Source organism: Scyliorhinus canicula, chromosome 5, assembly GCF_902713615.1.
Source record: "Scyliorhinus canicula chromosome 5, sScyCan1.1, whole genome shotgun sequence".
In the NCBI taxonomy this organism is placed as follows: Eukaryota; Metazoa; Chordata; class Chondrichthyes; order Carcharhiniformes; family Scyliorhinidae; genus Scyliorhinus; species Scyliorhinus canicula.
This window is the reverse complement of record NC_052150.1, coordinates 222,477,563-222,611,127: the sequence shown is the minus strand read 5'-3', so window position 1 is coordinate 222,611,127 and position 133,565 is coordinate 222,477,563. Positions and strand designations below refer to the sequence as shown.

Sequence of the window (133,565 nt, the reverse complement as noted above, 5' to 3'; positions counted from 1 at the left end):
GATCGAACCTGGGACCTCGGTGCCCTGAGGCAGCAGTGCTGTCACCTGCCACTTCTTTGCCCATTCTCCGAGCCTGTCCAAATCCTTCTGCAGCCCCCTTGCTTCCTCAATACTACCTGTCCCTCTACAGATCTTTGTATGATCTGCAAACTTAGCAACAGTGCCTTGCGTTCCTTCTTCCAGATCATTAATGTATATTGTGAAAAGTTGTGGTCCCAGCACAGACCCCTGAGGCACACCACTAGTCACCGGCTGCCATCCTGAAAAAGACCCCTTTATCCCCACTCTCTGCCTTCTGCCAGTCAGCCAATCCTCTATCCATGCCAGGATCTTACCCTGAACACCATGGACTCTTAACGTATTTAACAGTCTCCTATGCAGCACCTTGTTGAAGGCCTCCTGTAAATATTCAATAATAATAGTCACTTATTGTCATAAGTAGGTTTCAATGAACCGTGAAAAGCCCCTCGTCGCCACATTCCGGCACCTGTTTGGGGAGGCTCGTACGGGAATTGAACCCGCGCTGCTGGCCTTGTTCTGCATTGCAAGCCAGCTATTTAGCCCACTGTGCTAAACCAGCCCCAGTTGGCGAAACTGTTGAATGAAATGAATGAATGAAAATCGCTTATTGTCACGAGTAGGCTTCAATGAAGTAACTGTGAAAAGCCCCTAGTCGCCACATTCCGGCGCCTGTCCAGGGAGGCTGGTACGGGAAGTATCATTAAAATAAACCCATGGGTACACTGGTGACTCTTGGGGGCTGACAATATCTCCTGGTCTGGGCCAATACGTGTCTCCAGTCCCAAGACGCCGGGGTTGCCCCTTAGCTGCCTTTCGATGTGGCCAAGCGCATATCAACCTGCTTCAGTTATAATGGGAGGAGAAGGGGATTAAGACGCTAAAAGATTTGTTTCTTAGGGGTCGGTTTGCAGCATTGAGGGAGCTGGAAGCGAAGTATGGGCTGGAGCAGGGAGAAATGTTTAGGTACGTGCAGCTTCGAGATTTTGCCAGAAAGAAGATACAGAGCTTCCCGGAGGAACCGGCTTCCACATTGCTGGAGGAGGTGCTGACGGCAAGGGGACTGGAGAAGGGGGTAGTGTCAGCAGTGCACGGAGCTATTTTGGAAGAGGAGAAGGCACCACTGGAAGGGATCAAAGCGAAGTGGGAGGAAGAGTTGGGAGAGGTTATAGAGGAGGGGGTCTGGTGTGAGGTGCTCCGGAGAGTGAATGCCTCCACCTCGTGTGCGAGGTTGGGGCTGATACAGCTGAAGGTGGTGTACAGGGCACACCTCACGGGGGCGAGGATGAGCCGATTCTTTGACAGGATAGAAGATGTGTGTGAGCGTTGCGGGGGGGGGGGGGGGGGGGGGGGGCGCGCTAATCACGTTCATATGTTTTGATCCTGTCCAAAGCTAGAGGATTACTGGAAGGAGGTTCTTAGGGTAATCTCTAAAGTGGCGCACGTGAAACTGGACCCGGGCCCCCGAGAGGCCATATTCGGGGTGTCGGACCAGCCGGGGTTGGAAACTGGTGCGGAGGCAGATATCATAGCCTTCGCCTCGTTGATCGCCCGAAGGCGGATCCTGCTGGGATGGAGAGCAGCCTCTCCACCCTGTGCCCTGGCGTGGCGGGGGGACCTGTTGGAATACTTGACCCTTGAGAAGGTTAAGTTTGAACTGAGGGGAAGGACGGAGGAGTTCTACAATTCATGGACATTATTCATTATGCACTTTCAAGAACTGGATAACATCAAACATTAGTTGGGGGTGGGGGGGGGGGGTGGGGGGGAGGGGGACGGTGTGTGTTAATGGCGACTATGGGTAATCCCTGATTCCTTTTTGTCATTTGTTTGTGTGAACATGCAGGCTGATGTTTGGGGTTCGGTGGGAGGATGGGATCGTTGTTGTTGATATGGGGATTGACATATTTGTTACTGATTATTGTTGGTGGGTGTAAATTTGGGAGAAAATGTGAAAAAGGAGCAGAATAAAAAATATTTAATAAAAAAACCTACTTCAGTTATAGAATACAACCCAGCCCTGCCCCCTGCCTCCGGACAAGCTCAGAAGAAATACATCTAAGAAAAGGAAGGGATTGTGCCTATTGTTCACTCCCCATGTCTAATGGATAATGGGGGAAACAATTGGGGCCTTCAAGCCTGAGGTCGACAGATATTTCTATTGGGCAGTGACATTGAGGGATAAGGGGCTAAGTTGGATGAATTGAGTTGTGTACGCATCAGTCACAATCTCATCAAATGGTGGAACAAAAATCAAGGGGCTGAATGGACGCCTATTCGGGTGATCTAGAATTCTTTGGTCTCTCACTCCATTTGTTATGTGTTGTAATCTATGTCCTTCTGTATAGTGCGTCACGTGACCACGTGGTGACATCACCAGAGGCACTTGGGGGATTTTCCCTCTCTAACCTCGGCATGTGAGCAAGCAACATCTGTCATAAAGTCTGACAACTGGTTCAGTAACTTATGGTATGGCAACCTGCTTATCCTTTGTCTCGACTGTGAAGTAAAAGAAAACACACTTAAAACAAAACAGCAAAAACAACCTAGCTGGTGACGAGGATATTTTTTCCAGTAAATTAAGCAGAAGAAACAACTCAGTCTTGGAGCTCGAGTCAAGGATCGATTTTCAGGAGACCACTCCACCATCGATTGAGGTGCAGTAAATCTGGCGGGTTTTTAATCTTTGCTAAGGGTGTACATTAATTTTTAAACTAATAGAAAGCACTCTTGACCGGTACTTAATTTTGCTGCAGTTGTATAGAACCTACAATGTCCAATGGTTCCCCCGTGTAGGTGGCCAACCTGGCCTGTGTGTCGGTTAATGTAAGGGTCTGTATACCCTGCTTGATGCGGTCGAATGTCCTCTGGGCGATCGTGGACACCGCTGCGCCAGTGTCCGACTCCTTCTTAAGCGGGTGACCATTGACCCGTACTGTCACCTTAATGGGGGCCACACGGAGAGCTGCCACACAATGCAGCTGCAGGCAGTCGTCCTCCGTCTCCATGTCCTCTGGAGTAGTCGCCACAGGTTTATCCAAATGAAAGGTACGGCCTCTGGGCTGGCCCTAGTTTCTGTCGGAACAATGGCGCCTCTGGCGTCCCCAGGACTGGCGTCCGCGACGGGGTCGGTGCCTACAAGTCTGACACGGAAATGGCTCCTCATCCATTGGTTCTGGAGAAGGCTCCCTTCGGGGAGGAATGTCCGACGGCCACTGGCGTCGATCCGGACGTCGCCTCGCCCAAGGTACCGCAGGGGTGCGGGGGGATGCTTTCGGGCGGAAGGGGTTGCGCCCTAAGGCGTGCACCTCCATTCCCTGTAGCTCCTGCACTCCTCGTTCTGCACTCTCGCAGGACAATACTATTTGAATGGCCTGTTGAAAAGTCAATGTTGGCTCGGCTAACAACTTTCTCTGGGTGGCCGCATTGTTAATACCGCAAACCAAACGGTTGCATAACATTTCTGATAAGGTCTCACCATAGTCACAGTACTCCGCAATCCTGCGTAGCCTGGATAGGAACTCAGCAAGGGATTCTCCTGGGGTCCTCTCAGCGGTATTAAACTGGTAACGTTGGACTATCGTGGATGGGGTTGGGTTAAAATGTTGCCCCACTAAGTTCACAAGTTCATCAAACGTTTCGGTGTCCGGCGCAGCTTGGTACGTAAGGCTCCTAATCACCCCAAACGTATGCGGGCCGCAGGCGGTGAGCAATATGACCACCTGCCGCTCGTTTTCGGTGATATTGTTTGCCCGGAAATAGTAACGTATCCGTTGTGCCTACTGGTTCCAGCTTTCCAGCGCAGCATCAAAAACATCCAAACGTCCATACAGAGGCATGGTGTAATAGAAAACAACTTCCAACCTGTATCCAACAAAAATCCAGGGAGGTGGCTTCAGCAGTGTAGACAGCTATTCTCTTTAACCCTCGTCGCCAGTTTTGTGAGGGCCACAAAGAATCCAGCACGAGTCTTCAGGATACAAAGAAATAACATTTATTTACAATAACATATATATATACACAACAGCAGCAACTTCCCTTGCAGCTCACTCCTCTCTCTCTCTGCTGGTTCCAACCTGGCCAGCTTTATTTATGCAGGGAGTCTGCTAATGGTTTCTCCGCCCCCCTCATTGGGGAAGCTCATACTCCCACAGGATTGTGGGATTGTCATTAGTCCCCAGCCAATGGTAAGCAGGCAGGTTATAACAGATCGACTCAACTCTTAAGGACATGCTGCGAGACAGACTTGTGTGTGGATTGAGAAATGAGACAATCCAGAGATGATTGCTGACAGAAAGCTCTCTATCATTCAATCTTTTTTTTAAAATTTAGAGTATCCAATTCATTTTTTCCAATTTAGCGTGGCCAATCCACCTAGCCTGCATAGCTTTGGGTTGTGGGGGTGAAACCCATGCAAACACAGGGCGAATGTGAGAACTCCACACGGACAATGACCCAGAGCCGGGATCGAACCTGGGACCTCGGCGCCATGAGGCAGCCACTAGGCCACCATGCTGCCCCGCTCTATCATTCAATCTTGCCGTTGAAATAGCAGCGTGTATGGAATTGGCAGCGGATGAAGCTTCCCAAATTGGAGCTGGTCCGGAAAGAAAGATGAATTCTGAGAAAAGAAGATTTCTGAACGCACAAACATGCCACAGATGCTCCCAGGTGGGGCATTCTCCACAGGAATGTTCATGTTGAGAAAAGAAATGCCATAATTGTGGTAAGTAAGGTCACATAACAAAGATGTGCTGGGCCAGACAAAATGTTCAAACCTCTAACATGAGTATAAACAAGAACACGTCCAAATCCACAAAAAGAGTATGTAGAATGGTTAAAGACAATGAAAATTCCCAGGAAGACACGATGTCTACGGAGATCAAAGAACTAAAACTCAGTGCATTATCGATGCAAGGCAATACACAGGGATTCTGGGTTTATCCAAAGCAAAAAGGGGATTATATTAAAATGGAAGTAGTTGCAAGAGTCGTTGTATCTGTTACCTCTGAAAAACTCTATCAACAGAAGCTCAAGAGCGTATCATTAAAACCATCCGATATTATCTTGAGAATTTACATGGAAGAGGCGATTCCAGTGAAGGACTATATCTTGGTGCAAGTTGAAGTAAATGGTCAACCTATAAAATTGCCATTACATGTGGTAAAAGGAAATTGTCCTGCACTTTTCAGAAGAAGCACGGTAGCTCAAGTGGATAGCACTGTGGCTTCACAGTGCCCGGGTCCCAGGTTCGATTCCCCACCGGGTCACTGTCTGTGCGGAGTCTGCACATTCTCCCCGTGTCTGCGTGGGTTTCCTCCGGGTGCTCCGGTTTCCTCCCACAGTCCAAACAGTCCGATCAGGTTAGGTGGATTGGCCATGATAAATTGCCCTTAGTGACCAAAAAGGTTAGGAGAGGTTATGGGGATAGGGTGGCAGTGAGGGCTTAAGTGGGTTGGTGCAGACTTGATGGGCCAAATGGCCTCCTTCTGCACTCTATGTTCTAAAGAGCATGGTTAAACAAAATCTATCTAAATTGGCAACCTGCAAACCAATTGATTGCTGGAAAGAACGCATGACAGAAACTCTTAGGAAAGTACAAGAAAATATTTGAAAACACTTTACGGGAAATGACTGGAGTCGTGGCACGGCTTAAGATAAAACCTGATCGAACCTCTAAATACTGAAAGGCAAGAACCGTGCCATGTGCTATCCAGCCAGAAGTCAAAGGTCTTAACGAAATGAAAATCGCTTATTGTCACAAGTAGGCTTCAAATGAAGTTACTGTGAAAAGCCCCTAGTCGCCACATTCCGGCGCCTGTTCAGGGAGGCTGGTAACAAATTGATCAAAGATGGAGTTGCCATGGCAGCACATGGCGCAGTGATTAGCACTGAGGAACCGGGTTTGAATGCCAGCCCTGGGTCACTGTCCATGAAGAGTTTGCACATTCTCCCCGTGTCTGCGTGGGTTTTACCCCCACAACCCAAAGATGTGCAGGTTAGGTGGGTTGGCCACGCTAAATTTCCCCTTAATTGGAAAAATAGAAAAAAAAAGATGGAGTGGTCAAGAATGTGATGATGAGCAGTTGGGCAACCCCAATTGTTCCAGTTGTGAAGCCTGACAGTTCAGCGAGAATCTGTGGTGACTTTAAAATGACGATTTTAAGGGCAGCACGATGGCGCAGTGGGTTAGCCCTGCAGCCTCACGGCGCTGAGGTCCCAAGTTCGATCCCGGCTCTGGGTCACTGTCCGTGTGGAGTTTGCACATTGTGTTTGTGTTGGATCCGCCTCCACAACCCAAAAAATGTGCAGGTTAGGTGGATTGGCCACTTTAAATTGTCCCTTAATTGGAACAAATTAATTGGGTACACTAAAGTATCAGGGCAGCACGGTAGCACAGTGGTTAGCACTGTTGCTTCACAACACCAGAGTCCCAGGTTCGATTCCCGGCTTGGGTCACTGTCTGTGGGGAGTCTGCACATTCTCCCCGTGTCTGCGTGTGTTTCCTCCGGGAGCTCCGGTTTCCTCCCACAGTCCCGAAAGACGTGATGTTAGGTCATTTGTACATTCTGAATTCTCCCTCGGTGTACACGAACAGGCGCCGGAATGTGGCGACTCGGGGTTTTTCACAGTAACTTCACTGCAGTGTTAATGTAAGCCTACTTGTGACACAAATAAAGATTATTATTATTATGACCTTAACGGTGTGCAGCGTTATTTGGATGGCATTTTAATTACCGGCATGACTGAACAGAGGTCAGGCACGGCTGAAGATAAATCCTGGAAGAACCCCTAAATGCTGAAAGGCAAGACCTGTGCCATATGCTATCCAGCCAATAGTCAAAGGGGAATGTGGCAAACTAATCAATCAACAAGAGCACCTAAAGATTTTAGAAGACACACTGGAGCATGTGAAAGACACTGGGCTGGATTCTCTGATTTTGGGACTATGTCCCCACACCGTCGGAAAGACTGTGGACTTGCACGGCAGAAAAGCTGGCGTGAATGGGCCACATATTCCTGGCCCTGCAGGGTCCTAGCAGTGAACCAGTGTGAAACTAGCAGCTTTTGCTGCAGATGAAAACGAATGAATTAACATCGCTTATTGTCACGAGTAGGCTTCAAATGAAGTTACTGTGAAAAGCCCCTAGTCGCCACATTCCGGCGTCTGTTCGGGGAGGCCGGTACGGGAATCGAACGGTGCTGCTGGCCTGCCTTGGTCTGCTTTAAAAGCCAGCGATTTAGCCCAGTGTAACCCATCTAGCCCAGATACGGGCCCCGCACGTCTGGGTCAGAGGCTGCGCATGCGCATGGCGGTGGCCTCCAACGGCCATGCGGTTCTCCATGGCGGACACAGACCGCGGAGCTAGACCTTAAACATGGAGCCCCCGATCGGCTGCGAGCCCCACCCAGACCACCCACCCAAAAATTGTCCGGCCACGTATAAGCCCGCCCCCCCCCCCCCCCCCCCCCCCCGGTCAGCCCGCCCCCGACCAGGGCAGCTGCGGACTGACTCAGCAGCCGACACGCTAGTATCCTGACCGGCAGAATCACGTTAATCCGCGCCGTCTGGGCTTTGGCCAATCGGGGGTGGAGGATAGCGGGGCGGGCCTCCAGCAATGGCCGCAGGTAGGGGATATGTGGCGCGGCGTACGTTTCGGGGCCCCGGAGAATCGGGGAACAGGTGCCGGTCCCGATTCCATGCGGGGAAATGCAGTCTCCGCCCTGGCGGCAGCCACGATTGAGGTGCCGGGGTGCGGAGAATCCAGCCCACTATTTTCATGTCCGAGACAAATGCTAATTTTCCCAATCACCAATAAACTATTTTCACCCAAAGATCCTCCCACCAACTTCCACCGGAACAACTTTTAAAATATAAATTTAGATTACCCAATTCATTTTTTCCAATGAAGGGCCAATTCAGCGTGGCCAATCCACCTAGCCTGCACATCTTTGGGTTGTGGGGGTGAAACCCATACAAACACGGGGAGAATGTGCAAACCCCACACGGACAGTGACCCAGAGCCGGGATCGAACCTGACAGCAGACAGCACAGTAGCACAGTGGGTAGCACTGCTGCTTCACAGCTCCAGGGTCCCAGGCTTCTTCCCCCCCACTGCTGACAGCTTAATTTTCCCCAAAGAAGTTGATAAACAGCTGCCACCTCCGGGTGAACCCTGAAGCCCGGCCATGCCGCTAACCCACACCCCCGACTTTGGGGGCTCCGAGTCCCTCCATGCCAATAAAATCCGTCTCCGGGCTACCAGGGAGGCAAAGGCCACGACATCGGCCTCTCTCACCCCCTGGACTCCCGGGTCTTCTGACACACCAAAAACTGATACCTTTGGACTCGGCACCACCCTTACCTTCAGTACCTCTGACACGGCGTCAGCAAAACCCCTGCCAGAATTCCCTAAGCCTCGGACATGCCCAAAACATATGGACATGGGTCGCAGACCCCCCCCCCCCCACATCTGCCAATCAACCATAGCACCTCCTGGGCCAGCTGCCAGCCTGCGTCCCGCACCTCCTCAGTCCCACCCTCAGGCGCTCACCGTCATCGACGCTCCCCAAAACTACCTTTTCGAAACCCCTGTCAGCAGTTCCCCCCTCCCCCCACCACAAAATAACAACCCCCACCCCCCTCAGCACACTAACCACCTGCTCACCCCCCACTACGCCCCCGTGAGCTAGCCCACCCAGCTCGCCTGGTAGCCCCCACCCATGGCGCCTAGCAGCTGCCCCCCCCCCCCCCCCCACTGATTCCTCTCCCCCACCCTGCTCAAATATCCTCCCGGTGCAAACTTAACAACGCCCGCCAAACACAAAGAAAAGGGCAATCAGCCATCAAGAAAAAAACAAACCCAAAACAAAACAATGGCCCCAAACATAGTGCAAAAGTGACCCAAACAAACCCCAAAGGAACAGAACGGGAACCTCTCCTCCAAAGGTCAATGTCCTCCTTCTTCTGTCAGTTGATTGGACATGACAAAATCCATCTCCTCCTCGGGTGTCCCAAAATATAGTTCCCGACCTTTAGAGGTCACCCACAGGCGCGCCGGACACAATAATCCAAATTTCACTGCCTTCTTAAAGCAGGCTGGCCTTCACCTCACTAAAGCTCGCTCTCCTCTTGGCCAGCTCCGTACCCAGGTCCTGGTACACCTGTAGCTCACTGCCCTCCCATGTGCCACGCCCCGTCTGCCTGGCTCACCTCAAAATCCGTTCATGATCCAAATATCGGTGCAGGCGTACCACCGTCGCCCTCAGCGGCCCGTTCCCTGTGACTTCCTCATTAACGCCCTGTGCGCCCGGTCCACGGCCAAGGCCAAACAATGCCCCCATCCTAGCAACATCTCAAACATCTTGGCCACACAAGCGCCGGCGCCCATTCCCTCACTGCCCTCCGGCAGGCCCATGATCCTCAAGTTCTACCTACGCGATCGATTCTCCAGGTCCTCCACCTTCTGCAGCCTCTTCGATTTATCCATTATCAACCCCATCTTCACTGCCATCGAGACGAGCTGCTCCTTGTCCTCCCCCACCGTCAACTCCACCTTCTGCATCGCCTGGCCCTGGGCCTCCAACCTCGTCTCCATGCGGTCGATCCCCGCCTTTATCGGGTCCACCACCCTGGCCAAGTCCTCCAAGTTCTCCTTCCTCTGCTGGGTGAACTTCTCGCTCAGGAAGCCCACCAGCTGCTCTGTTGACCACTGAGCGGATAGGATCGGTCCCTGACCCTCCGCCATCTTCACCTTTATCGCAGACACCACACCAACGTTCACCCACTGCTCCCTTCTTTTTCGACCACTTCTGCTCCACGAATCCGTACTCCGGTGGGACGCTCTCTCCCTCCACTCCTCCTGCACCTTTCTCAATCACACAATCCGTGCTCCGGTGGGACGCTCTCTCCCTCCACTCCTCCTGCACCTTTCTCAATCACACAATCCGTGCTCCGGTGGGACGCTGTCTCCCTCCACTCCTCCTGCACCTTTCTCAATCACACAATCCGGCGAAGGTCCGAAAATTCCACCACGAGCTGGAGCCACCAAATGTGCGACCACTCACACCGTGGCCGCCACCGGAAATCCACACCCCCCCCCCCCCCCCCCCTCCATTCTCCTTCTTCCTAGTCAACTTCAATCACCGTTGATCATAACCTCAAAATGTTTTTTAATGAATGTGGTGATATGGTTTGCATACCTGTCTGCCATTGGGGCAGAACACCGGCTTACCATTGGCCCTGGTCGGTCATGTGCCTCTCGACCGATTGGTCGAGAGGCTCAGTTAACCACGCCTCCTTGCCGAGGTATAAATAGTCAAACGCCCGGCGGTCGTCCATTTTATTGTAGACAACCGCAGGGCTAAGTTCTAGTTTATTAAAGCCTAACTTTTGTAAACAACTCGTCTCTCGTGCAATTGATGGCACATCAATGAATAAAACATTCCTGCCAGTGTTTTAGATCTGTAGGACTGACCCAAGTGACCACCGAGCTTAAACAATGAGGGTTTTCAACCATGTGAGGCACTGCAGCTGACCCTTGATCCCATCCACACCCCACCTTCTGACAAGGGTCAAATTAGCCTTAGCCATTCACTGGGGACACTTGTTTTTTTAAAAATAAATTTAGAGTACCCAATTCATTTTTTCAATTAAGGGGCAATTTAGCCTGGCCAGTCCATCTAACCTGAACATCTTTGGGTTGTGGGGGTGAAACCCACGCAGACACGGGGAGAATGTGCAAACTCCACACAGAGTGACCCAGAGCCGGGATTGAACCTGGTCTTTTGTTACCTTACAGTAGTGTGTTTGGTAGCACCACTGTATGTAACATGTGTTACTCAATCCAGTTGAGGCAGAGGCTTTCTGCACCTTGATGAAGAAGGCTCGAAGTCATCCAGAGGTATTGAAAGGTTTATTGAGTAACAGAATTTAACTGTGTGAGTTCTTACTTTAAGATCAATACCAGTAGAAAGATTACAACGTTTATATACAGTAACTATGTCTGACCACACTAGTCACCCTGAGCTAGATCTCTGCTCCTGCTCTCGTCACAGTCTAATCACCAAGTGAGGCAGAGAGCTGCTTGCGTCTGTTTTTATACCCGCCAGTGCTGCCCCCTAGTGATCTTTCAATTTCCCATTAACCCCTTATGTACATACCCATGTAAAGATCACTACACCTGGGGCCTCGGCAGCGTGAGGCATCTGGGCTAACCCACTGTACCACCGTACTGCCCTTTGGGGAAACTTGTTCAACTCTTGAAGGAAAGTGTTTGAGTCTTCATATTGTGAAAGGCTGAGGTTCACTGCACAAACCTCAGCACGGCACGGTAGCACAGTGGTTAGCACTATTACTTCACAGTGACAGGGTCCCAGGTTCGATTCCCGGCTTGGGTCACTGTCTTTGTGGAGTCTGCACGTTCTCCCTGTGTCTGCGTGGGTTCCCTCCGGGTGCTCCGGTTTCCTCCCACAAGTCCCGAAAGACGTGCGGTTGGGTAATTTGGACATTCTGAATTCTCCCTCTGTGTACCCGAACAGGCGCCGGAATGTGGCGACTAGGGGCTTTTCACAGTAACTTCATTGCAGTGTTAATGTAAGCCTACTTGTGACAATATGATTGTGACCACATCCCCGAGACGAACATCATCCTTATAATGTGGGTTGGACAGACCACATCCTCCACCACTCCATCTGAGGGCCATTTCCCGTCCCTTAGAGGCCAACTCCATTCCGCGACGGCCTACCACCACCTACCTGAGGCCCACTCCTTTCCCTCCAAGAGATACAAAACTCGAACAGATTCAAAAGCAGCTTCTTCCCCGCTGTTACCAGACTCCTAAACGACCCTCTCTTGGACTGACCTCATTAACACCCTGTATGCTTCACCCGATGCCAGTGTTTATGTGGTTACATTGTGTATCTTGTGCTTCCCTGTTCTGTATTTTCTTTTTATTTTATTTTATTTTCATGTGCTAAATGATCTGTTTGAGCTGCTCGCAGAAAAATACTTTTCACTCTACCTCGGTACACGTGACATGATCCCCACCTCCCCTCCACCTCAGGCCTACTTTCTCCCTCTCTGAGGCCTATCGTTCTTCTTGCCCCCTACGCTCCTCCCTCTCAGGCTCACCTCCCATCCTTCGGAGGCTCCTTTCTCTTCTCACCAAAACCCACTGTGGTGAATCACCATCCGACTAATTCACACTGTGTCGCATTGTATGTGTTGTGTCACTGTAAGCTCGGTATACGAGCAGTTGCGCGGCTCTGCCCATAGGGGGAGATGAGGAGTTTGTACTGGGCTCCACCCTTGGCTCCGCCCATGGCTCCTCCCACTAACTGGAAGTATAAAGATCCGCAGTTGTGAGCCTGCTGCCAGTTCATCTCCTCGCAGGCAGGCTCAGTTGTAAGACTATTAAAACCACTGTTCACTTCCAACCACGTGTCTTGTGAATTGAAGGTCACATCAATTTAATAGACTTAGGAAACTTGAAGAAAACGACTATGGAATCAGTCCTCAAACCTGATCGACTAGAACTCGACCCGCAGGCTGCAGAGGTGAAAGAAATCTTTCAACACTGGCTCAGATGTTTCAAGGCCTACCTGGCTGAATCAAGCACATCAGAAACTACAGAGGAGCAGAAACTCAGTCTACTGCACGCAAGGGTGAGCCACCGTATCTCTACTCAACGTAACAGTATTACCTCATATACGGAGGCCCTAGCCATGCTAGATCGAATGTACGTGAGGCCCATCAACGAGGTCTACGCGCGCCATATTTTTACGACCCGCCGCCAGCGCCCCGCGGAGTCGTTGGATGAATTCCTGCGGGATTAAAAGCTTTAGCTCGGGACTGTAATTACCAAGCTGTATCAGCGAAACAGCATATGGAGCTCGCTGTCAGAGATGTGTACGTGGCAGGGCTCAGGTCAAACTATGTGCGCTAGCGGTTTCTTGAAAAAGGGGCCCAGAACTTGGAGGACACTGTATAATTGGCTACTACCATGGAGGTCTCGTTCCGCAGCCTCACCTCGTTCCCCGCGAACCAAGCGACCCCATCCTGGGCCCCCGACCAGTGACAGCCCCAGGCCTGCGCCGCGCGGCCACCCACCCACTATGCAGCCCCAGCGTGCCATTTTTGTGGACAGCCCCAGCACCCACAGCAGCACTGCCCGGCCCGAAACGCGACTTGCAGTAGCTGCGGTCGCAAAGGACACTATGCCCGGGTCTGCCTGGCGAAGAAAACTCCAAACTCTCCTGCAGCCCGGAGCACTCGTTTCCAAAACTCACAGGCCCGCAGGCCCCGAAATGCTGCAGCCTGTACTCCGACTCCGCCCCCACCCGACCCGTGCGACTCATGGGGGCCGCCATCTTGGCAACCCCCCCCTCCACACGGCCGGCCACGTGCCACTCATGGGGGCCGCCATCTTGGGCGCCATTTTCCTCGCCGCCCACCACGTGCGATCCACGGGGGCGGCAATCTTGGGATCCATCCTCTTCAAACTCTGAAACTCACCTCGAAGACTACGAACTCAGGGCAGTCATCACGGGGCCACTCCAGTACAGCTGATCGAGCCGCCGACTGCCCGCAACTCAGCGCGGTCACGTTGGACCAGTCGCGTCCAAAACACCTCCGCAACTCAATGATGATCGTTAAAATCAACGGGTACAGGACACCGTGCCTCTTTGACTCCGGGAGCACCGAGAGCTTCACACACCCAGATCTGGTAAGACGCTGTTTGCTCCCTATTTTCCCTGCAAGGCAAACTATCTCCCTCGCTTCGGGCTCACACTCTGTTCACCTCCAAGGGCGCACCGCCGCGACCCTAACAATCCAGGGCACTAGCTACTCAAACCTCCAGCTGTACGTGCTCCCTGAACTCTGCGCCCCACTCCTACTGGGACTCGACTTCCAGTGAAACCTCAAAAGCCTCACACTCAGCTTCGGTGGTGCTACGCTAAAAATCGACCCCCCTCCACTCTTTGCCAATCTCACTCCGGACTGCAAACCCGTAGCCACTCGCAGCCGGCGGTACAGCCTGCAGGACAGGGTGTTTATCAGAACTGAGGTCCATAGGCTTCTACGTGAGGGGATCTTAGAGGCCAGTAATAGCCCCTGGAGAGCTCAGGTGGTGGTCGTCATGCCGGGGAAAAATTCCGAATGTTAGTGGACTATAGCCAGACCATTAATCGGTTCACGCTCCTCGATGCGTACCCCCTCCCCAGGATTGCAGACATGGTGAATCAGATCGCCCATTATAAAGTCTTCTCCACGGTGGATCTGAAGTCTGCATACCACCAGCTCCCAATCCGCCCGGAGGATCGCCACTACACGGCATTCGAGGCAGATAGCCGCCTCTTCCACTTCCTCCGGGTTCCCTTTGGCATCACTAATGGGGTCTAGGTGTTCCAACGAGCAATGGACCGAATGGTGGACCAGTACGGGCTGCGGGCCACGTTTCCGTATTTGGGCAACGGCACCATCTGCGGCCATGATCAGCAGGACCACGATGCTAACCTGGATCGATTTCTCCAGACTGCCCAGAAACTCAACCTCACCTACAACACGGAGAAATGTGTTTTCCGCACGACCAGACTAGCCATCCTCGGCTATGTCGTGGAGAACGGAGTCCTGGGCCCCGACCCGGACTGTATGCGCCACCTCTTACAACTCCCTCTCCCTCATTGTGCCAGGGCCCTCAAAAGGTGGCTGGGGTTTTTCTCATATTATGCCCAGTGGGTCCCTCAGTATGCGGACAAAGCCCGCCCACTATTTAAGGCCACACTCTTTCCTCTGTCAGATGAGGCTCGCCAGGCCTTCAACTGCATCAAGGAGGACATCGCCAAAGCGGCCATGTGGGCGGTGGATGAATCCACTCCCTTCCCAGGTAGAGAGCGACGCCTCAGATGTCGCTCTCGCTGCCACTCTGAACCAGGCAAGGAGACCAGTCGCCTTTTTCTCCCGAACCCTCTCTGCTTCGGAACTTCGACACTCCTCGGTCGAAAAAGAAGCCCAAGCCATTGTGGAGATTGTACGTCACTGGAGGCACTACCTCGCAGGTAGGAGGTTCACCCTCATCACTGACCAAAGATCGGTTGCCTTTATGTTTGGCAACTCACAAAGGGGCAAAATTAAAAACGATGAGCTACTACGGCGGAGGATCGAACTCTCCACCTACAAGTACGATATCATGTACCGTCCGGGGAAGCTCAACGAGCCCCCAGATGCCCTATCCCGCGGCACGTGCGCCAGCGCGCAAGACAACCTCCTGAAAGCTATCCACAATGACCTCTGCCATCCGGGGGTCACCCGGCTCGCCCACTACGTCAAAGCCCGAAATCTGCCTTTCTCCACCGAGGACGTAAAAGCCATCACCAGGGATTGCCCGATCTGTGCGGAGTGCAAACCGCACTTCTATAGACCAGACAGGGCCCACCTGGTAAAGGCCTCCTGGCCCTTTGAACGCCTGAGCATCGATTTCGAAGGGCCACTCCCCTCGACCAATCGGAATGTGTACTTCCTAAACGTGATAGACGAGTACTCCCGCTTCCCCTTTGCTATCCCGTGCCCCGACATGACCTCCCACACAGTCATTAGGGCCCTACATAGCTTCTTCACCCTGTTTGGTTTCCCCAGCTACGTACACAGTGACCGGGGTTCGTCCTTTATGAGCGACGAGCTGCGTCAGTACCTGCTCGACAAGGGCATTGCCTCGAGCAGGACTACCAGCCACAACCCCAGGGGGAACGGGCAGGTGGAGAGGGAGAACACGACGGTCTGGAAGACCGTCCTACTGACCCTCTGGTCCAGGAAGCTTCCGACCTCCCATTGGCAGGAGGTCCTCCCCGACGCGCTCCATGCTATTAGGTCCCTCCTGTGTACGACCACTAATCAGACCGTTCACGAGCAGCTATTGGTTTTTCCAGGGACACTACCACGGGGGTTTCGCCCCAGCATGGTTGAAGACACCAGGCCCGGTTCACCTCCGGAAGCACGTCCGGACACACAAAACTGACCCACTCGTAGAGAGAGTGCTCCTGCTCCATTCAAACCCACACTACGCATTTATAGAGTACCCTGACGGCCGTCAGGACACTGTTTCCCTCCGGGACCTGGTGCCTGCAGGATCCAACTCTGACACCACTACCGCCGAGGTACCCCTACACTACACCCCTCCCAACCCACCCCCCCACCCGGCGCCCCCATGCCTGCATGTTTGACTGCCCATGCTCTGTGCCCTGCGCCCCTGCCCCTACAAGTTCATTGCCCGTGCTCCGCACCCCCACGCCCCCGCGCCTATGGGTTTCCGGCGCTCCCCGCCACCAGTCGAGCCAGTCGGGTACAAAGTTCAGACCGAATCACCCCGGAGTCCACCATGGTTCCCTCGCCGACCGCCACCACCCAGCCACCAGAAGAGGCTGCAACCCCGGCGCTTCGCCGATCTCAGAGGACGACTCGACCGCCGGACTGACTCAATTTGTAGACCAATAACCCCCGCTGCCCTTGATTTTTTTTACAGGGGGTGAATGTGGTGAATCACAATCCTAGTAATTCACACTGTGTTATATTGTATGTGTTGTGTCTCTGTAAGCTCGGTATACGAGCAGTTGCGCGGCTCTGCCCATAGGGGGAGATGAGGAGTTTGTACTGGGCTCCACCCTTGGCTCCGCCCATGGCTCCTCCCACTAACCGGAAGTATAAAGATCTGCAGTTGTGAGCCTGCTGCCAGTTCATCTCGTCGCAGGCAGGCTCTGTTGTAAGACTATTAAAACCACTGTTCACTTCCAATCTCGTGTCTTGTGAATTGATGGTCACATCACCCACTTCCCCCTCTCCCCTCAAGGCCCACTTCCCCTCCCTCCCTCTGGGGCCCACCGCCCTTTCCTCTGTGGCCTCCCAAAGCTTCTGTCTCAACCTCTGTTCACAGTTCAGCCTGGCTGTGGGTCACTGTGGGTCAGTTCAGCCTGGCTGTGGGTCACTGTGGGTCAGTTCAGCCTGGCTGTGGGTCACTGTGGGTCAGTTCAGCCTGGCTGTGGGTCAGTTCAGCCTGGCTGTGGGTCACTGTGGGTCAGTTCAGCCTGGCTGTGGGTCACCGGGGGTCAGTTCAGCCTGGCTGTGGGTCACTGTGGGTCAGTTCAGCCTGGCTGTGGGTCCCGGGGGTCAAGTTCGAGCCTGCTGTGGGGTCAGCCTGTGCTGTCAGTGTCAGCCTGGCTGTGGGTCACTGTGGGTCAGTTCAGCCTGGCTGTGGGTCATGTGGGTCAGTTCAGCCTGGCTGTGGGTCACTGTGGGTCAGTTCAGCCTGGCTGTGGGTCACTGGGGTCAGTTCAGCCGGCTGTGGGTACCTGGGGTCAGTTCAGCCTGGCTGTGGGTCAGTTCAGCCTGGCTGTGGGTCACTGTGGGTCAGTTCAGCCTGGCTGTGGGTCACCGGGGTCAGTTCAGCCTGGCTGTGGGTCACTGTGGGTCAGTTCAGCCTGGCTGTGGGTCACTGTGGGTCAGTTCAGCCTGGCTGTGGGTCACTGGGGTCAGTTCAGCCTGGCTGTGGGTCAGTTCAGCCTGGCTGTGGGTCAGTTCAGCCTGGCTGTGGGTCAGTTCAGCCTGGCTGTGGGTCACTGTGGGTCAGTTCAGCCTGGCTGTGGGTCAGTTCAGCCTGGCTGTGGGTCACTGTGGGTCAGTTCAGCCTGGCTGTGGGTCACCGGGGGTCAGTTCAGCCTGGCTGTGGGTCACTGTGGGTCAGTTCAGCCTGGCTGTGGGTCACCGGGGGTCAGTTCAGCCTGGCTGTGGGTCACCGGGGGTCAGTTCAGCCTGGCTGTGGGTCACTGTGGGTCAGTTCAGCCTGGCTGTGGGTCACCGGGGGTCAGTTCAGCCTGGCTGTGGGTCAGTTCAGCCTGGCTGTGGGTCACTGTGGGTCAGTTCAGCCTGGCTGTGGGTCAGTTCAGCCTGGCTGTGGGTCACTGTGGGTCAGTTCAGCCTGGCTGTGGGTCACCGGGGGTCAGTTCAGCCTGGCTGTGGGTCACTGTGGGTCAGTTCAGCCTGGCTGTGGGTCACCGGGGGTCAGTTCAGCCTGGCTGTGGGTCAGTTCAGCCTGGCTGTGGGTCAGTTCAGCCTGGCTGTGGGTCACTGTGGGTCAGCTCAGCCTGGCTGTGGGTCACTGTGGGTCAGTTCAGCCTGGCTGTGGGGTCACCGGGGGTCGTTCAGCCTGGCTGTGGGTCATTCAGCCTGGCTGTGGGTCACTGTGGTCGTTCAGCCTGCTGTGGGTCACCGGGGGTCAGTTCAGCCTGGCTGTGGGTCACTGGGGGTCAGTTCAGCCTGGCTGTGGGTCAGTTCAGCCTGGCTGTGGGTCAGTTCAGCCTGGCTGTGGGTCACTGTGGGTCAGTTCAACATGTCCCACCCATCCCTTCCTTAGCCTTGTTTGATCCCTAACCCTCCAATCCATATCCTGCAAGAAGATTACATCCACTTTAAAACTCTTTAAATGCGCAAACACCCGGGATCTCTTGACCGGTCCATTTAACCCCCTCACGTTCCTTGTAATCATCCTAACCGGGGGTCTCTGACTTCCCTCCCCCCCCCCCGCCTCTATTAGGATCTGCCATCCCTACTTTGTGAGGAGATCCAAGGCCCACCTCGATTTTGGGCCCACCTAAAATGGCCACCATCACCGCCCTCTCCCAAACCTAACCACAAAGACATCTACGTCACCAGCCTTCTATCCTCCCTACTCCCTTGCCCATCCCACAATGTCCTAACCACCACCCCTCCCCCAGCCCCCCTCTCCCTTTCGAACAGTCAACCCACCCAACCAACTGCCAAAAATACCCACACCCCCCCCCACACCCCTCCCCCGCCGAAACAGTGAAAACCTAACCAGCCCAGGCGTGCTGCCTCCCCCTGCCAGTCCTGACCCCCCCCCCCCCCCCCAACCTCGCTGGCTTCTCGCTGCAGCCCCCTCCCCTCCCTCACACTGCTCCGTTTACCAGCATCCCTGCTACCATGGTGACCCCGCCTGAAGAACCATGAAAAGCCCAGACTGTCCTTCACCCCACACCCCTATCCGGACTAGTGGAAACCGGGAAGAATAAACCCAGACCCCCCCTCTTGACAAGGCCCCATACTCCAAACTCCCAATAAGAGAACAACGCAGGACTCAAAGTTATCCCAACATCAACCGTGGTGAAGAACCGAACTCATGAGTCTGTGAACTTCCAAATATTCAAATAATAACAACACCAAAACTGTACATCATCAGCATTAATCCTCCCCCTCCCAAACCCATTCTATATCACAAAGTCATTTGCTTCCTCTGGCAGATACACGGCAGAAAGTGTTGAGGGGACATGAGGAAGAACATTTTTGCGCAGAGGGTAAGGGGGAGTCTGGAATTCGCTGCCCGAGTTGGTGATGGAGATAGAGACCCCAAACTCTTTTTAAAAAGTACTTGGATCTGCACCTTAAGTGCTATCAGCTACAGGGCTATGGACAGGGTGCAGGAAGGTGGGATCAGAAAGGGCCACCTGGATGTCCTCGGGCTGGCACGGTCTAGATGGGCTGAATGGCCTCCTGGCCTCCTTCAGTCGGACACTTTAGGAATTTTCAAGCGGTTATTGGATAGGCACATGGAGCACACCAGAATGACAGGGAGTGGGATAACTTGATCTTGATTTCGGACAATGCTCGGCACAACATCGAGGGCCGAAGGGCCTGTTCTGTGCTGTACTGTTCTATGTTCTGTAACTTTTCTATGATTCTATGAAAGCAGGTATCACTTTGTGCCATTGGGATGTAGGATGGATTGAGCTGTATGTTTTTTTTTGTTCCTTGTTGTTCAATTGGGAATATCGATAATAATTATGGGTATTGTTTTGAGATTTAATATTGTGTTAATAAACTTTTGTTTTAAAGTACCAAATCCCTATTTCTTTATGCAATCACTCCTGGTGCGAATCATTCTTTCCACACGGTCTTACAAAATAAACTAAAATATTGGAGTTTTGGTCCAGTATACTAGCCACCGTTGGGGGTCTTGACTGGGGTTGTACGACTATAAAGCGTTCAAACTCGTCACTGGTGAACGGGGATCCTCTGTCTGTGACGAGTAACTCAGGGTGCGAAAGGAGAGCCATGGCTTCTCATCCGGATCCTTCGACATGGCGGAAACATCCGATGGACTTCCAGCCACTTGGAGTGGGCGTCTATCACGAGTAAGGACATGGACCCTTGGCAACATCGGCATGCAGGTGCACCCAACCCACGGCCATACCCACAGATGGTGTGGGGCGGCTGGAGGGAGCTTCTGATGCTCCTGGCATGTTGTACATTGCTGAGCCACCCAGGCTTGGCCACCACACACACAGCTTTTGGCCAGTATCTCCATTTCCGACACCCCTGGGTGTCTGCTGTGTGGACCCTGGAGTATGAGCTGCCTGCCCTGGCTTGGGACCACGACGTGAGTCCCTGTGCAGGAGGATGCTATCTTCCACGCTGAGCTCCTGCATCTGGCTTCAGAGGCCCGTAGTTGCTCAGGCAGCTTCTCTTGCTGGCCCTGTGTAATACAATGGGGCGGACTTTCGCCAATACCGTGTCCTTTTGCGTCTGGTCACGTACCTGGGCAGCGGCGACTGGCAAGGTGTCCATGAAGTTAAATGTTGATGCGACTTAGTCGGCATGTCAAGTGAGGTCGCACACGAGGTGGCTTCCGCCAAGGGACTTGTTTTTTTCAGTTTCTGGGGATAGTCTTCCCAAAAATTCCATCTGATTGATGGTATAATGTGCCCACATAAGGGAAACGCCAAGGAGGACCAGGGAAAAGGAAATTGTAGATAGAAACTCGCTGACGGATTTGGAGGTTTCTCGAGGTTCTTTAGTGGAGAAAATGGCGGCGGCTGCTCCTGGGGCACCGGACCCCAATTTGGATGGTCCACCTGGAAGGTAAGGGGATTGGTCTCAGGGAACAGGTCGAGGGCTGATGTGGTGTTTTTTCAGGAGACCCGTTTGTGGGTAAGGGACCAGAGCAGGTTGAGGAAGGGGTGGGCGAGCCAGTATTGCGATTGTGATGAATAAACGGGTTCCATTTCCAGCTGCTCGGATCGCAGTGGATCCTGGTGGTAGATATGTGATGGTCAGTGGGTCTTTGGCGGGCTCTTTGCTGGTCCTGATCAATGGCTGTGCGCCAAACTGGGATGAATGGGGGTTTATTGGGAGATTGCTGGCCTCCATGCCTGACTTTGATTCACATCAACTAACCTTGGGGGGGATTTCAACTGTGTTCTAGATCTGAAATTGGACCGATCTAGGCCCAGATCGTTGGTTCGAGCAGATTGGCCGAGGGGGGGGGGGTTGTCCCATGTCCATCAGGTTTACTCGCGGATTGACATTTTGCTGGTGGGTATGTTTTGTCTCCATGGGTGAAGAGGGCGGGGTTTTGGCTATTGTGATTTCTGACAATTCTCCACATGTCGTGGACTTGGTCCTAGAGTCAGGCTCTCTCAGGGCTCGCTGCCGAGGTTGGATACGGCCTTGTCAGCAAACAAAGGATTTTGCAAACGTATATCCTCTCCCGTTGAGGAATTTATCAAGTTTAACAGGAGTGAGCCTATCTCACACTCGACACGATGGGAAGCCCTTAAGGTGGTTATGGGGGGGGGGGAGATAATCTCCTATAAAGTAGATATGGAGAAGAGTGCGAGGGCGCAGAGATGGTGGATTCCATCCTTGAGGTGGACCATCAGTATTCGCTTGACCTTGTGAGCAGAAAAAAGCTTCAGACGCAATTTGAATTGTTGTCAAAAGGTAAGGCGGTTAGTCAACTGCGGCGCTCGTAGGGCGTCGGGGCGAAAGTCAGACGCCTTTTAGCTCATCAGCTGGGGCGGCTTCCTGGGAGATGGTACAGATTAGGGACTCGAGCAGTAGTTTGGTTTCCCCCACATTAAAGTCAATGCGGCTTTGGAAGCATTCTATAAGGATCGTTCTAGATTGGAGCCCCTGGAGGAGAGTTCCGTCATGGCGGAGTTTCAAGATGTGGGGGGGGGTAGCGGAGGATTGGAATCCCCGTTGAGTCCTGAGGGGGTTTTGAAAGGTATTGGGTTCATGCAGCTGGGAAAAGCTCCCGGCCCTGATGGATTCCTCACCGAGTTCTACAAGGCCTTTGTGGGTCAGCTGATCCCATTAATATTGGACATGTTCAATTATTCCTTGTCCCGGGGTTCATTGCCCATTACACTTACTCAGGCTTCTATTTTTCTTATCCTGAAGAAGGACAGGGACCTGACGGAATGCGGCCTGCATCGACCCACATCGCTTTTGAATGTGGGAGCTACATTACTTGCAAAGGTGTTGGCGCTGCGTCTGGAGCCCTGGCTCCCAGAGGTGATCACGGAAGACCAGACAGGCTTCATTCAGGATCACCAATTGTCGGACAATATATATTGGCTGTTAAATATAGTTCCTTCCCGCTCGCCTGTGTCCAAACTAGAGGTGATTGTGCCAATGGATGCTGAGAAAGCGTTTGATAGGGTGGAGTGGGGATATCCCTTTGAGATCCTTGGGAGGTGATGTACTGTCAATGACCACGAGACGAAAATGGTGAAACAATCGAGGCTTTATAGCACAAGATGTTGTGCCTCCTGCAGCTGGAACCAGAATGGGAGCAGCGCAGGAGAGCGTACACTTTGATACACCACCTGCTGGGAGGAGCCAGCAGGCTGGGATTTACTGTGGTACCTGTAATACAGTGGCAGTACCGTAATACATGTAGTGTGTTACCAATGGTGTTTACCACATTCACCCCCTGTTTAAAAAAAGTCCGGCGGGGGTGAAGAACAACATTACAGATTGAGTCTGTCGGGGGCTCTGACCCTCCGCTGCGATCGCCTCAGTCCTGGTGGTGGTGTGGGCGCTGATGTGGTGATCTGTGACTCCGGGAGTATGTTGTCCTCTCCTTCGTCACCCCGCAGTGGATCCGGTGAGGGGATGGGTGCTGCTGGGGTGGGGGCTGCGGTGAGGTTCGCTGGAGGGAGGGTGGGTAGCGCAGGGGTGAATGAGGCAACCAGTGGGGGGGAGGAGCGGTATCTGGTTGGGGGTTGTGGGTGGGGACCCGGTGGGTGCCAGGTCCCGGAGGGAGACTGTGTCCTGTTGCCCGTTGGGGTGTGCCATGTAGGCGTTCTGGGGGTCTGCATGGAGGAGGTGGACTTACTCAACCAAGGGATCCGATTTATGGCTCCGCACATTCTTTCGGAGGAGGACGGGTCCAGGAACTGTCAGCCATGTTGGGAGCGAGACCCCGGATGTGGGCTTCCTAGGGAAGGCAGACACATGTTCTTGAGGGGTCTCATTAGTAGCGGTGCACAGGAGCGACCAGATGGAGTGGGGTGCGTCGGGGGGGACCTCCTGTCAGCGGGAGGCCGGGAGATTTCTAGACCGAAGGGCCAGCAGGACGGCCTTCCAGACCGTCCCGTTCTCCCTCTCCACCTGCCCGTTTCCCTCGGGGTTGTAGCTGGTCATCCTGCTCGAGGCACTGCCCTTGCTGAGCAGGAACTGACGCAGCTCATCGCTCATGAAGGAGGATCCCCGATCGCTGTGGATGTAGGTGGGGAAACCGAACAGGGTGAAGATGCTGTGCAGGGCCTTGATGACCGTGGCAGAAGTCACGTCGGGGCATGGGATAGCGAAAGGGAAACGTGAGTATTCATCAATTACATTGAGGAAGTACACGGTCCGGTCGGTGGAGGGGAGGGGCCCTTTGAAGTCCATGCTGAGATGCTCAAAGGGACGTGAGGCCTTTACCAGGTGCGCGCAATCTGGCCGGTAGAAGTGCGGTTTGCACTCTGCGCAGACCTGGCAGTCTCTGGTCACGGTCCTGACCTCCTCAATGGAGTAGGGCAGGTTGCGGGCCTTGACAAAATGGAAGAACAGGGTGACCCCCGGTTGACAGAGGTCATTGTGGAGAGCCCGGAGTCGGTCCACTTGCGCGCTGGCACATGTACCGCAGGACAGGGCATCAGGGGGCTCGTTGAGCTTCCCCGGGACGATACAAGATCGTTACCACAGGAGGTTTGGTTTGGAGTTTGGTGCCTTGAGCCCATGGTACTTTTTGTTGAACAGGGGTACGAGGCAGGGATGGCCACTGTCTCCACTTCTGCTTGCTTTAGCCATTGAATCATTGGCTATTGCGTTGAGATCTTCTGATAGGTGGAAGGGTATAAGTCAGGGAGGGAACATAGAGTGTCCCAGTACCCTGTTGATCTGCTTCTTTATATTACGGACCCATCACCACTATGGATGAGTTAACAAAGCTACTTTGGAGTTTTGGCCCCTTCTTAAGGTGTAAGTTGAACCTGGATAATGAAATGAAAACTGCTTATTGTCACAAGTAGGCTTCAAATTAAGTTACTGTGAAAAGCCCCTAGTCGCCCCATTCCGGCGCCTGTTCGGGGAGGCTGGTACAGGAATTGAACCGTGCTGCTGGCCTGCCTTGGTCTGCTTTCCAAGCCAGCGATTTAGCCGTGTGCTAAACCAGCCCCTGACAGAGCCGTGTGCTAAACTAGCCCCTGAGGATAAGAGTGAATACTTCCCAGTTAACCCCCGCGGAGGGGATGTTACTGTTTCGTCTGGCCAGATCTAGCTTTCGTTATCTGGGTATGGGGTGGCCCACGATTGGGCCTTGCTTCAACAACTAAATTCAGCTAGTCTGGTGAATGGGGTCTGACTTGCAGAAGTGGGATAACTTCTCCCTGTCCTTGGGTGGGACAGATTATTAAAATGAACACCTCCTGAGGTTTTTATTTCTTTTCCAGTGTCTCCCCACTTTTCTCCCTAAATGCCCCCCCCTCCCCTTTTTTTTTTAAAGAGTTAACAAGTTAGTGTCCCTGGAGGCACGGTGACACAATGGTTAGCACTGCTGCCTCACGACACCGAGGACCCGGGTCACTGTCCGTGTGGAGTTTGCACATTCAACCCCTGTCTGCGTGGGTCTCAGCCCATAACCCAAAAAGATGTGCAGGGTAGGTGGATTGGCCGGGTCCTCGGCGCCGTGAGGCAGCAGTGCTAACCACTGCGTCACCGTGCTGCCCCTCGGTTTGGATGGGTTCTTAACTGTCGACTGTGTTCCATTTATACTGTGATTTATAGCATCCATTTTAGATTATATTGTCATAAATGAAAACATTTTCAATAAAAATGTTTTTCAAAAGAAAGGGTTGCGGAGGGCGGGGGGGGGGGGGAGGGGGTGTGTCGGCAACAGGAGCCAGCTCAGCGCGCCCGCATTGGCGATGTGCGTGCCTACAAGATGCCCGAACATGTACTCGCATGGCGAGAGCAACAGGGCCCATCACTGTATCCGGGCAGCTGGTATTGGCGGGATTTCCTTGTCCTCTGTAAAGAGCCCTGGCAAAGGCTTGTGGTCCATCACAATGGTGGATCAACACCCATTTGATTTGATTTGATTTGATTTGATACAGTGAAAAGTATTTTTCTGCAGTCGAGGGAAGGTGCACAGTACGTACATAGGAGATAACAGGAATAATCAACAGGGAACATTGACAAATGGCACATCGACAAACAGTGATTGGTTACGGTGCGGAACAAGGGGCCAAACAAAGCCTCGAGATTCGTAGGATCCTTAGATCTGCAAGAAAACATCAAAGAACATTGTTAGCAATTATATAAGAGGAAAATAGTTTTAGTCGGGCAGAACCCTGATGGGAGATAAAAGAAAAGGGACTGGGGGAGAGAGCTCGCAGAGAATCACCATGCTCCGGCGCCATCTTGGATTTTCCATACATGTACTGATGAAATTTCTTTACTTCAAACACGACGGCCAGCCCTTCTTTTTCGACTTGGGCGTAATTTCGTTCCACCGCGACCATAGTTCGTGATGCCTACGCTATTGGCCTTTCCCACCTGTCAGCCATGCTCCTATTCCGCAAGGCAGGGACAGCACGGTAGCATAGCGGTTCGCAAAATTGCTTCACAGCTCCAAGTTCGATTCCTGGCTTGGGTCACTGTCAGTGCGGAGTCTGCACGTTCTCCCCGTGTCTGCGTGGGTTTCCTCCGGGTGCTCCGGTTTCCTCCCACAGTCCAAAGGTGTGCAGGTTAGGTGGATTGGCCATGCTAAATTGCCCTTAGTGTCCAAAATTGCCCTGAGTGTTGGGTGGGGTTGCTGGGTTATGGGGATAGGGTGGGGGTGTAGGCTTGGGTAGGGTGCTCTTTCGAAGAGCCGGTGCAGACTCGATGGGCCAAATGGCCTCCTTCTGCACTGTAAATTCAATGAAGGCGAGGCATCACACATCACCAAAAGGGGCTTGAAGGGGTCATAATGGGTCAACAACCCCGACGACGTTAGTTGCTGCGTTACCCTGGCAAAGGTTTTCTCCTGCAGCATTCTCCATGGCCGCATAGACAGTACGTTAGGAATATAGAGACAGGCATGGGAGAGATAATGGAGAGATTGCAGTACATCGGGTCCTTTTCAGGATATAAGTCTAATGTTGAGAAGAGTGAGTATTTTGTAGTTAGTCTTCCGAGGGGAGGTGTGGGATTAGGGGGAGTCCCATTTCGTCAGGTGGAGACCAGTTTTTGCTATTTAGGGGTGCAGGTGGCTCGAGGCTGGACAGAACTCCGCAAATTGAATTTCACAAGCCTGCCGAGCAAACTCAGAGCGGACATTCTTCCACCATCGCTGGCGGGTCGTGCTCAGTCTATTAAGATGACTATCTTACCCAATTATTATTATTTTTTTTCCAATTAAAGGACAATTTGGCGTGGCTAATCCATCTACCCTGCACATCTTTGGGTTGTGGGGGTGAAACCCACGCAGACACGGGGAGAATGTGTAAACTCCACACGGACAGTGACCCAGGGCCGGGATTCGAACCCAGGTCCTCAGCGCCACAGTCCCAGTGCTATCCACTGTGCCACATGCCGCCCTAAGATGACCACCTTAAGGGCAGCACAGTAGCACAGTGGGTTAGCACTGCGGCCTCACGGCGCCGAGGTCCCAGGTTCGATCCCGGCTCTGGGTCACTGTCCGTGTGGAGTTTGCACATTCTCCCCGTGTCTGCGTGGGTTTCACCCCCACAACCCAAAGATGTGCAGGGTAGGTGGATGGGCCACGCTAAATTGCCCCTTAATTGGAAAAATGAATTGGGTACTCTAAATTTAAAAAAAAGAAAAAGATGACCACCTTGCTGTGGTTTGTGTTCTTCTTTCAATGCCTGCCAGTTTTTCTGACTTAAGTCCTTTTTCCAGGAAGTGGAGTGGCTCATAATGGGCTTTAAACGGGCGGGAAGAACACCTCAGATCTGGAACCTACCGAGGGAGAGACAGGTGGGAGGGTTGGCGCTGCCATATTTGGTACATTATTACTGGGCGGCCAATGCGGAGAAAGCACTGGGGTGGTTTGGGGATCAGGAAGTCAGTTGGGTACAGATGGAGTCTGGATCATGGAGAGGAACAGGTCGGGAGACCTTGATCACGGCATCCATGCCTTTTTCACCAGCAAATTATGCTGGGAATTTGGTGGTAATCTCCACGTTAAAAGTACGGCGATAATTACGTCAGCATTTCAAGCTGAGGGTAATGTCAATGTCGGCCCTAATCTGTGTGAGATTTATTTGAGCCAGGGAAATTGGATGCTGTATTTCGGAGATGGAAGGGTAAGGGACTGGAGAGGGGGAAGGATCTGCCCTTGGAGGGCTGGTTTGCGAGTTGGGAGGAACTGAAGGAAAAGGCAGAGTTGGGGAGACCAGAGAGGTTCAGGTATTTTCAGGTGCGAGACTTTGTCAGGTGGGCACTCCCGACTTTTCCGGAGGGATTGCTGCCCACCTTGCTGGAAAGGACTCTCTCGCGTGCGGGGTCAGAGGAGGGCAGCACGTCTGGGATTTATAGGCGGATTAGGGGGGAAGAGCAGGTTTCGGTGGATGAGGTAAAGGCCAGGTGGCAGGAAGAGGGATGGAGGGAGTCCCTCCACACTTCACCAAGCCCATAATGTATAGATTCTTTGAGAGGTCAAGGTAAAGTGCGTGCAGTGCTCAAAAGGGCCTGCTTACCATCCGCACATGTTCTGGTCCTGTCCCAAATTGGTGGCCTATTGGAAGACCCTCTCTGGCACCATATCAGCAGTCCTGAAGCTTGACTTAGAACCCTGCCCATTAGTTGCTATTTTTGGAGTGTCAGATGTTATGGGCCAGGGTTTAGAGAACCCCAAAGTGTATCATGGAGTTCACCTGACCCACAACTTTTAATAGATTGTGGTATGGGGAGCACACGGCCCACTCTACAATACTTCAGAAATGGAAAAGTTATTTTTTAAAGCAAAACAATGTTTATTCTATGAACTCAAGTTAACCTTTTTAAAACAAACAGTGAATATCTTAGCAACCATTAATTCAAAAATAACCCCGAAACAATACAACACAAAGTAACCTGTCTGCTGTCCTTTACACCCAAAAGACTTAACAAACCTTTAAACAGAAGCACATCAGAGTTTACATTCGCTACTGAAAACATTTAAATTTCTGAATTCACCAAATGATTAAGAGATAGTCCTTCATGGCAGAGAGATCAACAGTACAGCAGCTTTGCCTGACTTTAGCTGCAACACCCTGCAAGACCAAACTAAAAAGACACAAACACACCCAAGCTTTTCTCAAAGTGAAACTAAAAAGCAGAGCCAGAGCTCAGCTCCACCCACACTCTGACATCACTGCAGTAACATGAGCAGCCAAACATTTCTTAAAGAGACATTCGCACGACACAGATCAGTCAGAACTGAGGGCTGGGGCAGGGGCGGATGCTCTGGCATTTGGGCATCGCTGTTGCCACGGCGATGAATTTGCTGAGCTGGAGGCAGGCGACGCCACCCAGTGCCGTTGCATGGCTGAGTGATCCAATAGAATTCATGTACCTCGAGAAAGTGAAGATTAGGATAAGAGGGTCGATTGATGGGTTCGATGGGAGATGGGGGGCGTTCATTTAGCTGGTCACTGTGAGCTGTTAGGGATGAGGTAAGGGAGGGGGGAGGTTAGTGGGTGATTATTCTGGGCAGTATTATAGTTGTTAGAGTTCATGTTACTGTTGCTTATTTTTTCTGATTTATGTGTGGGTATTGTTGTAGTAATGGTTTGTCCATTGTTGTTACAGTATGTTATCGCAGAGTCAGGACGATTCATTAATGGGGAATAGAGAAATGGCAGACAAACTTTGTGTCTGTTTTCACTCAGGAAGACACAGGGAATCTCTCAAATGTAGAGGATCCAAGGGACGAGGGCGAATGTGGCGCTGAAAGAAATTAGAATTAGCAAGAAAGTTGTATTGGAGAAAGTAACGGGACTGAAATTTCGAAGTCCCTGGGACCTGATATTTACATCTCAGAGTGGTCACCATGGCAGGGCAGCACGGTGGCACAGTGGTTAGTGCTGGTGCCTCACGGCACCGAGGTCCCAGGTTCGATCCCGGCTCTGGGTCACTGTCCCTGTGGAGTTTGCACATTCTCCCCGTGTCTGCGTGGGTTTCACCCCCACAACCCAAAGATGTGCAGCGTTGGTGAATTGGCCACACTAAATTGCCCCTTAATTGGAGAAAATTAATTGGGCACTCTAAATTTTCCAAAAAAAAGAAAAACAAAATGGTCACCATGGTGATAGTGGATGCATTAGTAATAATCTTCCCAAATTCTATAGGTTCTGGAATGGTTCCTGCAGGTTAGAAGTTAGAAAATGGCACCCACTATTTAAGAACAGAGGGAGGGAGAAAATAGGGAACTACAGACCTGTTCGCCATACAGTAGTAGAATCATAGAATCCCTGAATGCGGAAGAAGGCCATTCAGCCCATCGAGTCCACACAAACCCTTCGAAAAACCACCATGCCTAGGCCCAATCCTCTGCCCTATCCCTGGTAACCCCACCCAACCTTTGGACCCTAAGGGCAATTTAGCACGGCCAATGCACTTAACCAGCACATCTTTGGATTGTGGATAGAAACCGGAACACCCGGAGGAAACCCACGCAGACACAAGAAGAACGTACAAACTCCAAACAGCAGACAGTCACCTGAGATCAGAATCGAACCTAAGTCTCTGGCACTGTGAAGCAGCAGTGTGCCAACATGCCTCCCACGTACTGTGGGGGCAAAGTAACTCAGCAAATCCTGTAGGTGGGGTAGTTGGGGGGATGGAATTACATTTGAGACTCCTGTCCAAAATATATCAATGCAAAATGTAATATTTCCAAGTTTGCGGATGACACAAAGCTAGGCGGGAATGTATGTTGAGGAAGATGTAAAGTGGCTACATGAGGATTTGGACAGACTTAGTGAGTAGGCAAGAACATGGTAGATGGAATATAACGTGGAAAATGGCAGGTGTTGCTCATTCTGGTGAGTGTGTTTTACACTCAATTGGCTCTGTTTTATTACTTAGCTCTAGAGTCGCCAGGTATCCTTATGATACCGCCACGAGGTTAAAGTTCAAGTTCAGATCAATGACTCAATACACCAATTAGTAAGGTTCAAAACAAGACACGTTTATTAATACACAGTTATTCGCTACTCATGCATATAATACTAAAAGACTAAACTATTCCTACTACTAATAGGCCAATACTTATCTGGATAAGGGAACCCGCCGGATCAGGGAACAATGGCCTCTTGCTCTGTACTGGATTTGCATGCTTCTAGCTGGTATGGTCTAAGGGGTCAGGAGTGTCTATTCTCGTAGCGTGCGTTGTATGACACTTACTTGATGGTGCAGCAGTTGGCCAGGCCTCTCCTCCTTACGGTCAAGTTTGTTGAGAGCTGCTGAGATGTTATGCTGAGGGGGCCGGCTAAGAGAGTGAACTCAACTTAGGACCTGTCTTTTATAGGCCCCAGGGGCTTCGCGCCCTTTTGGGCGGACCCCGAGCTTACTTCCAATCGATTGAATCCCATGCCAATCGGTTGGTTTGAATTCCCCAATACTGGGGCCGTTTCTCGATCACTGGGCGGTTCGCCCTGGCTTGTTTGTCTCCTTTGTCTCGGACTCCCGTTGGCGCCGGGAAGTCTGACTTGCTATTGAGTGTCTTAAATGTTTGCTAATTGTTGTAGCTATTGTTCCCGGGGATCGCTCATCAATATGCATAACTGCTGGTTTCAGTGTTGTCTGCTTTCTTTGCAGCCAGAATACACAGGACAAGTCTGCAAACTGCTTGTTTCTCTAGGATTGCCCAATTTTCCCTGCTGTCTTTGTGTTTCTCCATTTTGTGTGGGGAAGTGGCCAACTCAGGTGGCTACACAGGTAATCCACTTTGGTAGAAGGCACAGATGTGCAAAGTATTTCCTAAATGGTGAGAGATCAGGAAGTCTAAACGTACAGAGGGACCTGGGTGTCCTTGTTCATAAGTCACTTCAGGCTAACTTGCAGGTGCAGCAACTATTGGGAAGGCCAATGGAATGCTAGCCTTTATCACAAGCAGATTTGAATATAGGGGCTGGTTTAGCTCACTGGGCTAAATCGCTGGCTTTGAAAGCAGACCAAGGCAGGCCAGCAGCACGGTTCGATTCCCGTACCAGCCTCCCCGAACAGGCGCCGGAATGTGGCGACTAGGGCCTTTTCACAGTAACTTCATTGAAGCCTACTCGTGACAATAAGTGATTTTTCTATTTCTATATGGGTGGTTAAGTCTTGCTTCAGTTGTAGAGAAGCTTGGCTACGGCAAACCATGATATCTGGGCTGGCAAATAGATGAGTTAGATTGCGATTCGAGCTCATTTGGCAGTTTTGTGGTAGTTCAGGAGAGCTTGGATTGCTGTTGGGGTAATGGAGGTAGTTTCGGATTATTTGAATTTGTTCGGGTAGAGTCTGTGCAAGTTTGGAGTTGACTTTGGGCTGGTTTGTACAGGTTTGGAGTAGTTTAAGCTGGTTTAGAATGCATTTGGGCTGGTTTGGGGTTGATTTTGACTTGGTGTGTGCTGATTTAGGGATAGTGTGAGCTGGTTTAGGGAGATTTAGGGAGGTGTTGGAGCTAGGTTGGGATTGACTTTGGTCTACTTTGTCCTTTTGTCTGATTTGAGCTGGTTGAGGTAGTTTGAGGGTGGGTTTTGGACTGGTTTAGCTCATTTGAGGATGGGGATTGAACTAGTTAAGGTAGTTTGAGGGTGGGGCATGAGCTGGTTATGGTAATTTGAGGGCGGTGATTGAGCCGGTTAAGGCGGCACGGTAGCACAGTGGTTAACACTGTTGCTTCTCAGCGCCAGCGTCCCAGGTTTGATTCCCGGCTTGGGGGCGACCTGATAGAGGTCTACAAAATTATGAGGGGCATAGACAGAGTGGATACTCAGAGGCTTTTCCCCTGTGTAGAGGGGTCAATTACTAGGGGGCATACGTTTCAGGTGCGAGGGGTAAGGTTTAGAGGAGATGTACGAGGCAAGTTTTTTACACAGAGGGTAGTGGGTGCCTGGAACTCGCTGCCGGAGGAGGTGGTGGAAGCAGGGACGATAATGACATTTAAGGGGCATCTTGATAAATACATGAATAGGATGGGAATAGAGGGATACGGACCCAGGAAGTGTAGAAGATTTTAGTTTAGACGGGCAGCGTGGTCGGCACGGGCTTGGAGGGCCGAAGGGCCTGTTCCTGTGCTGTACTTTTCTTTGTTCTTTGGGTCACTGTCCGTGCGGAGTCTGCACGTTCTCCCCGTGTCTGCATGAGTTTTATCCGGGTGCTCCGGTTTCCTCCCACAAGTCCCGAAAGACGTGCTGAAAGGTGAATTGGACATTCTGAATTCTCCCTCTGTGTACCCGAACAGGCGCCGGAATGTGGCGACTAGGGGCCTTTCACAGAGACTTCATTGCAATGTTAATATAAGCCTACTTGTGACAATAGAGATTATTATTGAGGGAGGGGAAATGAAATGAAAGTCACTTATTGTCACAAGTATGCTTCAAATTAAGTTACCGTGGAGGGTGGGGTAGAGCTGGTTAAGGCAGTTTGAGGGTGGGGTTTGAGCTAGTTAAGGCAGTTGAGTGAGGGGAATAAGCTGGTTTAGGTAGTTTGAGGGTGGGGATTGAGCTGGTTAAGGCAGTTTGAGGATGGGGTAGAGCTGGTTAAGGCAGTTTGAGGGTGTGTTAGAGCTGGTTAAGGCAGTTTGAGGGTAGGGTTTCAGCTGGTTAAGGAAGTTTGAGGGTGGGGATTGAGCTGGTTAAGGCAGTTTGTGGGTGGGGTAGAGCTGGTTAAAGCAGTTGAGAGAGGGGAATGAGCTGGTTACGGCAGTTTGAGGGTGGGGTTTGAGCTGGTTAAGGCAGTTTGAGGGTGGGTAGAGCTCGTTAAGACAGTTGAGGGAGGGGGATGAGCTGGTTAATGCAGTTTGAGGGTGGGGGTGGAGCTGGTTAATGCAGTTTGAGGGTGGGGTGGAGCTGGTTAAGGCAGTTGGAGGGTGGGGTAGAGCTGATTAAAGCAGTTGGAGGGTGGTGTTTGAGCTGGCTAAGGCAGTTTGAGGGTGGGGTTTAAGCTGTTTAAGGTGGTTTGAGGGTGGGGATTGAGCTGGTTAAGGCAGTTGGAGGGTAGGGTAGAGCTGGTTAAGGCAGTTGGAGGGTGGGGTAGAGCTGGTTAAGGCAGTTGGAGGGTGGGGTTTAAGCTGTTTAAGGTGGTTTGAGGGTGGGGTGGAGCTGGTTAAGGCAGTTTGAGGGTGTGGCAGTGCTGGTTAAGGCAGTTGGAGGGTGGGGTAGAGCTGGTTAAAGCAGTTGGAGGGTGGTGTTTGAGCTGGCTAAGGCAGTTTGTGAATGAGCTGGTTGAGACAGTTTGAGGGTGGGGTAGAGCTGGTTAAGGCAGTTGGAGGGTGGGGTAGAGCTGGTTAAGGCAGTTTGAGGGTGGGGTTTAAGCTGTTTAAGGTGGTTTGAGGGTGGGGATTGAGCTGGTTAAGGCAGTTGGAGGGTAGGGTAGAGCTGGTTAAGGCAGTTGTAGGGTGGGGATTGAGCTGGTTAAGGCAGTTTGAGGGTGGGGTAGAGCTGGTTAAGGCAGTTGGAGGGTGGGGTTTAAGCTGTTTAAGGTGGTTTGAGGGTGGGGATTGAGCTGCTTAAGGCAGTTGGAGGGTAGGGTAGAGCTGGTTAAGGCAGTTTGAGGGTGGGGTAGAGCTGGTTAAAGCAGTTGAGAGAGGGAAATGAGCTGGTTAAGACAGTTTGAGGGTGGGGTTTGAGCTGGTTAACGTTGGGGTAGAGCTGGTTAAGAGCTGACTTTGGTCTGGTTAGAGCTGACTGGGGTCTCTGCTGCCACCAGGAGTTTGGAGCCTCCGACCTGCAGAGGGAGATGATCGGCAGCGCTGTCTCCAGCTCTCTGTGCCAGAGGAACCTGTCAGTGTTTTAAATCCCCCCAAAAGGCGGAAGCAGCGAGTGAATCGCAGGAGGGACAGAGGTTGTGGATTCAATGTGGATTGAGCGGCCGGGAGGCAGGAGCAGCTCCAGCTGACCCCAGTATCCAGTGTGTGTGTGGGGGGGGAGGTTACAGAGTAACAGGAGACAAACTGCAACATTGACGATCATCCCTATCGCTTCATCTCAGCTCCTGGCCCAGGTAAACACTCCAGATTCATCAGAACAACACAATGTACCGCAGAAATACACTGTCATTCAGCAGCACTGGGCAAGTTTCAGTAATAGGAGCACAACATTCAGGGAGAGAGAGAGAGAGAGACCAGAGGTCATGTTTCAGGACAGTTTGTGCACTAATTCTTTTTCACTTTCCGTTTCGCTTTATGGCTTTAAATGTGATTTGGGGGTGGATTTTTCTGGGTGTTCTGCCTTAAAGCTAAAGGAGACAGATCCAGTAGCAACTTTTAAAAAAATATATTAGTTAATATAATAATAATCTTTTATTAGTGTCACAAGTCAGCTTACATCTGAAAATCCAGCGGGGCCGAGTGGAAAAGGGCAGCCTCCAGCAGTGGGAATGGTTTAATCGATGCTTCAGAGAGCTAGCACGGGCCATGATGGGCTGAACGGTCCATGCTGGGTCGGTTCTGCCTACTTGCATTCATCCCTGGCACAATGAAAGGGCTCTTGCATTTATATAGCGCCTATCACCCCCCCCCCCCCCCCAAGGAGGCCCCAGAGGACATCGCGGCCAATTTCTGACGTTCTGGCTGTTCGTCGTGGTGGAAATGTGCCACGATTTGCCCACAGTACGATCCCACCGCCAAACGTGGGCCACTGCTGGAAACTAGGAAGCGTGGCGACCATTTGCGCACGAGGAGATCCCACGGCCAATTTCTGACACGCGGTCAATTGTGGTGGAAGAAAAGTGGCACCGTTTGTGCACAGCAAGATCACACAGACAGCAATGTGACACCAGGGGCGCGATTCTCCGCACTCCCGACGGTGCGGAGAATAGCGTGGCTCGTAAAATTTTACGGCCACGCTGTTCCGACGCCCTCCCGCTATTCTCCCTCCCCCCCCCCCCCCCCCCACGCCCGACTCCCGATACGAATCGCTGCCGCCGTTTTTTTACGGCCGGCAGCGATTCTCAGCTGATGGATGGGCCGAGTTCCCAGCCCTTTACGGCTGTTTTTACGAACGGCAAACACACCTGGTCTGGCCGTTCGTAAAAACGGCCGTAAACTGTCGATTTTAAAAACCATGGCACCGATTGGCACGGCAGTACCACGGCCGTGCCAACGGTGCCATGGACCCGCGATCGGTGGGCACCGATCGCGGGCAGCGGGCCCGATGCCCGCGCACTCTTTGTCCTTCCGCCGCCCCGCAGCATCCATTCGCGGGGCGGCTGAGGGGCATCCTGGCCCGCGCATGCGCGGGTTTCGCGCAAATGCGCGATGACGTCATCCGCGCATGCGCGGGTTGGAGTCTTCCAATCCGCGCATGCGCGGCTGACGTCATATGACGCGTCAGCCGGCGCTAACTCTGGCAAGCGGGCTTAACGAAATTCGTTAAGCCCGCGATGCCGGAGTTTACGGCGTCGGGATGCTAGCCCTGACCGGGGACCAGAATCGGTTCCCGGTCGGGAAGGGGGGGGGGGGCTGGCGTCAAACCCGCCCGGATTTGACGCCAGCCTTACGATTTCTCCGCATATGGGAGAATCGCGCCCAATGTGTCCGGGTTTTGGGTTTTAACGATGAAGGGCGAACTGCCTTGCCCTTCTTTGAATACTGCCATAGGACCTTGCACATCCACCTGAGATGGGCCTCGGTTTAATGTTTCATATGAATGGTGGCGCCTCTGGCAGTGCGGCAACCTCTCGGTACTGCACCTGGAGAGTTAGCCTAGGTTTAGTGCACAAGTCCTGGAGCGGGATTTGAACCTGAAACCTTGTGACACAGAGGCGTGTGAGCTGCCCATTGATATGCTTCTTAATTTTTAAAATATAAATTTAGAGTAACTGATTCTTTTTTTTCCAATTAAGGGGCAATTTAGCGTGGCCAATTCACCTACCCTGCACATCTTTGGGTTGTGGGGGTGAGACCCACGTAAACACGAGGAGAATGTGCAAACTCCACACGGACAGTGACCCGGGGCTGGGATCGAACCCGGGTCCTCGGCGCTGTGAGGGAGCAGTGCTAACCACTGCTCCGCCAAGCCGTCCTTGCCCATTAATATGTAATGCACTTTGAATCACAGATAGAAGAAGGAGACTAGTCAGTCCACGGGCAACATGGTAGCACAGTGGTTAGCACTGTTGCTTCACAGCACCAGGGTCCCAGGTTCGATTCCGGCCAATATGTACCAGCCGGTTAGCTCATATCCTGGCCGGTTAACTCAGTTGGTTAGAGCGTGGTGCTAATAACGCCAAGTTCCCGGGTTCGAACCCCGAACGGGACAGTAATGTTTTGCGACAGCACAGCAGCATAGTGGTTAGCACAGTTGCTTCACAGCTCCAGGGTCCCAGGTTCGAATCCCAACTTGGGTCACTGTCTGTGCGGAGTCTGCACATCCTCCCCCGTGTCTGAGTGGGTTTCCTCCGGGTGCTCCAGTTTCCTACCACAGTCCAAAGATATGCGGGTTAAGTGGATTGGCCGTGCTAAATTGCCATGAGTGTCCAAAAAGGTTAAGTGCGGGTTACTGGGTTACGGGGATAGGGTAGAGATGTGGGCTTGAGTAGGGTGCTCTTTGTAAGGGCTGTTGCAGACTTGATGGGCTGAATGGCCTCTTTCTGGACTGTATATTCTGTGATTCCCGGCTTGGGTCACTGGCTGTGTGGAGTCTGTACGTTCTCCCCGTGTCTGCGTGGGTTTCCTCCGGGTGCTCCGGTTTCCTCCCACAAGTCCCAAAGACGTGCAGGTTAGATGAATTGGACATTCTGAATTCTCCCTCTGTGTACCTGAAGAGGCGCCGGAATGTGGCGACTAGGGACTTTTCACAGTAACTTCATTGCAGTGTTAATGCAAGCCTACTTGTGACAATAAAGATTATTATTATTATTGTACTCCGTCTAGCTCCGAGTGTTCATCCAATACCTACTTTGATGTGTTGGAGAAGGGGTTTTTAGTCGTGGAGAACATTTCCTAGCCTCTGGTTATTGCAAAACGCTTAGCAGCCCATAACGTGTCGTCACTGTTAGAATTTAGATCCAATGTCACCACATTGCAATGAAGCTGACAGAGAACCTGCCATTAGCTAGGTTCCCACCCTGAATCATTTAAACCTCTTGCAGACTTGGATTAAACTCGTGTACCATTTCAGCGCTTTCTATTTTCAAACCTGGAAACAATTCCAACTGGAAAATGTCCAAATTTTAGATCCTTCAATTCTTATAGGTGGTGAGGTACAACAACAACTTGCATTTGTATAGCCTTTGGATTTGTATTGCATTTGGGAGTGATTATAAATGATGGAAATCCATACTCGGCCAAGCAAAGGGGCGAGGAGTCTTAAAGGAGGGGGTGGTTATCAGGGTTACCATTCGACCAGATTGTCTAGCCTGAATAAGATTTTTGTGGGATCCTGCTGTGTACCAATTGTGACAAAGCTCCTCTCACACCAACGGGCTGTCTTAAAGTGATTACCAGCCATTGAAAAGTGTAGTTGCTGTTGTAATGTGGCAGCCAATCTGTGCATGGTGGGATACCGCAGCAGTGTTGCCGTGACGATGTAATCTGTTTTTGTGATGTTGGTTGAGGGATGAACGTTGGCCAAGAGACTGGGGAGACCCCGCCTGCTCTCTTCGAAACTGCACGTTGGGGTCTTTCACATCCACTTGAGAGAGCAGACAGGGGCTCGGCTTAACGACTTGTACGACCTCCAGCAGTGCGCCACCCCTTTCTGTGAAATGAAAAATGAAAATGAAAATGAAAATCGCTTATTGTCACGAGTAGGCTTCAATGAAGTTACTGTGAAAAGCCCCTAGTCGCCACATTCCGGCACCTGTCCGGGGAGGCTGGTACGGGAATCGAACCATGCTGCTGGCCTGCTTGGTCTGCTTTAAAAGCCAGCGATTTAGCCCAGTGAGCTAAACCAGCCCCTAGTGAGCTAAACCAGCCCCTAGTGAGCTAAACCAGCCCCTTGCTCCAGTCCCGTGGATTTGAACCCACAACCTCCTGACTCAGAGGCCCTACGCTCTCCATTGAGCTATCCACGGTGGCCTGTGACTCCACTGGTCGATACCTCAATGAATATAGGCCCAACCTGCTCAACCTTTACACATCAGTCAAACCCCCCAGCCCAGAAATCAACTGAATGAACCTTCTCCGAACTGGTTCCAATGAAAGTGTGTCCCTCCTTCAGTTAAAGGACAAACACTCTACGCTGTACTCTGTAGGACATTGGCGGCGAGAGTTGTAGCAAGACTTTGCTACTTTTATACTCCCTCCCCCTTGCAATAAACGCTAATATTCTAATTGCCTTCCTAACTACTTTCTCTTCCTGCATGTGAACTTCTTGTGATTCATTTACAAAAACACCCAGATCCCTCTGCACCGAGCATTCTGGAGTCTCCATTTAAATAATATTTTGCTTTTCTCCACTTCCCACAGAGGCAAATCTTACGACACCAGGTTAAAGTCCAACTGGGTTGCTGGGAGTCATCAGCTTTCGGAGTCATCGCTCACCTGAGGAAGGCGCTGCGCTCGGAAAGCTAGTGATTCCAAATAGACCTGTTGGAATTTAACCTGGTGTGAGACTTCTCCACAACACAGAGAGAAAGACAGATAGAAATCAGACAGAGCGAGACAGATGTGCGGAGACAGACAGAAGGAGGGACAGATGTGCGGAGACAGACAGAAGGAGGGACAGATGTGAGGAGACAGACAGAAGGAGGGGTAGATGTGCGGAGACAGACAGAAGGAGGGACAGATGTGCGGAGACAGACAGAAGGAGGGATAGATGTGCGGAGACAGACAGAAGGAGGGACAGATGTGCGGAGACAGACAGAAGGAGGGACAGATGTGCGGAGACAGACAGAAGGAGGGGTAGATGTGCGGAGACAGACAGAAGGAGGGCCAGATGTGCGGAGACAGACAGAAGGAGGGCCAGATGTGCGGAGACAAACAGAAGGAGGGACAGATGTGCGGAGACAGACAGAAGGAGGGACAGATGTGCGGAGACAGACAGAAGGAGGGACAGATGTGCGGAGACCGACAGGAGGGACAGATGTGCGGAGACAGACAGAAGGAGGGACAGATGTGCGACAGACGTGGAGAGGCAGACAGAGGGAGGGACAGACGTGTGGAGACAGGAGAGGGGGGGACAGATGTACAGAGGCAGACAGTCTGTGCCCACCCCAGTCCAACCCTGACATCTCCAGATCACAGAGAGAAAAACAGATAGAAACCAGACAGAGCGAGAGAGATGTGCGGAGACAGACAGAAGGAGGAACAGACATGCAGAGACAGGAGAGGGAGGGACAGACACGTAGAGGCAGACAGAGCAGGACAGACATGTAGAGGAAGCGACAGACATGCGGCCATGGAGAGACAGCGAGAGAAGACAGGAATGAAGAGCTGGGGAACGTTTGTGGACTCTGGGTCTGTACTCGTTGGAGTTTAGAAGGATGAGAGGGGATCTTATTGAAACTTACAGGATACTATGAGGCCTGGATAGAGTGGACGTGGAGAAGATTTTTCCACTTGTAGGAAAAACTAGAAGCAGAGGGCACCATCTCAGACTAAAGGGACGATCCTTTAAAACTGAGATGAGGAGGAATGTCTTCATCCAGAGGGTGGTGAATCTGTGGAACTCTTTGCCGCAGAAGGCTATGGAGGCCAAAGTGTCTTGAAGACAGAGATAGATAGGTTCTTGATTAATAAGGGGGTCAGAGGTTATGGGGAGAAGGCAAGAGAATGGGGGTGAGGAACTATTAGCCATGATAGAATGGCGGAGCAGACTCGATGGGCCGAGTGGCCTAATTCTGCTCCTACGTCTTATGGTCTTATGGACAGCCAGACAGTGAGCCCAGGCAACAGAGAGAGACAGATGAAGAACAGACACGGAAACATATCGAGGGAGAGAGCAGAGACAGAGAGACAACAGACAAACAGAGAGAGATATAAACAGAAAGTATCAGACTGAGACAGACTCTCAGTCCCTGTAATCGAGTCTGGATTGAAGGCTGCACCTGGATTCGCCCATTGTCCAGAGAGTGAAAGTGAAATTCCTCCAGCGGGAACAACAGATCTGAGAAGTTTATTTATTCCCTGTCACTCCCATCCCTTAACTGTTTCTCTTCTATTCTTCAGGATGTTTGGAATCGATTCTTCCAAAGTCACAATGTTCTCCTCCAGTAAGAAAGAGACTAAATACCTTTACTTCATTTTAATGGAGGACTTGCCCATCAACGAGCGTGTCTTTCCTGCTGGGAATATTGCTGTTATTGCCGAGGCTGAATACATGAAGGAGATACAGGCTGAGCCTCCGACACCAGGCCGCAAACTGAAGTTCCACCTGGCGGAGGCAGACGTGCACCTTTCCCTGGAGGTGGGCAGCCTGAACCAGCTGAGCGAGCAGAATGCAGGCCTGCTCCTGGCCGTTAGCCCATCTCCCGTACGCTTCAGCCTCTACCTGGAGAAGGACAGGTTAGAAAATGCACGGCACATCCATCATGGGAACCTGGTGACTGTCGACTACAAATCCAAGTTCCTGCCAGGGATCGTCAGGTACATTGGAAGCATATGCGACACCCCAAAGCTTTCCGGAACATTCCTTGGAATAGAGTTGCAGGTAGGCTTCATGGAAGGCCGAGAGAAGTGTCCCTCTCGAGTATCCGTTCATCTCTGTACAGACCACCCAAACCCCACTAATGGATTCCAGTCCGTAACTCACTCCTAGATTTTCATTCCCCGTTTTAAATAATCTTCTAATGATATGGCTTTGTTTCAAAGCTCTTTGTAAATTTGCTCAGCTGTGTCCATCCCAATCACCTCCCTCCCACTCCCCTCCTCCCTTCCACTTCCCTCCTCCCTCCCACTCACCACCTCCCTCCCACTCCCTTCCCTCCCTTCCACTTCCCTCCTCCCTCCCACTCCCCTCCTCCCTTCCACTTCCCTCCTCCCTCCCACTCACCACCTCCCTCCCACACCCTCCCACTCCCCTCCTCCCTCCCACTCCCCTCCTCCCTCCCACTCCCCTCCTCCCTCCCACTCCCCTCCTCCCTTCCACTCCACTCCTCCCTCCCACTCCCCTCCTCTCCCACTCACCACCTCCCTTCCACTCCCCTCCTCCCTCCCACTCCCCTCCCTCCCACTCCCCTCCCTCCCTCCCACTCCCCTCCTTCCTCCCACTCCCCTCCTCCCTCCCACTCACCACCTCCCTCCCACTCACCACCTCCCTCCCTCCCACTCCCCTCTTCCCCTCTCTCCCACTCCCCTCCCTCCCTCCCACTCCCCTCCCTCCCTCCCACTCCCCTCCCGCCCTCCTTCCTCCCACTCCCCTCCTCCCTCCCACTCACCACCTCCCTCCCACTCCCCTCCTCCCTCCCACTCCCCTCCTCCCTCCCACTCCCCTCCTCCCTCCCACTCCCCTCCTCCCTCCCGTTCCCCTCCTCCCTCCCGTCTCATCCCCTCCCTCCCACTCCCCTCCTCCCTCCCACTCCCCTCCTCCCTCCCGTTCCCCTCCTCCCTCCCGTCTCATCCCCTCCCTCCCACTCTCCACCTCCCTCCTCTCCGGACCGCGTTGCTCGCCTCCACCCGCCCCTCCGTACCCTCTCACTCAACTCGTCCCTCCTCCCTCCCCTCCAGACCCTCCCACTCACCACATCCCTCCTCTCCAGACCGCCCTGCCCGCCTCCTCCCTCCTCTCCGACCCCCCTGCCGCCTCCTCCCTCCTCTCCGGACCCCCCTGCCCACCTCCTCCCTCCTCTCTGGACCCCCCTGCCCGCCTCCTCCCTCCTCTCCAGACCGCCCTGCCCGCCTCCTCCCTCCTCTCCGACCCCCCTGCCGCCTCCTCCCTCCTCTCCGGACCCCCCTGCCCACCTCCTCCCTCCTCTCCGGACCCCCCTGCCCACCTCCTCCCCAGACCCGCCTGCTGCCTCCACCCTCCTCTCTGGACCCCCCTGCCCACCTCCTCCCTTCTCTCCAGACCCCCCTGCCCCACCCTCCTCTCCGGACCCCTCTGCCTGCCTCCCCCCTGCTGGAGGCTCCTCTCTATTTTAATTCTTCTGCATTTATAGGGAGAGGGTGAAGTCGATGATCAATGCGATGGAACGTTCGGCGGACACCAGTACTTCAGCTGCAAGAAAGGATGTGGCATCTTTGTGCCATTTAACAAGGTCAAACGGCGTTGGAGCGTTGGAGAGGGGGAACAGTGCGTGGGTGCGGGAACCATCAACGGCAAGGACCCATGGGTGGATCACCCAGTGAACCCTGGAGACCGAGTGGCTGTCTACGTAGAAGAGGAGATGAAGGAGGGGACAGTGGTCGGGATCATGGATGGGGGCACGACGGTGCTGGTCAACTTTGAATCGGTGAGTGAGACCGTCATTGGCGAATGGGTTTTCATCAGGGTGCGTTCGGCCATCGCAAGTCCCAGCCAGAGTGGAGGTGATTGGTTAATTACCCCTGTCGATCACACCCAGAGACCACATTTACTGGGATTGATTTGGCGAACATATTAAGCTCGCCTCCACCGACTGTAATTTGCTGGACAATTAAAATCCCGCTATTGTCGGGAGACTTTGCCGTAGTTTTGTTTATGAGTTTGGAGCTGAGAGGCCCTGAGGTAAAGTAGATGTTGGCTTTGAGTTCTGTCAACCCTCCCCTTCTCCAACTCTCAATTTTCGGATGCATCAATGCCAGTACTCATTCGGGCGGGGTGCTCTGTCGGAGGATGGTTCCATTTGTGAGTGGGCCTTCAGTTGTGGTTTTGTGGGTAGCACTCCCACCTCTGAGCCAGGAGTTATTTCAGGACCTACTCCTGCGATGGGAGCCCAGAACCTCGGCTGAAAATCCTGAGGAAGCGCCAGAGGTCCCATCTTTCAACCAGTTGGCCTTCACATTCAGGATCCCTGGATGTGGGAGATCCCCTGGGAGTACCTTGGCTGGTATGTTTCCCACAATTATCTGAGTTGCTGTTTGTGAGAGCCTGCCTGGGCAGACTAGTGAGCAAAGGGGGGGAAGCTGGAACTTGGGGGCCTGCCCTCGAGGCATTTGAGGCCTCCGGTTCTCTGTCTTCCCCTCACTATTTTAGCTTTCCGAAGCAGTGTTCCCATCAACGAGAATTCCCCTTGACGTGTGGACGCTCAAACTGAGGGTTGCTCCATTCTGTTGCAGAACCAGATGGTTGGCGAGGAATCGATGATGCCCTTGAAGGTGCCACTGGAGTCGGTTATAAAGGAAGACATGCTTCAACCAAAGGGGAGCATCCAGCGGAGTAACTGTGAGTCTCAATCAGCCAGAAGGGGGGGGGGGGGTGTTTGTGTGTGTTATTGACCCCATTATTCGGAGGGTGGAATAGCAAAGGGTCTGGGATAGGGGGGAGGGACAGGAGAGATTAAATAGCAAAGGGAGTGGAACAGAGAAGGAAAGAAGCAAAGGATGTGCCCAGAGGAGACGTGAACGGCAGAATGATCAACAGCTGCTGCCCAGAAACAAAAAAACAAGATTAAAAGAAAAATATTTCCTTGTTTTTCTCGATAGTGTGGACTTGCTGTGATTATTTTAGGTTTGCCACACTGCAGCCTTTTGCTGTGTTAGAACATAGAGAACGTAGCACATACAGTGCAGAAGGAGGCCATTCGGCCCATCGAGTCTGCACCGATCATCTTAAGCCCTCACTTCCACCCTATCCCCATAACCCAATAACCCCTCCTAACCTTTTTGGACACTAAGGGCAATTTATCACGGCCAATCCACCTAACCTGCACATCTTTGGACTATGGGAGGAAACCGGAGCACCCGGAGGAAACCCACGCACACACGGGGAGAACGTGCAGACTCCGCACAGACAGTGACCCAGCAGGGAATCGAACCTAGGACCCTGGCGCTGTGGAGCCACAATGCTATCCACTTGTGCTACCGTGCTGCTCATGTTGTTTAATGATTTGCCTTTGTATGAAAGGGGGAGATGGTGGTACTGGAGTAGTAACACCCAGGCTAACCCTCTGGGGACGAGGGTTCAAATCCCACCACGGCAGCTGGAGGAATTTAAATTCAATTAACAATATCTGTGGGCCATGAAACAATTGTTGTAAAAGCCCGTCTGGTTCAGTAATGTCCATCAGGGAAGGAAATCTGCCGTCCTAACCTGGTCCGGCCTACATGTGACTCCAGACCCACAGCGATGTGTTCTACTCTTAACTGCCCCCCTCTGAAATGGTCGAGCAAACCACCCAGTTTAAGGGCAATTGGGAATGGACAACAAAAGCTGGTCCAGCCGGCGACGCCCACTTTCTGTGACAGAGTAACCGAAAAACCGATGTTAAGAAGTTTGCTGTTCTGAACATTTCCACAAAGTGTGGAGGAAAGTGTGTGGGAAGGCAAACGTGCACCTGCATAATTATTGACTCCACCCTCACACATTTCTTTGCATGTAGTGATTGAGGGAATCGAGACCACAGGGAGTGGTTTGTGCAGAGGCCCCTGGTAATGGGAATGTAATTACTTTGATGCCTTGGTGGTTGCCAGCCTGTTAGTGGGAGGGGAGCAGTTCGCCTCTCTGAACTTTGCAATGTTAAGGCAGGAATACTAAGGGATTTGTAACTCCCTCCACAGTCGGAGGGAGGGGGTGAGGGGCAAAGTTAAAATTTCAAAAACTTGCTTCAGCAGATATCAGGGCTGGTTTAGCACTGTGGGCTAAACAGCTGGCTTGCAATACAGAACAAGGCCAGCAGCGCGGGTTCAATTCCCGTACCGGCCTCCCCGAACAGGCGCCGGAATGTGGCGACTAGGGACTTTTCACAGTAACTTCATTGAAGCCTACTCGTGACAATAAGCCATTTTCATTTTTCATTTTTTCACCCACAAATATCATCGGATGTACCCATACTGACCCCCAACCTACAATTTCTCTCCCACCTTTGTTCACCATCTCTTTCCTCCCTCTACCCCACTCCCAGGCTGCGGCCTAGTACAGTAGGCAATTAGGGATGGGAAATAAATGCCCTCTCCCTGGCCGTGGGATAGTGCAACAGGCCTCTCCTCTCCCTGGCTGTGATCTGGTGCCGTGACCCGCCCCCTCCCCTCCCTCCAGGCCACAACCTGAAGCCACAGGCCTCCCCACACTTTGGCAATCGGCCTCCTTGCCCAACAACTGATCAGCCACTCGAGGCTACCGGCAGTGAAAGTCAGAAATTCAAAATGCGGGATCCCCATATCACATCTCCAGATTTAAAAAAATTAATTGAAGGAATGTGGGCTTTGCTGGCTGGGCCAGTGTTAATTGCCCATTCCCTAACTCACCCATCCACTTCCTGCCCTGTAAATGTTGAGGCTGTAGTGTTAGTGCCAAATGGGTCCATTGACAACCTGTGATATATATATATATATATATATAGACACCAAGGGTGGTGGCGTAGTGTTTTTTTTTTAAATTTAGATTACCCAATTATTTTTTCCAATTAAGGGGCAATTTAGCATGGCCAATCCACCTACTCTGCACATTTTTGGGTTGTGGGGGCGAAACCCACGCAGACATGGGGAGAATGTGCAAACTCCACATGGACAGTGACCCAGGGCCGGGATCGAACCTGGGACCTCAGCGCCGAGAGGCGGTTGCGCTAACCACTAGGCCCCTTGGTGGCGTAGTGTTAATGTTGCTGGATCAGTAATCCAGAGATCCAGGGTAATGATCTGGGGACCCAGGTTCAAATCCCACCTCGGCAATTAAACGTCCAGTGATGACCATGAATCGATTGTCGTAAAAACCCATCTGGTTCACTAATGTCCGTTAAGGAAGGAAATCTGTCATCCTTACCTGGTCTGGCCAACATGTGACTTCAGACCCACAGCAATGTGGTTGGCACTTCTGAAAATGGCCACCTCTGAAATGGCCACTCGGTTGTATTCAACCGCTACAAAAACACAAAAAGAAGGAATTAAACCGGACAGACCACCCGGCATCAAACCAGGCACCAGAAACGACAACGGAAAATACAGCCTTGCTGACCCTGCAAAGTCCTTTTCTTTCTGTAAATTTAGAGTATGAAGTAAAAAAACTCACCACTATTTTTGGAATTCCCCCTATACCAAAAAGGGTCGACATTCTAAATGGTGAACAGGGATTCTCACTCCCTGACTCCGATGCAGGCTTCGGTGGGTGCTATTCAGGTCAACTATATTTTCAAGCTATCCCCCGGTATAACCCATAACTTCATAGAAGATTTTATCTACTTACCACTTAGTAGCATCGATCCTGGGTCCCACGTTGCTAAGTAAGTAAAGTAGACTTTGTAATAACCACTGTTTCAGATTAAAACTTTAAGTTATTTTATTATTATATTTTTTCTTTTGAAAATGAAATGAAATGAAAATCGCTTATTGTCACGAGTAGGCTTCAATGAAGTTACTGTGAAAAGTCCCTAGTCGCCACATTCCAGCGCCTGTCCGGGGAGGCTGGTACGGGAATTGAACCGTGCTGCTGGCCTGCCTTGGTCTGCTTTAAAAGCCAGCGATTTAGCCCATTGTGCTAAACCTGCCCCTAGTGTGCTAAACCAGCCCCTAGTGTGCTAAACCAGCCCCTAGTGTGCTAATCCAGCCCCTAGTGTGCTAAACCAGCCCCTAGTGTGCTAAACCAGCCCCTAGTGTGCTAAACCAGCCCCTAGTGTGCTAAACCAGCCCCTAGTGTGCTAAACCAGCCCCTAGTGTGCTAATCCAGCCCCTAGTGTGCTAATCCAGCCCCTAGTGTGCTAATCCAGCCCCTAGTGTGCTAATCCAGCCCCTAGTGTGCTAAACCAGCCCCTAGTGTGCTAATCCAGCCCCTAGTGTGCTAAACCAGCCCCTAGTGTGCTAAACCAGCCCCTAGTGTGCTAAAACAGCACCTAGTGTGTTAAACCAGCCCCTAGTGTGCTAATCCAGCCCCTAGTGTGCTAAACCAGCCCCTAGTGTGCTAAACCAGTCCCTAGTGTGCTAATCCAGCCCCTAGTGCCAGCCCCTAGTGTGCTAATCCAGCCCCTAGTGTGCTAATCCAGCCCCTAGTGTGCTAAACCAGCCCCTAGTGTGCTAAACCAGCCCCTGGTTCCTGAAAGCCCCTGAAAGATGCAATCACTGTATTTACAGAAAAGTAAAAAGATCTTGCTTCTGGATTCTCCTGGTTGGTTGAAAAGACCTTCAGGTCCACCTTGACAATTGCTTTTCCTCAGCTTTTGGTCTTGCTCAGATGGATTCGCTGTTCCGCTCGGTTGCTATGTTCTATCCGTCCCATGTACTGAGCTATGAGAGCTGACTCTCTCTTCTTTAGCTTTTGGTCTTTCTCAGATGGATTCACTGTTCTGCTCGGTTGCTATGTTCTATCTTTCCCATGACCGAGCTGTGAGAGCTGACTCTGCTGGTTGTCCCCTTTCTTAGGGTTTATATACCCCTTCGAGTAGTTATTAAGTTTATACAACATTAAATAACTTATCTCTCTCTAGAGGGCATGAATGGCCTTTGGCGCCACACCAGCCGGGCTGAAAGGACTTCGCCTGCCGGCGTAAGTCCGTGCATGCGCCGGAGCGTCAGCGGCTACTGATGTCATCCCGCCGCATGCGCAGGGGAGGGGGAGTGGAAGAAAAAGAGTGCCCCCACGGCACAGGCCCGCCCGCGGGAACCACTCCGGCGTGGGCCTAGCCCCTCAATGTGAGGGCTTGGCCCCTAAAGGTGTGGAGACTTCCGCACCTTTGGGGCAACCCGATGCCGGAGTGGTTACGCCACTCCAACACGCCGGGACTCCCCGCCCCACCGGGTAGGGGAGAATCCCGGCCGCTATCTGCATTTCAAAACCTTCTTTTGCAGCTGCTGTTAACCCTCCGTGGGATTTTTCCCGACATTCTCTCATGTACCTTAGATCAGGTGTTGTCAGACTTCCATGTTTCAAATGACATATTTTCCCATTTTTTCTTTTAAAGTATTTTTTTTCCAATTAAGGGGCAATTTAGCGTGGCCAATCCACCTACCCTGCACATCTTTGGGTTGTGGGGGTGAAACCCACACAGACACGGGGAGAATGTGCAAACTCCACACGGACAGTGACCCAGGGCCGGGATTCGAACCCAGGTCCTCAGTGCCATAGTCCCAGTGCTACCCACTGCACCGCCGTGCTGCCCCTAGTCCTCCTTACTGACATCTAGGGGATTGTGCCAAAGTTGGGAGAGCTGTCTCACAGACTAGTCAATCATACTCACAGATTCATACCTTACAGACAATATCCCAGACATCACTATTTCTGGGTATGTCCTGTCTCACTGACAGGGTGGACTTTGAACAGATCTAGCAACTCAAGACTGGGCATCCATGAGGCGCTGTGGGCCATCAGCAGCAGCGGAATTGTACTCAACCACAATCTGTAACCTCATGGCCTGGCATAGCCCCCACTCTGCCATTAGCACCAAGCCAGGGTTCATGCAGGAGAGCATGGCAGGAACACTGAAAACTGAGATGCCGACCTGGTGAAGCTACAACACAGGAATACTTGTGTGTCAAACAGCACAAGCAGCAAATAATAGACAGAGCTCAGCGATCCCACAATGAACACATCAGATCTAAGCTCTGCAGTTCCTGCTGCATCAAGCCGTGAATGGACAATAAACAACTCGCTGGAGGAGGAGGCTCCACAAATATCCCCATCCTCAATGCTGGAGGAGCCCAGAACATCTGTGCAAAAGATAAGGCAATTCGCAACAATCTTCAGCCAGAAATGCTGAGTGGATGATCCATCTCGGTCTCCTCTGGAGATCCCAAGCATCGCAGCCAATACGATTCACTCCACATGATATCAGGAAATGGCTGAAGGCGCTGGATACTGCAAAGGCTATGGGCCCTGGCAATATCCCGGCAATAGTACAGAAGACTTGTGCTCCAGAACTTGCCGCACCCCTAGCCAAGCTGTCCCAGTACAGCTACAACACTGGCATCTACCCGGCAATGTGGAAAATTGCCCAGGTGTCCCCTGTACACAGGAAACAGGAAAAATCCGACCCAGCCAATTATCGCCCTATCAGTCTACTCTCCATCATCAGCAAAGTGATGGGAGGAGTCATCAACAGTGTTAATGAGCGGCACTAATCCAGCAATAACCTGCTCACTGACACTCAGTTTGGGTTCCGCCAGGGTCACTCAGCTCCTGACCTCATTACAGCCTTGGTTCAAACATGGACAAAAGAGCTGAATGCCAGAGGTGAGGTGAGAAGTGACTGCCCCTGACATCAGGGCAGCATTTGACCGAGTGTGGCATCAAGGAGGCCCAGCTAAACTGGAGTCAATGGGAATCAGGGGGAAAACTCTCCGCTGGCTGGAGTCATACCTGGCACAAAGGAAGATAGTTGTGGTGGTTGGAGATCAATCATCTCAGCACCAGAACGTAATGTTGGTTGGTGTGAAATGCCATCCAGTTCACTAATATCCTTTAGGGAAGGAAATCTGCCATCCTTGCCTGGTCTGGCCTACATGTGACTCCAGACCCAGCCATAGCAATGTCTTAACTGTCCTCCGGGATGGGCAATAAATGCTGGCCCAGCCAAGGATGCCCACATCCCATGAACAAAAAAATGTTTTAAAAACTGAAGGAGTTCCTCAGGGTAGTGACTGAGGCCCAACCATCTTCAGCAGCTTCAACAATGACATCCCTTCCATCATCAGATCAGAAGTGGGGATGTTCGCAAATGTTCAGCACCATTCACGACTCCTCACAAAATGAAGCAGTCGGTGTCCAAATGCAGCAAGACCTGGACAATATCCAGGCTTGGGCTGACAAGTGGCAAGTTACATTTGTGCCACATAATTGCCAGGCAATGACCATCTCCAACAAGAGAGGATCTAACCATCGCCCCGTGACATTCAATGGCATGGGGCTGGTTTAGCACACTGGGCTAAATCGCTGACTTTGAAAGTAGACCAAGGCAGGCCAGCAGCACGGTTCAATTCCCGTACCAGCCTCCCCGAACAGGCGCCGGAATGTGGTGACTAGGGGCTTTTCACATTAACTTCATTGAAGCCTACTCGTGACAATAAGCGATTTTCATTTTTTTCATTTCATTTCGTTTCCATCACTGAATCCCCACAATCAACATCCTGGGGGTTACCATTGATCAGAAACTGAACCGGACTAGCCACGTTAGTGCTGTGGCTCTAGAACAGGCCCATGCTATGAATCCTACGACGAGTAGATTATGTACTGACTCCCAAAGCCAGTCCACTATTTACAAGGCACAAGTCAGGAATGTGATGGAATATTCTCCACTTGACTGGATGAGTGCAGCTCCAACAACACTCAAGAAGCTCAACACAATCCAGGACAAAGCAGCCCCGCTTGATTGCTCCCCCTTCCACAAACATTCAATCCCTCCGCCACCGACGCACAGTGGCAGCCGTGTGTACCGTCTACAAGGTGCACTGCAGCAACTCACCAAGGTTCCTTAGGCAGCACCTTCCAAAGCCACCACCGCTACCATCTAGAACAGGGGTGGGCAAACTTTTCCGTGCAAGGGCCGCATTCAGAAATTCACAATTCACAAAGGGCCGCATAGTATATTAAGTAAAATAATTACGTCACCCGGTTATGATTCTGGGCGCCTCATATAGGACATAGAACAGTACAGCACAGAACAGGCCCTTCGGCCCTCGACGTTGTGCCAAGCAATGATCACCCTACTCAAGTCAACGTATACACCCTATACCAGTAAGTAACCCAACAGCCCCCCCACCCATTAACCTTTAAAAAAAAATTTTAAAAAAAAAAAAAAAAAATTTTTTTTTTTTTTTTTTTAATGACTTGGTGGGCCGCAGAAATACCTTTGGCGGGCCGCATGCGGCCCGCGGGCCGTAGTTTGCCCACCCCTGATCTAGAAGGACAAGGGCAGCAGATACCTGGGAACCCCACCACCTGGAGGCTCCCCTCCAAGTCACTCACCATCCTGACTTGGAAATATATCGCCGTTCCTTCACTGTCGCTGGGGCAACATCCTGGAACTCCCTCCCTAACAGCACTGTGGGTGTACCTACACCTCCGGGACTGCGGCGGTTCAAGATGGCAGCTCACTACCACCTTCTGAAGGGCAACTAGGGATGGGCAATAAATGCTGGCCTAACCAGCGACGCCCACATCCCAGGAATATGTTTTAAAACAACTCTATCTCCTTCACCATGCGCGCTGCTCAGTGTGTCTCGGTGCTATCTCCTCGCCAACAAAATCCCAAAGGACAAGGGAGGAATTCTGAGTGGGCAGGCTATCCCAGACGCTGACTGACTATTCGTTAATACCATCAATCCTTGAATATTGTTGAAGAGAGAGACATGTTGCGAAAGGTTTTCCATCTGACCCTCATCTGGACAAATACAAAAATGGCTAATTTCAAACCATCGCAACAATTTATACTACAAGGGAACAGAATTCATTGATATGCAAGTTGAATCTGATTCAATCTCCTCTCAATTCCAGGACTTTTTTTTTTTCACTCTCTTTCCTTACAGCAAAGTGGGAAGCTGGTCAGGAACTGTGAAGGAAATGCAGACCGTTGACCCCGAAGGGAATGGACGTCGGGATGGGTCAGGGTGGTGGGCTGGTGTAAACGGGCTGACTTAAGGAGTTGATTTTTGTTGTCTTCCAATCCAGCAAGGGAGATCTCCGTGGACGGAGTCGGGTCACCGGGCGGCTGGAAACGAGACCTCGTGGAGAACGGAGGGAGTCGGCCTGGGAGTCGCTTCCTGGGAGTGAAATCTCTCGTTCAAATCAACTTGGGCAAAGGAGAACCCATGACTGGAGTCATCCAGTGGATGGGTCACCTCCCAGATGTTACGGACGAAATTGCTGGCGTTGAACTGGTAAGAAGGTTGGAACGTTCCAGTCGCAAAGTCGAACTCGTTCCCTCGAGCAGCCCTTAGACCTCATTCCCTGTGGTTCCATCCCGAAACCTCTCATCACCTTCAAACCCCACCCCCCCCCCTCTGCCTGAACTCTTCATCACCCTATTCCCCTTCATGTTTTCTCTGTCAAACCTTGCTCCAGCCAAGTGGCCACCCTTTTTTTGTGTGCGAGTGCAGGTGGAGCGGGAAATATGCTGGGCTGCTCGATGGTAGAGGCATCACAGCAGCTCGTTTTGATAATAGTGTCAATGAATAGTGACCGAAGAGGGGGAGGGGGGAGGTCATTGAGGTCAACTACCCAGTACTGGAGGCCTAACTGGACTGGGGTAGCGAGCTCCCTTACCTGAAGGATATAAAAGAAGCACTTTGGGTTGTTAAACCATTAAATGGTATCGGGCAGATATTTTCCATGGTGCCTAAATACCAGGATGTCCCAATGTTGAATTCGGTGTTAATAGAATGTACAACACACAAACAGGCTTTTGGCCTAACTGGTTTATGCTGGGCAATGAGCTCTCTCTCCCTGTGTCACATCTTCACCGTTTCACTTCTAATCCTTTCACCCTCATATTTATCCAACTTCCTCTCAAATGATAATGATAAATGATAATCTTTATTAGTGTCACAAGTAGGCTTACATTAACACTGCAATGAAGTTACTGTGAAAAGCCCCTAGTCGCCACATTCCGGCGCCTGTTCAGGGGACACGGAGGGCCGAATGGCCTCCTTCTGCACTGTAAATTCTATGATTCTATTACTTGTGTCTGCAGAACACTTTGCAATTTTCTTCGATAGTCCTTGCTGATTTAATTTCTTCTTTGCCCTCCTGACGCAGGATGAAGACAAAGGAACTTCAGATGGAACCTGGAAGGGGCATCGGTACTTCCAATGTGCAGCCAAAAGAGGATTGTTTGTCCGGGTAGCATCGTGCCAACCCGACACCAGGTTCCAGTCCCTCGCTGTAACTCTGGAGGATTTGCAAGACCCAGAACGAACTAGTACGACAGTTTGTTGGTCAACATCTTCACCTCAGCTTTGCGAGCAGATAGTTATTCACCAAGCTAAGTGGCGGGTGGCCAAAGGCCCCCATGGCGCGAGTCACCCCAACTGAGGGTCAGGGAAGGTGAAGGGGCAAAGGTGAAAGATGAGATGTGTCAGGAAATGTGGATCGAGTAATGTCAGGAGTAGGCTCTGGGAAAGCTTAAAAGATTGTGAGTGGTAGACAGGAGGGTGAAAGGTTAAATTTCCACAGGTCCACAGATATTAATTGTGGTGAATGAGATTCACACGGTGTTATAAGTTACCAATGTCACTCTGTATATACGTACCGATGTTGTAAGTGCAGTTGCACTACCTGACCACCAGGGGGAGTAGCTCTGGAAGTACTCGAGAGTTTGTACTGGGCTCCCCCCTTGGCTCCACCCAGAACTCCTCCCCCTGGAGCTGCTGTATAAAGATCCGTGCCACAGAGCCAGCCAGCCAGTTCATCGAAAGTTCAACGGCGAACAGGCTGGCTCTGTTGTAAGTATATTAAAACCGCTATTCTAATCTTACAAGCACGTGTCCGTAGAATTGATGGTTCCATCAATAATAATCTTTATTATAAGCGTGGGTCCGAGGGGTCCTGGGGGGGTGGGGGTGATGGTGCAGGTGAGTTTTAATTCAGGGATGGTTCGGACAAGCTACCAGGACTTGACGGTTTGAGTTATAAGGAGAGGCTGGATAGGCTGGGACTATTTTCCCTGGAGCGTAGGAGGCTTAGGGGTGATCTTTAAGAGGTCTGTAAAATAATGAGGAGCATAGATAAGGTAGATAGTCAACATCTTTCCCAAAGGTAGAGGGGTCTAGAACTAGAGGGCATAGGTTAAAGGTGAGAGGGGAGAGATACAAATGAGACCAAAGGGGAAATTCTTTCACACAGGGTGGTGAGCATCTGGAACGAGCTGCCAGAGGCAGTGGTAGAGTTGGGTACAATTTTGTCCTTTAAAAAGCAGTTAGACAGTTACATGGGCAGGGGGGGTATAGAGGGATATGGGCCAAATGCGGCCAAGTGGGACTAGCTTAGTGTTAGAAACTGGGCAGCATGGACAAGCTGGGCCGAAGGGCCTGTTTCCGTGCTGTAAACATTTATGACTCAAGGACTCTTATCACCACCTCCCACCTCTCCACCTGTTCTATTGGAGGTTAATGCAGTCAATATTGTCTTTATCTCATGTGGAATGGGGATGAATGAGAAACAAGTGGGGCGGGATTCTCCGTTGGCTGATGGCAAAATGGCAAATCGCGATTGGGCGGAGATTTTTTGTGCCGGACGCCGATTTGACGCCAAATCACAATTCCCCGTCACCTCGACAGCGGTGTCAATGTGGTCTGGAACGCACGTACAGGGTGCCTGGGTGCTGCACCCGGGACCCCCGATCCCCTGGGAGACCTTCACAAGTGCTGTTCCGTCTGATCCCCCTGTGTGGAGACCAGGACTGAATGACGTTCACTCAAGGTCTCTGAGGAGAAGGGGAGAGATTCCCTAAGATTCCAAAGCTATGGGGCTTTGTTCCCCTTTAGTTCAATCGCGCCCTATATGTCGCAAGAAGCTTATGTCACAGACAGTGAGGAGAGGTACGACAGTGCCACTGGACTAATAATCCAGAGACCCAGGGTAATGCTCTGGGGTCGCGGGTTCGAGACCCAGCACAGCAGACGGCGACATTTGAATCTGGAATTAAAAGTCTAATAATGAAGTCAGATGGAGTTTAATGCAGAAAAGTGTGAGGTGATTCATTTTGGAAGGAGTAACAGGAAGACAGAGTACTGGGCTGATGGGAAGATTCTTGGTAGTGTGGATGAGCAGAGAGATCTCGGTGTCCGTGTCCATAGATCCCTGAAAGTTGCCACCCAGGTTGAGAGGGCTGTTAAGAAGGCGTACGGTGTGTTAGCTTTTATTGGTAATGGGATTGAGTTTCGGAGCCATGAGGTCATGTTGCAGCTGTACAAAACTCTGGTGCGGCCGCATTTGGAGTATTGCGTGCAATTCTGGTCACCGCATTATAGGAAGGACGTGGAAGCATTGGAAAGGGTGCAGAGGAGATTTACCAAAATGTTGCCTGGTATGGAGGGAAGATCTTACGAGGGAAGGCTGAGGGACTTGAGGCTGTTTTCATTAGAGAGAAGAAGGTTAAGAGGTGACTTAATTGAGGCATACAAGATGATCAGAGGATTAGATAGGGTGGACAGTGAGAGCCGTTTTCCTTAGATGGTGATGTCCAACACGAGGGGACATAGCTTTAAATTGAGGAGAGATAGATACAGGACAGATGTCAGAGGTAGGTTCTTTACTCAGAGAGTAGTAAGGGCGTGGAATGCCCTGTCTGCAACAGTAGTGGACTCGCCAACACTAAACACATTCAAATGGTCATTGGATAGACATATGGATGATAAGGGAATAGTGTAGAGGGACTTTAGAGGGGTTTCACAGGTTGGCGCAACATCGAGGGCCGAAGGGCCTGTACTGCGCTGTTATGTTCTATGACCTTTGTCAATTTGTCAAAAAACCCATCTGGTTCACTAATGCCTTTTAAGAAGAGAAATCGGCCCTCCTTTCCTGGTCTGGCTCTGGCCTACATGTGACTCCAGATCCACAGCAATGTGGTTGACTCTTAAAATGCCCTCTGGAGTGGCCGAACAAACCAAGGGTAATTAGGGGATGAGCAAAAAATGTTGGCCCAGCCTGTGACCCCCTACATCCCGTGAAAGAATTTTTAAAAACTAAACTGCTTTATTTTTTTCTTGTCGTAAGTCCAGGTGTTTACGCTTTTGAAATAGGCTACAGTTTGTTTCTCAATTCCTGTTTGTGAGGTCAATTGTTAAAGTGACTTGCAGCAGACGCTCTTTAAAGTTAAATCTGAAGTATAGTTTATTCACACATTCAAACCCGGGAATGGGTGCAATTTCACACAGACACACACACACACAAGCACAAAATACCAAGACAGGAAACTTCAAGAAAAAACACCACAGATATGGACATCAGTTCACGTGCTCGCTAGAGTCCAGAAGGTCAGAGTGCAGTGAAGGTTTCGTCATAGAGGCGCTACAGTTCGAGTGGGTTCAGTTAACTGAAACAAGATTTGCAGAATTCCTTTCAAGTGGATGGTAGCACTGTGCAGGTTGGTGCACAGAGACTTGGTCTGCTTGGCAGGCGATGGCATGAATCTTCCAGTTAAATGGGCTCTTTGGAAGCTTAAACTTAATGAAATTGTTGGTCAGTCTGGAGTCTTGTTTGATGTTTTCAGCCTGGTGTTTAAACGGCAGACTGAGTTGTGAATCTGGAAATGGGACATTAAAACGTGCCAAAGGCCAAAAGCTTAGGTCAAATGATGTTGCCAATGAATGAGTCAGTTGCAGGCTAACAAGCAGTTTCAATGTCGCTGGTCAAAATCCATTGTTCACCTTGGGAGATTGATGGTGGCTTTTAGCACCTTTGCAGGTAGAACACGTTTAGATGGCTTTCCCTTTGTTATAGACCTGGAGAGGCAGGGTGTCTGCTGTTTCCCTGATTTTGTTAATTGTAATGTGTCCTCACAATGAGAGGTGTGAGGTTCCACAAGAATGAAGGGGTGAGCTTTTGCTTTTTAATTGCTGTTGGAAATTTACAGATACTGTAGCCAACCTATGAATCATGTGACATGTAGCAGCCACTTTTTGATTCAGCGAGGTTCCAATTTGTAAATAAACAAAAAGGGAAGGCGTGATTTAAATTAGTATGTGATCTCTACCATGTTTTAGGAGCACAACACTTACTTCTCACTCTTATAAAGTCCAGCGACTACTGACTCAACCCACTTAAGCTTTCCTCATGGGATAACCTTTTCATCCCGGGAATCAACCAGGTGAACATTCTCTGCTCTGCTTCCAATGCATGATGGCGAGGGAGGAAGGAGGTGAGGGAGACGTGAGGGGAGGTGAGGGAGTACGTCAGTCATACAACAGTGCACAATGCAAATTAGTCACTTTCCATTTTCTGCCCAGCCAATCGGGAGAGCTGTGTGGTTCCTGTCATCGTTCCTCCTCCGAGGAACGAAGAGGCTTTCCGGATTCTGGAGGGAAGGATGCGCGGGATCCAGGGACACTGCAATTCCTGCTACATGGATTCCGCTCTCTTCAGGTAGGGGGACCACTCGCCTTGACTCTTTATTTATTTATTTTTAAAAAAAAATTTAGAGTACCCAATTCATTTTTTTTTCCCAATTAAGGGGCAATTTAGCCTGGCCAATCCACCTAGCCTGCACGTCTTTGGGTTGTGGGGACAAAACCCACGCAGACACGGGGAGAATGTGCAAACTCCACACGGACATAGGGCAGCACGGTGGCGCAGTGGGTTGGCCCTGCTGCCTCAGGTTCAATCCCGGCTCTGGGTCACTGTCCGTGTGGAGTTTGCACATTCTCCCCGTGTTTGCGTGGGTTTCGCCCCCGCAACCCAAAGATGTGCAGGGTAGGTGGATTGGCGACGCTAAATTGACCCTTAATTGGGAAAAAAAAATTGGGTGCTCTAAATTTTTAAAAAAACACTCCACACGGACAGTGGCCCAGAGTCGGGATCGAACCTGGGTCCTCGGCGCGTGAGGCAGCAGGGCTAACCCACTGCGCCACCGTGCTGCCCTCGCCTTGACGATTAACCGTCATTTGATCAAAGTGTTTTTATCTGCATTGGAGTGAGTGGGAAGGGGTGGAATCTGGGGGCTTGAGCTGCGGCCACCTAATGTCCGACGCATGCCAACCAGGCGGCTAGATTTGGCCTCTGAGCACCTGGGATGGTGAGGCTGGATGGAATGCCCCTCCAGTTACTGGTGACTGGCTCCCAGTTTCCCCGGAAGGAGTCACATATTTCCTGGAATAAAAACTGAAAACGCTGGAAAAACCCAGCCGGGTTGGCAGCATCTGTGGAGAGAAAAAGCAAGTTAATGATTTGAGCCCAACATGACTCTTCTTCAGAGCCTGGGGCCTGTTTATTTATTGTGAGGAGAAAATAACATTTTGAGCATGAATTGCTAGTTTGGGTGATGCAGTTCGGAATTTGTTTCAGGGACTAAGAGCAGGAAATGCTGAATATCTAAAATCTTTAAAAAGGTGGAAAGTTCTAGAAATATGCAGCAGGTTGGTTAATTCACTGGGTAAACCCCCTTGAGTTCTTCATTACTTTCTTCGGTCAGGCACCATGGCCTGTAGGCCTCAGTGAGGGGCCACAGCCTGCCCAGGCCTCACCTGCAGATTAGGCCTCGCTTATCAGGACACAGCAAAGGAATGGGTTTCTGTCATTTAACAACATTTGCCAAATAATCTCCAGTGTGCTAAGAATCATTGCTGACAACCATTGGGTGTGATGAGTGCAGGATGAAAAACTTTGACCAAGTGTCTCTTCCCCCCCCCCCCCCCCCCCCCCCCCCCCCAACAATACTGAAGTTCTGTTTTGCCAGCCTGGGTCTCTGACTCGACACCCGGCACCTCTCTCCAACTCGATTTGTAATACCTTCGCTCTCTTTCCTCCCTCGTTGACAGTGTGGAGTGTTGGAAATGGTCATGATTGTGTGTGTTTCGGGGTGGCACGGTGGCACAGTGGTTAGCATTGCTGCCTACGGCACTGAGGACCCGGGTTCGAATCGCAGCCCTGAGTCACTGTCCGTGTGGAGTTTGCACATTCTCCCTGTGTCTGCGTGGGTTTCACCCCCACAACCCAAAGATGTGCAGGTTAGGTGGATTGGCCACGCTAAATTGCCCCTTAATTGGAAAAAATAATTGGGTTACTCTAAATTTATTTGTTAAAAACATTTTAAAAAATGATTGTGTGTGTTTGTTATCCCACAGCCTCTTCTCCTGCACCTTGGTGCTCGACTCCATGCTTTACAAATCCACAAACCATCAATTTGGGCACATTCAGCGGATACTGCGGGAGGAGATCGTCAATCCACTCCGCAGGTCAGTACGGTGCAGGGAGAGGGGCGGATGGAAGGGTCAGGGTCACAATATCAATCTCCAGCTCATGTGGGTGAGATACTCAGGAGGAACTTCTTCACCCAAAGGGTTGTGAATCTATGGAATTCCCTGCCCAGTGAAGCAGTTGATGCTCCGTCATTGACTGTTTTCAAGATAAAGATAGATAGTTTTTTGAAGAATAAAGGGTTTGATGTTCGGGCCGGAAAGTGGAGCTGAGTCCACCAAAGATCAGAAATGATCTCATTGAATGGTGGAGTAGGCTCAAAGGGCCAGGTGGCCTACTCCTGCTCCTAGTTCTTATGTTCTTTATTATGTTTTTATACTTCCTCCTGCCCTCTGTGCGCATTTTCACCTTTATTTCAACCCCCCGCTCCACTCTCCATTGATCTTGACTTTAATAATAATAATCGCTTATTGTCACAAGTGGACGTCAATGAAGTTACTGTGAAAAGCCCCTAGTCGCCACATTCCGGCGCCTGTTCGGGGAGGTCGGTACGGGAATTGAACCCGTGCTGCTGGCCTTGTTCTGCATTACAAGCTAGCTGTTTAGCCCACTGTGCTAAACCAGCCCCAGTGACTTTGTCGCTCAGCGAACCACACCAACGCCCCCCCCCCCTCTCAGTATCTCACCTGACATTCGAGAACCTAGTCAGCAAATGTTGTCCAGTTCTTCTACTTTTAATATGTTATATTGGAAGCTAGTTTTCACCCAATGACTACACGACGACGCACCCACTGGAGTGGGGGTGGGGGAAGGGGTGGGGGATGGTCGCAGTGAAATTGGTCCTTCTGTGAATTGCGCTTTCACGTATCTGATCGTCAGTCCAGAAGTAAAACACTCGAACACGTCAGTAACGAATATTCGTTTATTTACGGCCGGGACAAATCTCTAAGCAGTCGGGTAACTACCTTCGAGAAGTGCCAAAGTCCAAAATATGGACGGTATCTTTATACAATCACAGCTTAGGGGTGGTCACTTTAAATTCCTAGATACACCTATGATTTGGCAAGGATCCAGAACATGTACATATATGGAATTATTCTTCGAGGTCGGGAGGTTATTTTTGACATAATCATTAGCACAAGTCACTATCAATATTAATACAAAGGTTTTTGTATCCCATGGCCATATGGCTCAACTCACTCCAAAGACAGTCCCCCTTACATTTCAATGTTTAATTGTTCCAACTGGTCAAACGAGCTTAATTATGTTTATCTCTGCAATAAAGTAACGGTTCCCATTCATTCCATTCTTTGCCTTTTTGACCTCTCTGCTTTTACAGATACGGGTCAGAACATTAATTAGTACCAATGCCACACTCCCTATATTCCATCCCATAACCTTCTGACATCTTTGCTTTTACAGATACGGTCAGACACACTCCCTTTATTTCATCCCTTGACCTGTTGACATCTCTTTCACAGAGCTTTTCAGAACTGTTATATTAACCCTATCAGCGAAGTTCCAAATGAAATCCACTTCTACATTCCCCCCTTTGATCATTCCTTGATCACATAACACTCAGGATACTTTAGATGGAAATGAGAGCGAGGCGGAGGTACTCCTCCTCTACTAGGCTCCGGCAGGATGCCACTTCCTCATATAGGTCAGGGGTAGGTGGAACCAGTGTTTCTTTTTCGTCTAGGGCAGATCTCTGAAGCATCTGTGGTAATGCAGTGGCACCCAAACGGTTGCATAGGCATTTCACACCAGTAGCTATGATACAGAGCAACAAACAGATGGTAACGAAGATAATGAGCCCATGGAATAGGTAAGTGGCCCAAGAATTGGACCACATCCAGCTCCACCAGTCAGCCTGACCGGCGAGTCGCAAGCGCTGTACTCCATCTCTGATATGGGTTACCAGACGCGTGATATTCTCTGAACTGTCTGGAATATAACCCATGCAGCCGTCTGTTCGATCGAGAAAGGAACAGATATCAAGGGAATGCCTCCATGGGCATGGGTCGGGACCTGTGTACATACCCAGCAAGAGGAGACACCCACTTTCTTAGCATAGACATAGGACATAAACAGAAAAGAATTTGCCGTTACATGGTGCGTTGCCCGCTTCCTTCTGGAAGGCGAGTAGGGGTGAGTAGTCCTTGATGGTAAAATTTGTACCCTGTCCTTATCAATGCACCGGTGGTTCCACCGGCATGTGCGGCGATCGTAGATCAGAACCATGTACGTAGTCCGGAATCGGGGCTTCTGGTCGTCGGGATGAACGGTGGTTGGGCAGGTTTTGATAGCCGTGGTGATCCATCGGAGATCTGTCGTTGTTCCACATCGTGGGGTTCCTTCTCGGCACAGGGGTGGACGTCGGCTTCCATACGGGCATCTCCTTCTTCTGGATGCAGCGAGAGAGAGCAGGGTGGCGAGTATTGTGACGGTGAAGAGGGACTTCATCCTGGTACTCGTGTTCCTAGGACTTAAAGGAAAAGTTTAGAACATCATGGATACCTAATTAACTTACAATGGTGCATATGTACCCATGCGTTCCGGCCCTCCACTTTTACTGCAGTGGGGGTAGTGAGTAGAACCTGTAGGGGACCCTCCCATCGAGGTTCCAAACCCTTACGTGTCCAATTTCGAATTAGGACATAATCCCCAGGGTTGATGGAGACGTCATGAGTAATGGAGGGGACTTCTTCCTGGGTGGCACGAACTCGGGAGTGTAATCCTTTCAAAATTCTAGTTAGTGTTAATATATAATTAGCCATCTCGGTAGTCATGTAATGGAATTGAACATTCCGTGGAACACTGCTGTCCCAAGGCGTTCGAAAGGGTCTGCCATATAGTATTTCCGCTGGGCTTAGGCGAGTTTTTCCTGCGGGAGTGGCACGTAGCTGGAAGAGTGCTAAAGGCAGGAGTTTGAGCCAAGTGGCCCCAGTGTCTGCTTGTAGTTTAGCGAGTTTAGTCTTTAGAGTCTGATTAGCCCTTTCCACCACTCCAGCGGCTTGTGGTCTGTAGGCACAATGAAACTGTTGCTTTATTCCTAGCAGAGCACAGAATTCCTTATTGATCTGACCTATGAAGTGGGGACCATTGTCAGAGCTCAGCCGGGCTGGAATTCCAAATCGCGGAACAATTTCTCGCATTTACACCTTAACTACTGTCGAGGCCTTGTTATCCGTAGTCGGGTAGGCCTCGATCCATTTGCTAAAAGTGTCCACAATGACTAACACATATTTATAGCATTGACATCTTTCCAACTCAATGTAATCCATTTGCAGGGTCTCAAATGGACCCTCAGGTAAGGGGGTTGTGCCAGGATCACAGGGGACGGCCTTACCGGGGTTGTGCTGTTGACAGATTAGGCACCGACTGCTAATTTGTTGGGCCATCTCTTGCAGTCGTGGGTGCCACCAGCTTTTTAACAATATGTCCCCTGTGGCACGAGCTCCACAGTGAGTTGCAAAGTGTACACCTTCGGTCACCCAGGCTGCTAATGCATCGGTCATACATGTTTGTCCTACCGGGGTGACCCACAGCTTATTTTCGATATCATATATACATCCTAAGTTTTTCCACATATTTACAGCAGTTGCAGGAGCGTCCTCCTGCATTTGGATTATGTCAGCAATGGTTGGCATAGGTTTTTCAGAGGGAGACTTTTCCGGGGGGGTTTTAGTCTGCCTCATCATTCTAGGCACCATTAGTTTGCCAGATTTAGAAATTTCTTTTGCCTTCTCGTCCGCTCTCCTGTTGCCCGTTTCCACCAGTCCTGTGCCTTTTGTATGCGCTGCGCATTTTATCACCGCTATCTTGTCTGGGAGCATAAGGGCCTGCAATAACTGGGTTACTAACTGCTGGTGTGAGATGGGTGTACCAGCGGAGGTTAGAAATCCTCTGTTTTTCCATAATTGCCCGAAATCATGTACTACCCCGAAGGCGTATCGGGAATCTGTATAAATATTAACCTTCCTCCCCTGTGCCAATATGCATGCTCATATTAACGCAAACAATTCTGCCTGTTGGGCAGAAAAGGGAACTTCAAATGCTGCTGCTTCTACTACGTCACCGTCTTGATTGATGATTGCATAGCCAGATTGTCTATCCCCCCTTTCGCCGACGGAAGAACTTCCATCGGTGAAAAAGGAACAATCTGCACTCGGGATGGGTATATCGGAGAGGTCGTCTCGAACCGAGGAGACTTCCTGCAACAGTTGCAGACAGTCATGAGTTGGGTCGAGCATGGCTGTGGGAGGATGCGTCAAAAAGTCAGCAGGGTTGATAGTGGTGCAGTGGGCAAACTGGACCTTTGGGTTATTAAGGAGAGCAATCTCATATCTATTCTGACGAGCCATCGTGAGATGCTGAGTCTGTAGCCGTCCCAAAAGGGCCGTAACAGAATGGGAACTATAGACAGTGATATCTTGTTGGAGGGTAATATTAGCAGCCGATTGCAGGCTGTGTGGTTCTGCTAGTGACTGTTTGTGATCAGCGGGCACTAGGACCCTGCGGAGCCATGCAGTGTCAATTTCAACGCAGCAGTTTCGAAACTGCCCAGCACAAATCCTTTATCTGTTTATTCTGAGACCAATGTAGTTCTGAACATACTGAGTTACTCATAATACTGATCACATTCCAGGGGCGGTGGCGGAGGTGGCTGTGGGGGCTGTGGAGGCTTCTGACGTCCCCCCCAATTGAACAGATGTTCCTCATCCCCATCGTCCCCCTCCTCCCAACCTTGCTTCGCATTGCTGACCGGCGCCAGGTTTCTTATATTGTTTACATTCCCTTTTTAAGACCTCTACTGTTTTAGCAATTCCCCCTTCAGTGAGGCCAATACCCAATTTTGAGGCATTTGCCTGCCAGCTAGCCAGTATAGATGCATCTTTCATTAACTGACAGTATTCCCTCCACAAGGCAATTAATTTCTTTGCGGTGGGTTCTTGATAATACAGAAAAATGTGTCATTTGAAACATGAAAGTCTGGCAATATCTGGTTTGAGAGGGTACAGGGAAAGATCCCACAAAAGGTTAATAGCAGCTGCAAAGAGCAGGGTTATAAAATGCAGATTCTTGCTCACAATCAGGCCTCAGCAGACACACAGGCTTCATGTGGTAAGCTAAAACAATGGCTCACACCTTCATGGAATGTAACTATCTCAGAAAGCATCTGAAAAAGCATGGATGAGAGTTTCAATTGCATTAAGTGATGAATGTTTAAAACAGGCAAGTCTTTCAAGTCACAACCAAGTTAAATTTTAGCATACAGCTAAGGGCAAAGTTTCACACCTTAATTGAAATAAACTCTCTTAGTAAACAGCTGGAAAGAATGGAAGATGCGCAGTCGAATTTAGTGTCAATTTAAGGGGTAAAATTCTACGAACATCAAGTTAATTAAAAGAAAATTGGAGATGACCTGGCTACGAGAAACATCATTTAAGTCAAAATCAAAGGCAAAGTTATGAACTGGGGACAATTGGAAAATTAAACGATTTGAAACCACAGAAATAAAAGTTAACTATTGAAACAAAAGCATTTTTTAAAATCAGATCTGAGAGGAGACGATATGCCTGAAATGAATAATTAGTTGTAGTAAGATGTTTACATCAAAGATACTTTTAAACTATCAAAGTGAAACAAGCCCATATACAATACAGTCGTTAAAACTTAATAACTCTTCGAAAGAGAATATAAACCCAGGGAGCAGAAGCACCAGCACTCTGCAACAGCAAAGGAGAGAGAGGAGAGGAGAGAGAGAGAGACACAGCCTGCTGGAGAAAGACAAGGAAAGCAGCCGAGTTTAAACAGCTAATTCAACTCAAGAAGACCAGATTTTAAGTGGTTATTAGCTTACTTTACTTCCTTAATAACACAGGACCCAGGACACCAATGCTATTAAGGGGTAAGTAGGTAAAATTCTTCAGTGAAGGTATGGGTTACACCGGGGGATAGGCTCCGAGAACCCCGCCCGTAACTTCCAGAGAACGCTGCCTGGAATCACGGCGGCAGTCCCGTCCAGAGCCCACAGCCCGTTAACCGTCCCCTAGCAATCCTGAGAACCCCGCCCGTAACTCCAGCGAACGCTGCCTGGAATCACGGCGGCTCCTCAGGCTGCCTCTAGCAGTCCTGGCAACCCCGCCCGTAACTCCAGCGAACGCTGCCTGGAATCACGGCGGCAGTCCCAGGCTGCCCACAGCCCGTTAACCGTCCCCTAGCAATCCTGAGAACCCCGCCCGTAACTCCAGCGAACGCTGCCTGGAATCACGGCGGCTCCTCAGGCTGCCCCCAGCAGTCCTGGCAACCCCGCCCGTAACTCCAGCGAACGCTGCCTGGAATCACGGCGGCAGTCCCAGGCTGCCCCTAGAGACGATAACCACAGGGTTCACTCACTTACCCTCTTTAAAACGGGTTCGCTGGACTGACCTGGATCTCGCAGAGGCTTCTCGACAAACCAACGGCAAGGCTGAGCAACGATCAAACTGGTAGTAGGCGAATACCAAGGTGGAAAACAAATTTTTACTCACGTTGGGGGCCAAATTCGTCCTCTACTTTGAACGAGCTCAGTCGATTACGCCGGTTAGTTGCGCAGACCCCTCTGGAGATCCCCGTACGGGCCACCAAATGTGAATTGCGCTTTCACGTATCTGATCGTCAGTCCAGAAGTAAAACACTCGAACACGTCAGTAACGAATATTCGTTTATTTACGGCCGGGACAAATCTCTAAGCAGTCGGGTAACTACCTTCGAGAAGTGCCAAAGTCCAAAATATGGACGGTATCTTTATACAATCACAGCTTAGGGGTGGTCACTTTAAATTCCTAGATACACCTATGATTTGGCAAGGATCCAGAACATGTACATATATGGAATTATTCTTCGAGGTCGGGAGGTTATTTTTGACATAATCATTAGCACAAGTCACTATCAATATTAATACAAAGGTTTTTGTATCCCATGGCCATATGGCTCAACTCACTCCAAAGACAGTCCCCCTTACATTTCAATGTTTAATTGTTCCAACTGGTCAAACGAGCTTAATTATGTTTATCTCTGCAATAAAGTAACGGTTCCCATTCATTCCATTCTTTGCCTTTTTGACCTCTCTGCTTTTACAGATACGGGTCAGAACATTAATTAGTACCAATGCCACACTCCCTATATTCCATCCCATAACCTTCTGACATCTTTGCTTTTACAGATACGGTCAGACACACTCCCTTTATTTCATCCCTTGACCTGTTGACATCTCTTTCACAGAGCTTTTCAGAACTGTTATATTAACCCTATCAGCGAAGTTCCAAATGAAATCCACTTCTACACTTCTCCACAAGTTTATTCTGGGGTTATGCGAACCCACGACGAACGAAATACGAGCAGAAGTCGGCCTCGGGCCTGTTCCTCCATTCAGCGAGGCCATAGCCAATCTCTTTGTGTTCCGAGTTCGACATTCCCATCCACCCCTCCCCCAGAATGTTATTTTTATTCTTTCATGGGATCTGAGCATCGCTAGCAAGGCCGGCATTTGTTGCCCATCCCGAATTGCCCTTGAACTGAGTGGTTTGCTGGGCCCATTTCAGAGGGCAGTTGAGAGTCAACCACATGGCTGTGGATCTGGAGCCACATGTAGGCCGGACCGGGTAACGGTGGCAGATTTCCTTCCCTGAAGGGCAATGGGTTTTGACAACAATCGACAATGGTTTAATGGTCATCGTTGGGCTTTTAATTCCAGTTTCTTATTGAATTCAGCTGCCAGGGTGGGATTCGAAGCCGAGTCAACAAAGATACCCGGATTAAAGGCCCCACGACAATACATCTGTGCCGCTGTCTCTCCGTACTCCAGGCAACTTTTTAAAGGTGGCAGGACAAGAATGGGAGGCCGTTTTTGTTCTTTAAACAAATAGGCAAATGGTATTGTTTAACAAACCGAGGCTTCGCGTAGAAAAGCAAGGAGCCCACACGGGAGTCCCATTGACGGCAAACAAGGCCAGCTCGGGATAGTACCAGTCACTCACCAGGTTTAACTAGTTTTCCCTTCTAGCAGGCCACACTAAACAATTGGTTAGGTCAGAGGCTGGAGCACTGTGTTCCATTCTGGGCACCGGATTCTAGGAAGGATGTCGCGGTCTCGGGAAAGGGTGAAGAGACGATTGACCAGAATGAGGGACCTCAGATATGTGGAGGGACGGGAGGAGCTGGAATTGATCCCCTTGGAGCAGAGAAGGTTAAGGGGCTCAAAATAATTCCGGGTTTTGGTAGGGTAAATAAGGAGAAGCTGGCTCCACCGGCAGGAGTGTCGGTAACTACAGGAGGCAGCACGGCAGCATTGTGGTTAACACTGTGGCCTCACAGGGCCAGGGTCCCAGGTTCGATTCCCTGCTGGGTCACTGTCCGTGCGGAGTCTGCACGTTCTTCGGACTGTGGGAGGAAACCGGAGCACCCGGGGGAAACCCACACAGACACGGGGAGAACGTGCAGACTCCACACAGACGGTGACCCAAGCCGGGAATTGAACCTGGGACCCTGGAGCTGTGAAGCAACTGTGCTAACCACTGTGCTGCAGCGCCTCCTGGAAAGGAAGAATTTGGAGGGTTAGGTGTAGGGGGGAAGGGTGGGGTGGGTGTCTCAGGGTGGGGGAGGGTAGTTGTGGAGCCAGGTGGAATGCCCCGGCAGAGGGCCAGCACACATGCAATGGGCTGAATGGTCTTGTGAGAACATCGCAGGGTACATTGCAGGGTGTGATTAGTTAATATCAGTGCAATGATATGTTCTGTCTGTCTATACTAGACACGGGTTTGTGGACTGTAAGAAGGTGATGAACCTGAGGAAGGAGCTGACACAAGGCGGCTACTGTGCGGGATTTACCAACGAGGAGAAAGGTCAGTGCGAAGGGTTATTCGGTCCTGCGGATCTCACTGGTGTTGGACAGTTGCCTTTTTTCTTCTTTACTCTTTCATGGCATCTGGCCATCGCTGGCTAGGCCAGCATTTAAACTGAGTGTCAGAGAGCAGTTAGAGGTCAACCAGCTCGCTGTGGAAAAGTCAGGCCAGGATTCTCCGACCCCGCGCCAGGCCCCGATGGGCCGAGTGGCCGACGGGTTTGGCCGAGACCCGCTGGCGTGGGTTACTCGGGGTCCACACGTCGGGACCTGGAAGGTTAGTGTGCGGGGACCGTCCTGGAGGGGGGGGCCAGAGGGATGCGACCCCGGGGGGCCTGGCCCACGATCGGGGCCTACCGCTGGACGCGGGGGGGGGCCTCTGTTCCTCCGCGGTGGGCCCCTGTAGGGCTCTGCCATATTGCCCGTAGGGCCGGCACGGTGAAGGGAACCCCTGCGCATGCGCGAATGTTCGCCGGCCATTCCGTTCCGGCTGGAGCTGCGGGGGCCAACTCCAGCGCCGACCTAGACCCCTAGGAAGGGGAGCATTCCCCATTATTGGGGGCCGTTAACCCCGGAGTGGTTGGCGCCATTTTTCACGCCGGCGTGGGGAACATAGCCCCATTATTGGAGAATCCCGCCTTCAAAGCCTGGCAGCACCTGAGGAGGGAGAAACCGAATTAACAGGCGGGATTTACCGGCTGTCCACGCCGGCGGGAAATTATGGTCCCACGCCGGGTCCCAGGTTTCCCAGCGATGAGGGGTGCAGTCACTGGGAAGTCCTACTGGTGGGAAAATCCCGTCCAACGTTTCCAGTCCGTATGACTCTTCTTCAGAACTGAAGAGAGGTAGAGATAGTTGGAGAGGCGGGCGGAGGAAGTGGGGCGGAATGGAAGGACAAGGATAATGTGCTAATCCCGTCAGAGAGAGGAGCAGTACCTCTTCGAGGAATTAAACACTGCAAACAGTGCTAACCACTGTGCTACCGCGTGCCCAACCCAGTGAATTAGTGAACCAGATGAGTTTTTACAGCAATTGTTTCACATTTCAGCATTTCTGAGACTGGCTTTATAATTCTGGATTTTCTGAATTGAGTTCAAATTTCCACGAGGTGCTGTGGTGGGATTTGAAGCCGTGATTCCCCCCCCCCCCCCAAGAGCATTAATTAGCCTGGGGGCCTCTGGGTTACTAACCCGGTGACTACCTCCTTGCCTGCCTGTCCGAGCTTTGCTGAAAACGAAGGAAACGTGTTCAGAGAGCACCTTTCGCAACCTCAATGTCCCCATGTGATTTGCATCAAATGCACTGGGGGCTGGTTTAGCTCAGTTGGCTGGACGGCTGGTTCGTGACGCAGAGCGAGGCTAGCAGCGTGAGTTCAATTCCCGTACCGGCCCCGCCTTCTCGACCTTGTCCCTCACCTGAGGTGTGGTGACCCTCAGGTTAAATCAGGGGATAAATATTGAGCAGGACACCAGGGTGAAACCCCTTGTTGTTCTTCTTCAAGTAGAACCAGGGGATATCTTACACCCACCTGAGAGGGGAAACGGGGCCTCGCTTTCATGTACCATCTGAAAAACGGCACCTCTGACAGTGCCGCACTCTCTCACTTTGGCACTGAAATGTTTACTTGTGAGTTTTGTGCTCCCATATTTCTGGAGGGAGATTTGAACCCACGACCTTCGGATTCAGAGGAGAGCGACACTGTTTGCCTCAGTATCCTTCGCCTCAATGAGGTGAAATGACTGCAAGCCACGCACACCCCCTCCGCTGCCACCACGAATGATCAACCAAGATCAAAACATGTGGTGGAAAAGCCGGTTGCACTCAGTCTGTGCCCGTGCTTGAAGTTGGGGTGAGACTAGAGGGGTGGACGGGAGACACTCCAGCGAGGAGTCAACATCTTCAGGGGCAAGGAATGAGGAGCGAGTGAATCGGGACTAAACAGTAATGAGAACTTTACTTTATCTTTCCAGATCCGGAGGAGTTCCTCACTGTCATCATGCAGCACGTTCTGGGACTGGAGCCATTACTCAAACTGAAGTGAGCACCTGACTGGAGACATAACCCCTCTACCTGTCGCTGTCCCTCCCTCCACACCCTCCCCACTCCCACCCCCATTCTCCTGTGACAATCACTCCTGAGCTCAGTCGCTCTCCACTCGGCCCCCCTCACTCCTGATCTCCCTCACTCTCACCTCGGCCCCCCTCACTCCTGATCTCCCCTCATCCCCCTCACTCCTGATCTCCCTCACTCTCCCCTCGGCCCCTCTCACTCCTGATCTCCCTCACTGTCCCCTCATCCCCCTCACTCCTGATCTCCCTCACTCTCCCCTCGGCCCCCCTCACTCCTGATCTCCCTCACTCTCCCCTCATCCCCTCACTCCTGATCTCGCTCATCACGACGCCCTATGCTACTCTTGCTCATGTATTTGCTTTATTTGGCCCCTTGTTCCACACTGTAACCAATCACTGTTTGTCGATGTACCATTTGTCAATGTTCTCTGTTGATTATTCACTTGTTTACTATGTACGTACTGTGTACGTTCCCTCGCCGCAGAAAAATACTTTTCACTGCACTTCAGTACATGTGACAATAAATCAAATCAAATCAAATCTCCCTCACTCCTGGGGTGAAATTCTCCGACCCCCAGCAGGGTCGGAGAATCGAGAATTCTCCGCCACCCGGAAAGTGGCGGCGGCGGAATCTCGCCACTCCGATCGGAGAGGCCCCTGCGGCGATTCTCCGGCCCGCGATGGGTCGAAGTCCCGCCGCTGGGAGGCCTCTCCCGCCACCGGGGTTTGAACCACCTCTGGTGGCGGCGGGATCGGCGGCGCGAGCGGGCCCCCGGAATCCTGGGGGGGTGGGGGGCAATCGGACCCCCATGGCGGAAGCGGAAGAGAAACCCACATCGCGCATGCGCCGACCGGCGAAAGCCTTTCGGCCAGCCCCGCTGCCGGGGGCGCCGTTTCTTTGCGCCAGTCTTTTGGTGCCAACCGCTCCGGCGCGGGGCTGGCACCCAAAGGTGCGGAGAATTCCCCACCTTTGGGGAGGCCCGTCCCCGGAGTGGTTGGCGCCCCTCCTCTACGCCGGGACCCTCCGTCACGCCGGGTAGGGGAGAATCCCGCCCCGATCTCACTCACTCTCCCCTCGACCCCCTCACTCACTGTCCCTCCACCCCCCCTCAGCCTTGTCCAGCTCTACAATTGTTTCCCGTGCTCCGGAGAATCCACTTGCTTCTCCACAACTCCTCAGCACCTCTCCCCCCCCCCCCCGCCCCGTTCACCATTTCCACCCCCATCCGCCGCTCCTTCTCCCAACTGTTGGTAATCGCCCATATTTCGCAACTGAATTACTGAAAGAAGTGTTGCCCCTGTTTTAGGGCGATGGTGAGAAATGTTGAGTTGGTGGGAGGAGGGAGGGGGAATGATGAGGGGGGAGGGATGAGGAGAATTGGGCTGGAGGGAAGGGGATGATGGGGACAGTGTTTGAGGGGGGAGGGGTTATGGGGGGAGGGGTTATGAGGGGGGGGGGGGGTTGGAGAGAACCAGAGGTTTGGAGTGGAAATGTGGGGAGGAAGGGTTAGGGGTAAGGGGCAGAGGGGTGAGGTGGGGAGATGGGGGCAGCAAGAGAGACGAGTCCTGCCTTCAGCCTGTTAGGCTGTGTCTACATGGTGGCCATTTTCCACAAGGGTGTGGACTGTGATTGGGAACAGACACCCAGACTGTATCCTGAATCCCAGCATAAGGTCATAAGGAATGGGAGCTGGAATAAGCCATTCAGCCCTTCAGGCTTGCTCCGCTATTGAATAAGTACACGGATGATCTAACACTCACCGTGTCGTTACCCTGGTTACCCCGGCTACCCCAGCTAATGCAGTGAGCATCCCTGACAGGCGAGTAACCAGGACGTACCCGTCCATCCTCTCTGACTGATATCGTCCCCAAGGTGAGTTTGGGGTTTGGGTCTCGTCCCCGGCACTCTGTGTGAGGTGTAAATGGAGCGATCTGTCCCCGTCACTCCCAGCATCTGGCATCACTGCCAAGTGTAGGTCAGATAGGCTTCAGATGGTTTCACGGGTCGGCGCAACATCGAGGGCCGAAGGGCCCGTACTGCGCTGTTATGTTCTATTAAGTAACATTCCCTCTAATTTCCACCTGGAATGCCAGACAATTTTAAGTTCATGGCCCCTTTAAATTATTGGATGCATTAACTGCAAACCCACAATAATTTAAAGGGACTGGCTTGTGTGCGGTGTGGGGGGGGGGGGGGGGGGGGGGGGGGGGCTCCACGCTTAGTGGAATCATCGCTGGTTAGGCCAGCATTTATTGCCCATCCCTAGTTGCCTTTCAGAAGGTGGTGGTGAGTTGCCTTCTTGAACCGCTGCAGTCCCCGAGGTGTAGGTACACCCACAGCGCTGTTAGGGAGGGGCTTCCAGGATTTTAACTCTGAGACAGTGAAGGAGCGGCCGATGTATTTCCAAATCAGGTTGGTGAAGGACTTGGAGGGCAACTTGCAGGTGATGGGGTTCCGAGATATCAGTAGCTCTTGTCCTTCTAGAGGGTCGGGGTCGGAGATTTGGAAAGTGCTGCCGAAGGAGCCTTGGCGGGTTCCTACAGTGCATCTTGCAGATGGTGTAGATAGTGCCGTGTTGGGTCCTGCACCTTCTGCATATCGCCATGACAGCGGAATCTGTGAAGGTAACCGGTCTATTTTCTTGTTTCCCCAGGTCGCCAGGTCAGAAGGAGCAGGAGTGTTACTGCCACCAGGTTTTTATTGAGAAGGATGATGATCTTATCGTTCCCACAGTACAGCAGTTAGTGGAACATTCCTTCCACAGTAATCATCTCAAACTGACTGAGGTGAGTGGATTGTCAGTCTCTATGTTATTGGGGCTCTAGGGATAAAACCATGAGGCAGGACACAGGGCCAGCCCAAGGTACCGGCAACTCGGGCAGTCGCCTGGGGCGCCATGTGTTAGGGGGCGCCAGAGACTCGGGTCCCGCGCATGCGCAGTTGGGCCGGTGCCAACCAGCGCATGCGCGGTGGCCGCCCTCCCCAGGGCGGCACCCTCGGCCCCCCCCCTCCGTCCGCCCCTCCGCCCTCCGCACCCCCCTCCGGCCCCCCCCTCCCTTGCCCCCCCCCCCCGCCTCGGCCCCCCCCCCCCCCCCCCCGCCTCGGCCCCCCCCCCCGCCTCGGCCCCCGCCCCCGCCTCGGCCCCCGCCTCCGCCTCGGCCCCCCCCGCCTCGCCCCCCCCCGCCTTGGCCCCACCCCCCCCCACCTCGGCCCGCCCCCCCGCCTCGGCCCCGCCCCCCGCCTCGGCCCCCCCCCCGCCTCGGCCCCGCACCGCCCCCCCCGCCTCGGCCCCGCGGCCCCGCCTCGGCCCCACCCCACCCCCGCCTCGCCCCCCCCGCCTCGGCCCCGTCCCGCCCCAGCCCAGCCCCGCCCCCGCCTTGGCCCCACCCCCTGCCCCGCCCCCCCCAACCCCGCCTCGGCCCCCGCCCCCGCCCCCGCCTCCGCCCCACCCCCCCCCCCCGCCTCGCCCCCCCCGCCTCGGCCCCGCCCTGTCTCGGCCCCGCCCCAGCCCCGCCCCCGCCTTGGCCCCACCCCCGCCCCGGCCCCGGCCACCCCACCCCGCCTCGGCCCCCCCCCCCCCCCCGAAGGGCGCTGAAGTTCAGCTTGCCTGGGGCGCCAGCAACCCTAGGGCCGGCGCTGGCAGGACACACACTGTTTCCTTGGGTATCCAAGATTACAAATGATGTAATTGAACTATTTGATCGGGTAGATAGCAAGGAACACAAGAGCATTAGAAACAGGAGCAGGGAGTAGACCAGACGGCCTGTCAAACCTGCTCCTCCAGTCAAATAAGATCACGGCCGATCTGGGACTTCATCTCCACTTTCCCACCCGCAGCCCACCTTTCTTAATTTCCTACCAGGCCAAAAATCTGCCGGCCCCAGCCTTAAGGGTGGCACGGTCGCACAGTGGTTAGCACTGTTGCTTCACAGTGGCAGGTTCCCAGGTTTGATTCCAGGTTTGGGACGCTGTCTGTGCGGAGTCTGCACGTTCTCCCCGTGTCTGCGTGGGTTTCCTCCGGGTGCTCCGGTTTCCTCCCACAAGTCCCGAAAGACGCGCTGTTGGGTAATTTGGACATTCTGGATTCTCCCTCCGTGTACCCGAACAGGCGGCGGAATGTGGCGACTAGGGGCTTTTCACAGTAACTTCACTGCAGTGTTAATGTAAGCCTACTTGTGACAATAATAAAGATTATTATTCTGATTATTGTAATGAAGTGTATTGAATAATGGGGAATGTCACAATCCTCTGTGGGTGAAGTAGATTTTCATCATCTCCAGTCCTAAATGATTGGCTCCTCAGCCTGAGATCCTATTCCCTGTTTTAGATTCTCCGACCAACGGGAACAATCTCGGTGTCCACCCTCTAAAGCCCCTTTAGCATCCTGTAGGCTTCAATGGGATTGTCTCTCATTCCCCCAACTCCAGAGAATATAAACCCAATTGACTCCATCTCTCATCATAGGACAAGCCCCTCAGCCCAGGGACCGATCTGGTGAGCCTTCGCTGTAACGGCCTCCAATGCGAGTGTATCCTTTCTGATGGAGACCAGGACCACACACACTATTCCAAAACGTCTCTCGCCAAATCCCTGTCCAACTGCAGCAAGCTCTCTTTACTCCTGCACTCCCATCCCCTTGCCATAAAGGCCAACAAGCCGCTGCCCGTCCTCATTTCTTGCTGCCTTCCTGCATTCTGTGTTCCTGGTACGGGAACAGCCAAATCTCTTCAAAATTTACAAACCCCCCCCCCCCCCCCCCCCCAACAAAAGTTGTTGAGGGCGGATGTCAATCCAACTCTTCAAAGCTCAGGTTTGACAGATTTTGGGTTGGTAAGGGATAATGAAGCAAGGTTGGTCAGGGGGGGGGGGGGGTTAAGGTACATATCACCGTAGCCTAACCGGACGAGTGAGCGGACTTGAAGCGCTCACTAAGTCGCTTCCCTCTGTTCCCAAGTGGTATTTATATGTTTAATAATAATAACAATAATCACTTATTGTCACAAGTAGGCTTCAAATGAAGTTACTGTGAAAAGCCCCTAGTCGCCACATTCCAGCGCCTGTTCGGGGAGGCCGGTACGGGAATTGAACCCACGCTGCTGCTTCGTTCTGCATTATAAGCCAACTATTTAGCCCACTGTGCTAAACCAGCCCCTTTTGCATAACTCCCTCGCTTTTGTACTTTACGCCTCTATTGACAGAGTCTAGAAGCCCTCAGGTTTTGTTTCACAGCCGGTTTAACTTGCCCTGCCATTTTCAGAGGTTTGTCCGTCTGACCCCTCAGGTCCACCTGCTGTAAAATGAATTGTTTGATTCCTCAGGTCCCGTCTTGCTTCATAATCCAGATGCCTCGCTTCGGGAAGAATTACAAAATGTTTGAGAAAATCATCCCATCCTTGGAGCTCGACATCACTGACCTGCTGTGCGACAGTATGTAGGAGCGGGCGGCCCTGTCTGTGGCTTGGCACGGGGTGGGGGCGTGGGTGATTGTGTTGGTGGTTCGGGGTAGGGGAGGTGGCACGTAAATGGGAGTCACGGGTAAGGGGGGTGGGTGGGGTTAGTGAGGGAGTAGCCAGTGGGCCGGCTCTGTCTGCCCGCCCTGGCATTCAGCGAGGGGCCAAGCCAATGGCTTAAGGTGAGAAACATGAACATATCCCCTGGATGGAGTCCCATTCTCACCATCCACCCCAGTGGTGATCTGCAGAAGGCCAGGTGGTGACAGAAATTCGAACTGTTCACAATTGATTTGCACCTCAACTCCACAACTCCTCAACTCACACACCACTCACCTCAACTCCTCAACTCACCCCCACACGCCTCAACTCCTCAACTCCTCAACTCACCCCCACACGCCTCAACTCCTCAACTCCTCAACTCCTCAACTCCTCAACCACTCACCTCAACTCCTCAACTCCTCAACACACCCACCACTCGTCTCAACTCCACAACTCCTCAACACATCCACCACTCGCCTCAACTCCACAACTCCTCAACTCACCCCCACTCACCTCAACTCCTCAACTCCACAACACACCCACCACTCGCCTCAACTCCTCAACTCCTCAACACACCCACCACTCGCCTCAACTCCTCAACTCCTCAACTCACCCACCACTCACCTCAACTCCTCAACTCACCCCCACTCGCCTCAACTCCACAACTCAACTCACCCCCACTCACCTCAACTCCTCAACTCCACAACACACCCACCACTCGCCTCAACTCCTCAACTCCTCAACTCCTCAACTCACCCACCACTCACCTCAACTCCTCAACACACCCACCACTCGTCTCAACTCCACAACTCAACACACCCACCACTCGCCTCAACTCCACAACTCAACTCACCCCCACTCACCTCAACTCCACAACTCAACACACCCACCACTCGCCTCAACTCCACAACTACTCAACTCACCCCCACTCACCTCAACTCCTCAACTCACCCACCACTCGTCTCAACTCCACAACTCCTCAACTCACCCCCACTCGCCTCAACTCCTCAACTCACCCCCACTCACCTCAACTCCACAACTCCACAACTCACCCACCACTCACCTCAACTCCTCAACTCACCCCCACTCACCTCAACTCCTCAACTCCTCAACACACCCACCACTCGCCTCAACTCCACAACTCCTCAACACACTCGCCTCAACTCCACAACTCCTCAACTCACCCACTCGCCTCAACTCCACAACTCCTCAACTCACCCCCACTTGCCTCAACTCCACAACTCCTCAACTCACCCCCACTCGCCTCAACTCCACAACTCCTCAACTCACCCAACACTCGCCTCAACTCCTCAACTCCTCAACCACTCACCTCAACTCCTCAACTCCACAACTCCTCAACTCACCCCCACTCGCCTCAACTCCACAACTCCTCAACTCACCCCCACTCACCTCAACTCCACAACTCCACAACTCACCCACCACTCGCCTCAACTCCTCAACTCACCCCCACTCGCCTCAACTCCTCAACTCACCCCCACTCGCCTCAACTCCTCAACTCACCCCCACTCGCCTCAACTCCTCAACTCACCCCCACTCACCTCAACTCCTCAACTCCTCAACTCACCCCCACTCGCCTCAACTCCTCAACTCACCCCCACTCGCCTCAACTCCTCAACTCACCCCCACTCGCCTCAACTCCTCAACACACCCACCACTCGCCTCAACTCCACAACTCCTCAACACACTCGCCTCAACTCCACAACTCCTCAACTCACCCACTCGCCTCAACTCCACAACTCCTCAACTCACCCCCACTTGCCTCAACTCCACAACTCCTCAACTCACCCCCACTCGCCTCAACTCCTCAACTCCTCAACACACCCACCACTCCCCTCAACTCCACAACTCCTCAACTTACCCACCACTCCCCTCAACTCCACAACTCCTCAACACACCCACCACTCCCCTCAACTCCACAACTCCTCAACACACCCACCACTCGCCTCAACTCCACAACTCCTCAACACACCCACCACTCGCCTCAACTCCTCAACTCACCCCCACTCACCTCAACTCCTCAATTCACCCCCACTCGCCTCAACTCCTCAACTCACCCCCACTCACCTCAACTCCTCAACTCACCCCACTCGCCTCAACTCCTCAACTCCTCAACACACCCACCACTCGCCTCAACTCCACAACTCCTCAACTCACCCCCACTCGCCTCAACTCCACAACTCCTCAACTCACCCACCACTCACCTCAACTCCTCAACTCACCCCCACTCGCCTCAACTCCACAACTCCTCAACTCACCCACCACTCGCCTCAACTCCACAACTCCTCAACTCACCCACCACTCGCCTCAACTCCTCAACTCACCCCCACTCGCCTCAACTCCACAACTCCTCAACTCACCCCCCACTCGCCTCAACTCCTCAACTCCTCAACACACCTACCACTCGCCTCAACTCTACAACTCCTCAACTCACCCACCACTCACCTCAACTCCTGAACTCACCCCCACCCGTCTCAACTCCTCAACTCACTCCCACTCGTCTCAACTCCACAACTCCTCAACTCACCCACCACTCGCCTCAACTCCACAACTCCTCAACTCACCCACCACTCGCCTCAACTCAACTCACCCACCACTCGCCTCAACTCCTCAACTCCTCAACTCCACAACTCACCCACCACTTGCCTCAACTCCACAACTCACGCACCACTCGTCTCAACTCCACAACTCCTCAACTCACCCACCACTCGCCTCAACTCCACAACTCCTCAACTCACCCACCACTCGCCTCAACTCCACAACACACCCACCACTCGCCTCAACTCCACAACTCAACACACCCACCACTCGCCTCAACTCCACAACTCCTCCACTCACCCACCACTCGCCTCAACTCACCCACCACTCGTCTCAACTCCACAACTCCTCAACTCACCCCCCCACTCACCTCAACTCACCCCCACTCACCCCAACACCCCCTCATCCCCACTCACCCCCACTCACCTCAGCTCACCACCACACTCGCCTCAACTCACCTCAGCTCACCACCTCACTCACCTCAGCTCACCCCCACACACCTCAGCTCACCCCCACTCACCCCTCACTCACCCCCTCACTCGCCTCAACTCACCCCCCCACTCACCTCAACGCACCTCAACTCACCCCCACTCACCATCCCACTCACCCCCACTCAGCCCCCCCACTCACCCTCACTCACCTCCACTCACCCCCCACTCACCCCTCACTCACCCCCACTCACCTCAACTCACCCCCACTCACCACCCCATTCACCCTCACTCACCTCCACTCACCCCCTACTCACCCTCACTCACCTCAACTCACCTCCACTCACCCCCCACTCACCCCCCACTCACCTCAACTCACCCCTACTCACCCCCTCACTCGCCTCAACTCACCTCCACTCACCCCCTACTCACCTCAACTCACCCCCCACTCACCTCCTCACTCGCCTCAACTCACCTCAACTCACCCCCACTCACCCCCCACTCACCTCAGCTCACTCCCACTCACCTCAACTCACCCCCACTCACCCCCCACTCACCTCAGCTCACTCCCACTCACCTCAACTCACCCCCACTCACCTCACTTCACCTTACCTCTCCCTCTCGCCTCACTCCTCCGCTTCCTCCACTGTGCAGCACCATCCATTCTGCCTCACCTGCCTTATCCAAACATGTCACAATCTTGTTCACCTTGATCCAATCTCCCCTCAATCTCCTTTGCCCCACGGAGCACGACCCCAGCTTAATTCTGCAGCTCAACTCCCTCCCTGAGGGGAATGTTCGCGGACAGGGAATTCCAGGCTTCAGGAATGGGCTGTTAACCTGGCGTACTGAATAACACTGGCTGGGAGGAATTGAACCGTATTCTCTCTCTCTCCCCCCCCCCCCCCCCCCCCCCCCCCCCCCCCCCCCCCCCCCCCCGCAGGTCCGAGGGAATGCTGCCTGTGCGGGGAGCTGGCCACTCAGGAATGTGAAGAGTGCTTCAAGGACAAACTCTTTTCGAAAACAGGACTGAAACAATACTGTGACATGTGCTGGCATCAGGTATGTGACCCATGCCCCATCCTGTACTCTGCAAATCAGTGCTCCTGCTTTACTTGGGATCGGACTGTGCAGGTTTGCAAGATCAGTCAATTATATTTAAATTCATTTACGGGATGTGGGCTGTCATAATATACATCCAGGTATATAATGGAGTGCGGACAGGCAGTGATTGACACACAGGATGACCAGTGAACACACAGAACACAGCAGCCAATCACCAGACAGGATACGACCACTATAAAGCCAGAGGGCACCAGTTTTCCCGCTCTCTCGGGATCCAGCCTCTGAGACAGTCAGAGCTCGTGAGCAGCAACTAGAACAAACACCATGTGGCAGTCAGTTAGTCTGGTCAGACTAGCCTCAGGTCTCCAGTCAAGTCAGCATAGTGTCAGCCCACAGTTAAGCTGTTTAGGTCACAGGGCTAATCGCTGGCTTTGAAAGCAGACCAAGGCAGGCCAGCAGCACGGTTCGATTCCCGTAACAGCCTCCCTGAACAGGCGCCGGAATGTGGCGACTAGGGGCTTTTCACAGTAACTTCATTTGAAGCCTACTCGTGACAATAAGCGATTTTCATTTCATTTCATTTCAGCATGTAATATAGTTAGATGTTAAATAAAATTGTGTTGCATCTCATCAAGTGTTGGAAGCCTGTCTCTCTCTACACTGCATCAAACGCAGTCCACATAGACCCAGCCTACCCAACACATCATGGGCGTCGATGGCTAGGCCAGCATTTATTGCCCATTCCTAATTGCCCTTGCGAAGGTGGTGGTGAGCTGCCTTCTTGAACCGCTGGAGTTCCTGAGGTGTAGGTACACCCACTGTGCTGTTAGGGAGAGAGGTCCAGGTTTTTAACCCAGCGACAGTGAAGGAACGGCGATATATTTCCAAGTCAGGGTGGTGAGTAACTTGGAGGGGAACCTCCAGGTGGTGGGGTTCCCAAGTGTCTGTTGAAACAAATGAAGTCACCTTCAAAAGCCCCTCGTCGCCACATTCCTGCGCCTGTTCAGGGAGGCTGTTGCCCTTGTCCTTCTAGTTGCTAAAACTTGTGGGTTTGGAAGGTGCTGCCTCGGGAGCCTTGGCGGGTTCCTGCAGTGCATCTTGTAGATGATACACACGGCTGCCACTGTGCGTCGGTGGGGGAGGAAGTGAATGTTAAAGGTGGTGGATCGGGGCAGCATGGTGGCGCAGTAAGTAGCTCACTGCGGCCTCACGGCGCCGAGGTCCCAGGTTCGAATCCTGGCCCTGGGTCACTGTCCGTGTGGAGTTTGCACATTCTCCCCGTGTTTGCGTGGGTTTCGCCCCCACAATCCAAAGATGTGCAGGGTAGGTGGATTGGCCACGATAAATTGCCCCTTAATTGGAAAAATGAATTGGGTAATCTAAATTTAAAAAAAAAGAAAAAAAAAGGTGGTGGATAGGGTGCGAATCAAGGGGTCTGCTTTGTCCTTTGTTGGCGCACAAACACCGGGAGAGACATCACCTGAGTGAGAAACAGCCAGTGAGTATATTTGGGAATTTGAAGCAAGATGGGAACGTGGAGCCGAGGGGAGGGAGGTGCTTTTTTGGCTCTTTTGCTTTCTAACTTTTTTGCTCTTCAAAGTGGCCTTGCCCTGCTGTAAGAGTAGAGGCTACAGGGGAGTGAGCTGATTGATAGGTAGTGGGTAAGTTATTTCCCTCCCATTTGTAGCAACATTAAATAAAAGTAATAGTTCGAGCTTTTGAAAAAAATAACTTAAATGATATTCTACTTGGAATTGGAATAAATTCCAGGTTGTTTAAGCAAAAAAGTATGACTGGGGAACTCAGACCCGTGTTTCGTACGGCCTGCAGTATGTGGGAATTCCTGGACGCTCCGTACTATCTGAATGACCACAGGTACGGGAAGTACCACCGGTTCGACCATCTTGAGAGCCGGATTTCTGAGCTTCAGCATCAGATGCGGAATCGCCCTGGGCTGGCGTCAATCCCGCCCCCGCTGTGGCCCAAATTCTCCACCACCCGGGAATCGGCGGGGGCAGGAATCGCGCCGCGCAAGTCGGCGGGCCCCCCGTGGCAATTCTCCGGTCCACGACGGGCCGAAGTCCCGCCGCTGACGAGCCTCGCCCACCGGCGTGGATTAAACCACCTCTGGTACCGGCGGTATTGGCGGTGCGGGTGGGCTCCGAGGTCCTGGGGGGGGGGGGGGCGCGGGGCGATCTGACCCCGGGGGGTACCCCCACGGTGGCCTGGCCCGCGATTGGGGCCCACCGATCGGCAGGCGGGCCTGTGCCGTGGGGGCACTCTATTTCTTCCGCACCGCTATGGCCTTCACCGTGGCAGAGGCGGAAGAGAACCCCCTCCGCTGTGCATGCGCCGGTATGACGTCAGCAGCCGCTGACGCACCGGCGCATTCGTGGACTTCCGCCGGCCGGCGAAGGCCTTTCTGCCCCGCCTGGTGGGGCGCCAAGGGCCGTTCGCGCCGGCCGGCGGAGCTGGAGCCACTCCAGTGCAGGCCTAGCCCCTAAAGGTGTGGAGAATTCCGCACCTTTGGGGAGGCCCGACGCCGGAGTGGTTTACGCCACTCCGTCCCGCCGGGACCCCCCGCCCCGCCGGGTAGGGGAGAATCCCGGCCCTGATGAGTTGCTACACTCCGAGCAATATCAGTTTCTCGAAGTGTATAATAGGCGCCCCAACAGTCAGGGAGAGATGGAAGAATAAATATGTAGGAAGATATCAGTGAAGTGTAAAAATAATAGGGTAAAGGGATTTCAACTTCCCCAATATTAATTGGGTAGGCAAAGTGTGAAAGGCTTAGAAAAGGTGTGTTAAGAGCAAGATGGTAACCAGGGCAAGAATCAGGCCAATGTGGACCAAAGAGTCAATCTGTGTGTGGACCTGAACAACGTAGGTGAGGTATTAAACCAGTAGTTTGCATCTGTGTTCAGTGTGGAGAAGGACGATGTTGGTATAGAAAGCAGGGAGGGGTGACTGTGATATAACAGAATTAGCATTGAGAAGGAGAAGGTGTTAGCGGTTTTAGCAGGCTTGAGGGTGGGGGATAAATCCCCAGGCCCAGATGAGATGTATCCTCGGCTGCTCTGTGAGGCAAGGGAGGAGATTGCAGGAGCTCTGATGTTAATTTTAATTCTTTCTGGCCACAGGTGAGGTTCCAGCGGACTGGAGGAAAGGTAATGTGGTATCATCATTCATGAAGGGAAGTAGGGAAAAACCAAGTCATTATAGTGAGTCTAACATCAGTGGTAGGGAAGTTATTGGAAAATATTCTGAGGGACAGAATTAATCTCCACTTGGAGAGGCAAAGATTAAACAAGGACAGTCAGCGTGGTTTTGTCAGAGGGAGATCATGTCTCACAAATTTGACTGAATCTTTCAAGGAGATGACTAGGTGTGTCGATAAGGGCAGTGTGGTTGATGTAGTCTACATGGACTTCAGTTAGGCTTTTGATAAGGTCCCGCGTGGGAGATTGATTAAGAAGGTGATGAAGAAGGTAAGAGCCCATAGGGTCCAGGGCAATTCGGCAGATCGGATCCAAAATTGGCTCAGTGGCAGTGGGCAATGGTCGGAGATTATTTTTGTGACTAGAAGCCTGTGTCCAGTGGTGTCCCGCTGGGATTGGTAAGGGTCCCTTGCTGTTTTGTAGTGTACCGATCAGTACGTTTGCAGGTGTCGATAGAATTGGTGGGGTGCAGTGGTAGCACTGGTGCCGAGATCCCAGGTTCGATCCCGGCTCTGGGTCACAGTCCATGTGGAGTTTGCACATTCTCCCTGTGTTTCATAGATTATCATAGAATTTACAATGCAGAAGGAGGCCATTCGGCCCATCGAGTCTGCACCGGCTCTTGGAAAGAGCACCCTACCCAAGGTCAACACCTCCACCCGATCCCCATAACCCAGTAACCCCACCCAACACTAAGGGCAATTTTGTAAACTAAGGGCAATTTATCACGGCCAATCCACCCTAACCTGCACATCTTTGGACTGTGGGAGGAAACCGGAGCACCCGGAGGAAACCCACGCAGACACGGGGAGGATGTGCAGACTCCGCACAGACAGTGACCCAAGCCGGAATCGAACCTGGGACCCTGGAGCTGTGAAGCAATTATGCTACTCACAATGCTACCGTGCTGCCCCATGCTGTGTTTGCATGGGTTTCACCCCCACAACCCAAAGATGTGCAGGGTAGGTGGGTTGGCCAAGCTAAATTGCCCCTTAATTGGAAAAAATGAATTGGGTACTCTAAATTTATTATCTAAAAAAAAGAATTGATAGTGTGGTAAATAGTGAGGAGGAAAGCCTTAGATATAGACCGGCTGGTTAGACGGGCCGAACAGTGGCAAATGGAATTGAAGCCTGAAAAGTGTGAGGTGATGCATTTTGGGAGGACTAACAAGGCAAGGGCATTCACAATGAAAGGGAGGTCATGAGGAAGTATAGAGGACCAGGGAGACCTTGAGGTGCGTGTCTAAAGATCCCTGAAGACAGCAGGATAGGAAGATAAGATGGTTGAGAAAACATATGGGATACTTGCCTTTATTAGCCGAGGCATAGGATATAAGAGCAATAAAGTTATGCTGCAGCTGTTTAAAACGCTGGTTAGGACACAGCTAGAGTGCTGTGTGCAGTTCTGGTCACCACATTACAGGAAGGATGTGATTGCACTAGAGAGGGTGCAGAGGAGATTCACCAGGATGTTGCCTGGGCTGGAGTATTTCAGCTATGAAGAGAGGCTGGTCAGGCTGGGGTTGTTCTCCTTGATGCAGCGAAGGCTCAGGGGGGTTGTGATGTACAAAACAATGAAGTACATAGATCAGGTAGATAGGGAGAAACTTTTCCCCTTAGTGGAGGGATCAATAACCAGGGGGCGTAGATTTACGGTAAGGGGCAGGAGGTTTAGAGGGGATTTGAGGAAAATATTTTCACCCCGAGGATGATGGGAATCTGGAATTCGCTGCCTGAAAGGATGGGAGAGGCGGGAACCCTCACAACAGTTAAGAAGCATTTAGATGAGGGCCGGGATTCTCCGACCCCTCGCCCGGGGCCGGCGTCAATCCTGCCCCCGCCGTGGCCCGAATTCTCCGCCACCCGGGAATCGGCGGGGGCGGGAGTCGCACGTGGTGCCAAAGGCCGTTTGCGCCGGTCTGCGGAGCGGCAACCACTCCAGCACGGGCCTAGCCTCTCTGTGTGAGGGCTTGGCCCCTAAAGGTGCGGAGAATTCCGGACCTTTGGGGAGGCCCGACGCCGGAGTGGTTGGCGCCACTCCAACACGCCGGGACCCCCCGCCCTGCCGGGTAGGGGAGAATCCCGGCCGAGCACTTGAAGCGTCATAGCAGACAAGGTTACGGACCGAGTGCTGGGAAATGAGATTGGAATAGTTAGGTGCTAGATGGCCAGCACAGACCGGGCTGAAGGGCCTCTTTTCATGCTGTAAAACTCTGACAGTATGGGTGGTGTCGAGTTTCTTTTTTTAAATTTAGAGTACCCAATTATTCTTTTTTTATTTTCCAATTAAGGGGCAATTTAGCGTGGCCAATCCACCTAACCTGCACATCTTTGGGTTGTGGGGGTGAAACCCACGCAGACACGGGGAGAATGTGCAAACTCCACACGGACAGTGACCCAGGGCCGGGATTCGAACCTGGGACCTCGGCGCCGGAATCCCAGTGCTAACCACTGCGCCACTGTGCCGCCCCTTGGTGTCGAGTTTCTTGAGTGCTGTTGGAGCTGCACTCATCCAGGCTAGTGGAGCGTATTCCATCACACTCCTGACTTGTGCCTATTATACATAGAATTTACAGTGCAGAAGGAGGCCATTCAGCCCATCGAGTCTGCACCGGCTCTTGGAAAGAGCACCCTACCCAAGGTCAACACCTCCACCCTATCCCCATAACCCAGTAACCCCACCCAACACTAAGGGCAATTTTGGACATTATGATTTCTGGATATTGCGAAGCATTTTGCAGCTAATTAAATAACTTTGAAATGTAATTATTTTACAACGTGTAGGGGGCAGGTTTAGCTCAGTTGGCTGGGCAGCTGGTTTGTGATGCAGATCGAGGCAAGGAGTGCAGGTTCAATTCCCGAACCGGCTGAGGTTATTCATGAAGGCCCCGCCTCCTCAACCTTGCCCCTTGCCTGAGGTGTGGTGATCCTCAGGTTAAATCACCACCAGTCAGCTCCCCCCCTCCCCCCCTCAAAGGGGAAAGCGGCCTATGGTCACCCGGAACTATGGTGACTTTACCTTTTACCTGTCGGCAACGAGGCAGCTATTTGTGAACATTCTAATATGCAATTCCCTGAGGTAACCGAGGCGTGGGGATCTATCCCCAATGGCACATTCCCCACTGAGGCCCTGCATCTAACCTGAGTCACGTTAGAGAGTGTTGTGTTTCTCGCAGCTGTGAGCACCAGGAGACACGCGGTAAAACGTGCTCGCTATGGGACATCGTTCCCATTTGGTTAAATCACGGCCATGAACTCTGTTCCTCTCTCCACAGATACTGCCAGAGTATTTCTGAGATTTTTTTTTCTCCCTTATTTCAGATTGTCAACACCTTGGGTATTTTTAGGGGGGGGGAAGGTTCTGTCAAATTGGGTCTTTTTTTGGGCCTTTCTGTTTGCCTGAATTAAAACACAGATGCACATTATAATCGTGCAGCTCCAAAGCCAATAACCACACTGTTAGCCTGCCCATATGCATAGGAACACAAGTGAACCCCCGATCAATATCCCCGATGAACAGAGTTAAACACTGGATAGATTGGTGGCAGAGGTGTGGAGATCATTCAACCTGCGATGATGGGTAACAGGCTTCTGGAAGCACCCTCATCACCATAGCAACTGATTCACCACACCTCAACTGTTTTGGTTGAGACCAGCCATGGTTTAAATCTCTTGTCAGCCATTTTATTCCTCCGAGGACAACGGAATTCCTAGATCTAACGTTCCCTCCTGTCTTTTATTTCCTCCCCCCCCCCCCCCCCCCCCCCACCGAATAACGCAGGTACATTCCCATTCCTCCAGACGGAGCCACAGGTCCATGAAGCTCGATTGCCCGGTCGAGTTTGCACGCACTGGGAAGGCGATGGTGCCACGGGAGAAGATGCAGCTCTTCGCCGTGCTCTGCATCGAGACCAGTCATTACGTGTCGTTCATCAAATACGGGCCTGAAGACCGTCAGTGGATGTTCTTCGACAGCATGTCCGACAGACACGGTGAGGACTGTGGAATTCGAATCCCGGGATAGAACAATAACAAAATGCAAAACAGATAACGTAAAGTCTTGCTACAATTATTCAGGGCATTGGCGAGGCCGCACCCAGAGTACTGATCTTCTACCCAAGTTCACCTTCTGTGCTATCCCCATAATCCCTTAGCTCCCTTATTACCCAAGAATCTATCAACCTTGGATATACCCAGAAACTGAGTATCCACAGTTCTCTGGGATAGAGAATTCCAAAGATTCGTGACGCTTTTCGTGAAGAAAGTTCTCCTCATCTTGGCCCTTCATTCTAACCCCGCGTTGGGGATCCCTCAGCCAGGGGAGCCACATTTTTGCTGGACTTCCAGTGGCGAGTGTGAAGCAAATGTTCACCGGACTGATTCCTGGCATGAGCGGATTGTCCGCTGAGGAGTAATTCATGGAATAATAGAATCCCTGGAGTGCAGAAGGAGGCCATTCTGCCCATCGGGTCCGCACCGACGCTCCGAAAGAGCTCCCTAACTTGGGAGCTCCTCACCTATCCCCGTTTATTACCCGACCCTAATTACCCGTCAGCCGTTGCAGAGGGGCAATTAAGAGTCGACCACATTGCTGTGGGTCTGGAGTCAAATGTAGGCCAGACCAGGTAAGGAAGGCAGATTTCCTTCACTAAACGAACATTCATGAACCAGATGGGTTTTTCCGACAATCGACAACGGTGTCATGGTCATCATTATAATTTTAATTGCCGATTTTTAAACAAATTGAATTTGGATTTCACCATCTGCCCTGGTGGGATTTGAACCCAGATCCCCGGTTTCTGGGTTGCCAGTTCAGTTGATTATTAGATCAGTGATAATACCATTGTGCTATTGACTTCCCACATCTCTTGCCGAGAACTTTAAATCTGTGACCCCCCTCATCCATTGTACCTTCAGCTAACGAGGAGGTTTTATCTTTGTCTCCCTTATTTAAACTTGCCGTCTTCTTGTCCACCTCGATCAGCTTTCAGACACTGGGACATAACCTTCAAATCCGGGTTGGGCCTTTTCTGGGTGAAGTTAGGAATCATGGTAGCATGGTGGTTAGCATCAATGCTTCACAGCTCCAGGGTCCCAGGTTCGATTCCCGGCTGGGTCACTGTCTGTGTGGAGTCTGCACATCCTCCCTGTGTGTGCGTGGGTTTCCTCCGGGTGCTCCGGTTTCCTCCCACAGTCCAAAGATGTGCGGGTTAGGTGGATTGGCCGTGCTAAATTGCCCGTAGTGTAAGGTTAATGGGCGGATTGTTGGGTTACGGGTATACGGGTTACGTGGGTTTAAGTAGGGTGATCATTGCTCGGCACAACATCGAGGGCCGAAGGGCCTGTTCTGTGCTGTACTGTTCTATGTTCTATGTTCTAATTCTTGACGAATGGGTGGGAATACGCACCTGCCTCCCTTAGAAAACCACTCCACTAATACATTTCAATCTGAGATTGATTGATAGATTTTTGCTAGACGGGGTTACAAAAGGATATGGAGTTAAGATACAGAGCACCTGCGATCTTGTTGAAAGACAGAACAGGCTTGAGGGGCTGAATGGCACTTCCCTGTTTTCCTAAGCTGCTCTACAGTGCATCTCCAGCAGGGGTCTCTGCATTGACAGCCTCCTCCGCGACTAGCCAGAGATGCTCAGTCCTGCAGGGGTGACTGTGCTGCTGTCTGGTGGTACAGCGAAGGAATATGCCGGCGGCCTGGATCTATTAGCCAGAGAACGAGAGTTCAAATCCCACCGCAGGCTGTTTGAGAATCTCAATTCCGTTTTCAAGAAAATTTGGAAATAAAAAGCTGGGGTCAGCAAGAAGCGACTGTGACACCGTTATTTGAGGTAAAAATCTCTCCCCTCCCACACTAATGTTCCTTATTCTCAGCTGCCCCCTGAAAGGAACACGCAAGTTCTGCCAAAACTGCCCGCAATTAAAATCAGCAAATCTGACTCGGGCAAGGCCTCACCTCACGTCAGTTTGTGGAGTTGCTACTCTGGAATTATATTGGGATTTTAGGGGGTTAAATGATAAGAACCTGTTGCATTGTTATTTGTGGAATGGAGGAGGCTGGGAGGTGAACAAATTGAAGTGTGTAAAACTATGAGGTGCCCAAGTAGGTTTGACAGAAAGGCCCTTGTGTGAGATCCGTATAATCAAAGGGTTTAGGGGGAGAGTGGCGATTTGAGGGGTCGTATTTATTCCCTCCGAGAATGGTGGAGACCTGCCTCAAAAGGGGAATTTTCCCCCGTTATTCTTTCATAGAACATAGAACATACAGGGCAGAAGGAGGCCATTTGGCCCATCGAGTCTGCACCGACCCACTTAAGCCCTCACTTCCACCCTATCCCCGTAACCCAATAACCCCTCCTAACCTTTTTGGACACTAAGGGCAATTTGTCACGGCCAATCCACCCAACCTGCACATCCGTGGACTGTGGGAGGAAACCGGAGCCCCCGGAGGAAACCCACGCAGACACGGGGGAGAACGTGCAGACTCCGCACAGACAGTGACCCACGCCGGGAATCGAACCTGGGAGCCTGGCACTATGAAGCCACGGTGCTGCCCAGGGATGTGGGTGTCGCTGCCAACGCCGGTATTAGTTGCCCATTCCTAATTGCCCCTCGAACTGAGTGGTTTGCTCGGCCATTTTGGAGGGGCAGTTAAAACAGTCAACCACATTGCTGTGGGTCTGGAGTCACACGTAGGCCCGACCAGGTAAGGTGGGCAGATTTCCTTCCCTAAAGGACATTAGTGAACCAGGTGGGATTTTATCAACAATCGATGATAGTTTCACGGTCACCATCGCTGAGATTTATTAACTGAATTTAAATTCCACCAGCTGCCGTGGTGGGATTTGAACCTGTGTCCTAGAGTATTAGCCTGGGTTATTCATCCAGTGACATTACCACTATACAACCGTTACCCTGAGGTTGAGGCAGAAAGCCTCAATGATGTTTTAAACGTACTTGGATATGCACTTGAAGCACCGTAATCTACATTGGAGAGTAGAATTCGGCTGGATGGCCACTTGCTGGCTAGTGCTGACCCGATGGACTGAATGGCCTCCTGCCCTGCTGTAAAATTTCACATTCTGTAAGGTAGCCTTGTATCGTCTTGGATTGAGGAGATTGAAGGGTGATCTGATGGAGGCATTTAAAAAGGTGAAAGGATTGAATTCGGTGGGGACTGAGAAATAGCTAGTCTCCTGAGGCGTTGATAAACACCAAGACACAAGGTTAAAATTGGAGCTGGGCCTTTGAGGAACGAAATCAAGAAACGCTTCTGCCACGTGAGATGCAATGGAAATCTAGAACATTCTTCACCCTGATTGTGGGAGTCAGTTGGATCGTTCAGGGCCAAGACCGATAGATTTTTCAGTCAGTGTATTGATTGGTGGAGCCGGGCCGAAGGCTGAAGGCCCTCGCCCTCTTCCTATGTCGCACTGGCGCCCACTGGGGGTCAGCACCTTGATTCATGAGGCGAATCCTGTCCATACACTGCGCTGTGCCGGGCTGATATCTGTCCTTCAGGCAACATCGCCAAAGCCAGATGGTCATTATCTCATTGCAGCCTCCGGGATCTTGCTGTGCGCCAAATGGCTGCCGCGTTGCGTGCATGACGACAGTGTCAGGAAAGTATTGCGTGGTCATAAAGCACTTCGAACAGAAGGTGTAGGTGCAGGAGTAGTCCATTCAGCCCCTCGAACGTGCTCCAACATTCAGTAAGATCACGGTTAACCTTCTACGGCCACTCCTCCTTTCCACACTATCCCCAATATTCTTTAGTTACGCTCTTTCCTGATAATCTATCGACTTCTGTCTTGAGCCCACTCAACGACTGGACGAGAGAATTTCAAAGGTTCACAGCCTTCTGAGTGAGGAAATCTCTTCTCCTCCTCAGTCCTTAACCTGAGACTGTGACCTGTCAATGACAAAACATCCTCCATGTAAAGTCCCCTTAAGAATTTTGGGGGGGGAATTTGACTAAAAGGGAACAAAGTCCCATAGCGAGTGCGTTTAGCCGCGTGAAACTCGACGCTGCTAAATGTAACCCGGATTAGATAGAGGGCCTGAGTAGGGAACACGTGGCTGAGGCTGCACGTAGCTCCATGTCCTGCACTGAGGAGGGAGTGTACCTACCTCTGAAGCCCCCAAGCCCCGACTCACTATGATGGTTCCCAGGCCCCCCCCCCCCCCCCCCAGCGCCTGCGCAGGGCACCCCTGGCCCATTCGCCGCCATGTGAAAATGCCAGTTTGGCACTGTCAACCCGGTACACTGGCCGTACCCCTGCCAGCTGGCAGTGCCATCTGGGCACATTGGCAGTGCCTGGATACCACCCTGCCCAAAGGGCAAGAACCTGGGGGCCTCTGATCCCCTCGGAGACCCCCACGCGTGCCGTTCTGTCTGGTCCCCGTTTGTAGAGCCCGAAATCTCCGCGGGTGAAGAGGATAGATCCCAATACCTCAGATTCCTCCGGGAAACTATATTATAATGAGACTAGCTATCCCGATCTAACATCCAGGTTTACCAAAAAGTGATCGCGTTAGATCTCGTGAGGCGTTGCGAGCTGGGTAGATCCGGGGAGCGGGGAGTCCTTACTTCTAGCGGCCTCGTTGCACCGTGGTGAGCTGATTTTTGGACTCGGCATGGCCAGTCGGCCACTCCCTTTTTTGCCTAGTCCGCTCATCTCTTTGTGGGACAATCCCGTCATCCCAGGTCCGTGAATCCTCATTCTCGGGCAAACATGTCCTTCCTTGAGCACAGAGACCAAAACTGAACGGTAGCCCAATGCCCTGATTAATTCTGCTTCTTTATAATGTGTCCTGAGGTGGCGAGAGGCGCTATATAAATGCAAGTCTTTATTGACAGATTTTTTTTTTTTTTTCTTGTCCCGTTGATGTGACCCTGCAGGTGGAGAGAGTGGGTACAATATCCCCACGGTGACGCACTGCCCCGAAGTGGCGAAATACGTCAACTATTCAGCGGCGCAGCTGATCAAAGAGCAACCACGCGACATGGAAGGAGTGGCCAAGCGACAGCTGTGTGACGCTTACATGTACTTGTACGAGAACCCTCGGATGGCCGTGTACAAGTGACCACCCCCCCCCCACCCGCTCGCCCCTTCGTCTCCTCCAACAAAAGCGGTTACGAGCAAAGATCAGGGGGAGGAGGGGGTGAGCAACGTACTCTAGTAGAAGAACAAATTAAGATGAAACGGCTGTTCCGTTGACCACATGTTAGCGATTATCATCAGGAGGAGCTGAGTCACTGAGTGTCACTGAGGGAGATTAGAAGGTAGGGGGTCAAGTGAGGCTTGGAGTGGGGATGACTGGGCCTACCACCCCCCAAGTGGGGACGACTGACCACCCCCCACTCTGTTATTTACTTGTCTTTCACCTGATCTTCAGCCAGGAGGTTTGATGTGTGACTAAGCCACCTGGTCACAGTGGAGCCGACATCATAGCCTCGGTGATGTTCTCTCTCCCAATCTCTTAAGTGAGGAGCCACTCTTGGACATCCTGATTTATGCTCCCTGCCTCGTACTCCCTGGAAAAGCTGCTCCTCCTTCCCCAGGACTGAATAATATTTGACTCTCGCCCCGCAGAACTTTAATGTTGAAAGTTTGCGGCAACCCCAGTTTCGATCACGCTTTTCTCTCCCAATTCATTCCCAGAATGTGGGCATTGCAACACTTGGCGCCCGTTCTAGTTGCCCTTGAGGCGTTGGCTGTTCTATTCCAGAAAGTCAGACGGAGAAGGATAGAACTGGACCCAATCTTTGCTCACTTCTATAAACATTTATTTGCAGAGTTACACCGTACAAGTACACCCCTCCGAACCCAACAACCATAGTTTCCATTGGCTCCTATTTGTAGTAGCATACCCACTCCCGAAAGACAATAAAATACTCAATTAAAATCCAATTAGCTGGGTAAGTCACTTGCAGCAATGTGTAGTGAGGATGCTCCCACATTGCCGCTTGAGAGGGAGTTCTATGATTTTGACACATCGATGTTGAAGAAATGCCCGATATATAGGGGATTGAGACACCGAAGGTATATATCTTTACTTTCTTCTGCCTCCCGTTATGCACATGTATGCTAGCTGCATCTTATTTTATTTTCTAATTGCTACAGTGCAAGGAACTCTGGCCAACATCGATTTCTGCTCAGGCAGCTCGTGACCGTTTCCCAAGCTCCTGACTCTCTGGGTTTGCTATTTTGTTTCTTGTTGCTGAGTTTGTCAGATTTGTACTATGCGAATAATTTTATCTTTATAAAATAAAAAGATGTATCTAATTTTACATTTTTGTGGGGCTTGTTGGAGGACGAATCATTTGAAATGGGGTTTAGGTCACTGGTCTGAGGCACAGTTGTCTCGAGCATCAAATTGCCCCCCCCCCTCCCTGCCCCCCCCCCCCCCCCCCCCCCCCCGCCCTTTCCCAGTAACCCTGAAAATCCTTCCCCTCCACATAACTAACTAACTCTCCTTTGAATGCCTTGATTAAATCCGCAATAAGTCGGGTTGGGATGAATCTGTCCTTTATACAGGTTTAACATAATCATAGAATCCCTACAGTACAGAAAGAGGCCATTCGGCCCATCGTGTCTGTACCGACCCTTTGAAAGACCACCCTACCTATCCCCCCCCCCCCCCCCCACTCTGTAACCTCACCCTAAGGGGCAATTTAGCATGTCCAATTCACCTAACCTGCACACCTTTGGACTGCGGGAGGAAACCGGAGCACCCGGAGGAAACCCACACCGACACGGGGAGAACGTGCAGACTCCGCACAGACAGACAGCCTGAGACCGGAATCGAACCCTGATCCCTGGCGCTGTGAGGCAGCAGTGCTAACCACTGTGCCACCGTTTAAAAAAAATTAATGTATGGGATGTGGTCGTCGTTGATTAGGCCAGCATCGATTGCCCATCCCTAGTTGCCCTTCAGAAGTTGGTGGTGAGTTGCTTTCTTGAACCGCTGCAGTCCTTGAGGTGTAGGTACATCCACCGTGCTGCTAGGGAGGGAGTTCCAGGATTTTGCCCCAGCGACAGTGAAGGAACGGCCGATATATTTCCCAGTCAGGATGGTGAGTGACTTGGAGGGGAACCTCCAGGTGGTGGTGTTCACAAGTATCTGCTGCCCTTGTCCTTCTAGATGGCAGTAGTCATGGGTTTGGAAGGTGCTGTCTAAGGATCTTGGTGAGTTACTGCAGTGCATCTTGTAGATGGTAAACATGGCTGCCACTGCTCGTCGGTGGTGGAGGGTTTGGATGTTTGTGGAGGAACAATCAAGCGGGGCTGCTTTGTCCTAGATGGTGTTGAGTTCTTGAGTGTTGTTGGAGCTGCACTCATCCTGGCAAGTGGAGAGTGTTCCATCACCCTCCTGACTTGTGCCTTGTAGATGGTGGAGGGAGTTTAACATCACCCCCGAAACCCTGTATACTCAGCAACTGAGAATGGTGAATCAACAAGGCTGTAGGAAACATCACCAAGTTCCTCTCCAAGTCACCTAGCAGTGTAAATTGGGAATATATCGCTGGTCCTTCATTGCTGGAACTTGCCAACGTCGCTGTGGATGTGTTTCCATCATTCAAACTGCCGTGACTCAAAAGGAAGATTCACAGCCACCTTCCCGGGGGCAACCAGGAGTGGACAATAAATCCTGGCCTGACCAGGATGGGCAAACAATCAACTGCAGTGAGGGACATTTTTCAGGATTTATCCAATAATTTTTTATACTTCAGTCTGGTTCCAATCCAGCATTGAAAACAAAAATCAATTACTTGTTTTAGTTCTGGGAAATAAAGGAAGGCCTAATAACTAGAACGAGGTGAGGAAGGTAATTGGGAAATAGTAACCACAGCATCATTAGATTGAATATAAGAATATAACAAGATAAGGATGGTGGTGAAAGGTCAGAGTTCAGTGAGATAGAACATAGAAAATACAACACAAGAACAGGCCCTTCGGCCCACGATGTTGTGCCGAACGTTTGTCCTAGATTAAGAACAAATTAATCTACACCCCATCATTCTACCGTAATCCATATACCTATCCAATAGCTGCTTGAAGGTCCCTAATGTTTCCGACTCAACTACTTCCACAGGCAGTGCATTCCATGCCCCCACTACTCTCTGGGTAAAGAACCTACCTCTGACATCCCCCCTATATCTTCTACTATTCACCTTAAATGTATGTCCCCTCGTAATGGTTTGTTCCACCCGGGGAAAAAGTCTTTGACTGTCTATCTATTTCCCTAATCATCTTATAAACCTCTATCAAGTCTCCCCTCATCCTTCTCCGTTCTAATGAGAAAAGGCCGTGCACCCTCAACCTTTCCTTGTAAGACCTACTCTCCCTTCCAGGCAATATCCTGGTAAATCTCCTTTGCACCTTTTCCAAAGCTTCCACATCCTTCCTAAAATGAGGTGACCAGAACTGCACAGAGTACTCCAAATGTGGCCTGACCAAGGTTTTGTACAGCTGCATCATCACCTCACGGCTCTTAAATTCAATCCCTCTGCTAATGAACGCTAGCACACCATAGGCCTTCTTCACAGCTCTATCCACTTGAGTGGCAACTTTCAAAGATGAGCAGTCTGATCAAGTTAAAAGTTTAGGCAGATCAGATTAGCCATGGTCGTGGGATAATGGTTAGCACTGTTGCTTCACAGCGACAGGAGTCCCAGGTTTGATTCCGGCTTGGGTCACTCTCTGTGCGGAGTCTGCACGTTCTCCCCGTGTCTGCGTGGGTTTCTTCCGGGTGCCCCGGTTTCCTCCCACAAGTCCCGAAAGTCATGCTGTGAATTGGACATTCTGAATTCTCCCCCGTGTACCCGAACAGGTGCCGGAATGTGGTGACTAGGGGTTTTTCGCAGTAACTTCATTGCAGTGTTATGTAAGCCTACATGTGACAATAATAAAGATTATTGATTATTATTATATTGAATGGCAGAGCAGGCTCTATCGTCATACAGCGTACTCTGGCTCCTATTTCTTATATTGTCAACTGGGCAGAAAATTTGACACAAATCATGGCAGCAAGTAGCTGAAGATCATTTTTTAAAAAAAACAGCTGTCTGTCCACCTTGAAAGAAGCAGCTTTACCAATGTCAGTTGATGGAACAAAAAAAAGAATTTAAAAAAATTTTAAGTACCCAATTCTTTTTTTCCAATTAAGGGGCAATTTAGTGTGGCCAATCCGCCTACCCTGCACGTCTTTGGGTTGTGGGGGCGAGACCCACGCAGACACGGGGGGAATGTGGAAACTCCACACGTACAGTGACCCAGAGCCGGGATCGAACCCGGGTCCTTGGAGCCTTGAGACAGCAGTGCTAACCCACTGTGCCACCGTGCTGCCCAGAAACAACAAAATAATGATCGATATGACGGTAAAAGGGGTTCGGTCACACTGCATGACTAGTTGGTTACCAATCTGGGAACAATAAGATCCCGGAGCAGTTTTACCAATGTTGTTTGATGCACAAACGACTGACCAGAAGAGTGTGGCACCTGAGACAGCAGACGGGACTGTGGGGTTCATGTCTCACCCAAAAGGTGCCTCTTCTGACAGTGCAGCGCTCCCTAGGTACTGCACTGTACTTCAACCTATATCTTTCACTCAAATCTCCAGAGTGAGACTTGAAAGCACAACCTTTGAACTGGGAGGTGAGAGTGCCACGCTAAAGGAACTGTGGCTGGCACCAGCACATTGCCACAGGTGCCCTAACACTGGAGCTGTTCCGGTCCTGGTATGAGCCAGTTCTGGCGAGCCGCTGAACATCGATAAGGATGAAGAATGTGGGGAGTGTTGTGTGTCCGCTCACACGTTACAAACTAAATCTGTGGGTGTCTTATCAGAGTTGTAGGCTGGAGGAGATCAGTGTCAGGACATTGTTCGAGCTGATAAATGTTTCATTGTGCTGTCAGCTGCTGCTGTTGTTCCCGAGACTCTGATAGCATCTCGGAGCAGAGAGTTACTTCGTCCAGTTTTACGCTGACTTCTGCGAAATGAAAGGCGTTGCCTTTGCAATCGTGACCTTGAACCCTCCGAGCGAGGATGAACACTGAACGTTCTTGTTGACGTTGAAAGGGCATCGTCTTCACGAATGGGGACCAGCTAGCAGTTCTGATTGTTCACTCTCACAAACAGCGCCATTGCCCGCATTAAGCTCTCGGTTCCACCTCAAAGACAAGAAGGGCTTCGATGGACGAGATTATGAAGCGAGATTTCTCAGGCAAGGTGCTTATTACCCTGGAGTCTAGAAGATTAGGGGTTGATAAGAATTTGGAGGGTAGAGAGAGAGAGAGAGCGAGAGAGTAACTATTACCTCTGGTCAGAGGAGTCCAGAACCAGGGAGATAACCTTAAAATTCGAGCTAGGCTGTTCAGGTAGATCCGGCTGCAGTTCAAATAGAGGGTAGTGGACATCTAGAACTTTCTCCTTCCTGACTGACTTGGTTTTTCTTCTATATTTGGCTGTGTATCGCCCCCTTCTGTCCCTCCACAATGTGACCCCCCCCCCCCCCCCCCCCCCCCCCGCCAAATTAGTTTAAAACCCTTCACCCCCAACAATACCCCCCAGAAGGATGTTGGTTTCGTTTCAGTGCGGGTGCAACCTGCCCTACTTGTACAGGTCCCACCTTCCCCAGAAACGGACGCAGTGATCCAGGAACCGAAATCTCCCTCCGACACCATCTCCTCAGCCATGTATTGATCTGCTCCCATCCTCCTATTGCAATACTCCACCGGCATGTGTCACCGGGGGTAATCCAGATATTACTACCTTTTGAGACCATGCTGTTTAATTTGCCACTCAGCTTTCTAAATTCTTGCTGCGGGACCTCATCCCTTTTGCTATCTATGTGGTTGGTTGGACCATGACCTCTGAATGTTCACCCCCCCCCCCCCTTCAGAATGCCCTGCAGCAGCTCAGCGACAATCTTGATCCGAGAACCAGGAAAGCAAAACACCAGCACGCAGTCACGCCTGCTTGCCTGATTTATTGTCACATGTACCGAAGTATAATGAAAAGCTTTTTCTGCGGCCAAGGGAACGTACACAGTAGACAAAAAGAATCATCAACAAGGTGCATCGACAAACAGTGATTGGTTACAGTGTGGAACAAAGCAAATACATGAGCAAGAGCAGCGTAGGGCATCGTGAACAGATCAGTCCGAGGGGGAGTCGTTGAGGAGTCTAGTAGCTGTGGGGAAGAAGCTGTTCCTATGTCTGGATGTACGAGTCTTGAGACTTCTGTACCTTCTGCCTGATGGAAGGGTCTGGAAGAAGGCAAAGCAGCCGGAGAAACGCCTGTCTGCACCCCTCACTTTTGAGTCACCTACCTTCCACTCTTACTCCTCGCCACCCCGCCTGCAGCTGAGCCACCCACAGTGCCGTGAACCGAGCTCAGGCAGCACTCCCCAGAGGAACCGTCGCTCTCACTGGTTTCCAACACAGAAAGCCGGTTCTTGAGTGAGATGCATTCTGGGGCTTTCTTGACTACCTGTCTGCCTCCCATTCTTCTGACTGGTGGGGCGGGATTCTCCGGTATCCGGCGGGCGGGCAGTACCGGCGCCAAAGAGCGGCGTGAACCACTCCGGCGTCGGGCCGCCCGGAAGGTGCAGAATCCTCTGCACCTTCGGGGGCTAGGCCGGCGCTGGAGTGAATGGCACTGCGCCAACTGGCATCGAAGGGCCTCCGCCGGCCGGCGCGCGTTGGCGCATGCACAGGAGCGCCGGCGTGTTCCCAGAACCGCTGCCGTGATACCTGCGCATGCGCAGGGGGTTTCTTCTCTGCGCCGGCCATGGCGGAGCTCTACAGGGGCCGGCGCGGAGGGAAAGAGTTCCCCCACGGCACAGGCCCCCCCACGGCACAGGCCCCCCCACGGCACAGGCCCCCCCACAGATAGGTGGGCCCCGATCACGGGCCAGGCCATGTTTGCCCCCACCCCCCCCCGGGGCCAGATCCCCCTGTACCCCCCTCCACCACCACCCCCCCCCCCCCCCCCCCGCCGCCGCCCCCCCCCCCCCCCCCCCCCCCGAACACTCGGCAGGCCGTCCGCAGAGCTAGGTCCCGCTGGTAAGAACCTTGTGTAATTTACGGTGGCGGGACTGGCTGAAAACGGGCGGCCGCTCGGCCCACTGCGGAGCGGAGATAGCCCAGCCCAACCGGCGTGATTCCCACCCACGCCAAAAATCCGGCGTCAGAGAATTCGGCAGCCGGCGTTTGGGCGGCGGATGGTCGGAGAATCCCATCCATGATGTCTCATTCCCTCCCCGACTTCACTTCCTTAAGCTGCTGGGTGACCACATCGAACAACGTGTTATCCGTGACCCTCTCAGCCTCGCGGACGCACAGTTCTGCCTCCAGCCGACGCTCAAGCTCAGAAACCCGGCTCTCAAACTGGTCAAACCGGTGACACCTCCTGCAAGTGTGGTCATCCAGACTACACGGAGCGTCCAGGAGTTCCCACATACTGCAGGCTGCGCAAAACATCCTTGCCTTTCTATCTATTCTATCCGGACCCCTCATCATTTCAAACCCTTCTCTCAAATCTCCTCCTCCTCACGGGAGATAGTCTCAGCATCTCCGATCTATGTAATCTCATCCTGAAAGCCTTGTCGGCTTCCCAATCCTTCGGGATTGAAAACAATACTCCAGTTGAGACCAGGCCAGGTAAAGACGGAAGATTTATTTCCCGAAAAGAGATTAGTGAACCAGATGTGGTTTTATGATGATCCAGTGGTTTCATGGTCACCATTAATGGCACTAACCTTTTATGACTGCTTTATTCAATTGTCTAAATTTAATTTTCTCTCAGCGGTTGGTGGTGGGATTTGAACCCATGTTCCTCGGGGACTAAACAGTGAAATAAAAACAAAACACAGCGGCTCTGAAGAGACTCGGTCTCTTTTTCGCTCTCCACAGATGCTGCCAGATCTGTTTAAATTTTTTTTCAGCATTCTCGGTTTTCATTCCCTGAGCCCCTCGACTTGGAGATGACTCACCTGACCCCGAATCGGGAACAAAGACTTTCCCAACAGAAGTCGAAACGGGTCCGGCATCGACCACCAGGCCAAGCACAGTGGGACCACCCAATCGTTTGGCCTGTAAACGTCCCTTCCCCGGTCATTACACCCCACTGGGCCCGGAACCCCACTGGGCCCGGAACCCCACTGGGCCCGGAACCCCACTGGGCCCGGAACCCCACTGGGCCCGGAACCCCACTGGGCCCGGAACCCCACTGGGCCCGGAACCCCACTGGGCCCGGAACCCCAGGAGTTCAGGGAGAAACTTCCGGAGATCAGAGGCTTGACTGCTGAAGGTCCTCACACCCTTGGGGATTGGAAACAATGCGCCCGATTCTCCAGCCTTGTTACCCTCTTGCTCCAGCGAAACGAGGCCGGTAATAACGGGAGAGGCCAAAAACGAGAACCGCGCCAGGCGCCAAACACTTTGCGATGCAACCGGCCCGCTCCTGTAGGTGAAATCGGGTTCTCGCCGTAGTGCGGTGAGAAACCAATTATCATCACTTAAGCCCAATTTCCATACAATTAACGTGAGCCACTCCACATCCAACGGCCTCCCCGTGACCCAGCGGCCTCCCCATGACCCAGAGGCCTCCCCATGACCCAGCGGCCTCCCCATGACCCAGCGGCCTCCCCATGACCCAGCGGCCTCCCCGTGACCCAGCGGCCTCCCCGTGACCCAGCGGCCTCCCCGTGACCCAGCGGCCTCCCCGTGACCCAGCGGCCTCCCCGTGACCCAGCGGCCTCCCCGTGACCCAGCGGCCTCCCCGTGACCCAGCGGCCTCCCCATGACCCAGCGGCCTCCCCATGACCCAGCGGCCTCCCCATGACCCAGCGGCCTCCCCGTGACCCAGCGGCCTCCCCGTGACCCAGCGGCCTTCCCGTGACCCAGCGGCCTTCCCGTGACCCAGCGGCCTCCCCGTGACCCAGCGGCCTCCCCGTGACCCAGCGGCCTCCCCGTGACCCAGCGGCCTCCCCGTGACCCAGCGGCCTCCCCGTGACCCAGCGGCCTCCCCATGACCCAGCGGCCTCCCCGTGACCCAGCGGCCTCCCCGTGACCCAGCGGCCTCCCCGTGACCCAGCGGCCTCCGCATGACCCAGCGGCCTCCCCGTGACCCAGCGGCCTCCCCGTGACCCAGCGGCCTCCCCATGACCCAGCGGCCTCCCCATGACCCAGCGGCCTCCCCATGACCCAGCGGCCTCCCCTTGACCCAGCGGCCTCCCCGTGACCCAGCGGCCTCCCCATGACCCAGCGGCCTCCCCATGACCCAGCGGCCTCCCCATGACCCAGCGGCCTCCCCATGACCCAGCGGCCTCCCCATGACCCAGCGGCCTCCCCGTGACCCAGCGGCCTCCCCATGACCCAGCGGCCTCCCCATGACCCAGCGGCCTCCCCATGACCCAGCGGCCTCCCCATGACCCAGCGGCCTCCCCATGACCCAGCGGCCTCCCCATGACCCAGCGGCCTCCCCGTGACCCAGCGGCCTCCCCATGACCCAGCGGCCTGCCCAGCAAGTGTTCACGCTGGCGCCGATTAGTACTCCATTTGAAATACTTGAACCTGGCGGACGGGCTTCTGTGGGGAGCTGAGGAGGGGAGTAGCCATCTTTGCTCACGGGCAAGGAACCCGGGGGTGCTGGGATTGCCGCTCCGATGCTCGGTGGGGGTGGGGGACCCTCCGCAGGAGTGGGCTGCCATGGGAGGGTGGGAGTGTGTGCTCTGGGGGGCCAACCGGAGGGGCAACCGCTCAAGGCATCAACATGCCAACACATGGATTGTGTACCCATTCCAGGGGCGACCCTTGCCCCTCCCCGCCTGCCCCGCCAACTACCCATAACCCCAACCGACTGCTGAGGCCTCTGGCCTTGCGGCTGAAGGCTGTTGCTGAGAGGGAATTGCCAATCTTGGTGAAGTGAGCATTTCACACAATCCAAGTGGATTCCCTTGGTTGGTGAGCCGTGTAGCATGTGGGAGCCATTGCCTCGCCTCGCAATCATACCTTCCTGCCTCGACACTGTGCCTGAACACTGTGGGAGGCAACACCTCACACGTTGCAGACAACATCCGAACACCCAGGGGATGGGACACAGCCCCAGGGACACGGCCGGAGCGGCCACGGGGAGGGGGAGATGCCTGGAGAGATGGGCCAAGGGTTCAGGGGTCGGCCCAGATTGTCGAAGAAGGTGACAGAGGCATCATACCGGTTGTCCACAAGGGTGTTCATTGTATTTGACAATTCCCCACCCTCCCAATGGTGCCCCCCCGACCCCTCACCCCCTACCTACGTGCCCCACCCTCTTCCCCCCTCCCCTGGTACCCTCAGTTGATGTGCCTGGCCCTCCTAGCTCTACCGCTACGTCTAGGTGTTTTCCCAGGATGCACGTCTGAGATGGAGGCAGTCAGCTGCTTACCTTGTCCCTTGGCCTTCGGTGCCCCTGACGGGCGTCCTCTGGGGGCTCTGAGTCCGGAGGACCCCGGCTCACTTGTCAGCGGTACATGCACAGCCGTGCCGCCCTGTCCCGTGTGCTGACCCCGAGACGCGGCCTCATCAGAGGGGTGGAACCCGGGGGAGCTGGTGGCCACCGTCATCACTCCGTGGGACGGGTCCGGGTTCTCACTCAGCGCCCCCTCCTCCTGGTCGGTGCCCAGAGGGCAGCTGGTTTGAGCCCCGGCTGCCTCTGCACCATCTGGCTCTGCCAGCCCTGATGGTCCCTCGATGTCTGCACCATCGTGTCGACACCCTCGGTGATGCCCCTCAGAGACCGGGACAAGCTCCGCAGCACCTCAACCATGCCATCTGAGAGCGGGACATGTCCCATAGAACCTCGTCAAGGTCAGCCTGGTAATGGGTGACATCCCCCAGTGAGTCGGACAATCTGCCGAGACCCTCAGCCATGGCCATCACTGACTGCGCGACGCCTTGGGCATTTTCACTCATGGAGCCGACATCGTGCACCAGGCTCCCCACTGCGGCCGCCACCCGAGCAGTGATGGCCTCGGTGCCTCACATTGCCGGCGCCATCTCCTGTGCCCGTAGCCTCTGGGACTCCTCCAATCGGCTATGGACCTGCTGGAGTATCGCTGACATCACCGTCTGAGTGCCCCGGCCACTCCCTTATCTCTCCATCAGCTCCGGGTAACCCTGTACCAGAGGTTTGGCATCAGGCTGGCACCCAGCTGGCTCCTGGGATCCAGCAGCCCTCCGACTGCTGTCACGCCTGGGGGTCCCTGCCTCCACCTGATGTCCATCACCAGCAGTGTGGTGCTCAGTGCCCCAGACGCCTGACCAGTAGCATGTCCCACCGAGGTGTGTGTATCTGCACTGGTGGAGGGTGGGGGTGACAGCTGTAACACGACTATTATGGTGTTTTCCTCAGTGCTCTCTGCCAAGGGGCTCTCCTGGGAGGCTGGAGAGGGGGCCGCCTGGGATGGGCCGGCACCGTTGACTGGAGGATTTGCGGGAGAACGGACATGTGGTCAGCGGGAGGGATGGGTCAGTCACTCAGGCAATCAGTACTCACGTTTGACAGGTCCTCAGGGTGGAGCCCGGTGATTCCTCACCCCTGCTGTGTCCGCCAGCGTCCGTGTTGCTGACTGCTCTGTCCTCAGCCACACCAGTCACCTCCAGGGCCCGCTCCTCCAAGGTGGTGGTGAACATTACGTCTGCCACGCATCTGCCAGTTTGGGCCCTCTCCGGGGATTGTGGGAGAGTTTTTCCTGAGGTGACACAGAGAGGGCATCGTTAGCCACATGTGGTTCACAGTGGAGGTGGTGGGGGGGGGGGGGGGGGGGGGGCTGTGTGTGAAGAAGAGGTTGGGGGATTGAAGATGGAAGGTGTGGAGAAAGGGTTTGGGGGGGGTGAAGGGGAGGGGGGTAGACGCTCCTGTCGGGGTGGAAAGGTCTCGGTGGGTTGGAGGGCATTGTTGTTTAATCACTCGTGCTGCCTGGATTGGGTCATTGACCTTCCCCCCTACACTGGAGGCCGGTCCTCCTGGTCACACTCCCCGAGCTTCCTGCTGCCGTGACCTTGTCCCAGGCAGCACTGGCTGGGGTTCTCTGAGCAAGTGCAGCTTAAATGCTGCTTGACCTTGTTAGTGGGGGAGTTGGGGGGGGGGGGGGGGGGGGGGCTGGCGAACCTCCATTTGGGGCGAGAAACCCTAAAGGCCTTGTTAAGTGGACCAAGTAAAGTTGGATAGCGTTGCCGGTTTCACGGTGTTGAATAGAGCGTCGCCGGGAAGCTCGTGGAAATTCCCGCTCACTGCAACACTGAGAAATCTTTCCGGAGAATCGCGGCCAATGAAATGCAAGTCACCATAGTCCCAGATGACCATAGGCTGCTTTCCCCTTTGAGGGGGGAGAGCTGACTGGCGGTGATTTAACCTGAGGGTCACCACGCCTCAGGCGAGGGGCAAGGTTGAGGAGGCAGGGCCCTCCTGAATCACCTCAGCCGGTTCGGGAATTGAACCCGCGCAACTTTACTTGCCCCAACAAACTGAACTAGCCGACCCACCCCTGAAAAGGAGGTAGATGGAGTACAAAGTCAACACGCTCCCACAAAGATGAAGGGTGGGACCAAAAGGTCCGGAGAACCCTGGATGTCGGGATATAGAGGATTGGATAAGGAAAAAAGGCAGATTCAGGGGGCTCAAACAGCAGAAGCCCTGGAGGAAGGTAGAAAGTGCCGGAGGGCATTTAAAAAAGAAATTAGGACAGCGAAGAGGGGGCTTGAAAAAACACTGGTGGGTAAAATAAATGAGAATCCCACCGTGTTTTCTAAATATATTAAAGGCAAGAGGTTAATCAGGGAACGAGTAGGGCCCATTAGGGACCAACATCTGTGTGTGGAACCGAGCAACATAGGGGAGGGAGTAAATGAATATTTTGCATCTGTGTTCAGTATGGTGCTGAACGATGTAGGTTTAGAAAGCAGGGAGGGGAACTGTGATAAAACTGAGTATCGAGAGGGAGTAGGTGTTAATAATAATAGCTTACTGTCACAAAATGAAATGAAATGAAAATCCCTTATTGTCACAAGTAGGCTTCAAATTAAGTTACTGTGAAAAGCCCCTAGTCGCCACATTCCGGCGCCTGTTTGGGGAGGCCGGGACGGGAATTGAACCCGTGCTGCTGGTCTTGTTCTGCATTACAAGCCAGCTGTTTAGCCCACTGTGCTATTTATCCAGCCCCTAGTGGTATTAGCGGTTTTAGCGGGTTTAAACGTGGATAATTCCCCAGGCTCAGATGAAATTTATCCTTGGCTGCTGTGTGAGGGAAGGGAGGAGATTGCAGGAACTCTGACACTAAATTATCAAATCCTCTCTGGCCACAGGAGAGGTGCCAGAGGACTGGAGGAAGCCAACGTGGTGTCATTATTCAAGAAGGGAAGTAGGGAAAATAATAATAATAATCTTTCCTGTTACAAGTAGGCTTACATTAACACTACAATGAAGTTACTGTGAAAAGCCCCGAGTCACCACATTCCGGCGCTTGTTTGGGGGAAGAAAGAGGGAGAATTCGGAATTCTCAGCCGGTATGGGAATTGAACCCGCGCTGCTGGCATCACAAACCAGCTGTCTAGCCCACTGAGCTAAACCAGCCCCTAAACCCAGGTCATTACAGGTCAGTGAGTCTAACATCAGTGATAAGGAAATTATTGGAAAAAATTCTGAGGTACGGAATTAAACTCCAGTTGGACAGGCCAGGATGAAAAAAATGAAAATGAAAATAGCTTATTGTCACAAGTAGGCTTCAAATGAAGTTAATGTGAAAAGCCCCTAGTCGCCACATTCCGGCACCTGTCCGGGGAGGCTGGTACGGGAATTGAACCGTGCTGCTGGCCCGCCTTGGTTTAAAAGGCAGTGATTTAGCCCAGTGTGCTAAACCAGCCCCTTTCGATTAATCGATAGTCAGCATGGTTTTGTCTGGAAGAGATCATGTCTTAACAAATTTGTTTGACTTTTTCAAGGAGGTGATTGGTATGTAGATGAGGGCAGTGCAGTTGATGTCGGCCTACATGGACTTTGGTGAGGCTTTTGACAAGGCCCCACATGGGATACTGGTCAAGCAGGTAAGAGCCCATGGGATCCAGGGCAATTTGGCAGATTGGGTCCAAAATTGGCTTAGTGGCAGAAGGCAGAGGGTGATGATCAAAGGTTGGTTTTGTGACTGGAAACCTAGTCCAGTGGTGTACCGCGGGGATCGGTGCTGGGTCCCTTGCTGTATTAATGATCTCGACAGCAATGGGGGTGGTATGATCAGGAAGCTTGCAGATGACACATTAATTGGTGGTGTGGCGAGGACATGGGAATACACAATGAATGGTAGGATGCTGGGAAATACAGAGGATCAGAGGGACCTTGGGATGCGTGTCCATAGTTCCCAGAATGCAGCAGGGCAGCTAGAAAAGATGGCTAAGAGCCTTAACTAGCTGAGACATAGATTATAAGAGCAATGCGGTTATGGTGGAGCAGTATAAAATGCTCATTAAGCCACAGCTAGAGTACTGTGGGCAGTTCTGGTCACCACACGAAAAGAAGAATGTGATTGAAGTGGAGAGGATGCAGAGGAGATTCACCGGGATGTTGCCTGGGTTGGAGCGTTTCAGCTATGAAGAGAGGCTGGTCAGGCTGGGGTTGTTCTTAGAGCAGAGAAGGCTGAGGCGGGGGGCGGGGGGTGGGGGGGGGGGGGGGTTCTGATCGAATTGTATTAAATATGAGGGGTGTAGATAGGGTGGACAGGTTGAAACTTTCCCCTTAGTTGAGGAGTCAATAACCACAGGGCACAAATCTAAGGTAAGGGGCAGGAGGTTTAGAGGGGGTGGGAGGAAAAACCTCTTCACCCAGAGGGTGGTGGGAGTCTGGATCTCGCTGCCTGAAAGGGTGGGGGAGGCGGGAACACCTCACAACATTTAAGAAGCATTTTGATGTGCGCTTGAAACGCCTTAGCGTTGAAGGCTATGGACAAAGTGCTGGAAAATGGGATTAGTATAGTAGGTGCTTGGTGGCCAGTACAGACACGATGGGCTGAAGGGCCTCTTTCTGTTCTGTACACCTCTTATGGTTATGAGAAATCATAGAATCATAGAATTTACAGTGCAGAAAGAGGCCAATCGGCCCATCGAGTCTGCACCGGCTCCTGGAAAGAGCACCCTACCCAAGGTCAACACCTCCACCCTATCCCCATAGCCCAGTAACCTCACCCAACACTAAGGGCAATTTATCATGGCCAATCCACCTAGCCTGCACATCTTTGGACTGTGGGAGTTAAACCGGAGCACCCGGGGGAAACCCACGCAGACACGGGGGAGGATGTGCAGACTCCGCACAGACAGTGACCCAAGCTGGAATCGATTCTGGGACCCTGGAGCTGTGAAGCAATTGTGCTACCACTACGCTACCGTGCTGCCCAATGATTGCCATTGGTGAAATCAGAGTACGCAACCAGATTTAAAGTGATTGACTTCAGAACCGGGGGATGAGGTGAGGCCCACAGTGAATGGTTAGGGCCTGGAACGCATTGCCTGAGTGTGGGGGGGGGGGAGGCCGATTCAATCCAGGCTTTCCAAAGGGAATTGGATTATCATCCGAAGGGGGAATAACTGTGAGGCTCCAAGGAAAGGGCGGAGATTGGAATGGATGAATTATTCTTGAAGAGAGTTTGCACAGCCTTGATGGGTTAAATGGCCTCGCTGCGACCATTCTCTGATTCTATCTATGTGACTCCAAACCTGCCTAATCTGCCACTGTGGTGCATGAAGGGTTAATCTCCAGCCAGGGTGAACCTTGAAACTGTAACAACCAATCTTCAGTGCCTCTCCAGGCTTCACCTCTCTGCTGTTTCAAAAGCTCTTTCTCAACATCCCGGCGAGGATGGAGAGCATAGTTTTAAGTAAACACGGACCCTCCTGTGTTCTGTGTTTCTGCCCAGCTTCCCTCCCGGAGCAGTTGCTCTGTAAGCATTACCTTTGTTCAAACTGCATTGATGACATCCAGAGCAAAGAAGCAGGCCAGGGGGTAGTGGACTGCCCCCTGTGCAGCAGCATGTTCCCCCTCGATCCCAGCCAGGACCCCGGTGTCCCCAGTCCGGACAAGCCGGAGGAGGCTGCCTCCCTCCCGGTCCCCGCCGCCGGGCCTCCCTCATGCGGAGAAGACGCAAAGGAAGGCAAGGTGTGCGACCCTCTGGAGAAGCCCTCGACTGACCTCACCGAGAAACGGTGCCGGGAACATAACGAGGTTCTGGAGTTTTACTGTGAAGATGACGGAGAATGCGTGTGCGGCCCCTGTACCATAACAGGCAAGCACAAATCCCACTCACTGATGAGCTTCGAGAAGGCAGCGGCTCAGATTAAGGTGAGTGGCAGAGGGACGAGGGCGACGTTATAGAGAAACTGGGAGTGTTCCCCTTTGAGCAGGGAAGGAGAAAGATGTAAAGGGGATTTGGGGGCGCGGTGGTGTTCAAAATCCTGACAATGCAAATTTGGAGAAACTATTTTCAAACAGGAGGGTTAGAAACCAGATTGAAGGCAGCCTTGCAAAACAGCCAGAGGCAGGATTTGGAGACTGCAGTTTATACATTGGGTTATTATGGTCGAGGAAGCCACGGTCTGAAAGATCAGTGAAGCAGATTCAATAGGGCTTTCTGCAGAGAATGGAACAGGAGTTTGGAAAGGAAACATCTGCAGGGAACAAGGGACAATTGGAATGTCTTTGCAAAGAGCCAGGATAGGCACAACGGACCGAGTGGCCTCCGTCTGCACCTATCTCATTCCGTCTGCACCTATCTCAAATCATTCTATGATTGCATAGCACAAAATCAAAGGATTGAAGGAAATATTTAAATGTTATAGGTGGGCTGGTCAAGGTCCAGGATTTTGAGGGAGTTGATTTGATTTATTATTGCCACATGTATTAGTATACAGTGATAAATATTGTTTCTTGCATGCTGTACAAACAATGCATACCGTACATAGGGAAGGAAGGAGAGACGGCAGAATATAATGTTACAGTTATAGCAAGGTGTAGAGAAAAGATCCACTTAATACGAGGTAGGTCCATTCAAAAGTCTGATGGCAGCAGGGAAGAAGCGGGGTGGGGAGGGTCGAATTGGACATTATGAATCCTCCCTCCGTGTACCCGAACAGGCGCTGGAGTGCGGCGATGAGAGGGTTTTCACAGTAACTTCATTGCAGTGTTAATGTAAGCCTACTTGTGACAATAACGATTACTATCATTATTAATCCTTTGTGCCAGTTATAAGGTACCGGTAATTTATAGTTGTAGCTGTAAATGATGGTCGACGTATACACAGTGTGTGTGTAAAAACATGATATTTGTGGCCAGAAAGTGGCTTGTTCCAGATACCACATGAATGACTCCTGGAATGAAGGGCTTGTCGTTTGACGAACTGTTGAGGACTCTGGGTCTGTACTCGTTGGAGTTTAGAAGAATGAGGGGGGGATCTTATTGAAGCTTACAGGATACTGAGAGGCCTGGATAGAACAGACGTTGAGAGTATGTTTCCACTAGTGGGGCAAACAAGAGGCAGAGGACAAAGCCTCAGACTGAAGGGACAATCCTTTAAAACAGGGATGAGGAGGAATTTCTTCAGCCAGAGGGTGGTGAATCTGTGGAACTCTTTGCCGCAGGAGGCTGTGGAGGCCAAATCACTGAGTGTCTTTAAGACAGAGATAGATAGGTTCTTGATTAATAAGGGGATCAGGTGTTACGGGGAGAAGACAGGAGAATGGGGATGAGAAATATGTCAGCCATGATTGAATGGTGGAACAGACTCAATGGGCTGAATGGCCTAATTCCGTGCCTGTATCTTATGGCCTTATGGCCTTGTAGCAGGTCAACATGTACACGCCAAATGATGTTATTTACTCGAGAGTTTAAAAGAATGAGAGGTAATATGAATTGAAATTTATGAGACTAAACATGTAAAGCTGAACGTTTGGTGGGTTTAAGGACTAACCTTAAAGATGAAAGAGAGGTGGAAAGGCAGAAGATGACAGGAGGGGATTCCAAAGTTTGGGCCCCAGGTAGCTGAGGACATGGCAGCCAATGGCGGAATGATTCAAAATCGGGAATGCACAAGAGGTAGAAGCTGAGAAAAACCCGAGTCCATTGGTGAACTGGCACAATCGGGTCGGGTGACCCTCTGGAGTCCTGAACCTCCCGAGTTTTTGTCAATTGCTAATTCCCAACCTTCCGGGTGGGAATATTCCAGGAGGCTTTGTCACGTGACTCCCTGCCCTGAGTTACCCCATTACCATGTCCCTGCCGTTGGCCATCTGGCCTGTTAGTCTGCCTTGCCATGGCCAATCGGGGAGTGAAGAAACTCTTTTCCTCTCGATTATCTGAATCTTGACTGTTAATCAGACTTCTTCCCATCTCCCATCTCCATGAGCAGAAGGCGATCAACGAAAATGTTTTTAAAAACCCACACAGGGGTTGTCCTATGAAGAAATGTTAAACAGGCTGGGTCCCTAACCATTGGAGATTCAAGAAATGAGAGGAGAGCTTACTAAATAAGATTCAAATGGGACTTGATAGGGTGGATACTAATAGGATGCTTCCTTGTATGGGGAGCATGAGGGGATATAGTTTAAAAATAAGAGGTCTCCTTTTGAGGCTGAGATCAGAAGGATTTTTCTCCCAAAGAATCACTAATGTACAGAATTCTCTTCCTCAGGGAGCAGTGAAAAAAATGAAAATGGCTTATTATCACGAGTAGGCTTCAATGAAGTTACTGTGAAAAGCCCCTAGGCGCCACATTCCGGCACCTGTCCGGGGAGGCTGGTACGGGAATCGAACCGTGCTGCTGGCCTGCTTGGTCTGCTTTTTAAAAGCCAGCAATTTAGCCCAGTGAGCTAAACCATCCCCTGGAGGCTGGGTCATTGAATCTATTCACTGGCGCAGTGGGTTAGCACTGCTGCCTCACGGCGCTGAGATCCCAGGTTCGATCCCGGCTCTGGGTCACTGTCCGTGTGGGGTTTGCACATTCTCCCCGTGTTTACGTGGGTTTCGCCCTCACAACCCAAAGATGTGCAGTGTAGGTGGATTGGCCACGCTAAATTGCCCCTTAATTGGAAAAAATATAATTGGGTACTCTAAAATTTTAAAAAAAGAATCTATTCAAGGCAGAGATAAACAGATTTTGGATAGACAATGGAGTCAATGACTATTGGGGGGGGGGGGGGGGGGGGGGGGGGCAGTCAGCAAAGTGGAGCTGAGGCCACAACCAATCAGCCACGATCTTATTGATTGGTGGAGCAGGCTCAAAGGGCCTTTCAGCCATCTCCTGCTCCAATATTCTTGTGAGATCTCGGCTGTTGGCCTTAAGGATTTTCACTGGGTTATCTTGGGGTCTCCAGGCCGATCTTGGCGGGCAGGGTTACCGTTGGGACATCTACCAACTCACAGCCAGTAGATTCGGGCACTGGCTCTGATGAATCAAGTCCCACATTTGAATTCACGCTGAAGTGTTATCTATTGTTTTTACAGGACAAAGTGTTAAACAGTGTGAAGGGTCTTCTACAAACACAACAGAGTTACCACTTCAAATACCAAGATCTGCAAAAATCAGAAGAGGAACTGAAGGTTGAAGACGCTCTCACGGGTTCTGCGTTTCTCGTGGAGGGACGTTTTCTTTCTTTCTCCCATTCTCTCTCTCTCGTTCTGTGGGGTGGGTTCAGTGGCAAAGGTGGTTGTGTGACTGGTGTACAGAGGCGGATTGTTCATTTCCCGATGATGGGGGGAGGAGGGGTTTCGGATCCCCCTCATGTGTGCTTGGTGGGGGAGGAGCGGGCGGACTTGGGGGTAGGATGCCCCTCTTTGTCAGTGCGGGAGGGGGGGGGGGGGGGGTGGCATTGTCGGGGATTCTCGTTAAAAGCCCAACCCATTCAGGAAAGACCCTCTGAGGAAGGAAATTTGCAGTCTTTACCTGGCCTGCGTCTGGACCTGACTCCCTTCGCCAATAAATGTGACTGACTCTTAACTGCCTGATGAAGTCACCATTTTATCACACCTGTAACGGCTGAGGAAGGAGGCCCAACGCACCTTCACCTCCTCAAAAGCAATGGGGGATACAACAACAACTTATATTTATAGAGCACCTTTAACACAACAAACTGTCCCAAGGTTTGTCGAAGCGTTATCAAACCATGTTTGACACTGGGCCATATGAGGAGATAGTAGGTCAGATGGCCAATGTTGTGCCTTTATAAACTACAGTGTGTGTTTAACCTGTATACCATGGACAAATGATCACCACAAGTTCTTTAGTACAATAATTGTTTATTAATACACAAAGTTAAATACTTAATTAAACTGTCCATGCACATTGGACTGTAAACTAATCCACTTAAAACAACCTTAACTTAACTTCCAGGTGACTGGCAAGTACGGAGCAGATAAAGCCTTATCTGGGATCTGGTAGTATGGCAGTGCTGGAGTTCTTGTAGCTGGTCGTCTGTGTCCTCTGGCCTGGTCCCTCAGTGGATGGCATGGATGGTTTTCCACTTGGCTGGTGATGGGTTCACCGTTGTTGTTGGCTGCCGAAGCTGTAGTCTGGAAGGCTGCAGTCGAGAGAGCGAGCGGTGGGCTATGCAGCACCTTTTATCTTTCTAGCTTTCGCACCCTTTTGGGAGGTCCCAGGTGATGGTCCAATGAATCGATCGGGTCTTGATCACCCTGATCGATCTTGACCAATTGGGGACGGACACCTTAATGGCTGGGCGGGTCCCGGTCGTTAGTTTCCGAGGCACATAGGCCTCCCCTAGTAAGGAAAGCAGGCGCCGCTGAGTCTGCCATTTTTGTCAGTTTCTACCTGGAGCCCATTGTCCCGGGAAGACCTCTTAATGGCCTTTCTCCTGTTGTTTTCTGCATAAGTCTGAGCTGCAACTTTCGCATATTTGCAGGTTGCAGCCTGTCTGTGCTCAGACGTGGCCAAAATTCCCATCACCCTTTGCGGGCGGCCATTTTATATGGCCACACCAACAGCTCGGACAAATAGGTGGGTATTAAGGAGTGTCTTAATGGAAGAAAGTGAGATCATGAAGCTGAGAGGTTTCGGGACGATATTCCATAACTTGGGTCCAAACAGCTGAATGTAGAGCCACCAATGGTAGAGATTACAGCGGCAGCAAGTGTTGAGGCCATTGGAGGGAGTTGAAGACCAGGATTTTTGTATCCCTGTAATGTCCTGCAGCCCAACAACCCTCGGAGACATCCGTGCTCCTCCAATTCTGGCCAATTGTGCAGGCCTCATTTTAATCGCTCCAGCATTGGTGGCCTTGCCTGGCCCCAAGTTCTGGAACACTCTCTCTACATTTCTCCATCCTCATTTAAGACCCTCCCCATATTAGTCTGACCTAATATCTCCTCATGAGGCTGGGGGTCATACTGTGCTTTATGATTCTTCTGCGATGGGCCTTGGGATGTTACATGACATCAAAGGTGTGAGGTAAATATAAGTTGTTGTGGTGCTGGTTAGGATATAGCAGTAGGATTCCTTAAATTATTATTTCATGGGATGTGGGCGTCGCTGGGCCAGCATTTGTTGCCCATCCCCAATTGCCTTTGAACTGTTTTGCTCGGCCATTTCAGAGGGGAATTAAGAGTCAGCCACGCTGCTGTGGGTCTGGAGTCACGTGTAGGCCAGACCAGGTAAGGTGGGCAGATTTCCTTCCCTGAAGAAAATTGGTTTTACAATTGGTGGATGGTTGCCAACGTCTAACTGGGTAGCACTAGCTAAAGCAGGCTCGACCTGCTGAAGTGGTCCTGATAATGAAAGCACCTCAGCAGAAATAAGCTAACGATGGGTCTTGAGGAGTTCCAGTGACGAGCCTGAGATTATTTCCTTCAACCTTGTTCTACTGTGGGATTGTCCCTGGGGAGAAAGATTGCTGATACAACTGTCTTGGTCTTGTAGCTTGGGTGAGTGACTATCTTGAGTTTCGTTACTGCCACAGGGCACCGGGTACATGTTCCTGTCAATTCCCACCAGTATATTCCATATTTTATAAATCGTGGTCAGTCTGTTTACCTTCCTCCTTTGCTGTTGTGATTCCCATTCCGAATCTTTGATCAAAGATGCGACGCTGGTGTAATACATGACAAAAAAGTGGAGCTGAACACTTTTGCCTTGGTGTATTTTATTAAATTGGAAGAAGAAGGGTAGCACGGTAGCACAGTGGTTAGCACAATTGCTTCACAGCCCCAGGGTTCCAGGTTCGATTCCCGGCTTGGGTCACTGTCTGTGTGGAGTCTGCACGTTCTCCCCGCGTGTGCGTGGGTTTCCTCCGGGTGTTTCGATTTCCTCCCACAGTCCAAAGATGTACAGGTTAGGTGGATTGGCCGTGCTAAATTGCCCTTAGTGTCCAAAATTGCCCGTAGTGTTGGGTGGGGTGACTGGGTTATGGGGATAGGGTGGAGGTGTGGACTTTGGGTAGGGTGCTCTTTCCAAGAGCCGGTGCAGACTCGATGGGCCGAATGGCCTCCTTCTGCATTGTAAATTCTATGAGAACTGATTAATCTGAAAAACGTGCCTGCTTATTCACCCCAACCCCTTGGCAATAAAGACCAACTTTCTCTTTGTCCTCGCACGATACTGCAGATGTTGGAAATCTGGTGTGTGTCCCCGAACAACCTACCTCTAATTTTAAGGATATACTGACCACCCCTCTTGTTCTGGACTGCGTCCCCCCCCCCCCCCCCCACTCTCTTCCCCGACCACCAGGAAATAGAGTCTCTATCTGACTATGAGTTGATCTTTCAGATGCAGGTCAATCGATTGCAAGGAAACCTATCGAAGAAATTTATGGCCTGGAGGAGCAGCCTGGAGGAAGATGAAGAAAATGTGCTGAGAATGATTGACGAGGAAGCAAATCGGTTGACTTCCAAGAGTAGCTCCTGTTCAAAAACATTAAACGAGAAGATGGACTTGATCAGCCAGATAGACGATGCAGCACAGGATCTGACAAAATGCGATCGTCTAGAATTTCTTGAGGTATATTAACCAACAATACGTTTAGATACTTCATGTCGACTTTTTGTTTTACATTATTAATCGCCAGGTCCATATTCAGAATGGGATCCTCTCTGCAAACTTGTCCCAATGGTAGCCCTATACTGCCATCACTGGTTGGATGAAGCAATTACAGCAGGGCAAATTGAGCTCATGTGGATGCGGGAGTTTATAATGGAATTATACGCAGTAAAGACACAAATTACTGCAAAACGTGGGCTGATCTGCGCACGCTGCCCTGTAACACCTTCACCTGAAGATTATACCTGGTCTTGTCTTCCCAAATATAACTCTGTGGGTGGTCGGCAGGTCGCAAATTAAAAATCCTGGAGTTGTGCTCTCTTCTGAAATACAAAAACCTCACTGTCACGCTTTTGTGTCACCATTTAGTCCCATAAATTCCTCTGTCCAGATTTATAATGGAAACAGACTATGTAAACATGTCACATTGTAATTACAGCCACCTACCACTGATGGTGCTGTTGCTGCTCAGTTTGTGCATTTCCTGGTTCCTCGGTGTGTAGCGCAGAGAAATTCCTCCGTTCTAACCAATTCTGCTTTCTAAATTGCTCTTAACTTTCCGTATTTAACTCGAAAGAAAACGCAAAAATTCATTTAAAAATTAAGAACACAATGTGTCTAAAATGGAGCCTGAATTATATCTGTGTTCATCCACTTTTACCTGAATATTGTGCACGGTGTTGGTCCATATGTGCAACCCATTGGTATATTAAAAACAAGGGTGTGCACACATTTCCTGCATTAGTGTTCGATGGTCATGACTTTTTATGGTCAAACCTTTTTTTTATATTAACAGGCAGGTGGCAGTGTGGCTATGGTTACAAGTTTAAAAAAAATATAAATTTAGAGTACCCAATTCTTTTTCCAATTAAGGGGCAGTTTAGCATGGCCAAATTCACCTACCCTGCGCACCTTTTTAGGTTTTGGGGGGGGGGGGTTGAGACCCACGCAGACACGGGGAGAATGTGCAAACTCCACACGGACAGTGACCGCTATGGTTACAAGCTGAGGCTGCTAGGTGACTCCACTAAGTGCCTGTATTGCTCTTGTGACTGTGAAAAGCCTTGTCCCAGTGGTAGCCCTATACTGCCATCACTGGTTGGATGAAGCAATTACAGCGGGTCACCACATTCCGGCGCCTGTTCAGGTGAGCTGGTACGGGAATTGAACCCGCGCTGTTGGCCTTGTTCTGCATCACAAACCAGCTGTCTAGCCCACTGGGCTAAACCAGCCCATGATAAACCATGATACATACACTCTAATAACAGTCTAACTTTGTTTTATTTCACGATATCAACTCAATTGTCTAACTTGCCTCTCTCTCTCTTTTTTCCCCCTCAGAAATCTAGACAACTCCTTTCCAAGTAAGTTTCATTCTGTCGTCCTGTAGATAATTGCTGCAGCTCAGGAATCTGCACTCTTGGTTATCAGAATGGTCATTCAGGTTAGCAATCCCTGCACTCTGCCATTACCACCAAGCCAGTGGATCAACCCTGGTTCAATGAAGAGTACAGGAGAGCAAGCCAGGAGCAACATCCTGCATACCGAAAAATGAGGTGTCAATCTGGTGTCAGATCTAAGGTGTCAGATCTAAGCTCTGCAGTTCCTGCCGTATCCAAATTTGGGTGCCCAAAGCTGGCCATATTTAGGGGCAGCACGGTAGCATGGTGGTTAGCATAAATGCTTCACAGCTCCAGGGTCCCAGGTTCAGTTCCCGGCTGGGTCACTGTCTGTGCGGAGTCTGCACGTCCTCCCCGTGTGTGCGTGGGTTTTCTCCGGGTGCTCCGGTTTCCTCCCACAGTCCAAAGATGTGCGGGTTAGGTGGATTGGCCATGATAAATTGCCCATAGTGTCCTAAAAAGTAAGGTTGGGGGGGGGTTGTTGGGTTACGGGTATAGGGTGGATACGTGGGTTTGAGTAGGGTGATCATTGCTCGGCACAACATCGAGGGCCGAAGGGCCTGTTCTGTGCTGTACTGTTCTATGTTCTATGAATGGTGGTGGACAATTAAAAACTCACTGGAGGAGGAGGCTCCACAAATATCACCATCCTCAATGATGGAGGAGCCCAGCACGGTATGTGCAAAGGATAAGGCTGAGCCACTCACAACAATCTTGCCAGAAGTGCCGAGTGGATGATCCATATCGGTCTCCTCCGGAGGTCCCCAGCATTACAGATGTCAGTCTTCAGCCAATACGATTCACTCCGCGTGACATCAACAAATGGCTGAAGGCACTGGATACTGCAAAGGCTATGTCTGACAATATTCTGGCAATAGTACTGAAGACTTGGCTCCAGAACTTGCCACACCCCTAGCCAAGCTGTTCCAGTACAGCTACAACACTGTCATCTACCCGGCAATGTGGGAAATTGCCCAGGTGTGTCCTGTACACAGGAAACAGGACAAATCCAACCCAGCCAATTACCGCCCTATCAGTCTGCTGTCCATCATCAGCAAAGTGATGGGAGGTGATCATCAGCAATAATCTGCTCTGGGGAAAGAGCAATGTAATTCACCCCTTTCAAAAGTCCATACAGGTCGTTGGCTTTCTGTGGTCCTTAAACTTCGAAAGTAACTCAGTGTCAAATGAAATGAAAATCGCTTATTGTCACGAGTAGGCTTCAATTAAGTTATTGTGAAAAGCTCCTAGTCGCCACATTCCGGCGCCTGTTCGGGGAGGCTGGTATGGGAATTGAACCGTGCTGCTGGCCTGCCTTGGTCTGCTTTAAAAGCCAGCGATTTAACCCAGTGTGCTAAACCAGCCCCTTTCAGCCTGACCACATTCTGTGAATCATCTTCAAAAATGTACAAATGCAAGTGGTCTTTATTTTTTTCTTTAAATTATTTTTTTCTTTTTTCACTTCAGGGCAAATGAGCTCCAGATGGAAGCAATACCAGTTGTCCACAAGGATATGTTTAATGTACGTTCTGTATCTGAACAAGTCAAGGAGCTGATCGATAAATCTATGATATACTACTCGATTATACTGAACATGATCGGTAAGAAGGTTCAAGTCCTGTGAATATACACCACAGCAAACCTTGTGTACAAGTATCCTTAAACACTGCTCCAGTGTACCAGCTTCGATTCCGGCCATGGGTGACTGTCTGAAAGAAAAGGAGACCTATTTTCGCAGAGACTAAAAGCACAATTAGAGGCAGGCAGTCAGACGAAGATACAAACAGATCATAGATCAGAGAATCAAAGAACAACATAGCGTGGAAAGAGGCTATTCAGCTCCAGATGTTGAAATTGGCTTGGTCAGTTAGTCCCACTTCCCCACCCTTTCCCTCTGTTTCCTTCTGGTATTTATACAATTGCCTTTTGAAGGCTGCTCTCTTCGTATTCGTTCAGGGGGCGTGGCTGTCACTGGCAAGGCCAACCAGCTTTTGGTGCCCACCCCTAATTGCCCTTGAGCTGAGTGGTTTGCTAGACTATTTCAGAGGTTAGTTAGGGGTCGACCACTATGCTGTGGGCCTGGAGTCCACCGCTGTTTAAGAAGGGAGGGAGGCAGAAGACAGGAAATTATAGGCTGGTTAGCCTGACTTCGGTCACTGGTAAGATTTTTGAGTCTGTCATTAAAGAAGAGATCGCGAAGCACTTGGAAGTGCATGGTAAAATAGGACTGAGTCAGCATGGCTTTGTCAAAGGGAGGTCATGTCTGACAAATCTGTTAGAGTTCTTTGAGGAGGAAACAAGGAAGTTAGACAAAGGGGAACCAGTAGACGTGATTTATTTAGATTTCCAGAAGGCCTTTGACAAGGTGCCGCATAGGAGACTGCTAAATAAGTTAAGAGCCCATGGTGTTCAGGGTAAGATCCTGGCATGGACAGAGGATTGGCTGACTGGCAGAAGGCAGAGAGGGGGGATAAAGGGGTATTTTCAGGATGGCAGCCGGTGACTAGTGATGTGCCTCAGGAGTCTGTGCTGGGACCACAACTTTTCACAATGTAATGATCTGGAGGAAGGTACTGAAGGCACTGTTGCGAAATTTGCAGATGATACAAAGATCTGTAGAGGGACAGGTAGTATTGAGGAAGCAAGGGGGCTGCAGAAGGACTTGGACAAGCTAGGAGAGTGGGCAATGAAGTGGCAGATGAAATACAAAGTGGAAAAGTGTGAGGTTATGCACTTTGGAAGGAGGAATTGAGACATAGACTATTTTCTAAATGTGGAAATGCTTAGGAAATCAGAAGCACAAAGGGATTTGGGAGTTCTTGTTCAAGATTCTCTTGCGGTTAACGGCAGTTAGGAAGGCAAATGCAATATTAGCATTCATGTCGAGAGGGCTCGAACACAAGACCAGGGATGTACTTCTGAGGCTATGTAAGGCTCTGGTCAGATTCCATTTGGAGTATTGGGCTCAGTTTTGGACCCCGTATCTAAGGAAGGATGTGCTGGTCTTGGAAAGGGTCCAGAGGAGGTTCACAAGAATGATCCCTGGGATGAAGAGCTTGTTGTATAAGGAACGGTTGAGGACTCTGGGTCTGTACTCGTTGGAGTTTAGAAGGGTGAGGGGGGATCTGATTGAAACTTACAGGATACTGAGAGGCCTGGATTGCGTGGACATGGAGAGGATATTTCCACTGAGTGGTAAAATCTAGAACCAGAGGGCACAGCCTCAGACTGAAGGGACGATCCTTTAAAACAGAGATGAGGAGGAATTTCTTCAGCCAGAGGGTGGTGAATCTGTGGAACTCTTTGCCGCAGAAGGCTGTGGAGGCCAAATCACTGAGTGTCTTTAAGACAAAGATAGATAGGTTCTTGATTAATAAGGGGATCAGGGGTTATGGGGAGAAGACAGGGGAATGGGGATGAGAAAATATCAGCCATGATTGAATGGCGGAGCTGACTCGATGGGCCGAGTGGCCTCATTCTGCTCCTATGTCTTACAATCAAGATCACAAAAGCATAGTATCAGGTCACAGTTGTGGAATCTTGCTGTGCATGTATTAGCTGCTGCATTTCATCCATTACAACAGTGAGTACACATCAAAAGTACTTCATTTGATGTAAAGTGCTTTCGCGTGTTTGGTGGTTGCAAGTCTTTCCTTTTTCCCTGTAAGGTCACCCCTGCCTCAGCTCTTCTGCTGCTGAAGACCTCATCTACCAGACAGACACCTCCAGACTTGTCTGTTCCACTGCTCTCCTGCCTGGCCTCCGATCGTCCGCCTTCCGTAAAGTTACACTCGTCCAAACATCCGCCGCCTCTATCCCAACTTGCACTGAGTCCCATTCACCCAACACCCACTGAGCTCACCGGCTTGCATTCACCTCCCATTGCATCTCAACCTCCTGGGCCCGAAGCTCTGGAATTCACCTTGTCACTGTTGTCTTGTGCTCTAGGTGTAGCATAAGCGGCTTCTTTGTGGTGCAGTTGACAAAGGAAGGATCAGACGTGGAGTTAACTTCAACACGTTTATTAAACTATATACACTTCTATTACTCGGGTTCAACACTACTGTTAATCCTACTATAGCTACCCAGACTGACTAACCGGACTGCTACAATCCACGTGGTGGGAGTGATATCAAATCAACCCTGTGTCTCTACTCACTGACTGTCTCCACTGGAAAGAGGCAGATCATATGTGATGTGTCCTTTATATATGGGTTGGTGTAATGCCCTCCTGTGGTCATGTCACCTCTGTGTGTATCGTGAATGCCCATTGGTCGTGTCCTATCTAACTGATCTATTGGCTGAGTGTGATGTCTCTGGTGCTCCCTCTAGTGTCGAGCTAGTCTATGTGTATTTACATTAACCCCTTATGTATTTACAGTGATGCACATCACCACAACTGCGACTCACTCTTGCCTGTGTTAGAAGGTTGAGGGTTCAAGGGTTCAAGTTCCCGTCTTGTGCACAGCAATCCGGGATTGTACTCTGCCGCAGAGCTGAGAGAGGGCTGCACTGTCGGAAGAATTCCGATATGACACCAAGGCCCTGTCTTCTCTCTTGACTGGATATTAACAGCCTGTTTCCAAGGGGAGCAGGGATTACCCCAAGTGTCCTGGTTAATATTTATCCCTCCAATCAACATTGCAAAGACAAGTTATTTGGTCATTATCACATTTTGTTAATTCGATTTTCTCTCTCCACAGATGTTGCCCAACTTGCTGAGTTTATCCAGCATTTCCTGTTTATATTTCAGATTTCCAGCACCCACAGTATTACCTTATATTATATCACATCGCTGTCTGTCAGATTTACTGTGTGCATATTGTCTGTACAAGGACAGACAGGTCTCGTACATTCCCCTCTCTCAATCTATAGCCATTCAGATAATAATCTGCCTTCCTGTTTTTGCTACCAAAGCAAAAAACCTCACATTTATCCACATGATGTTGTTTTGCCATGCATCTCTGAAGTATCTCTGTATCCTCCTCATGGCTCACCCTCCCACCCAGTATTGTGTCATCGGCAAATTTGGAGATAAAGCATTTAGTTCCCTCATCTAAATCATTCATTTGTATCGTGAGTAGCTGGGTTGTATCATTGATCCCTGTGGTTCCCCACTAGACTGCAATTTGGGAAAAGACACGTTTATTCCTAATCTTTGTTTCCTGTCTGCCAACCAGTTTTCTATCCATCTCAATACACTGTCCCCAATTGCATACACGCTAATCTCTTATGTGGGACTTTGTCAAAAGTCTTCTGAAAGTCCAAATAAACCACATCCACGGGCTCCCCCTCACTTTCTATGTCTTTAGCTTTGACAAAGGGTCACCTGGACTCGAAACGTTAACTCTTTTCTCTCCCTGCAGATGAACATATGTTGCTATTTTTAAGTGAATATTATCCCACCAGCGTCGCCAATAATGTTGCCAATTTGCACCAGAGATGCCAATAATGTTGCTCCTTTTAACTGGATACTAATATGACCATTATTAATGATGATATTGCTTTTCAGAGTGGCCAGGTATCAAATGATACCACCACAAGGTTTAGCCGGATAGCGATCAAAGACCCAACAACCAGTTAGTCAGTTCAAGTTCAAGGATAGTTTATTTACACACAAGAATTACTTTGACTTGCAACATAAAATACTACAAGCTAAATTACACCTAACAACTACAACAACCTGTACTTAACTTCAGGCACCTGGCTTTATGCAGAGGAACAAGGTCTTTGTTCGGATCTGGCGTGGCTGGGTCTGGAGAAGTGACTTTGTTTCTGCTGGGCTCATCCATCTGATAGCGATCGTTGGTCTTGAACTTGCTTCTGGTCGTGGTGCTGCAGTTGGTTTTGGGCACAAGCCGGGGCCAAGAGAGTGCCGGTGCACCGGGGCCAAAAATGACTGAACACATGGCAGTGTCTCTCTTTATCCTTCGGGGGTTCGTGCTCTTTTGGGCCGTCCTTAGCTTTGGACCCAATAATTCAACAGGCTTCAATTACTGCCTTCGATTTTAGCCAATAAAGGGGCGGGTGCCTTGATGGCTGGGCATGTCCCGAGTGGTCATTGACCTTGGCTGTTTGGGCTTCCTGGGTGAAGGGAGTGGCGCCGATGAGTCTGTATCTGATACCTGAGTACAGGTCTTTTGTCCTGGGGAAATGGGCCATTAGAATGTAAATTGGTTGGGGGTTTCCATAGTGTCTGGTTATCTAGTGGCCAATATACACTTAAGCTCTGAGTTCGTCTGGATCCTGCATTGGCCATATTTCCCATGATTCTTTGCAAGTGGCCATACTTCCTTTTGTAAGTGGCCATCCCAGATGGCTACACATAGAACATAGAACATACAGTGCAGGCCATTCGGCTCATCGAGTCTGCACCGACTCACTTAAGCCCTCACTTCCACCCTATCCCCCTAACCCAATAACCCCTGCTAACCTTTTTGGACACTAAGGGCAATTTAGCATGGCCAATCCACCTAACCTGCACATAGAACATAGAACATAGAACAGTACAGCACAGAACAGGCCCTTCGGCCCTCGATGTTGTGCCGAGCCATGATCACCCTACTCAAACCCAGATACTCAGATAGAATTTACAGTGCAGAAGGAGGCCATTCAGCCCATCGAGTCTGCCCGGCTTTTGGAAAGAGCACCCTACTTAAGTCTACACCTCCACCCTATCCCTGTAACCCAGCAACCCCATCTAACTTAAGGGCAATTTAGCATGGCCAATCCACCTAACCTGCACATCTTTGGACTGTGGGAGGAAACTGGAGCACCCGGAGGAAACCCACGCAGACACGGAGAGAACGTGCAGACTCTGCACAGACAGTGACCCAGAGGGGAATCGAACCTGGGACCCTGGCGCTGTGAAGCCACAGTGCTAATTAGTTGTGCTATCGTTGCTGCCCAGATGTTGCCAGACCTGCTGAGATTTTCCAGCATTTTCTTTTTGGTTTCAGAGTCCAGCATCCGCAGTAATTTGTTTTTATCCCCCTCATCAATTCTACTAGTTACATCCTCGAAGAATTCCAGTAGATTTGTCAAGCATGATTTCTCTTTCGTAAATCCGTGTTGACCCTGTCCAATCCTCCCAAGTGCTCTGCTATTAAATATTTTATAATTCCCCCACTATTGAGGTCAGGCTGACTGGTCTATAATTCCCTGTTTTTTCTCTCTATCTCTCTTTGTAAATAGTGAGGTGACATTAGCTACCCTCCAATCTGCAGGAACTGTTCCAGAGTCTATAGAATCCTGGAAGATGACCACCAACATATCCATTATTTGTAGGGCCACTTCTTTGAAAATAATAATAATCATCTTTATTATTGTCACAGGTAGGCTTACATTAACACTGCAATGAAGTTACTGTGAAAAGCCCCTAGTCACCACACTCCGGCGCCTGTTCAGGTACTCTGAGGGAGAATTCAGAATGTCCAATTCACCCAACCAGCTCATCTTTTGGGACTTATGCGAGGAAACCGGAGCACCCGGAGGAAATCCACGCAGACACGGGGAGAATATGCAGACAGTACCCAAGCCAGGAATCGAACCTGGGACCCCTGGTGCCGTGAAGAAACAGTGCTAACCACTGTGCTACCGTGTCACCCATATTCTGGGATGTAGATTAAGGGCGCAATTCTCCGCTCTCACGAAAATTCGGAGAATAGCGGGCGGCGTAAATTTTTACGGACACGCTGGTCCGACGCCCTCCCACTCTTCTCCCCCCCCCCCCCCCCCACGGCCGCCCCCGACACGAATCGCTGCCCGCCGTTTTTTTACGGCGAGCAGCTATTCACCCCTGGCCGATGGGCCGATTTCCAAGGCCTTTTCGGCCATTTTTATGAACGTAAAACACACCTGGTCTGACCGTTCGTAAAAACGGCCGTAAAGTCCCGATCTGGGGAACCATGGCACCGATTGGCACGGCAGTACCACGGCCGTGCCAAGGGTGCCATGGGCCCGCGATCGGTGGGCACCAATCGCGGGCAGCGGGTACTTAACCCGTGCACTCTTTCTCCCTCCGCCGCCCCGCTGGATCCATTCGCGGGGCGGCTGAGGGGCATACCGGCCCGCGCATGCGCGGGTTTCACGCATATGCGTGATGACGTCATCCGTGCATACGCGGGTTGGAGTCGTCCAATCCGCGCATGCGCGGCTGACATAATCTGACACGTCAGCGGCTAGCGAGCTTAACGAAATTCGTTAAGCCCGCGATGCCGGAGTTCACGGTCGCGCGATGCTAGCCCCGACCGGGGAGCTGAATCGGTTCCCGGTCGGGGGGGGCGGAGGCTGGCGTCAAACCCGCCCATTTTTGACGCCAGCTTCCCGAGTTTTCGTAACTCGGGAGAATCGCGCCCTAAGTATTCTGGGATGTAGATTTTCAGACTCCGGAGATCTAGTGGCCTTCATTCCAGTTTTTTTTCCCAATTAAGGGAAAATGTAGCGTGGCCAATCCATCTAGCCTGTACATCTTTGGGTCAGGGGGGTGAAACCCACCAGACATGGGGAGAATGTGCAAACTCCACACAGACAGTGAACCGGCGCCGGGATTGAACCCGAGTCCTTGGTGTGAGGCATCAGTGCTAACCACTGTGCCACCATGCCTCTCTCATTCCCATTAATTTTATTTGTGACGACAGAACCAAAGTATGTATTTAGTTGGTCAGCCATTTCTTTGTTCCCTATTATAAATTCCACAGTTTCTGACTGTAAGGGACCTACATTTATCTTCACCAATGTTGTGCTCTTCACATACCTATGGAGACTTTTACAGTCAGGTTTTATAGTTCCTGCAAGCTTATTCTCGTATTCTATTTTCCCCTTCTTCATCAATCCTGTGGTCCTCCTTTGCTGAATTATAAACTGTTCCCAATCCTCAGGACCACTGTTTGTTTTCTGGACAATTTGTACGTCTCTCCCTCGGATTTAATGCTATCTCTGATTTCTCTTGTAAGCCATGGTTTGGCCATCTTTCCTGTTTTATTTTTTGCGCGAAACAGGAATTAACAATTGTTGCAGATCACCCACGTGGGGTTGAAATGATTACCGTTGCCTTTCCATCGTCAGCCTTTAAGTAACATTCCCCAGTCCATCATAGCCAACTCGCACCACATACCTTCGTATGTAATAAAATACCTTTATTTCGCTTCAGGACCTAAGCTTCAAATTCAATTACAACGCTTCCCAGAACTCCCTCCCTAAGAGCACTGTGGGAGTACCTACATCACATGGGCTGCAGGAGTTCAAGAAGGCAGCTCACCCCTGTCATGATATGCACTCATGCACATAATGAGATACAGACACCCAGTACAGCCAATCAACACACAGGACAGAACACAATCAATTACCAGGCAGAACACTAGAGGGTGGTCTCCCACTATAAAACACACGAGGCATCAACACTCTGCCTCTTTCCACTGGTGACAACTGTAGTGACAGTCAGGGTGTATATATCAGTTAGCACCTTCTACACATGGCTCAGAGCTAGTCTGGTCTAGTTATTTATAGCAAACACGCTTAGATTAGTAGAGTGTCAAACCCACAGTGAACTGTGTGCACTGCTTAACAAGTTCAATAAAGCGTATTGAACTAACATCACAGTTTGGAGTCCACTTTCAAGTACAACTGCATCCAATTGCAGTCCGTGTTACCCCAGGGTGAATAACACGACATGGTACCAGGAGTGGAACCCCCACCTTCTGTAGGGCAATTAGGGATGGGCAGTAAATGGTGGCTTAGCCAGCGACACCCACATCCCTTCAATCAATAGAAAGATCTAATCAATTGTCTGGTCACCTGAACTAAGTACTTCCTCCTGTGAAGCACCTTGGGATGTTTGACTGCATCAAGGTTGCTGTGGAAATACAGGTTGTTGTTGTTGTTGGTGGTGGTGGGTTGCAGGCCCCACACTGGTAAAGACTGTGACCCCTACCCTGAAGTTGTTGGGTTTCTGCTGTCATAATCATCTGCCTCTCTCTCCTTCTCCAGGTGAATGGGCACGCCTCACCTTGGACACCAAAACCGCATACTGGTTCCTGACCGTCTCTGAAGATGCCCGCTCGCTGTCGTTCGGATACGATCTGCAGCCTTACCCGTCCAATGCCGAGCGGTTCCGTACCCACCGCCAGATTCTCTGCTGCCAGAGTTTCACCTCGGGTTACCACTCATGGGTGGTGCAGGCTGAAGGGATCGCCTGGGGGATCGGGATCGCGTACGGCAGCATAGCGAGGGAGGGCGAGCATTCTGACCTGACCAACTCGGCCAAAGCTTGGTGCATTCACCTGAATCACGGCACGCTCACAGCCAGTCACAACGGGTTCCATATAGACATCATCAAGGAACCAGTGTACACCAGATTCCAGGTCGAGTTAGACTATGAGTCAGGTTACGTGTCATTTTACCAGGTTGCTGACACTCTCCAACACTTGTATACATTTAGAACCGACTTCCTCGAGCCTGTGTTTCCAGCATTTTCTTGTTTCTATATTTCCTCCATAAAACTCTGCTAGGTGGATTATTACATAGGCCCATTAGGCCCAACAGATCAATGCTGGTGGTTAATCTCCACATGGGCATCCTTCCACCTTAGCATACCTTTCTTCCATCTTTTGCTTATCTAGATTCCTCTTAGATGCATCAATGCTTATCTCCAACACTCCGTGTCGCTCTCGGGCACTGACTAGCGATTAGCTTACACTTATGGTTTGCGTAATGCTCCGCGAGACACGTCTGCTATTGACCTCCATCACACCCTCTCTACATCAATCCCATTAATGTTTTATTTCTTAATTTTAAGGATTTTTAAAAAATGTGTTCTTGGAATGGGAACATCACTGGCAAGGTCAGCGTTTATCGCACATCCCGAATGGAGGTGATTAAAGCTGTAATTTACGAAGAATTTTGAGCAGGGATTACACAGGTAGCTCACGACCTTACTCAGTTCCAACTGCAGGATGTTTTCAACAAGATTGAACAGTGTGTCGCAGAGTCTGGGGGTTATTTTGAAGCTCGGATATTTGAACTGTACTGTGCGGAATTTTATGAATTATGCTTTCATATGTCATTTACAGTTTGCATCCAAACATTATTAAAGCTTCAAAGTTGCACGAGTACTTTGTCAAGAAATGGTCCATCTTCCAACATTTTTCACCGAAAATATACTTTAAAAAATATATATTTTTATTCAAGTTTTAACATTTTAATAGTCAGACAAGGTAACATTTCCAACTGAAATGACCCCAAAGCAATCCCACAAACCACCCACCCCCAGCTCAACCCCAAACCCCCCCCCCCCCCCACACACATTAGCCATAAACAGCTCTTCAAAATGTAATATAACAAACCCCGGTCTCTTGTAGAACCCCTCACTCGTCCCCCTCAAGGCAAATTTCACCTTTTCCAAACACAGGAACTCCATTAAATCCCCCAGCCACGTGGCGGCAGAGGGCGGACAAGCTGACCTCCACCCCAATAGGAGCTGCCAATAGCGAGCGATCAATGAGGCAAAGGCTAACACATCTGCCCCCGCGCCCATCTCCGCAAAGCCCGATACCCTGAATATGGCCCCCGGGGGATTGGGGTCCAAGTTCCCCTGTCAGATCGCCGACATGGCGATGAAGAACGACCCCCAAATCTTCCCCAACTTCGGGCTGGACCAGAACATATGCACATGATTAGCTGGGCGATCGTTTCTCGGCCTTTTGGCTAAGATGAGCGAGAGGTCAGGTGTAATGCCTGGATCTGGTATGTCTCTCTTGTGGGGACCATAGAACATAGAACATAGAACATAGAACAGTACAGCACAGAACAGGCCCTTCGGCCCTCAATGTTGTGCCGAGCCATGATCACCCTACTCAAACCCACGTATCCACCCTATACCCGTAACCCAACAACCCCCCCCTTAACCTTACTTTTATTAGGACACTATGGGCAATTTTAGCATGGCCAATCCACCTAACCCGCACATCTTTGGACTGTGGGAGGAAACCGGAGCACCCGGAGGAAACCCACGCACACAGGGGGAGGACGTGCAGACTCCACACAGACAGTGACCCAGCCGGGAATCGAACCTGGGACCCTGGAGCTGTGAAGCATTTATGCTAACCACCCATGAATTGGATTCAATTTGAATTGGTTTTTGGGGCAGGCAAGGAGCTGGATTAGGGGTTTGCCCCTGTCCACACTCTGAGCTCCGGCTTTGTAACTCTGATAAAGCCCCTCCCACACACACATGTACTCACACACATCCTCCACCCCTTCAAACAACCGGCTCACCCTTGACTTTGTCAGGTGCGTCCTATGTACCACTTCTTTTTTTTTAATAAATTTAGCGTACCCAATTATTTTTTCCAATTAAGGGGCAATTTAGCATGGCTAATCCACCTAACCTGCACATCTTTTGGGTTGTGGGGGTGAAACCCACGCAGACACGGGGAGAATGTGCAAACTCCACACGGACAGTGACCCAGGGCCGGGATTCGAACCCGGGTCCTCAGCGCCGTAGGCAACAATGCTAACCACCGTGCCACTGTGCTGCCCTTATGTACCACTTCTAACTGAATGAGCCCCTACCTCACTCATGAGGTTGAGGCATTCACCCTCCGCCTACCCTCCGCAGCTCCTCATATCACAATCCCTCCTCCAGCACCATCCCCAACTCCTCTTCCCACTTGGACCCCATCCAGAGAAGGCCTGTCCTCCAATATCCTCCCGTAAATCGCCGTGACAACCCCGCCTGCCTAGCCCCCCCCCACTGACAACACCACCTCCAACAACTAGGAGGGCAGTGCCACCGGGAAGATCGGGCAGGCCTTTTTCACAAAGTCGCGCACCTCCACATCCTGAACCCCCTCCCCCGGAGGACCCCATTCTTCGTCTCCAGCTCCTTCAAGTTTGCAAATCGATCTTCCAAAAACAGATCCATCACTTCCACCAGTCCTTGTTCCTCCCAATCCTGAATCCATCTTCCCAGGCTCAAATCCATGGTTCCCTCGGATCTGCGTCATCTGCAACACCGCCCCCAATTTAAAGTGCTGCCCAATCTGCCTCCAAAATCCCAACATGGCCGCCACCACTGGGCTTCCTGTGTACCTCCCTGGGGTAAACAGGAGGGGGCGCCATTGTCAGCACCCAAAACTCCGGCCCTTACAGAAACCAGACTCCAATTTCACCCACGATGTCTCTGACTCCTTACTCCAACCCCGCACCTTCCCGCCGTTTGCTGCTCAATAATAATATAGTAAGTTTGGCAGGGCCCAACCACCCTCTCTGGAGCATCGCCCTCCTGACCTTTGCCACTTTACCCACCCATATGAATGACAAAATCAACTATTCCACCGCATCAAAAGTGACTTCAGTAGAAAGACCAAGAGCACTGGAACAAGAAGAAGGACCGTGGCAAAATGTTCATCTTGACCCACCTCAGCAAATCCTCCTTAACCCCGCTCACCAAACTTGTAAAGTTCAGTTTGGAGAGGTCAGCCCAGCCCTGGGCCACCAGAACTCCAAATACCTAAAGTGGGTTAGTGCCACCCAAAATGGCAGCCCCTACCCCCCCCCCCCCCCCCCCCCCCCCCCGCCCCCACCCCCCGCCCTTGGAGAGGACTCTAGGAATCACTCACTTTTCCCCAAATTTAGCTTGTACCCTGAAAAAGCCCCGAATCTCTTAAGCAACCCCATTATACCCCCCACCGTAGCAGCCGGATTGAAAATATGCAGCAGCAAGCCATCCGGGTACAGGGATACCCATTGTTCCAACTCCTTCCCCCTCCTTTTCCCCTTCCATGGCTCCGAGCACCTCAGTGTAATGGCCAAGGGCTCTATTGCCAGCACAAACAGACAGGGCGATATTGGCACCCCTGCCTCATCCCCCTATGCAAAAGAAAGTAACCCGATTTCATCTCATTCGTTCGCACACTCGCCCTCTGGTCCTTGTACAACAACCTCACTGTGCCGCAAACCTCGGCCCAATCCCAAACCTCTCCAACACCACAAGCAAATAGCTCCACTCCACCTGATCAAATGCCTTCCCTGCATCCAGCGCTACCACCTTGATCCCGTGGGCTTCCTGGCAGTCTTCACGACTCGTGGGATTCACTGCAGTGTTAATGTAAGCCTGCTCGTGACAATAAAGATTATTTAAAAAAAGGTCCTGCGAGGCATCAGAGTCAGAATCCCGCCCCTTTTAAATCGTCTTGGGCGAACTTACCCAGTATCGACCAGCGTCGCGGGATTCATCGGCCTCCCCGGCGAGGCCGCAACCAGGCAGGTGGATAAGGCGGAACAGCAACTCGGTGTGGGGTGGGGGTCTCCCGGGCCATCGGAAATACCTGGGTGGTCAGGGTCAGTACAGCATAGCTCGCTGGCCCTCTCCCTGGAACACAGCATGCACTACCAGGCTGGCAGGAGCACTGGCTGGGTGCCAGTGCCAAGGGTCAGGGCGAGGGGGGCCATGCCTACGAAAGGAGGGTTGTGAAGGGGTTTGAAGTCTGTGGGTGTGCAGGGCAGGTAAGTAGGGGCCTCTGGGGTGTTGGAAGGGTGATGGTTGGGGGTCCTGGAAGAGAGCTTGGGAGGGCCTGAAGAGGGTGGATCCCCAGGGACCCCATCGCGTAGTGTCCTCCTTGAGGCAAGTGAGATAGTTCCCATGTCTGTGGGGTTCGAATCCCTGATGGGGGCTGATGGTGAAGATTGAATTCAATAAAAATCTGGAATTAAAGATGTAAAGGTGGCCATGAAACCATTGTCGATTGTCGTAAAACTAGGTAAACTAGGTAATTTGAACGTTCTGAATTGTCCCTCTGTGTACCCGAACAGGCGCCGGAATGTGGCGATTAGGGGCTTTTCACAGTAACTTCATTGCAGTGTTAATGTAAGCCTACTTGCAACAATAAAGATTATTATTATTGAATACCCAGGACTCTGGTCCTTGAGGGAAGGAAATCTGCCGTGCTTATCCGCTCTGGCCTACATGTGACTCCAGACCCACTTAACTGCAATTAGGGATGGGCAATAAATGCTGGTGCCACGCCAATGTCCCATGGACAAATAAATAAAAAAACAGCAGCATAGATTTAAGGCAAGGGGCAGGAGAGTTAGAGGGGATTCGAGGAAAAGCTTTTTCACGCAGAAGGTGGTGGGTGTCAGGAACTCACTGCCTGAAAGGGTGGGAGAGGCGGAAACCCTCACAATATTTTTGTTTGAGCACTTGAAACACCACAGCAGACATGGCTATAGACCAAGTGCTGGAAAATGGGATTAGAGTTGATAGGTGCATGATGGCGGCAGACACGATGGGCTGAAGGGACTCTTTCTGCTCTCGAGTTCAATAAGAAGTCTTACCACACCAGGTTAAAGTCCAACATGTTTGTTTCAAACACTAGCTTTCGGAGCACTGCTCCTTCCTCAGGTGAATGTGCAGTGCTCCTAAAGCTAGTGTTTGAAACAAACATGTTGGATTTTAACCTGTGCTCACCCAAGTCCAACACCGGCATCTCAAGCTCAATGACATTATGGGCTGTTTAGCACATTGAGCTAAACAGCTGGCTTGTAATACAGAACAAGACCAGCAGCACGGGTTCAATTCCCGTACCAGCCTCCCTGAACAGGCGCCGGAATGTGGCGACGAGGAGCTTTTCACAGTAACTTCATTGAAGCCTACTCGTGATAATAAGTGATTATTATCATCATATTAGTCCATCCTCCCTCCAGCGGCAGCGCTGTTTCTCCTCACTCCCAGATTAAATCAGGCAGCTGCTGCAATGCAGCCTCCCTCCAGCGGCAGCGCTGTTTCTCCCCACTCCCAGATTACATCATCCAGTTGCTGCAGTTCAGCCTCCCTCCAGCGGCAGCGCTGTTTCTCCTCACTCCCAGATTACATCAAGCAGCTGCGGCAGTGCAGCCTCCCTCCAGCGGCAGCGCTGTCTTCTCCCCACTCCCAGATTACATCATCCAGTTGCTGCAGTTCGGCCTCCCTCCAGCGGCAGCGCTGTTTCTCCCTACTCCCAGATTACATCAGCCAGTTGCTGCAGTGCAGCCTCCCTCCAGCGGCAGCGCTGTCTTCTCCCCACTCCCAGATAACATCAACCAGCTGCTGCAGTTCAGCCTCCCTCCAGGGGCAGCGCTGTTCCTCCCCACTCCCAGATTGCATCATCTACCTGCTGTTCAGCCTCCCTCCAGCGGCAGCGCTGTTTCACTCCACTCGCAGATTCCATCTGCCAGCTGCTGCAGTTCAGCCTCCCTCCAGCAGCAGCACTGTTTCTCCCTACTCCCAGATTACATCTGCCAGCTGCTGCAGTTCAGCCTCCCTCCGGCAGCAGCGCTGTTTCTCCCCACTCAGATTCCATCTGCCAACTGCTGCAGTTCAGGCTCCCTCCAGCTGCAGCGCTGTTTCTCCCTACTCCCAGATTACATCAACCAGCTCCTGTTTTGTCCAGGGGCTGTTTAGCACACTGGGCTAAATCGCTGGCTTTTAAAGCAGACCAAGGCAGGCCAGTAGCATGATTCAATTCCTGTAACAGCCTCCCTGAACAGGCGCCGGAATGTGGTGACTGAGGGCCTTTCACAGTAACTTCATTGAAACCTACTCATGACAATAAGTGATTTTCATTTCATTTCATTTTTCAGCCTCCCATAAAACCATCAGACATACGAGCAGAATTAGGCCACTCGGCCCATCCCATCGAGTCTGCTCCGCCACTCAATCATGGCTGATATTTTCTCATCCCCATTCTCCTGCCTTCTTGCCATAACCCCTTATTAATCAAGAACCTATCTATCTCTGTCTTAAAGACAGTAAGAAGTCTTACAACACTAGGTTAAAGTCCAACACGTTTGTTTTGAATCACTAGCTTTCGGAACACTGCTCCTTCCTCAGGTGTCTTAAAGACACTCAGTGATTAGGCCTCCACAGCCTTCTATAATAATGATAATCACTTATTGTCACAACTGGACTTCAATTAAGTTACTGTGAAAAGCCCCTAGTCACCACCTGTTCGGGGAGGCTGGTACGGGAATTGAACCCGTGC

The 133,565-nt window shown here is 51.5% G+C and overlaps 2 protein-coding genes across 2 annotated transcripts; both read left to right on the top strand.

Annotated features, from left to right (window-relative positions):
* Positions 1–34,320: 34,320 nt before the first annotated feature.
* On the top strand, positions 34,321–93,367 carry cyldl (cylindromatosis (turban tumor syndrome), like). Its single transcript, XM_038798579.1, has 15 exons — positions 34,321–34,552; positions 40,662–41,142; positions 42,590–42,883; positions 43,689–43,794; positions 52,159–52,367; positions 53,245–53,407; positions 57,435–57,570; positions 59,268–59,378; positions 68,137–68,228; positions 70,198–70,264; positions 72,951–73,083; positions 75,616–75,724; positions 79,717–79,835; positions 86,840–87,050; positions 91,976–93,367. The coding sequence occupies exons 2-15, from the start codon at positions 40,663–40,665 to the stop codon at positions 92,158–92,160; spliced, it is 2,415 nt and encodes an 804-aa protein (XP_038654507.1). The 5' UTR covers positions 34,321–34,552; position 40,662; the 3' UTR covers positions 92,161–93,367.
* A 14,549-nt stretch (positions 93,368–107,916) lies between these two features.
* On the top strand, positions 107,917–127,652 carry LOC119966606 (E3 ubiquitin-protein ligase TRIM7-like). The gene is made up of 6 exons (XM_038798577.1): positions 107,917–108,444; positions 111,601–111,696; positions 114,875–115,105; positions 116,486–116,508; positions 118,012–118,145; positions 126,532–127,652. The coding sequence occupies exons 1-6, from the start codon at positions 107,965–107,967 to the stop codon at positions 127,050–127,052; spliced, it is 1,485 nt and encodes a 494-aa protein (XP_038654505.1). The 5' UTR covers positions 107,917–107,964; the 3' UTR covers positions 127,053–127,652.
* The last annotated feature ends 5,913 nt before the right edge of the window (positions 127,653–133,565 follow it).

What these genes read in the sequence shown, in the direction of transcription:
- cyldl (XM_038798579.1), top strand. Translation starts at nt 40,663, where the DNA reads ATGTTTGGAATCGATTCTTCCAAAGTCACAATGTTCTCCTCCAGTAAG. An exon ending in GCAAGACCCAGAACGAACTA is followed by an intron (nt 53,408 to 57,434) that starts GTACGACAGTTT and finishes TTTTCTGCCCAG; the next exon opens with CCAATCGGGAGAGCTGTGTG. An exon ending in ATCGTCAATCCACTCCGCAG is followed by an intron (nt 59,379 to 68,136) that starts GTCAGTACGGTG and finishes TGTCTATACTAG; the next exon opens with ACACGGGTTTGTGGACTGTA.
- LOC119966606 (XM_038798577.1), top strand. Translation starts at nt 107,965, where the DNA reads ATGGAGAGCATAGTTTTAAGTAAACACGGACCCTCCTGTGTTCTGTGT. An exon ending in ATCGTCTAGAATTTCTTGAG is followed by an intron (nt 115,106 to 116,485) that starts GTATATTAACCA and finishes TTTCCCCCTCAG; the next exon opens with AAATCTAGACAACTCCTTTC. An exon ending in GATTATACTGAACATGATCG is followed by an intron (nt 118,146 to 126,531) that starts GTAAGAAGGTTC and finishes CTCCTTCTCCAG; the next exon opens with GTGAATGGGCACGCCTCACC.